Source organism: Macadamia integrifolia, unplaced genomic scaffold (genome assembly GCF_013358625.1).
Source record: "Macadamia integrifolia cultivar HAES 741 unplaced genomic scaffold, SCU_Mint_v3 scaffold693, whole genome shotgun sequence".
Classification (NCBI taxonomy): Eukaryota; Viridiplantae; Streptophyta; class Magnoliopsida; order Proteales; family Proteaceae; genus Macadamia; species Macadamia integrifolia.
In genome coordinates this window covers 166,352-292,752 of record NW_024870516.1, presented here as the reverse complement: position 1 = coordinate 292,752, position 126,401 = coordinate 166,352, and the positions used below count along the sequence as shown (strand labels likewise).

Sequence of the window (126,401 nt, the reverse complement as noted above, 5' to 3'; positions counted from 1 at the left end):
ACCCATACTAACCCCACAACCGCATGGATCAGGTCATACCAGGGTTAAATGAAGAATCATTCAACTTTCACTGAACATAGTGAAGAGTACTAAACACCCCATGTGTGTGGACCCGAGGTAAGAGGAGTCAAACTCAGAACCACCCGCTTCTTGAGGCTAAGGTCCCTTGCCAATTCGGCTACCCCTTGAAGTTAGATCCACTACCCTCTTTAATAAAGCCTATTCACCCAAAAATAAAAATAATAAACTAACTGCAACTAATCATAAAGATGCATGGAAGAGGAGGTTAATATGCATGATTGAGAGCTCTAAAAAATATACAAAAATTAAGCTTAAAATCATCATAGGTGTGATCACTTCCTCGAAAGGATCACACACACCTTCTACATGGTAAAACAAAGGAAAAAGAAAAGAACACTTAGAGTTGAGATAAAATAAAGCAAAGAAAGGAAAGTAGAATCCTCAAAAAATAAAGCAATGATTCTGTACTTTGCCAATAAAATATAATAGATAGCTAAAGATCGATTCCTCAAAAATGAGAGGAAAACAATATTTATACAGTTGGGAGAAAACACAAGTCCCCAATATGTCATGGGGCTCAAGAAGCCCATCTATATCATTCGAATGGATTCAATCGGTTGTTCTTTTCATCAACGAGCAGGAAAGGGGCTAAAACCCTTGGCCATTTAATTTTGAGCCAAATATGTGTTCCTCGTGTCAAAGCGGAGCCTTGGGGCCAAGGAATAAGCCAAGACTCAAATGTCCGAATTGAATGATTCACAAGCCATTTTTTCATATATTTTGAATATTTTACTTGGTATGAAAATCAAGGACTATATTGATAAATAAATAAATAAATAAATAAATTGTCCTAAATGCGAGTTCCACTCAAATGAAACAGAATCTTCTCCTAATTAAGAGGCAGATGGCCTTTTCTCATACCATACTTGAGTGTGATAAGATAATACACTATTCAAAGATACCATAAAATTTCCAAGTCAAACATCAATGTCTCATCATAATTTACCCTCTAGGGGTATTTTGATTATTTTGTATGAATGATTTCAGTAGAGAGGTCTGAAAAATATGGGAAACTCCCCAAATCTATAGATAACATTCCCTAGCCCTCGAGAGATATTCATCATTGTCAAAACATCCTCACGGATGACTACATAAGCTATCTACAATAGACATGTTTTACATCAACGATTAGGCCAATGCCAGTGTTGGAGAAGGCTTTACCAAAAAAAGCCAATGTTGGAGAAGGCCTCAAGGATGTTAGCGTTGGTGGCATAGGTCTTGACCTTGACGATGAGAGTGGATTGGATACCTTCTTTCAGGTACAGAGGCTGTTACTTGGGGTGCCATAGTTTACGTCCACTCCCACAATATTATAGAAGTAAGGAGCCTGGATCCTTTCTACTGCACTTAACCATGCAATCCCATCTCAAACCATCCATGGGGTGTAGGTGGATGGTGTGGGATGGGTTCTTGAGGTGACCACACTCCATGAATGGTGTGAGATAGGTTCTTGGGGTTAAGCGAGATGGAGAGGATTCAAATTCGAAAAAAAAAAAGTTGTTTTCCCTAAATTTGAAAAGTACAAAAGAACCCTATCCTAATACCACAAAAGACATCCAAAGATAAGGTGTATGAAAACGACCATGCTACCTTAACGTTCAGAGCACTAAAAATACTGGCACATATGCTCTCCTTGATCTACACGTTAGTATTTCTTACACTAGCAGATTTTCTTCTCATTTAGAAACAAAAGGACGAGAGGCGAGGAAGGAGAAGAAAATAGAGAAGTCTTTGATTATTAAGTATGACACGTACTTAAAAGAGAAATGTGATTGAAAGAGTAATTAGTCTGTGAGAGAGAGAGAGAGAGAGAGAGAGAGTTTTGAGTGGAGACTGAATAGACATTCCAACAGTTCATTTTATTAAGGAGCCTAGTGAGCCCTTTTGGACACAGCCTTTTGTTGGGTCACCGTCTTATTTTTAATTGAAGGGTAACGGCCAGGTTGGCAATTGAGGCTATGATACACTTCGACTCTTGCCACAAGTTTATAAGGTAAAATAGTGTCACATTGAAAATTGGATTATGTTTTCATTTAGTCATGGTGAATAAGAATTTATTCACTGTATTGGGTTCAGATGTCAGTGAAAAATATCTGGAGGGTATTTTACAATATAGAAAAAAAGGCTAAGTATGCCATTAGTATACCCCCATCTCTCTCTCTCTCTCTCTCTCTCTCTCTCTCTCTCTCTCTCTCTCATGTGTCCTTCCTATGCAAGCCCTTTAATTGGTTAAACAGCTAGAAGTCGATGACATACCTAACCTTCTCCCTCAAAAAACATACCAAAATCCTATCAGGATTTGTGAATCCTAAAATGAAATTGTGAACATTGGAACCCCAGTGGAAGAAATTTTTTTCCTTGAAATTTTGTTTCTATAATAACTAACTCTGAAAATTACTTGAATTTGAAGATTTTCATATGGAAAAGAACACTTTTTTTTTAAGGGGGCGTGGGTGTAGGATGAGGGTGTTTTTACACCATGCATGCATATAAGCACGCATGGCTTGCAATAATAATGGCGGAGACTTTTGGTAGAGAGGAAAAAGAAATTAGTTTGGATGTCAGCTTCAATAGTACATGAGATCCCGTACCACTTGTCTGGTCGACACAAAACAAATGCTACGAAACTGCCTAATTATTATTCCCATAAAGAATAGTACGCGAACCAATAGTACGCGAACCCCGGGTATTATTATCATGGACTGTGTCTCTTTAATATGATAGAGGAGAGAGAAGAGAGAGGTAATGTTTTTTTATAATTAAAAAATGGTATTTCATGATAGTGATCATAGTCCTAGGACAAGCCTGGGTACGATAAGCAGCGCTTCCACAGGACTAACGGGCGATAGTAGGGCATGCCATACTATAACAGAGGAGAGAGAAGAGAGAGGTAGTGTTTTTTTATAATTAAAAAAGGGTGCTCCATGGTAGTGATCATAGCCCTAGGACAAGCCTGGGTACGGCAAGCAGCGCTTCCATAGGACTAACAGGCGATAGTGGGGCATGCCAAGACTTGAATCCACATCCAGCCAACTCGAGCGGTGATGGATTGAGGGTATTTTAACCACTAGGCTACCAACCCCATTGGTTGTAAAATACCCATATCATTCCTCATGAAAAACAAAAATCTCATATCTGATGATGCTTCTGCACGTATTTCCATTGGTCTATGCATTGATGTAATGATCACACTATTTTAGGAAAAATAAAAGATAAAAATAAGATAGAAGACCACTGTCAAACTAAAACTCAAATCCTCTGCGGTTGGTAGTGAGAATCCAACAGATGGGGGGCCCTGGCATACATCTCAGTCATCTGAAAACTCATTGCCACTCACTGCCTCCCCACATAGGATTTTTGTGTGTTAAAGTATGTGACCCTTGCACAAAAGTAGGCCAATGAGAATCCACCCAAAAGTAAGGGTGTTAATCTGTTCAGTTTCGGTGTATACGGTGTGGTTCAATTCGGTTTACATTTATTTAGCTAAAATAAAAACCGCACCATTTACTAAACGACTGCACTTTCTGAAACTGTAACTATTCAGTAAATGGTTTCGGTTCCACAGTTTTTAAACAATGTCAGTTTCATGGTTTTGATCGAGGTTTATTCCATATAGTTTCTAAACGGTTAGTAATCGGTTTGCTAGTTTATTCACATGCTTACTAAAATTTGCTTTTCTTAATAAACGCTTCAATCTTGTATCAAACTAAATGAGGCATTGAATAAGCAAGGATTTAACTATATAACTACATAATAGGAATAAATTATTGAATAGACTATTGGACAACCTCTATGGTCCTTAATTCTTCCCTAAATTAAACCATTATGTTTTGTTAAAACAACCAAATATTTAATCGTTATACAGGTTCATCAGATCAATTTTGATGGTTTAAACGATTCATTTTCATGGTGTCAATTCGGTTTGAAACCAAACGGTTAAACGGTTAAAACCGATCCAACCCATTTAATTAATCGGTTTTAAACTTGAAATCAGAATCGAACCATTTACTAAACAATTTTGTGATTTCGATATACGGCTTGATTTAGTTTTGATAAACAGTTTCAATTTCGAACTCACATCCTTACCCAGGAGTATCAATGGAGTGAGATTTTTTTGTTTCAGTTGTTGGGTAGTTATTTCGTTCAGTTCTATGCTTGGCAAGGATATTTTTACGTAAGAAAAATATTTTGAAAAATTTATACCTTCCTCCCTGTACTTTAGCCCAATTACATTTATCATTAGATTTTCATTTATTATACTTTTTTTTTTCTCTAATGATGTTATGTTTGAGGGAACTAACAATATTATGCTTTTTAGAATAAAATATAATAAATAAAAATTTAGTGGTAAATGTACGACACAATAATACAATTCAGGCTTATCTCAATTAAATGTGATTGATTACATGGATCCGTGTTGATAAAAAAATAAAATAAAAAATAAAAAACTTTGGAATTCGGATCTTAGCCCTCTATTAGAAGTCATATTTAAGTGAAGTAATTGGACCAAAAATACAGTGAGGGCGGTGTAAATATCTCAAATATTTTCTTCAGAGAGAGAGAGAGAGAGAGAGAGAGAGAGAGTGCAATCTTAATCCAGCACCGTCACCACGCACCACCCGGTCTGGGAAGCTTAAGCCACCAGTTTTACATATTCTCCTGGTTTTTACAAAGCTGACACCGACTGCTTCATATTTAATTTTACCTTTTATTTAATTTTATTTATTTTAATGATAAGATAAGGCCTATTTTTTTCCTTTAAAATAAAGGACAGCCCTAACAGAACCACTCCACCCACCACTTTGGCTCCACCATTCACCCACCCATATCCATGTCAATTTCCCAACTGTTAAAGGAACCTTCTCACCTTTTGATTTATATTTCTTTTTAATTAATTTTCCTTTCTTTTACAGTCACTCTCTCTCAACTCCAGCTTTTATTTTTCTATTTTACTTTGTTGTATAAGAAAAGGTTGTGTGGGCGTGCAGGAAAGTACAAGACAAAAGAAGACCAACCAACATATTTGCATGCCATTGTAATTTACAATAAAAATTTCTAGTTGTTTTTATTGAGATGCTTTATATCTAATTATTGATCTTAATTGTTCAATTAATTTATATATCTACTGTCTTTCTGATCCTCTAGATCTCTGTAATAAGGAAAAGGGTTTGCAACAATGAGGGTTGCATTTTTATGCCTTTCAAGGGATCCTTAATCTATGTTTCCTTGTTTCTCTTCTCCTTTAATAAAATATGGGAGACAGTTCCTAAAATGCAGAGTAATCCCTACATCAGCAAGGAACTAATAGGAGCATATGCAAAAGCATCAACAGTGATGGATTTTCATTTTTCATGGTGGTGAGCCGGTCAATTTGCCTGTATTTGGTTGTGGAGGTCACACTACGTTCTAGGCTTCTTTTTCCCATGAAAAAAGTGTAGTATCTGATAATGCTGGATTGAACTGTATATTGTTCTCAACCAAAAGAAAAATTGTTTATTGTTTGTAGTTATTTTGCAAATAATTAACTTGCTCCTTAAGTTTTTTAGCTCTTGAACTCATAATTAGTATAAATGTGTATTTTTAAATGCTTGCCACAATGTTTTCTCATAAAAGAAAAAATATATATTTTCCCATCGAATGTTTAGAAAGTTATGTATACTTTTTGAGTTTCTCATGTAGAGCACATTGAAAAAGTCTCATACATATAATCCGGTTGTAAAGATAAACAACAACAACAATAACCTTATCCCAACTAAATGGGGTTGGTTATATGGATCGAAAGAAGCAAAAATATTAATAGAAGAAAGGCATTAAAAAATAATAAGAGAAAAATGAAGAAGTAAAAGATGTAAAAGGAGAGATAAAATACAAAAGTCAGAGCAACATCTCGGGAATATTCCCCTAAAAGGTGTCGGCTACCTTTTAATACCTCTCCACTTCATCCAACCTACTTTAGTTCTGTGGTTAACATCATCCTTTATATCCCCCCTCATTGTTAAGGGTTGAACTCAGGTATCGAAAACAATTACTTTGTGGCAGTTTTTGCTCCTTAAGTCCCATTGCTTCATCTAATGTCCTGGTTTGGCTAAAGTTACACCTCATATATTATATCTTTGATTTGCTTACTTTAAAATCTCTTGATTCCAAACTTGTTTTTCACAGCTCTAGCTTAGTATTATTCCCTTCCGTTGTCTCATCTAGCAGAATAATAACATGAATGGATAACACACATCAAGGGACGCCCTCTTGAATGTGTCTAGTTAAATCATCCATGATGAGTGCAAACAAAAAATAGCCTAGTGCTGATCCTTGATGTAACCCAATTGTAATTAAGAATTCACTATTTTGGCCCTCACCAATTTTGATGCTCGTCACTACGTCCGCATACATGTCCTTAATAATAACCACATAGGTACTTGAGTCCCTACTCTTCTCTAGAACATGCCATATATATGAGCTTTCTAGGGACTCTGTTATAGGCTTTTTCGAGGTCTATAAAGATCATGTGAATATTCCTTTTATATGCTCTAAATATCTCCTTAAGCCTCTTTAGAAGGTAAATAGAATTTATGCAAATCTCTCTGGCATAAAACCAAATTGGTTCTCCTAGATTCTATTATCTTTTTTTAAGCGGGCTACAATAGCCTTTTTCGCAAAGCTTCATAGTATGCCTTATTAGTTTTATGCTTCTATAGTTATTTCAGTTATGTATATCACCTTAATTTATTCTTGTAAATTAGAACTACAATGCTTCTCCTCTACTAATCTAGCATTTTCTTTGTGCTCATAATTTTGTTAAACAGTTTGGTTAGCCAAGATACCCCCTGAGCTCCTAAGCTCTTCCACACTTCAATCGGAATCTCATATGGTACGGTCCTGGCACTTCACCTACTTTCATCTTTCATAGTGCAACTTTAACTTCAATCTCACAAACCTATTGTAGATGACCATAACCCCTATGTCTGCTTGATGGTTGTCCGTTTCTAATCCTAAAACTGCACTATTAGTCAAGGTATTTCCATTAAGTAGATTGTTGAAATAATCACCCCTTCTCTCCAAAATTTCTTCATTCCGTATTAATACTCTGCCATCCTCACTTTTAATGTATCTGACATACTCTAAATCTCTGCTTTTCTTTTCTCTTATATTTATTATCTGATAAATCGCTTTTTCTCCTTCCTTTATCTTAAGGTTTGCATAGAGGTCATCGTACTTCTTCACTTTTACTACCAACAGTCTTCCAGGATTCTTTTCTGGTTGCATAATATCTCATTTATCCTTTATGTCATTATCTTTTGCCAAGTCTTGAGAGCTCTTTCTTCTTCTTGATGACTATCATAATCCCACTACCAAGTATCTCTGGGATCAAGAAGTAAACTCTTTGACAACCCCACAAAATCTTTAGCGACCTTGTTAATGTAGATCGTCATCTTGATCCACATCTCATTGGTCTCTCCTTCAACATTCCACTTCCCTTGTTGGATCACTTTATCGGCATATATTTCTTGGGAATTCCTTGTAGCTGTCCCCACTTTATCTTAAGGCATGCCGGCTTTGCCTTCATATGTTGCCTTATTCTGAAGAACATATCCAATACCACCAATCTATGTTGAGGGATTAATATCTCTCCATGGATAACCTTACAAACTTTACACAATAGTCTATTAGACCTTATGGTTAGGAAGAAGTCTATTTGGCTTGCATGCTGTTTACTTTTATATGTAATTAAATGTTCTTCTCTCTTACTAAAAAAAAAGTATTCACAATTCATAGATCAGATGTGATCGCAAAGTCTAACATTGAGGTACCTTCATCATTCCTCACCCCAATCCATATCCTCCATGTACTTCTTCGTATCCTCTACGATCTTGTCCCACATGACCATTTAAGTCATTGCCAATGATAATCTTATCTCCTTGAAAAAAAACCTTGCACTAATCCATCCATTTGCTTCCAAAACTGCAATCTATAACTCTCATCTAATGCTACTTGGGGTGCATATGCACTAATTATGTTGACAACCTCATTGTTCAGAAAAATTTTGATGGATAGAATCCTATCTCCGCATCTTTTAACTTCCATAGCTGCATTCAATTATAGGTCTTTGTCCACCAGAATGCCTACTCCCCCTCTACCACTTTCGTCCCATGAATCCATATTTTGAAATCATCTATCGTCTTAGCTCCGTTACCCTTCCATCTAGTTTTGACAGATAAAAAAGGGGAAATAAAGGAAAGAGAAAAGATTTGAGTCCAATGACTCAAATAATCTTCTTATCTAAGAAAAACCCTATCTCAACTAGACCCCCCATTGCTACTTGTCATCAAGGTCCAGGACATTGCAACTGTTAGACCATGTTGCTGGAATCAAGGTCCAGGACATTGCAACTGTTAGACCATGTTGCTGAAAAACTTACTATTGTCCGTCGTGAATGAAATCACATTTAACAACTTACTGTTGTCCATCGTAAATGAAATCATATTTAACATCGAATATCAATTTCATGTGTTAGCTTACTGTTGTCCATCGTAAATGAAATCATATTTAACATCGAATATCAATTTCATGTGTTAGACAATTTATACATATATTTTATGGTCATCCGACTTTCTATCTTCTTCTTCTTCTCTCTCTTTTATTTATTTATTATTATTATTATTATTTTTTTTTTGAAATTAGGTTATACTTAAGCTAATTCTATGTTGAAGCTCAAAGTAACAATCTAAATGATCACCTCAATTCATTTGTGCATTTGCAATTTAAGTGGAGATCATGGTGGTGGGTTACTGTGCTAATCTCCCCGAGGATTAGTCGAGGTGTGCGTAAGCTGGCCCGGACACTTTGGTTAAAAAAAAAAAAACCCTCAATTGTTTTGTTGTTCAAACTTTTAATTTTCCAATAGAAGTATTAAAAGCAAGATTTTTCTAAGGGTTTTTTACAATCAAAATAAACATTAGATTTGGTTAGAGAGTTTCAGCCACAAAACAGTTTGACAACAATATGTCCCCTTATTAAGTCTGTACTGCCTCTTTTGCTATCAATAAAATTTTAAGGGTATGCTTTGTGCCATGTGTCTTAATTAAACTATTTTTTATCCAAAAATTTGAACAAAAAACAGGTAAAAAAAAAAAAAAAATATGCACAATGTTTACATTTTTGCGAACTCAAAGATGCCCTTTGCTAGCTATTCTAAAAAAAAAAAATGTCCTTTGCTGTTAATGAGAGGGGTAGTACTTATCTATGATTTCTTTTCTTGTAGAACAACCAAAACTAAATACCTTAATTGGGGGTCACTCATCCTTGTGATACTTTTGCTATGGTTTTCATGCATGTACTATCTTATAGATCTGCTTCCATAAGTGACCTGTTGCAAATTTTTTTTTTCCTATTTTCATAGGAAAAATATTAAAAAAATGAGAGAGCTTAGTAACCCCATAGAAGTAGCTATAGCTATTCACTCAAGCTTAGTGGTGGCCGTAAACAAAGTCATTAGAAAAGATAAATAAAAATGTCCACATTAATCGAAACTGAAAATGCTTAACACCCCAATTAGAAGGATATATTTTTTTTATATGGTCTACTAGTGGACTATAATTTATGGTCTACATTTTATTAACAAGCTCAAACTCACTACCCAACCCATATTATAAGAGGGCAGTGATTCTGCCACCCTTTAATTTGATTAAACAGAGAAGATATATACTTAACCTTCCAAAGTTCAGTGACTTGGGAGAGTCATTGGATAGTTGGGACAAGTCATTTTTTTATAAGTATATTAATATGTATTAAAACCATTCACTAGATTTTTTTTTTTTGGACAGTTAGGAAGTTAGCAATTGTGTTAATCTCCTTAGAAAAACTTTCATACGTACATTCGCTAAAATAAGTGGTTAAATGTAGAATATCCTTTATAATGGTTGCATCAAAACTAAAATATTAATAGATGGATGTGTTACGAATGCGCAGAACTCCTGACAGCCCGTTTCCACAAGCAAATATTTCACACTATCTAACAGAACTTATAGACTCCCATCTCTTATTGACATCGTCTCCCTGAATAGAATGTTATAAAAAGAGGATGGGACCGAACTCAGTGGTTTTACATGACTCAGACAAAAATACTGAGTCAAGGGAAAATTAGACTGGGCCAAATTCTAAGCTTAGCAGGTTTCCATGCTTTTTGACTAGGTTTTATAATTTTTTTACTCGACTCAAGTGAGTTCTCGTACAAACCTGATTTTTCAACTAAAATGTATAGGAGTTTTATTTTGGATATTTGTGAGATGAGAACCATCCATTTGCAAGGTTAAAGTAGGGTCGCCATGTTTGGTCTTTCCAAATACCAATACAAGGGGGGAGTTCTTTTACTTCAGGGATGCCCAAGTTGCTCACATAATATATCACTATTTGTGTTATTTAATCCTTGACTTATTTCGAGAAAGCACCACCATTGATTCCCTCACCAAATCCTTTCACTTGTCATACACATGATTTTTTGGAATCAAGATCGAATCATTGATTTTGATTGAAATTGATTAATTCTATTTTTTGGTTCCCGCCTTACTTTATTTTGAAGGTTTCAAACTGATTTATACTTTAGTTTTAGGGTTCAGATAAATTCTGATTAATTCCTATTGAATTAGAATCAAAATCCTTCCAATTACTTGAATCATAGTTAGACAATTAAAAGAGAAAAAAAAAAAAAAGGTGAGGAAGAGGAGAACCCTACTAGTCTGGAGCAGGCAACGCACATATACAGTATGCGCGAAATGATCATGTTGCCCCACCCTTATATGCGTTGAAGATGCTCTCATGTCTGCTTTCATTGAGCGTGTGTTTAACATTTCTTACACTAAACAAGTAGGATTCTTTCGCAAAAAAAAAAAAAAAAAAAAAAAATTTAAAAAAAAAAAAAAATTAAATTTCCCTCCATGCGAAGACAAGTATTTTTTGGTAAAAATGAATAACCTATATCATCTATCGAGAAACAATTGGGCAAACAAAAATGAATAAAAACTGACACCAATTTCCGTATTATTTTAAATAAATAAACTAACAATAAGGACTAATCATTACCTCCTGCCATCTATGATTCCACTCAGTCTTGATTGGATGGTAGTTCTCACCTGTTTGTTAAACAAGAAATTTTTTTTTTTTTTTTAAATCGCACCTTCAACGATCCATGTTATTAAAATTTGATTTCTCTCTCTAGGATTTTGATCCCTTTTGTCAAATGGATAAAGGACACGTGTTATTTCCGGTTTAAGAAATGTGGATCAAATCATTTTATGTGTTTCAATGATTGAACGTCGCGTTGGATCAAGGGTTTTGTATGAATTTATTGGGTGTCCTTTGCCGACACAAGAGACTGCTTTGAAAGTCAAAATAAAAAAACCCAACGAGTAGAGAACCTGAATATAGAGGAAGATCTTGCGTTGTACAAGCTGACACCAATTATGTTATTCTTATTAGTTTTAGAGAGAGAGAGAGAGAGAGAGAGAGAGAGAAGATTGGAGGTCGGTGGAGTTGCCTGAGGTGTAGTATAAAGAGGTGGTTGTCAGATCTTGACCAGTTTTAGAACCCATGCAGGCCTTTCTATAACTACTACGTTAGATCAATAAAAAAATACTGAATTTTATATTTCAATCTAAGAAAACCCCATGTGATGGATGATGTTGTAATATATATATATATATATATTTTTTTTTTTTAAATTGTCAAGGAAAATGGAGTTTCTAGTGATGAGGTATAGTAAATATCAGATGATTGAGAGCATCTGGGTATGCATCCCAAGGGGCTCCCAGTCACACGATACCCATTGCACCGACGCAGTGATCGCAGACAATTTTTGCATAGGGAAATGAACCTTTCCTAATCACCTGGCTTATGCATCAAATGCGGAGGACAACAAAATAACGTCCTTATCTTTATAAATTTTACGAAAGCTACACGTATTGATGCCTATGTTCACTACAGTTCACCCACTTATTGGTCCCTACACTTATGACAGAACCACATGATCAAGAAATGTTCTTTTCCTGTAGTAACTTGGAAAAAACTTAAGTTGTTTAGTAATCACTAGGGCTCAATTGGGTGATGCTCTATAGTGCAACCATAAGGTCAATTGTGGATCATCTTTCAACACTGAAAATGATAGGTTACGTAGAGATATATGATGCATGAGTCGGCAGGTCCATAATTAATAAGTCATGGTTGGGGATAAGGAGGTGGATATGGTATGCCTGGTCAGCCATGTAACTCCTTTGAAATTGGACTCAATATTCAAACTGCAAAGAAGATTTTGAAGCTCCATTAATGACGGAAAGATAAAATGCTTCTTGTCAAAAGGACTCTTCATCAACTCGCTTTCAGTCATATGTGAAGTTGTTTCTCGAAAGCTACATTACAATTGAAGAGATCAAAATTTAATTTCTTTCTTCCTTTTGTGATTTTTTTGGAGGTTTCTTTTAATTGCCTTTATAATTCATTCCACTTCAATAAATCTCTTTGAAATGATTATAACATCTATTTATCTAAGTGTTATTGACAATTTTTACCATAGCTATTTACATCAATTGAAGAAACTATAGAATTTCTAAAATGTGCGAACCTTGGTTGTCTATCCCATAACTGTGATGTGAAACAAGAACATGACTTTATAGGGATTATTGAAGAAGCTGACAAGAAATTTGTTGGAAATGTATTTATCAAATCAATTAATAAGAGTTTATTTATATTTATGATTGCATGTTATTAAAGTTTTTTGTTGTTTTAACTTAATATGGTTCATGATTAGAGACAGAATTGGGTATTTTATTTATGTATATGATCATTACCGCATGTATTGTAAGGAATGTTATTCTGAAACATAAGTGTGAATATACATATATGTGCACATTGAATTGTATTGCACGAGAATATTTTGATGAACTATTGTTAATTGTTTGCTGAACAAGCTTCTCATTTGTAGCTTACGATTGGTCTGCCTGACCTAAGACGCCAATATAATTACAATTAAGCATTATGAGTTTCTATGTGCCAATGGTCAATGTCTCCCTGAATATATATCAGTGCACTAGATTCATGATACTTACCTGTGAACGAAAAAGATACTTGATAAGGATCTATTTTCCTAACGAATAATATCAAAGAAAGAGAATACGTACATGATTGGGACCAAATCTGGATTTGGTAGTACAATATCAAAAGCTTTTGATATTGTATTTTGAAAATGTTTTATTAGTCCAACTGGCAGTTCAAATTTTCTATAAATGGAATTATAATAGACTAGGATAGTGACAACAATTATTTCTATACCTAAAATCTACTATGTGACATTGTTAAATGGAGCGACATAAGCGTAATTAACTACTTCTTTGGGAGATGAGATTCATAATGCTAGGGAAACAAAGAAACAACGACACGAAACATTTGGAAAATAGAACAACATGTTCATCAGGCTATCACCTCAACTCTTCATACATATAAGATGTCTTAATGGACTTCTATTTTACATCATGTGATAGAGAAGAACCAACTCTTCCAATTATTGGAATCCCTTCGACTGGACGGTCTTTGATGCTTAATATAAGATTAATGTCGTCCTAACATTGATCCCTTCTTCTTTTCACTAGAATATCATTTATATTAAAATTGAAGAAAGAAAATTAGATACAAACTAATGGAAAAATTCCAAACACATCAACAAAGAAAATGAAGATAAAGGAAAAATAGCTCACCTTCTGCATTGTCATCAACAAGCAAGATCCCTTAGACGCCCCTTTCCCAAAATACTAAAGACCACATAATATCAAGTAAAACAATATCTTGGACAGATTAAGGCATGAGCTTTCAAATCCATGCTGACCAGGATTGGATAGGATTGGAAGTATCGAACCTTTTAGTAGACTTTGCGAAGAATCCATTATGGTGTTTGCCACAAGGATAGCAGAGTGTTATCTTCCACTCCACAGAATTTAGGTATGGACCCAAACTCAACCACCTTTGACAAACATATCATGAATTCGCTCCTTTAAAAATAAGGAACACCATTGCAACTGAATCACATTCAATCTACAAATGTTGCACTCCCATCTCCTTTGCATGTTTTATCCCTGCATCAATCGATAAGAACTCTACTTCAAAGTTTGTCCTCACCCAAGTGACTTTTTGAAGTTTGCAATCACTTCAGTCCTCTCATTCAAAGATCTCACCCGCTCCCAGCTTGCCTGAATTTAATTTTATTCAACCATTTGGTGAAGCACACCAAAAACTTTCAAGTGGATCTCTAGGAAATAGGAGCATCTATTTTGAACTTTGAAAAAATTTCTTGGTTTTGAAGGACTGTTATTTAGTGCTAGAAGAAACATTATTTAAATTTAAAAATTAATTCATGAGAGTTATATTATCAATTTAGATCAAAACTTGTTATTGATACGAGCTCCCTCACGGGATTGTCCAATTATAAGGATCGGGAGAGTACTTAATTAACTTTGTAGATAAAATCAATTCCACACAAAATGACCTTCTTCCAGTAATTTGGGGTTATCTCTCTACTCCAATATCGGATTGGGGTGATTCAAATTTAGAATTAAAGATAAAAAGTGGGGCTACAACTTTTGTTAAATTGGTATTATTGAGATTCAGTGTTAAATAGGATTTAAAATGGCTGACAAGTTACTACACTTACACAGTCCGCATCTGAAAATGAAAAAAAAAAAAAAAAGATAGATATGGGCTGAAATGCAATGCTTCTAGGATGATTGTAGCACCAATGGGGGTCTTGCAACTCTTTTAGGATGCAAGTGAAGTAGAAAATTCCAACTCTTCAATGATGGAATGAAACTTCTTCAAGGTTTCAAAGGAATCTCTCAATTGGAGAACCACAATTTGATTAATCAAATTCAATTAAAAATTCTTCTCATCTATTTTTACATGCTATCTTTGGTGGCCTTTTATAGACAAATAAAATTCTAAAATCTCAACTTCTACCCCTAAGATCCTAAAGTTGAGATTACACAAGAGAATAAAGAAAGATCGCAGAGAAATCCCACTATCCTGGGTTGCTACAAAAGTTTGTATCGTCCAAGGTATTGATGCAAGCTTCAAAGTCTTGATTCTTATTTCAAGATAAATAGTGACTTCCAAGTGGCCTTTCTTTGTAGCTTTTCAATGCTAGCTCAAATGCCAAACTTGAGCTCACAAATTGAGGAGTCAAAGGAGTTGAGGTGGGAATCCACTAAGGATGTGAAGAATTCCAACCCTAAAAGCTCCTACGATATCTCCATTGTCGATTACATTTGAGTTCCTATAGCTGAGATTAAGCTTTAAATTACATAATGAAGAGTAAGAAATATTAATCATGGGCTAAGGTAAATGCTAGGCCTTAGGCTTGACTTCTTTATATGTTGGCCGAGCCGGCATCAGATATTCACAATAATGGTAGATTTATTGCATCAAGAATCTTAGAAAATGATTTATATTTCTTAAACCCTACTTTAAAAACAAATAAAATTTCAAATATTGTTCTAAAAAAGGAAGAATGTTGCTATTAAATGTACTTATGGAACCTTAGAATATGTTGCATCCGAATGTCACCTAAGATTTTGTGTTCCATGTTATAATGCTCAGTATAGATGAAATTCTTGATTGCCAAAAGATAGAAGCTTTTTTTGTTGGCCTTTAGATATGATAGGGTTGGCATCAACTCATTGTGTCACCCAAGAGGGATGTACAACAATGATGAAGAAGGTGTCATAAGACTATGTATTGATATTGTTTGAGTAGCTTTGGAGGTTTGTAAACCCTCAAGTAACATTTACAATCATTTTAAAGAACCTTCTGAAAGACCTTGGAATGGGTCCAAACTTCTTGAGTTGCTGTATATCATAATAAAAAAAAATCTTTTATACATAAAAATGGTTTTTGAAAATTATTTGATTTGCTTGTTATTGTATATGAGATTTCATTATTCTATCTTATGCAATCCACTTTCAAATGGATTTTTCAACCTATTTTTTAACTAAAATTATTTCTAATTTTGAAAAAAATTAATAATTCTTGAAAAGATCTTTCCAACTATATTTATATGAATAAACTTCATATTATGGTTTTTTAAACGATGTATTTTTGCAAGACTTCAAGGAAATATTAAATTTCAAATACACAAATTAATTGGACCAACCCGGACCATATCTTCAACACTCACTTGACGTCAAAGATTCCCCATTCAAAGTTGGAAATGGGCCATCTGTCGTCGAATACTAAGAATACGAGTTGTGATAGGATTCGAAAATCCAACTTTTTGCAAGTCCAAATCACATTCAAATACCTTCAAATTAATTCATGGAAGACTTGGACTTATTATTAAGACCTTAATACATGATCAAACAACAATGCTAACAGGATTGGTAGCCTAGTGGAAGGAAGCTTTTGCCCCATCACTGTTCGGTTCGGCTGGTTGTGGATTAGAGTCAGCATGCCTCACTATCGCTTGTTGGTCCTGTAGAATTGTTGCTTGCTGTATGGGGGATTTAGCTTGGGGCTATGACCACTACCATGGAGCACCATTTTTTCTTCACAAAATAAATAAATAAATGATTAAATTAAATTAATAATTTCCAAAAAAGGAATGAAACTTGTTTAGAATCGTTGTATAGGTTTTACCCTATTTTCTGACCATTAATGCCAAATCACCCTTACTTCATACAGAGTTCAACAGTTTGGATGAAATTTGATCCTATACAAAGCTGGATGGTAGGACACCCTCATGTTTAAAACACCTTTTAGTGATATTAAGGATAGTATGATCTTAAGCTTATAGCGGTGAGAGCTCTTGTTGAGAAGTTTCAGCTTAGAGCTGATCCTCTGAGTTATGCATTCCCCATAACCTTAAGTTTTGATTCACTTGATCCTTAGGTAAGCCTTAGTTTACTTCCTTTTGATTTCAGTTGATTTAGTTAAGTTCTCTTTTGATTTCATGATGCAAATCTAGGTATGCTATATGGCTATCACTATTTTGACTATAATGACAATGGTGACATGCTTCCCATACTTTGATTTTATTTTTGTTTTAGATTTTACCATATTTTGGTTTTTTTTTTTTTTTTTTTGTTAAGCTTTCATTATTTATTTTCGTTTATCATGCATTCATGGTAGATATATATATATATATATTATATATATTATTTTTTTTTTTTTTTTTAGATGCAAGATATCATCCTAGTTTAGGTTTTCCTTATTTTATATCTTTTGCTTTGATTTTAGATTTTAATATATATTTTTCTCAGGAATCAATTCAAATTAGGTTAATATTTGCATATTGGTATCCAAGTAGTTTTAGGGTTTTCTAAATCATTGATCCAATTTTGTATTCTCAGTTTCAACCCTAATTTTGATTTTTCATATGATTTTATTAAAACCATTTGATTATGGTGCAGACATGAAGGTAAGTTCTTTGTTTTGATTAATTTCATAATTTTTCCCTTATGTCGTGAATTAGGTTTTCTTGTTTAGGATAGGAACACTTTATTATTTTATAAAAACATCAGAAAAATTAACAGGAATACCAATTTAACAAGGTGGATTGAGGTGCTTCTTTGTTTCTAACTCTGATCTTTTGGTCAGATTAGTTCTATCGGAATCATTTTTTTATTTGTAGGTCCTAAACCCCAATCTAGTCGATCTCTCTCCATTTTTTCTTTCCAATAGATGGATTAATCTCTTTGAATTTCTTCTAAAAAAATTTACTTTTCTCACACATTGTAGTTAGAAGGAAGAAGGGAACCAGAAGAGGGTTTGTTTTAAGACCCTTGGGATTGAGTTGCACAATGTGCTACAAATGCATGAATGTGTCGACTCCTTTTGATTAGTTGGTTATACTTAAGCAATCCATACACTCAATAAACACAAATTTAACAGTTTCACTCGCGTTCTTGTCAAATTCACTATCATCAAGATCAAAAGATATTGAATCAAATTGAATGTGATAGATGAAGATAGGCAAAACTCAACATCACATTAAATATGAGCAATAATGCACATAAAGAACTAGCTAGTGTTCCGTCTTATACGTATTAAAAAATAAAACCAGTACATTGAGCTTAAACCCAAGTTTTACATTGATTATTAATAAATATCACCTATATTGTTAAAAATAATCTAAATGTTCTCATAGTGACTACCATATTAGATTTCAAAGAAATGTCATTTTTTTTGGTAAACTATTTCAATCAAATGTCAGACAAATTTATTTTTGGGACAAAGTATTCATGATGTCAGTGTACCATTATTGATTATCCTATTTTCTTTCTTATCTTGATGGGGCGGGCTCCAACTGGCTCCATATGGATAATATCATTTTCAGTATCACCATTGGTGTAGTATGGGAGACTCACACATGCTAGTATCTTGGGAACCCTCTCCCTTTTTTTTATTTTGTATTTCCTTTTTGTCATAAGGTTTTAATACTAACTGTATGTATTTTCTTATGCCATTTAAAAAGAAAAATTATCTAGCAAAACCCTATTTGTTTGCCATAAAATATCGGGGTTGATTAAATGGGTGGAATAATTGTAGAGCTTTCTATAATTTTTTTTTAAAACTAGTGTTTGGTTGCTTGAATGGGAAACTAAGCAGACAACCACCCATGAATTAAGTAAACCTGCCTACGTGGCAAGCCATTTATCTCATTACACCCTTTTAAAGTCCCAAGGGAAAAAAAAAAGGGGAAAAAATGACTTTATAACATGTAGAATTCAAAACTTTATTCCACTTGAAATAAGAAAAAAAAATTATGAAATTCCATTCTTTACCAGACTTTGCTTTCCTACTCTTTCCTATTTTACCTCATTATCCATCATTAAAAAAAAAAAAAAACTCATTATATTTGGGACCCTTAATTTCTCTCCCTCCTTTTTTTTTTTTTTTTGGTAAGCTCAAGAAAAATAATTTCTCATTTCTCAATTCACATAGCATTGGAAGCAAACATATCGATGGTCTTGTGAAAGTTTATCCATGGAAAACGTATATTTTACAAAATGATGGAACATGTTGGACATCATAAATCCTATTAGGTTCCTCCTTTATTCGATGAATTCTATGGTTCTTCAAAGAGTTAGGCTGAGAATGCTATTTGGGCCTAATGGCATCAACCTGTTCTAGTCCAAGTCACTGTCATGTTTCACTATTTGCCTACCATACCTGGTCCAGAGTCTAGTTGGCAATCTTATCTATACTCTCCCAAAAGAGATTCCCTACCATTCACCATATCCCCCCCCACCCTAATCTATTTGGGTCTCCCCTTAGTTCCCCTACATGTGGTAACTAGGATCATTAACATAGGTTGCTTACTGGCAGGGAAATCTCCTTGGACCACAATAAGCCTAGTTTCCGGTTCATGTATATGGTAAAATGAATGTTTGGCAACAAAGTTAGGTGTATCCTGTTGTCAAAAGCCCAATCTTTTCCCAAGACCAACTAAAGTTCTACATCCAATCAGCCAAAGTTTGACTTTGTATCCAAGCAACATTCCTAAAAGTAGTCTTTTTGGGTTAATGAGAAAGTTTATTGACGATTGAAATTTGGAAAATTCATAAGTCATATGGGAAAGAATTAATATGGTTCGTGTGAAAATTGTCTACAGTTGCTACAATAGTGTAATGAGTATCGGATGATTGAGAGTCTCTTGAGGTGCATGCTCAAATGCTCTCAGTCGTTCGATGCTCATTGTATTTCACCATTCGCTACAGAAGATATAGACTGAATATGATTCAACAATTATAAGAAGTTTTCCTTCACCACTGAAGACAGTTCATCGAACATTTTAGGGTTCACAAACTCCTATAAAATTTTAGTCTTTTCTCCAATATACATTTCCATTACCCCGTTCCCCATCTCAAGATTTTCATTCATCGTGACCTTAAAAAAACCATATCTTCAACAATTTGGTGGCTCGGATGACTTCATTGAGAGATATTCACTCCCCTTTGATGTTAGATTGGAATCCACTTAACGCCCCCCAGGCATATCATTAGTACCTGAATTTCTTTTGATTAATCTGATGGTTAGAATGTCAACATTTTTGTGGGGTAAACCTTATTGTGGTGGTTTCCTTTCCTTAGATCTAAAGTCGGCGAGATTTATAGTTTCTCCAGAAATAATTGAATTTCACGAGAAAATGGAGGGCTTTGACTGCGATGTGAAACCGACCAAAGCCGAATTAACCGGAGCGAGAGAGAAGGATAGAATAAAAAGCAATCATTGACTCGGGGAAATCACGTTATTCGAGAAGAAAATAATTACTAGTTGTGTTTTTTACGAGGAAAATCAGAATTAAGAGGTCCTATAAAAAAAAAATTACTGACATAATAAAAAATACATTTTTATTTACATTGACTTTTTTACTTCCTTTGCATTGACTCCAAGTCCCTAATCATTTCATCCAAAATAAAAGGTATCTAATCATTGATAAAGATTAAAATCTACTGATCTTTCTGGAGATTACCCAAACTGTTAAAAGGTGAAAAAAAAAAGAAAAAAAGGGTTAGGACTTAGGAATCAAGTAAGGTAGGGAAGTGAGAAGCATAGCCTCATCAGAGTGGACAGGAACCATCACTTGGGAGGATTAAGATCTACATCAAAAAGCAATGATGATTAATCATATAAAAGAAAAAAAAATAGTACTTCTTTGCATGCACGGTGAATGAGAATCTGTTCATGGTAGAGATCAAGACTACTATTTGAGGGAGGGAGAGAGAGGAGGGCTTTCCGACCTTTGGATCGTGTGAAACCTTACTGTGCAATCAAGAAAAACTTTGTCATATAAAATATGATTATTTCTGTGGCATAGAGACTACAACAATAACCATAACTTTATCCCAACTCAATGGAGTCGGCTACATGGATTTGGGGGCTAAGATAATAGTAAGCATAAGAATAGTACTATTAAAAAGAAGTAAAAGGAGGTAAAAGATGAAGTCAAAGCAGTAGTCATCCTTGAAACAATCCCCTCCAAGGGATCAGCTACACGAGTAAGGTCCACCACTTACCTCTATCTGCAGTCATACTAGAATCAAGCCCTACCAGTTGCATATCTTTTCTTACTACTTCGTCAATGACAGAGTTATCAATTCGGCCGAATAATTCGCGAATTATTCGGTCGAACCGAATTTTTCCGAATTTTATCAAAAATTCGGACCGAATCCGAATTAAAAATAAAATTCTTTAAAATTCGTGACTTTTTCAAAACTGAATATAAATCGCGAATAATTCGGACCGAATCCGAATTAAACCGAATTATTCGGTTTATTTAAACATTATTTAAAAAAAAAACAATAAAAAACAATTTAAAAAAAAAAACCCAATAAGCTTTTTTGACCGAATCCTTCAATTAATCATCCGAATTATTCCGAATAATTCTCCGTCCGAATAATTCCCGAATCCGAATTTGTTAACTATGGTCGAAGCTACTATAGGGGAGAGAGACAAACTTGTTGTCACAGTCGAGGGATTACAAAAAAAAAAAAAACACACACACACACACACATACACAGACGGGGGAGAGCCTTTACCTGAGAGAGAAAACACGCAGTTGGAGTGGAAGACACATATGGAGGGGACTGAGAGAGCAGTAGCAGAGTGGCGGCAATGGTGGTGAACGAGTGTCTAGGGAGAGAAAGAGAGATAAGAGGCGGCGAAGAAAATCAAAAGCCCAATAGACAAAGCCCTAAACGTTTCCAAGGAAGAGTGAAGCATTGAATCATCTGATTCGTTCCATTCATCTTAATCTCCATTCATTCTTAATTCATGTATTTCCTGTATTTCCTTTATATCATTAGGCATCCTAAATAAAGAGTTTTTCTTTCACCCATGGTGAATGACACCCCACCCCTACCCCCACCCCAAAAAAGGGTGAACCTACCTTACATTAATTGGTATCAGAGCTATGACTGAAACAAACTCCAACCAATATTCTTTGAATGATGTGATGAGGTCTCTCCAATGGTTGATGAGAGAATGAACACCATCTTTCACCCATGGTGAACGAAACCCTCAACCCCCACCCGAAAAAAGGGTGAACTTACCTTACATTAATTGATTTCAAAGATGACTCTAATGAATGAATTTATTTATCACTCTGAGATATACATAGTTCTTGGAACTGAGTGGAGCATTGTGTTGCAGGCAATTGATTGTTAAATAATTTCTTTCATATTAGAAGTTGAGGTATGGACGAGCAAAGTAGTATTTTTAAGAGGAAAATGATAACTTACGTTTCTCATTCCCATCTCCACGGTGGTGAAAACCCTAAATTTATTTTTCGAGAGATATCTTAAGAATTCTACGTCCAGCTTCGTGCCTACAAACTGCAGTTGCTATCAAATCTGTACAAAGGAAACATCGGGAGAGTACGGTGAGAGAGAAAGAGGAAGAGATATATTGGCATGTAGGACTTATGGTTTAAGAGAAACAGATAACACAATGTGTCAATATTTTTGTTGTTTTTCTTTCGATAATCAAAATTGGCCGATTTAATCTAGGGGCATTTAAGACATAGTTGGAAGTGCTAATCCTATAGAAGCGGGGAGGTTGTCTCATTTCCAAATCAACCCTAACGCAAGGGGATGAGCAAAATAGTGAGTTTGTTGGACACAGTCTGAAGCTAAGCTTATTAGCTTGGTATAATATGTGGAAGGGAACGAAGAAGAGTGGTTTGGAAGCTAATCTTGGGGAGAGAGACAAACCTGTAGTCACCGCCGGGGGATTACAAACAGAAAAAAAAACACACACACACACATACCTGAGAGAAAACACGCAATGAGAGCGTAAGACATGTGTGGAGGGGATTGAGAGAGCAGCGGCAATGGCGGTGAACGAGTGTCCGAGGGAGAGAAAGAGAGCCAAGAGGAGGCAGAGAAAATTAGAAGCCCAACAGACAAAGCCCTAAACGTTTCCAAAGAAGAGTGAAGGAAAAGGTAGTCTTTTTTAAAGAAAGAATGCTACCCGGTGACACATTGGGTGTGAAAAGACAGTACTGCCTCATTGTGAATATATTTCCCCATGCCTCCCAGTGGCTGCATGCTTGTGTGTACTTGCATCAGCATGTAGTTTTATTTATTTTGTTATTTTTTATTTTTTATTTTGCAAGAGAACCCTGTCGATCTAGCGTAGAAAACACCCCCAGCAGACCAATGGGAGGGTGTACGAAAAAATATTTAATGCACGTCAAGAGGGGTAGCATGGTCATTTTACTACTTGCAGGGTATAGACTTTTTTGTGCCAAACTGATAGGGTTCTTTTATTTTATTTTATACCAAAATAACGTAATAAAAAGGAAATTCTTACCCTATGGTAATGGAGGGAAATTGGAAATTCTCCATCACTCCATTTCTTCCACACAAGAATCAGAGCATAATAGTAGCACGAATCAAATGTAAACCAATAAACCTACAAAAAAATAATTGAGTATCCCACCATATCTATAGACAAAGTGGGGCTTTATGATGTTTTAGCTGTTTTGTGCCCATGATTCTTGCACTTTCAAATTTAGGCTTCCAGCTTCTCATGGGATAGCAAACCTCAAGTCTACTCTAGGCAACAGTTTGGAAAAGCATCTCTTATTAGATTCTTCATTTTTTAACATGTATGAGCAAAATATGGTAGTACTTACCATCAGATATCTTGGAGTCTATGTGGATTGGCCACCAGTCAAATTCAAGAAACTTTTTTTTAATCAATACCTACTCTATTCTATGCTACGGGGAGGAAAGGTGAGAACCAAGAAGCTTGAACCCAAGACATGTGTATTGGCATGCAGCCTTCTTTTTTTTTTCTTGCAAACTGTTACTCGGGTTAGTGCTATGCACCATCTCAGTCTTGGATTTATTTTTTTTCCAAAATTTTCCTTGGCCACTTAGAAAATTTGAACTGTTGTGGAACTTCAAATATGAATAGAGGACAAGGGGTGAAACAAAGCCAGGTTGGGTTAGGTTTCTTAAAACTCTAACCCAATCCTAGGTCCTCAAAATTCAGCCTAGTCTCAATCCAACCCTATCAGGTTCATGTTCAGGCCCAATCCTGTCAGGTTCATACCAACCCAACTCGGTCCTAATTGACCCTATCAGGGTCAGGTTGGATTGACCTTGGCTTCTACAATGGTTGGATTAACATTGATTGACTTGTTTTTGCCATTAATATCTTACATATTAAAAAATTATAGAAAAATGAAATACCAATAAGAGATCTAAATTTTAATAAAAAAAATCAGGGTTGAAATTCAGGCAGAGTTGGGTCGAGTTGGGCTAGGTTGAGGCCTCAACCATAGCCTGACCCAACTCTGACCCAGGGTTGGGGTTTTCAACCCTAACCCACCCTCAGGATAAAAAAAAACTTGGCCCAAACCTTGTTCAAGCTCAAGGCGGGTTTAGGTTGTCAAGGCCAAACTTTCACTCCTAAGAGGACTTTGGGGAAGGGGTGTCAATCCATCGGTTTGATACGGTTTCAATATAGTCAAATTGGTTTCAAACATACACTGGGTTAAACTGAATCAATTTCAAACATGTACGGTTCTTAATCTGAATCGTCTAGAGTTCCTTTTTTTTTTTTTGTTAAGTCAATCAGACTGGTATAGCTTCTTCTTCTTATACTTAGTTATGCTATCCTTCACTTCATGACTTTGTCTCTCCATGAACCGTCGCAGTAAAAATATGGTTGTGTGCCGAGAGCCACCCCTATTTAATCATGGGCATTTGAAGTTGAACTAGAGAGAAACCAATTTTCGATTCGAGAGCCATTTCAACAAGAAAATTTGCAGAGCTATCTAGTGCATCAGACAAGCCGTTGAAAGATATCGGACTAACCAGAGTGGCTTGCTCTGACCGTGAAGAAAGTAGGATATTACTCTTTATATGATCTTATATGATTGTATCACTTTTTAATAGATAACCTTGTTTTAATTTCAGACACATTGGACGACAGAAGAGGATAGCAAACTATTGGAGCTTGGATGTTCAATGTCATTCCAATGGCAGTCCATTGCCCATGCTTTCTTGGGCTGAACTCTTACATAGTGTTCTAATCGATTCCTAGAACTGCAAGCATCTAGAAGTGCCAAGGAAGAACAAATTAATCGTCAAGAAACAAAGGATACAAGGAATATGAAAAGTAAAAATCTATCATAAACTGGTATATATTTTCTTAGCCTATTCATCTATCGAAACATGATTTGTGTAGCTGAGCCATTTAGTCGGTATAAGGTTTAGTAGAGTTGAGTTGAGTTGTACAAATTTTACCTAAAACTTTTCTTTTTACGTGGTTCAACTTGGAACAGATGAAGCCCTAAAGATCCAATAAAAAGAATTATGATCAACTTTAAAGAATCCATTTTCCAAAATTGACCAAGGAAATTGAAATAAGCACACAAATGCCTAGAAAGAATAACATATTTGCATCGATGCATGAAACAGTCAGATTCAGACATCCAATTTCAAGCTCTCAGTTAATATCTTCTCTTGGGGAACTGGATGGAACGCAAGTGAGAGGAGGACTTGCTAAATATTGAATTCAATCTAGGCAATTCAAAACCAACGGGTAAAAAGGAAGAAGATAATGATTCTTCAAGGCTTGGCTTGGGGGCTTCTTCTATGTGCAGGCAATTCGATCTCTTATATCCAAAGGAGCAAAATCCATGCCTTATGCGAGTACATACAATTCTTGATTGTGAAACTTAATTTTGCAATATGAATTATCTCTATATTATGATATCTCCCCAATTTTTCCAAGTGTTTCTTTCGGTTAAAGCTCCCTCTTCTTTCAACCTGCTTGCTCATTTTCTTCTTAAACGCGACTTCAGATACACATTCTTTAGAAATCTTTAGAGCTATTTGAATGCAGGATAGCTGATCGAAATTGGTCTTAGCATGTAGTAGGGGTGTCAATACATAAATTGGACCTGGGCCAAACCACATCGGTGTCTTATTGGGCTGGTTTCGATTTCTACCTAAAATTCAATTCGGTTTCGGTTTGGTTTGGGCTAGACCGTTGGGCCACCAGTAAAGCCGAAAACTTGAGTTGAACCTTGAACCCTGAACCCTAAAACCCTGAAACCCTAAAACCCTAAAACCCTAAACCCTAAACCCTAAAACCTAAGCCCTTAAAACCTTAAAACCTAAACCCTTAAACCCCTAAACCCCTAAGCCCTTAAACCTAAACCCTAAACCCTTAAACCCTTAAACCCTTAAACCCCTAAACCCCTAAAACCCTAAAACCATTAAACCCTAAACCCTAAACCCTAAACCCTAAAACCCTTAAACCCTTAAACCCTTAAACCCTAAACCCTAAACCCTTAACCCTTAACCCTTAACCCTTAAACCCCAAACCCCAAACCCCCAACCCCCAACCCCAAACCCCAAACCCCAAATCCCAAATCCCAAATCCCAAACCCTACCTTCTCATTTTCTTCTTATACGCGACTTCAGATACACATTCTTTAGAAATCTTTAGAGCTATTTGAATGCAGGATCGCAGATTGAAATTGGTCTTAGCGGGTAGTAGGGGCGTCAATACATAAATCGGACTTGAACCAAACCGCATCGGTGTCTTATTGGGCTGGTTTCGATTTCTTCTTGAAATTCAATTCGGTTTGGGTTCGGTTCGAGCTAGACCGTTGGCCCACCAGTAAAGCCGATAACTTGAGCCAAACCCCAAACCGCCCCAAACCGACCCGACATAAGCCGATAACCCACTAGCTTACGCTAGTATGTATCTACTCTGTTTTCCTTTTAGCGTTTTTCGAATCCCTAATTTTTCTAAAAGCTGAATGAGTGAAACTACAAACTTGAAAGTGAAAGGCGTGAAGCGCTGGCCGGAAGTGCTTCATTTCCTCGGCGGTCCGGAAGTGCTTCAACCTAGCCTCTCACTCTCTTCCTCGGCAGTCCGGCTAAGCGGCTCACATAATATCTTCTAATCTTTGTCTTGGGTATGTTTCTTTGCTCGGTTTCCTTTTTTTATTTTTCCCTTTATTTTTTATTTGGGTTTGGGTTTTTAAAACAATATGTGAACGGTGAACCTGAAGGAATCATTATAGTTCATTTTTTTTTTTTCCCTCTAATTTAATCGATTTTTTTCTTCCTTGGCTTTGTTTTGATCATGGGTGTTCTCTGGGTTTCTGTTCTTCTATGTTTGTTTTGAAACTATGTTTAGGGTTGAGAATGGTTGAACTGGAGTTGTAGCAGGATAGGCGAATGTCTGGAAGTAATTAGTTTTTTGAATTTTTTGCTCTTTAGTGAGTTTGAGATGGATTGTATTGCATTAATGAGAGTTTCAAGTGCTTTGATATTTGCTTTCTTATGTATGTTTAATGTAGTTGTGTTTGTTCTGCATTTTATGGAGTATGCATGCACTGTAAATATTGCTTTTATACCTACTAGTAGATAGGTAATCCATATCATATATCAGTATCTGCCTTGCTCATAGTTTTTTTTTACCAACATAATGAATAGATGGCAACAAAAGGATTGAATTTTAGGGCTTAGTGTTCGATTATTTTTTTGGGGGGGTGGGAGTTTTGCTGAAACTTGAAAATGAATCATCTCTCTTCTTCTCTGTGTTCTTGTTCTACTTTGAAATTTTTTTAGTTTCAATTCCCTTGGTGATTACGATTGGTTTTTCTTTACAATCGCTGATCCAATTATCTGTTTTGCAGAAATTGTTATTTTGGATCTCTAGCTCTCTTATTGCAGGTATTTGTTCAATCATTTTCTACTGTTTCTCTTTATTTCCATCCTTAGAATCACTCTTCCCTACTAATCTCTTTATTTCTTTGGCCCCGGAGTTCGATGTTCTATATAGCTATTTGGCCATTTATCTTTAGATTCCTGTATGGAACCTTAGGTAATGGATGGGTGGCCATGTTATAATCTTTGTTGCATTCTTTCATGCTCTTATTCTGCAAATAGTGCAAATCTTTACTTATTCTCTAAATCTGAACTTACATGTTCACTTGAATGTTGGAGATCATATATAATTTTGTACTTTTTGAAAAGAAAAAGAAAGGGATGATACTTTGGGGACACGAAAGTTGGAACTTGGAACCAGAAGTAGAAAAATGCCATTTGGAATAGAATTCTGGGTACACAAAGGTCATTGTAAACTTATTGAAGATTTTCAGCTTGTATAATGTCTCCAACTTTTATTTTCACTATGACTTGCTAAACAAACTAGCCGTCTAGTAGTTTTTTAGTATTTTGGTTCAGTGTTGAATTCTAGGGGGTGTCTACTTGTCTCATTTTGGTGTTTTGAGAGGGAGGATGTGATAAACCCTTGACCTTTTAGTCTTATAAGGAAATAAGGAATAAATTTGGACATGTTTAGTGCATCATGCATATGTGAATCTTTAAACTCAAGTGATTCATTTGGTACCTCATTTTGGGTTATACATTTGGCATCATGCAATAGTCTATTATACTATTATATAGGGCTAATTTAAGGGGAATTGATTAAGATTTATGGAGGATCTGTTAATTAGGGCATGTCCTTATTTGCTTCAACTTAAGAGGTCCTTTTTGAATTTGTAATGCTTGATGTTCTTATTTGTTCTTCAACTTCAAACTTGTGTGTTTGTGACTCTTTCTCTCTCTCTCTCTCTCTCTCTCTCTCTCTCTCTCTCTAGCTTATGTTGGGATTTGTTCAAGCCACAATGTGTGTTTTGTTGGCCATGTCTCATACATTTTTAGTTTACATTCCACTAATGGAGACATGGAGTGATCAATAAAATATTAAATTAATTATTTGTTGTATTTTCCTCCAAATTTGTTGTCCTATTTTTAGTATCAATTTTCTATGGTTATTATTTATTAATATGTTATATGTTTTCTTATTAATTATAGAAATGTCCATCAATATAGAAGATGAACTCGATTGTGGGTCAAATGCTGATGTTATGTTTGATGATGGACCATATATTCCTGGAATTCCATCAACAGAACCTTCAAGTACCATAACAATTGAAGCAAAAGAAATTACCAAAAGGAAAAGAAGAAGTGTAGTTTGGGAAGAGTTTACAATCATTGATGGGAAGGCTTTTGCTGATGGGAAGAACCGAGTTGAATGCAAAAGATGTAACCAAGTCTATAATGTTGATAGTAATGTTAATGGAATGGGAAGCCTTGAGAGACATATTCTACATTGCCCAAAAAAGGAAAACAAAGGAAACACAAGCACCCAAATGATTTTGGGTGTAAATGAAGGGAAAGTGAAAGGTTGACAAAGATTTTGTTCATGGAAAAGTTACGAAGATTATTGTGAGGCATGAGTTACCTTTAGTTTTTGTCGAGTATGAGGAGTTTAGGGAGTTAATTACATACCTTTTTCTGAACTACACCCATATTACTCGAAACACACAAATGTCGAATATTTTGAGGCTTTACAATTTATAGTCTATTAGAATCAAGAATTTCTTAATTCATTTGCTGGGAAGATTTCTTTGACAAGTGATTTGTGGACATCCATCACCAAATGATGGATACATTGCTTTGACTGTGCATTACATTGATAAGGATTGGGTGTTGCACAAAAAGTTGTTGAAGTTTTACATCATGCCACCTCCACATACTGACATTCATATCTGTGAAATGGTTTCAAAAATCTTGTCTGACTGGGGTATTGATCGGAAATTGTTTTCAATTACTTTGGATAATGTGACAGCTAATTTCTGTTTTGTTGACTTGTTGAAGAAAAATTTTAATTTGAAGAATGCTCTTTTATGTAGAGGATTATACTTTCATAATAGGTGTTGTGCACATATTCTCAATCTTGTTGTACAAGATGGACTAAAGCACATAGATGACTCTGTGGTGTTGGTGTGATCTAGTATAGCCTATGTGAAAGGATCACAAGCAAGGAAAGTAAAATTCTTGGAAATTTGTAAGCAATTGGGATTACAAAGTAGTAAGGGCTTATGTGGTGATGTCTCCACAAGGTGGAACTCAATCTATCTCATGATTGATTCTACCTTATTTTATCATAAAGCATTTGAGAACCTTGGACTAGTGGACTGTTGACACCCCTAGCATGTAGCGGCAGTATTATTGGACAAGAAAAAAGTAGCAGCAGAACCTGAACTAAGACGACACATAGTATAAAAAATTTGGTAGAATTTTGATGACTTAGGCGTGATGCATAGAGTTTTGCTACCAACTCTATTTGTCTTGCAAAAACCATCAATAAGAATTGAATAAGTAAAAGCATTGGGAACAATGCCATGACCCTTCATCTTCTCAAACAAGGACTCCGCATCAGATGCAGGAGCCTTGCATTGAAAAGTAGCTTTAATTACAATGTTATATGTCACCACATTTGGTGTGCATTGGGAGGAACCCATGTCCTCAAAACAGCTTAATTGCATCGCTCAAACTGACCAGCTTTGCCCAATATGTTAATTAAATTGCTTATGAGCACCACATTTGGCTTACAACCATCTTTTTGCATATCAAGAAAGGCCCCATAAGCCTCATCAACCCTCCTAGCCAAGCCCCTTGATCAATTCAATGTATATTCTTCTATAGAAAAGACATGCAGATCGGATTGCCAAAATCCCTGCTTTTCTCTATAAAAGAAGCTCTCCCCAAGAATGGTCTATTCCCATTTTTAAACCAGCTTCACCCAACCCTACGACCAAAACCTATCACCACCGAACTAAGACTCTCATCACCACCAGCACCATCACAACTCAAACGTATCATCTCCTACTTAACAAGGGCTTCCTACACCCTTAGCACCACCTCCACAAGAAGGAATAGGAGAGAATGGTTCCAAAACCCCTTCCTCACCCTCGGTTGTGTTTAGTGTTGTGTTAATTCATATCTAATTTCTTATTCTTCCCTATGGATATGGAATATTTGAACAATTCTAAGAAATTGGAGGAAACCAACCAATAGGTAAGTACATTTATAAAAGTCTCTAAGTAGTCCTTATTTTTAGATGTATCTTTGGTTCTTGTATATGATGGAACTGGTCGACTCTAGTTTTGACTATGATGGTGAATATAGCCATTGATTATTATTATTATTCTGGATATGGAATGGTTTTACATCATCATGATAATTTAGATTTCCCAGACTCCCAGTACATAGGACTAGGGATGTAAACGGATCGAATTCAGCTTGAATAGGAGTTTAGCCGAATTCGAATCAGTTTAGTACTCCACTATCCAAATGCGATCTGTTTATCCGACCATATACTTAAAACGATTTTAAATTTGAATTTGTTAATTTAAATGGTAATCGGATATTATCCGATCCGGTTCGTTTAACAAACGAATACTGAATATCCGAATCCGAGAATCCAATTATCCAATTATTAAGACTTCTTTGCTTGTTAGTGTGTAATTATAAAGACTTTTTTGTGTCTATTTTAGCCATAAAATTCTGCAAAAGCCTTATGGTCTGTTAGACATGTTAAGAAAGCTTATCTGTATTTGTCCATTAAAAAAGAGTCCATGAAATTTGCACAATATAACGAAGGAAGATTCAAAATTGGATTTTTAATTCCAACTATGGACCATTAAGTTAAATACAGAAAAAAACACAATCATGGATTGGTTATGTTAATTTGGGTGATTACTTTTTCTTCCCTTTAAGTGCTTGTTTAGTGAGATTAGGAGACAGTATTATCTCTGATGAGCTGCAAAAGTTAGTGTGAGCATCAGCTAGTTTATTACATTCTCTGAAGACATTCAATGTAAGCATTTTAACAAACTCAAGAGAAAATCAGATCTGGAGCCCTTCTTGCTGAGAACATCAGCTAGTTTATTACATTCTCTGAAAGACATTCAATGTAATTTAACAAACTCAAAAGCTTCCGAGTTTCACCCAAAAGTTTCTTTAATAACTCCAACCAGTACAAGTTGGGATGAGAAAAAGATTAATAGTAAAGGTAGAATCCACCTGTTCCACAACAATGAAAACCCAAGCACATGTACAGACCATTTAGAATCACAGATGCATAATGAGCTTATAATTTCCCAAACAAGAACCATCTTAATAATCAATATAACATGTATTTTTTTTAAAGTCTCTCCAGTCCTCTTTTTGCTCTGTACACTATAATTAATTTTCTGAGAATAACATACATGCATGGTGATAATATGTAATGTGCCCTAACATTCATGGAGGATGATAATTTTCCCCACAACCCACACCATGCAGTTAGAGAAAACCCATTTGAGATACAGCTATAATTAAAAGGAAGTCTGAATTGAAAGGAAAATTAGAGCAGAGAGAAAGAGAGAGAGAGAGAGAGAGAGAGATTTAAAAAGGGCACCATCCTCCGACTCAGTTCAGAGTGCAATCTCTGTTTTTCCTTTAGATCTTACCTTTCTTGCTTTTCTTTAACTGTTTTTATCAGCTAAGATCTATTGGTGTGACATGAATCTCGGAACCCTTAAATTAGGGAAAAAAAAACCCCCGCTGTTTTGGATAATCTCCAACATTGAGAAACGGGAAGAATGGAAAAAAAAAAAAAACTGTAACACCAACATTCACCGAACTCACTATGCACTTACACGGAAGTGAGACGGCGAGAGGCGAGAGCAGCAGCAGAGGCTGAAGAGTCGGCACCAGAGCCGTGAGACCACGATGTGAGACCCTGAGGTAGCAGAGCCGGAGCGGCTTTGCCACTTTGAGCTGCGAGAAGCACTTGGAGTGAGAGAGTTAGAGTTGGAGATGGTCTGAAGGAGAGAATGACTCAAGACTTGAGAGGTCTCTAGGGTTTTTGGTTAGTTGGAATGTTAGTATTTTATACTTAGGTTAGTTTTTTTTATCTAATGGTCCACAATAAATCCCTAAATCTATCCCCAAAATCTAGCCTTTAGATTGATGTATATCATTCTTTAAAAAAAAATAATAATAATAAAAAAATAAACAATAAAAAATTAACATGTATTAGTATCACATATTTCTACTTACGTAATAAAAATTAATATATACTTAATGTATTTGGAAGAAACGGATTTGGAGAAACAGATATGGATATTCTTTACCATCGAATAGCTAAACGAATCGTATAATGATCGGTCGGAAGCTAAGATTATCATATTCGTATCTGCTTAGTTTTTTGACAGATTCGGATAGTTTTCGGATATGCATTTTCTAAATACAGATACTCCTAAACGAATACGAACACGGATCAAATACGTATTCGTTTGTTAAACGAACCAGATCGGATAATATCCGATTACCATTTAAATTAACGAATTTGAATTTAATATCGTTTTATGTATCTGGTCGGATAAACTGATCGAATTAGGATAGTGGAGTATTAAACGGATTTAAATTCGGATAGACTGCTGTTCGAGCTGAATTCGATCCGTTTACATCCTTACCGAATACCAATACCGATACCATACCGAATTGACACCCTTAGCATGCAGCCAATGGGAGGCATGGGGAATATATTCACAGCGAGGCAGGATCACCTTTTCACACCCAATGTGTCACCGGGTAGCATTCTTTCTTTAAAAAAGACTACCTTTTTCTTCATTCTATTTTGGAAACGTTTAGGGCTTTGTCTGTTGGGCTTCTGATTTTCTCCACCTCCTCTTGTCACTTTTTCTCCCTCAAACACTCGTTCACTGCCATTGCCGCCGCTTTGCTGATACTCTCAGTCCCCTCCCCTTGTGTCTTCCGCTCCCGCTGCGTGTTCTTTCTCAGGTAAAGGCCCGCCCCCCTCTGTGTATGTGTGTGTGTGTGTTTCTGTTTGCAATCCCCCAGCGGTGACAACAGGTTTGTCTCTCTCCCCAAGAGTAGCTTCCACACCACTCTTCTTCGTTCCCTTCTACATATTATACCAAACTAATAAGCTTAGCTTCAGACCGTGTCTAGTAAACTCACTGTTCTGCTCATCCCCTTGCATTAGGATTGATTTGGATATGAGACAACCCCCCGCTTTTACAGGATTAGGACTTCCAACTATGCTTGAAATGCCCCCAAATTAAATCGGCCAATTTTGATTATCGGAAGAAAAACAACAATAATACTGACACATTGTGTTATTTGCTTCTCTTAAACCGTAAGTCCTACATGCCAACATACCTCTTCCTCTTTCTCTCTCCCCGTCCTCTCCTTATGTTTTCTTTGTACAGATTTGACAGGGGCATGAAGCTAGACATGGAATTCCTAAGATATCTCTCGAAAGATGACTTTAGGGTTCTCACAGCCGTGGAGATGGGGATGAGAAACGTAAGTTAGCAATTTCCTTTTAAAAATACTACTTTGCTCGTCCATACCTCAACTTCTAATCTGAAAGAAATTAATTAACAATTAAATGCATCGGTGAAACTATTCACACATTGTACCTAATGAACAACGTAAATTATCTGGGTTCTGAAGTACTTCTATTTTTTGGGGTTTCAACACGAAATTGTACCATCGGAGCTTGTCGATTGCATTGCTCGTCTCAAGTAAATTTTCCACTCATTTTCTCGTCATGGCTGATTAATTGACTTTTCGTTTCATTGAAATTTTGCTGGCTAAAATCTACTCCCTGTACTTTACAGGCATGGAGGCACCTACAAGGTGTTGAAAAATTTGCTCAAGCATAAATTGTTGCACCATGACTCTTCAAAATGTGAGTATTCTTTTAGGGGAAGTGTTTCCTGTGGGGGCATGTGGTTCAATGGGAGCGCACAAAGAAGCATCCACAGAGACGGTCTTTTTCCCTTTCATGGGGGCATGCTGGTCATTTTGCCTCGCCATGTGTATGGGTGCAAGGGCCACACGCCCCCGTAGAAATATATTTCCCATTCTTTTATTATGTGAATTTGTGGAAGTGTAGAATGGATCTCTGACACTTCTGAATGGTATTTTCTCATGTGTAGATGATGGGTTTCGGCTGACTTATCTTGGTTATGATTTAATCGTGGCGTGTTTACGGCTGTTGGTCGTCAAATTGGTGTGGAGAAGGAATCTGGTAAGCTTCTCGGCCCGCTCTCCCCCTCCACCTAAATTTATACATATATAAAGGACATAGAGATAACGCATTTTACTGTTTCCATTTCATACAGTAATAGTGACTGACAACATTTTTTTTTCCCATATCCCGGTTCAAGACATATTTGAGGTCGCCACGGAAAATGGCACAGTTTTGGCAATGAAGCTTCACAGGCTAGGTAGGATCTCTTTCAGAGCTGTCAAATCTAAGCGGGATTATTTGGTGCACCGTTCTAGTTATAATTGGTTGTACTTGTCCCGGCTTGCTGCACTGAAAGAATATGCATTCATGAAGGTTGATTATTGACTTTTTTTTCCTTTCCTTTTTTCACTATGTTTAGTTTTGTACACTGCGTGATCATCCTCTTTCACTTTATGGTTGTATATTTGTATGACACCTGAGTCCCAACTGCTGCAGGCTCTGGAAGAGCATGGGTTCCCTGTTCCAAGTGCTGTGGATTGTAATAGGCACTGTGTCATTATGTCTCTTGTGCAGGGATATCCACTGTAAGAATTCCTCTTGAGTTTTATGAGTACTTTTGCCTTCTATTCCTGACCTCCAGTAATCTGCATTTCTAAGTTTACCTGTCAATTTAGAGACCTCGATGATGAATGCACTCGTCTTTATGTATATGCAAAACTTCCTACCCTTATGTGATAGTTCCCCATCGTGGTGTGTGGGTTGTTTTCTTCTATTATTTATGGAACAGTTTTTTTTTTTTTGGTCGTGTTCAGTGTGCAAGTGAAGCAATTGCAAAATCCAGAGATGGTATTTGAGATAATTCTTGGTCTTATTGTTCGTATGGCGGAACATGGTCTTATCCATTGTGACTTCAATGAATTTAACATAATGGTATGTATATGAGGTACTCTAGTTGGTTCCTTATGTTTCCCTGTATTGATAATTGAATTGGTGTGTTTATTATTTTCTTAGAATTTTTTTCCATGACTTACATGGAGCCTCATGTTGGTCTGAAGTGGTGGTGTGTGAATTCCAATTCCCGTATTCTTGTCTCACATGATTTATTGTAGAATCTTAATCAACTCATGGTGGCTGATTCTCCTTTACTGTAGATTGATGACAGTGAGAAGGTTACCATGATTGACTTTCCTCAAATGGTCTCTGTAACTCATCGTAATGCATAAATGTACGTTGCATTTACTCCTATTCTTTTTTTTTTTTTTTTTTTTTTTTTTTTAACTTCATTCATTTATGTTGGGTTTGGTAACCCCTAATTTTCTTGAGTAATTTTTGAAGGAAGCACTTCATTGATTATACATGTTATCAGAAGATACCCTTTGGGTTGTTGATCCTAAAGGGAAAGAAAAAGAAAAAAGAATGAGAAATTCATTGTTACAATGGGAAAGCCTTTTTTTTTCTTTGGATAAACCCCTTCAAACAACACAATTAAAGAATTATCCCCAAGGATAGAATTTGTGCCAAAGACTCCTAGTCAAAATCACGTCAGAGAACAAATAACCCCTGAGAATCAATTTGGGGAAGCGATGTAAAAAATGCCCTTATTCTTTGATTGTTTGTATTGATATTTGGTTAAGTCCATTGCAATTTGCTGGCTATTTATTTATCCTCTGCTCCAATATAGTGTTGGAATTATGGTCTTCTGGAGTTGCTGGTATTGTTGCAGTGTTCCTGGATCAGGAGGTATCATACTAATGGTGCTTCCTGGCGCAGTGGGTACAACAGACTCAAATAAACTAGAGATTAAAGCTTCAATACATGGTTGCTCATATATTTCTCACAAGACTGAGCACAAACTGATCTAGGAGGGTGACTCATGTTTAGTCATTTGATGGATGCATAGTTGCCAAGACAACGAGACAACCTAAGGCGGTGGAGGGGTGCCTAAGTGCTTAGGCCACCAGTGTTATTTTTTATTTCCCCCTTTTCTATCATTATCTAGTATGCTACATATATCTTATGTTATAAAAAATCAACATTAAGCCACATCACGTCATAAAAATTTAAGCAACATCAATTCATAAAAAATATACATTATTCACAACAAGGTATCAAAAAGCAACATTTAGGGAAATTTTCTTGTTCTCTAAAGTTTGACTTGTCAAATGATTTTATTTTTACATGAGACATTTTGTATAGGTAGAGCACGAAACTAGCTTTGCAACAAATCCAAGATTTCTTAATAGTGACTTTTGGAGGAGGGAACTAACAATGTTACAAACTTTATGGAGCAGGAGGAGCCAAAAGTCGTATCGCGCGAGGCGCTCACTTTTTTGGCTAGAACATAAATGACTTTTTGGTTATTGCATTCCATCTCAAGTTGATCGATCTCCTCCAATTCGATGGAATGTCCCATTTTTTCCGTAAATAGAGTTGGAGAGACGAATTGTCACCTCGCCTATCATACTCACTTAGGAATGAACCACTGGATGGCCCCTGGCTTTCCTATTGATCAAAGGCAACCTAATTTGGTGTGCGTGAATGCTGTTTTTAATTGCCCTGAAAGGAAATAAATTTTTAGACATCAAACAAAATATTATTTTGGTGCTCTTTTTGGTTTTTAGTGATGTTCTATCACAATAAGATTTATGCAATTTTTAGATTGAGAAAAACCTTAGCATTTGAAAGTTGAAAATTGCCCCCAATACCGAAAATTTTGTTTTTGTTCTTAAACTGGGGAGTTGACTTTTTATCCTTTTGGAATTTGAATTTTTAACTATTTTTATTAGATTCATTTGGGGTTGTTTGCTTGTTTATGAATAATATCTTATCATTTACTTAAATGATATTTGGTATAAATAAATTCCAAACCTGGTTTGTTACCATTTCGAGGCGCTTTGCACTAAGGCAATTGTCACCTAGACCCCAAGAAGGAAGGGGTGTGGACAGAATTTTGTATTTTGGACCTCTTTTCGGTGGGTATATAATTGGGGCATTTGGGATGTTTACATTTTGGGGTATTGTATTGCTCATCGCTCCCTGTTTGGGATAGATATTTGCACCTTTTTAGCAATGCCCCTAATAATAGATGTGTATACTTCTTTCGGTGAGTGCTTAATAAATTATCTGTTGACTATCCAAAAAAAAAAAATACTTTGCTTTCCTTGGAGGTTGCATTGACTTTGTAGAAGTGCTCTTCATGTTTCAGGTACTTTGACCGTGATGTTGAATGTGTTTTTAAGTTCTTCAGAAAGAGGTAAGTCATTGAAGTGATCAAATTCCTTGAAGATGGTATTAATACTTTTTGTGGCAAGCCAATATAGTTGTAACTTCTAGATCCAATTTAATAATGTAACTACCATGTGTTCGATTTTCCCCATGCATTATCAACTGTTCAACACTTCAACCTTTTCAAGATGTTACTTTTCCCACTTTTTGCTTTGAAGTTCTATTCTGAAACATTGTAAGTTCTATTTTGGCTGAAATTCATCATGTGATATAAGAACTGAGGTGAGGGGCTGTATGTCCACAAAATACTGATTCCAATGAAACTTCCACATGGTGTATTTTTTACCCACTTAGGGAAGCTTATATTGTAGAGCCATAAGCCAAGCAAACCCTAACCTTAATTATGAAACTGGGGTGAAACAAGCTTGCTAGTTTCTAGTGTTGATACAGAAATCAGAGGTAAAAGTTTGACAATATTTTGGGTTTCAAGCAAGGAACTGATTAGAGAATTTTAAAATTTTACTTATGAAATCAGAAGTTAAAACTGACTGATGTGGAGTTGGTAGGATGAACCCTACAAATTTTAGACCAACCGTATGGTCAAATTCAACATTTTCTGATGGTGGTCAGAATTTAACCAAAGTTCACAAACCAATAGAATAACCCAACTCCAAAATACTGCAATGTTTCTAATGGTCAGATTGAAGGTAATGGTCAAAGAAGTAAATCTGGACAACAAAGGGGCAGATTTGGGAGAAAGTTTACAACTCCAGATCAGCAGACCTGATCTGTACCAAGTCTTGGTCAAAGGTCTTTGTTAGGGAAACCTAGAGTGTCCCAAAAAGGCTCCTTAATCTGATTGATAGATATAAAGTTAGGGATGTATATTCAGACAGCTAAGTGAGATTTCCAGAATTAAAGAACTAGCCATATCAGTATATCTAGGCACCTGATCAGGCTGAGTTTCTGGTCAAAAGAGGAGTCCTAATGGATAATATCCCCAAAATCTTTTTAAGAACCAAAGGCTGGGTTAGTTGTGATTACAAATCTCAGGTTGCAGAAAATAACCAGAAAACAGAGCACCCGCCAGTACACTATTCCAGAAATAAAGTAGGATTAAATCCTTATATGTTAGGGCTTCACTATCAGCCACGAAACCTCTTCAGAGTCACAAATCAGTAGCAGAATAAAACACCAGAACAGGGATGATTTGATCTCACCAATACAGCAAGTTTTGAAGGAAATAACGACATGGAAGGTAGGAAAAAACCTGAGCTTCTCACTCAATGTAACCAGATCAGAATTCCACTGATCTCTTGGACTTTTTGCCCCTTACCGTAGTTGTCACGGCACCAGGACTAACCAAGGTGGGGGAGGGTGGGCTGCCTAAGCGCTTAGACGCCTTAAGGCGAACAAAGCGCCTAAGACGACCAAAGGTTATTTTTTTATTTTCCCTCTTCTCTGACATTATTTTGTATGCTACATATACCATGTGTCATAAAAAATCAACATTAAACCACATCATCAAAAATCAATATTAAGCCACATCAAATCATAAAAAATCAACATTTAGAGAATTGCTCTTGTTCTATAATAAGTTTGAGTGGTCAAATGATTTTACTTTTATATGGGACTTTTTGTGTTAAGTATATTACAAAACCAGCTTTCCAACAAGTCTAAGATTACTTAAATATGAGTTGCAATGACAAAGCTGTGTTCCAATCAAACTTATTTTAAAGTGCGCGAATGCTAAAATCGCCTGAATGAAAATAATTTTATGGACATCAAAACAAAAAATTATTTTACTGGACTGTTGGTTTTTAGCAATGTTTTACCATGATAAAATTTATGAAATTTTAAGAATTGAGAAAAACCCCAGCATTTGAAAGTTGAAAATCGCTCCTACAACCAAAAATCCAGTTTTTGTTCTTGGACTGGCAAATTGACTTTTTATCCTTTTGGAATTTGATTTTTAAACTACTTTTATTGGAGAATAGGGGGTATTTGCTTATTTATGAATAATATCTTAGGCAAATGAAATAACAAATATAAAAAGTTATGCTCCTTGACAACTATGCTCCTTACTGAATCCTATAGCAGTTCTCTACGAAGACGACAACAAAAGTTTTTTATTCAAATCGTTAGCTTGGCAATACCCTACAAACTTGGTATAAAACGAGAAAAAAAATTCCTAGCTAGTAAGAAGTAGGAAACATAACACAAGTAGGAAACCTATGTTGCTAAGGACTAAGTTGTTAATATAAGCAAAATGACTTAAAAACTAAAAGAAAAGGAAATTAAACATAGCCCACAATTTGGGTTAGGAAACTGGCGCACTAATGGGCTTTAAAGTCGCCTGTTGAGCTGGACTTAAAAAATCCCAGTTCCGTTTAAGCTGTCTGACCTAAGGCCTTTTTGGTTTTCATCTTTCTTCGATAGTAAGTTAAAAACTCCCCTGCATCACAGACCCAAACAGAATTTAGTTGGTCTATGTGAAAAAATCGATAAGATGGAAATTAGTTCTAAACTAAGTTTTTTTGGTGATAACCGATATCTCCAAAATATTAGGGGGGAAATTTTTGAATAGGTTAGAGGGTGGCACTATATGATTGAGAAGGAAAAAAGGAAGGTCTTGTAAATATTGAACATTTGAACTGTGTCAATGAAATAGTAAAGGGTACAAAAGAAAGGAGCTATCAGGGGCTTTTCCTTCACAGGGCTTGGGTGATGGAAAGTTTGCCTCTGGCATGGTATAAGTACTCATATTGTAGCACCGTTGTTTGGCTTTGGTGATTTAATCTGCCTACTCAGCCATGATTCCTTTCCGAAATTGATAATTGATTGGTAACGTGAATTGTTTAGGGATATTCCTCCTTTCCTTGTCAAGATTTGAAAGCCATTCTCCATCAATTATGTTTCAACTAATTTTCTGTTTCAAATGGTATTCGTTAGGATTCAGTAACTGTTTAAGTGCTTATTATTGGATAGTTTTCTTAAAATTTTGACTAGTATCAGTGCTTATGCTTGGAAATGTCCAATATATATTTTGTGTTTCATGTTATATTGTAGCTATAACTATTATATATCCCTACTGTACTTGCTTTTGTTGGGTAGGAGTAACACATACATGTTTCTATGCAATTTACTTATTTCGCATAATAATTATTTGTTATGTTTCATTGCTTCAGGTTCAACATCTCTTTTGAAAAAAACACAGATGAATGTGATGAGTCCGATTAGACATTAATGACAATGGCAGGCCGTGCTTTTCTTCCATTGCAAAATCTGCTGGTTCTCTAGACAAGGAACTTGCTGCCAGTGGGTTTACAAGAAAAAACCAGGATGATATCGAGAAGGTACCATCGTGCATAATCTGTAGTGTTATTTGGGTGTACAGTCAATTTTGCTTTATTCTGAAATTTTTGTAGTTAGCAGATATTCCAACAATTTGTTATAAATCATGCAACAAACTTGGTTCCTCAAAATGATATTGGTATAATTGATTATTTGTATGTTAACTTTATCATAAATGCATCTCCTGGATTTTAAAGGGTAAATTGCATCCAAGGTCCCTCACATTTGAGATAACTATGGTCAGGGTCCCTCTTGTTTCAAATACTATTTTTTGGATTCCTTTTTTTTAGTGGACCATCAATCATTGTCAATACATCCCGCTTATGTGGCTTTAAAATATTTTCAAAATGTCAATTTTTTTCTGCTAAGATGGTATTTTTTTCCTCCCAATTTTCATTTAGTCTCTTGGGGGGTGGGGGTGCTTTGAGTCTTGCACCATCTTCCTTGCTCGATTTCAGTTGACTTGACACTTGCACCCAGAGGTGCTGTTGCTTGGTGATTAGAGTTGATAACAAAGCCCCAAGACCTTATACGTTGCACGTTTTAAATAATTTTTGAATACAGATGGAAGAATAGGTTGCTTCCTTCGGAAGAACAGTGAATTATTAGATGTTAAAAAACTTGATGCAGATTCATGGCTGAACCGGCTTGACCCTTCTGGCAATCTAGGCAGAGATGAACCAGATCCAATTGAGTTTTTGGGTTTAGAAGGATATTTTCATTTATTTATTTAGGTTTTTATTATTTGGATTTATCTTGTACTCTTCTATTTTAGTCTTATTGGGCTAATTAGTGATAGAGCTTATTAGAATTTTATTTCAGTTTTATATTACAATTAGGAGGCTTTTATTTTCTTTAAATACAAGGTTCTAACCAAAGAAAAAACAGATTTGAGATTTTTAATAAAAAATGAGTTCCGTTGGTTGTCCTAGAACTGTGAGTGTGTGCTCTCTCCCTTGCCCGTCTTCTCTCTTATGCTATTTCTTCTTCTTCCTTTCAATTCTCTCTTGTATTCCTTTGTTAATATCCTGGTTCTATTTTCTTCCCTGTTGCTATTCCTGGAACTCCATCAATTTGCTGCTACTAACAGTCAAACAGAACCCAACATGGGAGCCATTGATTCGAAAATTTCCCCACTGGCTAGTTTAAGATTCAGGGTGTGAATCTTTTACTCCCAGATTGAATAAAAAAATTCCAAGGTCTGTGTTTTGAAACCTTTCTGTTAAAGACTAAACCCAGAATTTAGGACTCTTTTCATCCCTATCGTAAGTTGCAGATTTAATTCTTACCTGGTTCTTTCGATCTATCAGTTCGGTTGTTGGTAATTTTCATTGAATTAGTAGGAGTGATACTCTCCCTGAATCCCCAACTGGATCCAAGCTGTGTTGGGGTAGATTTCTTCTCCAAATCGAGACTGGTTTTCCGCTACTGTTTCTCGTTCCCTTAATTCTGATTTTCTCTAAGGTGCCCCTTCTCTTCCCATTGATTCTAATTTGTCCCATGCCTTATATTTTCTTCCAAGTTTACCCTTTCTATACAAATTTTCTGTTGCCCACAATTGTTCCAATTCTCTTTGTTAGCTTGATCTCCATTAATTATGGGTTTGTCATCCACTTGATTACTTAAGTGTAGTATCCGGGTGGGCCCATAAGCAATCTGAACATGGTTTTCGAACCTGGACCACATCAGAACCACTACCATTTCAATGGGAGGCTGTGATCTATATACTACCATAGTTCAAATTTTCAGTCGAAATACCAAAATTTTGGCAATTTGTCTCGGTTTCAAATCACTGATCTGACAGGGTTACAAGGTTTTTGTTCGTAATTTTGGCGAAATGACGAAAACGTTTGAAATTTTGCTAGAAATGGTTAAAATTATGTAATGCTTTCCAATTTTAAGGTTCTTCATTCCTATTTCAAAATTTTTTTTTTATGTGTTTTCTATTATAGGAATAAATTATGTGTAGAATAGAATAGAGGCTATATTAGGGAAAAGATAAAGTAGGCTATGACGTATACTAACAACCTAGGGTCTGAAGCCAACTACCACTTTGGTATTCTTTTTGATGCGGATCCGGGTTCCAAGAGATTGAAATCGAATCGCTTATGGGCCCACAATTAACAAATAATTCAATTTAAACAAATCAATGGCAGTAATGTAATTTAAGGCACAACTTAAAAACCCCTTTTTGAGTGAAATAGCTGAATGAGGACAGATCTGGAATTAATCCCAAAGAAAACTCAGTTCTGGAATTAATTTGGTGTTTCTAATAAAGAGTGGCAGAATTGTAATTGTAAGTCACCAAGCTAGTAAATGGCAAACAAGGAATAATATGTGATGAGGGAGGGGTAGAATTGGAACTAAGAAGTAAAATAAGTTAAATGAGAAGATAAGGGGTAAATCTGGAATTTGATTAAGGATGTAAAACCTAATTTATGAGGTTGTCTTCAACCTCACGACACAAGCAATAACACAGCAGCAAGAGGGAAAGTTGGCGATAGTGAGAGGCCCTTCCAGGTCCATTGTTTCAGCCCAAAATTTGTAGTCGAAGCTTGGATATCTTCTGATCTCGTGATTCCAATAGGAGAAGACCCCAAATAGCAAGCAATGAGGTACAGTAACCCCTGCTATTCAGACCTGGCGGTATTAGGGAAAACCAGAACCTGCAATCGGTTGATTTGTTCATACAGAGGATGGTTTGAGGGGAGAAACCCCAGGGTTCTGATCGCCTAAGAGGGTCCTTCAGTCCACCCAAATCTCAGGGTCATTCGATTGGAGACCAAGCTTCAGTGAAGCTTCCTTTCAGACATGGTACTGTCGCCCGAAGGAGGGTAAGGGAGGAAAAACCAGAAATTTAAAAAAAAAAAGGAGAAGAAATAAAGGGGAAGTAAAAGAATGGAAGAAAAGAGATGGGAAAATTTCGGAGAAGGAAGAAGGGGTCGGCAGCTAGGGGTGTCAATTCCTAAACCGAACCGGTAAAACCGGCCGGACCGAACCGATAACAACCCGGACCGAACCGAACCGAAGCCTTATTGGTTCGGTTCGGTTTCAAGTATTGTAACCCCAAAACCAAACCGAACCGCACCGAAAACCGGATGAACCCGAAACCAAATCGAAACCGGCTCAAAACCCGGACCGAAACCGAAACCAAACCGGTAAGAAACCGAAACACTCCAAAATTCATTAAAAAAATTAAAATTTGAATAGTTTTGTATACATTTGTATGGAAAATCGAATTCAAACTAGACCAAAAATCAAAACCAACCCGGTTACAAATCGATTTAAGAAATCGAAGTTCAACAATTCATCATTTGGTTGTTTCCTAATGGCTCCATACCGGTTTAAAAAACCGATCCAAACCGAAATGAACCTAATAAATCCAAACCAGTACCAACCCGAACCCAAACCGTACCGAAACCGACACCGGACCGAAACCGATAAATCCTTATTGGGTCGGTTTCGGTCACTTCCAAACTCACACCGAAACCGGTGGAACCGGACCGAAACCGCACCGACCCGGACCGTTGACACCCCTATCGGCAGCCATGGTTTCAAAACCAAAAAAAAGATTCAACCAAATTTCTATTCATCAAGTCTAACCACTGAGTTCATCCATTACATGACTAATATAAAGAAAAAAAAATCAAACAATTAATGAAAACTACTTGAAAATGGAAACTATTCTAAAATTAGAAGCTAGCTAATTTAAAAAGAAATTAATTCTAAAACAATAGAAAATCAAATCAAAAGATATTTCTTTCCTAAGTCCATCGTGCAACTGCATCACTTTCCCCCCAATCTCATTATTCAAACATGTGTAAACATGCTTAAATAGTTAATACAAGAAGTATCGGCGCAAAATTCCATCATTTGACCTCCGAAATGGCCATTTCGAGTTGACCTGTGAAATGCATCAAGCTGCAATCCCATTTCGTAAATTTCAACAGTATATTTCATTTCAATTGTCAACCAGGGTAAAACCCTGGTTGAATCCGAAAGTTGGAACCATTTATATTGGACAATAAAGGAGAAGTAGAGCCCCCTATTTTGAACTACCCTTGAGACAAAAAAATGCATATGAAGGGAGAGTTAAATGAAGCTGAATTCACATTTAAGCAATATGCTTGATGGGGTTGAATTCCAAGGAAAAAAAAAGATCAATTAAACTAGAAATATCTAGAAGAAGCTGTTGGAAAGAGAGATTAGACCCTGGAATTGGACTAGTGGACTTTGCTACAACTGCCTCGGTGAGATATATATATATATATATATATAGAGAGAGAGAGAGAGAGAGAGAGACCTTTCTTTTCTTCTCTCATTCCCATTTCTGAAATCTTTCATACAGTTGTTTACATCCCGTCCAAACCCCACTTCCAATTTTTTTGGGTGGCCTTCCAATCAATACATGCCACGGATATTTCTAGCACCTAAAGAGCTCGTGTTATCCAAATTCTTCTAAAAGGCTGCTTCTACCATGATTGTCTCTGCCTATATAAAATAAATTCTAAATAGCCTACCGTACCAAAAATCTAATTGGACCGTGTTCATCCCCATCTGGGCTCCCCCAATGGATTGCTTATGTTGATGTTGATCTTGGGTCGCTCGATGCCCCATCGAGGGCACCTTGCTTTGATAAAGTGAGTTGACCTCAGGCTACCCCGATAGCCCTCGGTTCAATCTATGTTGTTAGTTGTCTTGTCACTGTTTGATCAGGGTGGCCTGGAACCAACCAAGATCAATTGGCTTCCCAAAGCACATGGGGATATGGGACGCGTGCCTAGTTCTCATTGGTAAGGAATCGGCTGAATGGTCCTGTGTCTAAGGTAGTGGACTGGTGAACATAAATTCTCCTTGGAAGCCTTACCATTGATTGATTACATAATGGAGTTGTCCTTTCATAGTTTTTTCCCCCCTTGGTTTTTTGTTAAATACATTGATGTTTTTATTTTATTTTATTTTTTTTGGGGGTGGGGGGTGAGATTCTTGTGAGTCTTTGATTGGCACCTCAAAATTCCTTCTGATAGGTTCGCTCATTGCTCTTGAATGTATATTCTGAAAACCTTACCGGCCAAAGTTGTCACCAGGTGTGTTGTTCCTTCATGTAGGGGCAGATCCATTGCAATCATGCTTCAAGTAAGCAGAATCAGCAACGGGATTGGCCTCCACCGATTCCGATTCTGATCCAGTTGGAATCTGCCAGAATTGCCTGAACCCTAGAAAAAGTCAAAGAATCGGCCGTTTCGAATCGGCTAATTCTACTGATCTGCTCCTGATTACTTGAACCATGATAGTAATTGAACCCATGGCAGGACTTGGCTCCAAAAATAATGGAGCACAACTCAGTTTTTTGGATTAATGCTCCCAAGTAGACCTTCCATGATCCATAGATTAGTGCTTTCATGTATGTTAACCACTGTGCTAGATGTTCACATGCACTGGTCTTCTCTCTCCATCATAAATGTAGCGTACTCTTTATTCCTCCCCCCCCCCCCCAACACCTGCTCCTCTTCTCCCTCTGGTCAAATAAAGATGGGACCTACAACCGCAAATCCTCTTTATCTATCATCAAATAGTTAGTGCTTGTGCTACAGCTGTTTCTAATAGATGCAATGATGGTAATTACTCAGGGAGCTACATGATAAATGTTTATCATGAACAGAAGCTGTAATTGTGTTTCCCGTAGACTTCAAAGGCAGTCCATTTTGGGCTAGTTTATTATGTTCCTAGTGAAAGAAGTCTCTCTGTGAGCTTCTGAATGATTATTGGTCTACGATCCACATCGGTGAGATATACATACATTTTCATGGATTGATGTTCTATGCGAGAAATGTGAAGTTGATTACTGTGTCCAGCCTGTGGCATATGTGGTACAGATCATTTTATCTTGGAGGTTGTACTTTCACGTCATTGTGTAGGTAAGTAGGTTTTGCGCTTTGCTCCAATAATGGCCTTTTTCTTGAGCTTTTTTAATTAACTCGAAGGCAGAAATGTGATCATAGGTCAAATTTGGTCAGTATCTTATGAATCAGTAGTGCTTTTGCTAATTCAATCAGTAAATTATGGTCATATGTAATTTCTGGAGCTGTAGATTGTGTATTTCATCAGTGGTTGGTGAGCCTCGAATGATCTTCCTAATCTGATCTTATGCCGTGGGGAAGTGGTCTTACCAGAACATGAGAAGGGCTGTAGAATTTATTCCCTGCTGTAGTGTGTTGGATCATTTGGAGAAAAAAAAAAAACTCCAGGAATTTTTTTGATTATATTCAACTCCAAGGAACATGCTGGTTTTGAAGATCTTCAAAACTTTGGTTTTTGGGCTAGGAACAAAGGAATGCAAAAAATTTGGCGTGGGCTTAGGATGGTACCAACTGATGGTCCATTGCTTTGGGTAGTTGATGAAAACTTTTGAATGTATAGCTTTTTGTATATCCTCAGGATATTCTCCTTATTCTTATAAAAAAAAATAGTTTGAATCTGCTACATTTTCTCTTCCGTTTACTAGAATGTTTCAGATAATTCCATTAATAGTGCTACCCTGTTGTTTTCTAATATCACTAAATTTTGCAGTTCACAGAATGTGCGGGTGTGAAGGATGCTGATTCTGATGACACTGAAAATTCAGATGGGGGAAGTTTCCCAGATGATTGTGGAGCTAACAGTAGCAATTTGGAATCCCTGCAGCTAGCAGATCTGGTTGGAACTTTTCCTCTTCTCTCTCCTTTTCTGGCTCCTCCTCTTTGATAAGTAGATCAGGTTGGTTCCTACAGCTGTTCTTACCTACCCCCCTCCCACCCTCCATTAATTTTAGAGGTATGACCTACACGGTGGCTTTGAATATCAGAAAGAAAACTGAAGGACCTGGATGAAGACTTAGTGAACGTATCTTCTCCTAACCCAATTGATGGCTGTAAAAGGAGCTTGCCATGTTAAGATTAAAAATATGACTTGCTACTCCATTGATCTTGAGCAAAATGAGACAACCCCCTTGTTTCAGAACTTCTGTTCTTTTCATCAAGGAGCACTATAATTTCAAAATTATGCTTCAATTTGAATAAAATCCTGTTCTCTACGTTTGCCAGCCACCAACATGGTTATTCATTGGGTGTCTCCATCTAGGGCCAGGATTTCTTCCCAACTAAAAATAATTAAGTTTTTCCTTACTGCTTCAATCCATGCCCCTTTGGCCTTTCCTGTCCCTTTGAAAGCTGCAGCTTGCACCCTATCGTATATTTTTAGCCGTTCAGTCATCAATCTTGAATGTCATTTAAGGTGGTGTGGCCATGTTCAACAAAGACCTAGGGATGCCCCAGTGAGGAGTGACCAGATCCACATGGAAGGAGCTAAAATAGGTAGGTGCAGGTCTAAAATGACCATAGATGATGTTGTAAGAAAATACATGCAGAGGCTAGGTCTCGATTCTAGTATGACCTCAAACAGAGTTGTTTAGAGGTCAAAGATCCATGTTGCTGACTGATTTTAGGTGGGATGTTCCTGTGGTGTTGCTTTGTTTCTTTGATTTTTGGTTCCTCTTTTTTTCCCCTTTTTTTTTTCTCTATTTTCTTTATTGTACCATCTCATGGATCCATGTAGCTGATCCCATTTACTTGAGAAAAGGCTAAGTTCTTGTAGTCATCGGTCTTGAATGCTTGTTTATTAGCGATCCTCAGCAACCAACATCATGTCCATTGGTGGTATAACATCATATGGTTGTTGATTTGCTATCTAAGAATGAACCTGTTATAGGACCATGCTTCCAAAACTCGTTTGTGTGAACTCCAAGTCTTGTAACTTAAAGGCCTTAGAACCTCAAATGGTGTCTATAGATGGTTATATATCCTCGGACTTCTCTTTGCATCGTAATCCTAAATACTCTCCTCTCTCTCTCTCTCTCTCTATATATATATATATATATATAAATTAAATTTTCATTTCTGGCAGTATTTCTTCAAGTCTTGAAAGCATTTGTCTGATTCTCGATATGCAGCTAATTTTCCCTCTGCTTTCTTTTTTTGATTTGCCATAAGTACTGTATTTACTTCATGTGACACTTTCAGGAAGAGCTGTCCATGATGGGTGGTGACAAAGAGGATGACATAGAGGAGAATCGGCATTCCCCTGAAGCGGTTGAGTGCAACAGACGTGAAACTTCAGAAGCAGATGAGAAGGTGTGCTCCCTGCCAGTATATGAATTGAAATTTGAAGAAAAAAATCAGAAAATAGGACAAAATCTCGAAATTACTGCAATTTGGGGGAAAAGACTAGTTATTGTGGTATTCCTAAACACGATATATGCCCTATAGCTATTGGTAAATATTCCAGAGGTCTCAGGATTAAAGAGAAGAGATGGGGTGGTGGGTGAGGATGGTAAATCAGAATTATAACTTCCAAAAGCAGTATCAAACAAGCATGAGATTTCACCAACAAAATCTCCTGGGTCAGTTGTTGATTTCCAAGCTAGAAAATAATATTTAATAGAGCTGAAAAAGGTGCAATGTGTTGGCTGCAAGAAAAAAAATCAGAAAGAGGGTATGAATTTAGTTCCGTATTTTCAGAATTGAAAAACTAGAAATCAACGTTAGAATTCCAGAGAGATGCAAGCTGAAACTTGATTAGAAAAACAGAGGTTCCAACCAGCTTTAGAAGCAAGGGAGAACTAAGGGAAGAAGAAGAGAATCAGAGAAGGTAAGTAAGGGAAGATCTGACCTGGGATAGACTAGGATTAAAACTGAAACAAACTGGAGTCAGAACTCTCTACCATAACTCTGTATCTTGCAAAAAATACCCCACATATTTACTAAAATTCTCTATCTATCCCCACTGGAACCAGATGCCAAATTTATGCCTGGTTCTCCTTAGCATTGGCTTCCAAGCAGGGTCTTGTTTGTCCAGTCAGACTGCATATGCATCAGGGGGAAAGAATAATTTGGCCATTAATTCACCTAAAAAAATCTGTATGAAATTGCCTCAAGGGTGGTGGTGGGGGAGTCTGGCCAGAGCAGAGTTATCAATTCGGCCGAATAATTCGCGAATTATTCGGCCGAACCGAATTTTAAAGAATTTTATCAAAAATTCGGACCGAATCCGAATTAAAAATAAAATTCTTTAAAATTCGCGACTTTTTCAAAACTGAATATAAATCGCGAATAATTCGGACCGAATCCGAATTAAACCGAATTATTCGGTCCATTTAAACATTATTTAAAAAAAAAACCAAAAAATTAAATAAAATTAAATTTAAAAAAAAAAACAATTTTTTTTTTAAAAAAAAAAAAACCCAATAAGCTTTTTTGACCGCTTTTTTGACCGAATCCTTCAATTAATCATCCGAATTATTCCGAATAATTCTCCGTCCGAATAATTCCCGAATCCGAATTTGTTAACTATGAGCCAGAGTGCAAAGAAATGTTTTGTCGACTTTGTGCTTGGAAAAGCTTGTAATGTCTATTGAACCAATGATGCTTCATCTCCTTGTATGTTTCCAACTATTAATGCACTATTCTTTTGAGTTCTATTGAAGTAAAAGATGTTTCATTTCCTAGTATGTTTTCATGCACTACTCTACTTAATGGTTTCCCTTTATGAACAAAACGTTTTGTTTGTAAGTTTGTGAATCATTTTTCAATTTTTATCGTTCTCAATGTCATTTTCATCTGCACTGTAAGATCACATTCATTACATTAGTGTTCACTGGCTAGTACAGATATCATAACTGACTTTGCAAAACGTAATCAGCAACCCTAACAGATGAGAGAGAGAAAAGAGAAATGCAATTCCTTGGACCTGCATTTGGAGCCCATCAGGTATCACCGCGAACGAGACATGCGTCCCATATCCCCATGTGCTTTGGTAAGCTGGTTGTTCTTGGTTGGTTCCCGGCCACCCGGATCAAACGGTGACAAGATGACTAACAACAGAGATTGAGCCGAGGGCTATCGGGATAGCCGCGGTCAACTCGCTTTATCAAAGTGAGGCGCCCTAGATGGGGCATCGAGCGACCCAAGATCAACAGCAACAGAAGCAATCCGTTGGGGAGCCCAGATGGGGATGAACCGGGTCTTACTAGATTTTTGGTACTGTAGGATATTTAGAATTTATTTAATTTGAGAAAGATATGTAATCTTTTATTTTGGGGGTTAGCTATTAGACACAAGGAATTTTCCAAATTTGAGTTTCTATTTTTGTTGGTCTAAATTTTAGGCAGTAATTAGGAGTCTTTGGTCTTTATGAATACATGTGTAAGTGTGTAACCCAACGATGGGGGTTAGATTTAAAATGTAAAGTTAAGTTGAGTTGTTTGGGTTGAAAGCCTGCGTAGCTGTGTGAACAATTCTCCTCCCCCCTCCCTCCCTCCCTCCCTACCTACCTCCCTACCTCTTCTTCTTCTTGCGTGCAAATACTCTCTTCTCTCCTTTTCTGGCTTTCTTTCCCCATCCCCTGTTTCTTGGCAGTAGTTGCAGCCCTTTAGAAGGGGATCGATCTCCATCAATATAACTCCTTTCCACATAAAATTCTGGGTGCAGTTGTAGTCAAACTAAACCTAGAGTTTTGTTTCCAAAGACCCTTTCAGTTGTGAGTTGCGTACCTGCAACTAAATATGAAACTGAACCTACTGCCAGGTCTTCAATCAGGTTGGTTTCTTTCATTTGTCTTTTTCTGTAATGACCTGCTTCCAATTGTATGCTATAGGGTTTTTGAGTGGCGATTTATAGCCTGAAATTTCAGGTCCACAGAAATTGGAGGAGTTTTCTCCTTCGTGTTTCTGCCTCCCTTTGCAGGTCGAGAGGTTGAAGATAACCCCATACCTCACGATTTCCTTCTGTTTTCTTATGTTAATCTCTTAGTTTCCCTTAATACCCCTGACTTTATCCTTTGTCCTTTGTTTCCTTTTAGTTCCAAGTTTGTCCCCTTACAATAAATCTTATTCTCCACCATATCCTTTTTCTATTAAGTGATCCATTAGCACCTCTAAGAATTCTGTTAATTATGAAGTTGCCACCTCCATTGAAGTCCTTGGTCTGTTTGCAGAATTGCCATCATCATTAATACTTGGCCATTATTAATTTTGGGGAAAATTCTGTTTTTTTTACCACCCTTATAGAAAACATATATGCATTTAAAACACCACTATTATCCGTTTTCCATTTTTTCCCCGTATTGTTTGCAAGCAAACAAAAAAATGACTTTAAAACAGAACCCCCTAAAAAAAAAAAAAAAATTCTGGTGCCACCTCTCATTTCAGTCATGCATGCTCATGATTTGGTCAAGTATGACAAAGAATTTTTCAAGTTAAACACTTTGTATAGCTAGAGCACAAGGGGCCAACACACATTTTAGATAGAGTTCAAGGGAGTGAAGACGTAGATATTGATAGATGGATGGATAGACTGAATGGCTCATTTGTCACATAAGAAAAAGAAATATATATCAAGCAATGGGAAAACCCCTTATGAATAATGTGATTCTTTTTTCCCTTCCACGAGGACAGAAACAATGTTCATTTCCATCTTCAAAGTGTTTTCTTGGCTTCTGAATGTATACCAATTCCCTTCCCCCATTCCCAACGCCCATGGCACCCTGCATGCCTGCTAACTATAGCAACATTGATGCACTAATGTTCCTTTGGTTTCAGGAGGATGATCAGGACCTCAACGAAAATGATGCTGAATTGATGAAGCGCTTAAACAAGCAGAGACGGCGAGCAATAGCTTCAGCTCATGGGGGACGGAGGTCCCCTGCCTCCAGAAATTCCTACAAGGATAAGGGGGGTAAGACTTCTTTCATTGGACAAGTCTCTGTTGAGTGCTAATAGCAGTGGTGGCCATTCTGAGAAGGTTCATCGGTCAAGTCTGTCTTTTGAGTGCTAATAGCAGTGGTGGCCGTTCACCCCCATTCAGCATCTGGTTGGTGCAAGGATTATTCAGACAAAAGTTGGTCTGGACGACCTCAGATGTGATGATCTCTTCAGCTTCTGTTTGATGTACAGATTATGTTGCATATTTTATAGCAATGAGTTTGACAATAAAGTTGGGGTATACATAATACATTTGGCTGATTTTATCATTATTGAATCCTTTGCTTTTTGGAATTTGAAGGCATTTTAAGTATTTTTTGAAAATATGGAAAAGTGAGGGCTCGACAAGAATGTTAGTTGATACGAAAATCCAAATCAGTGATGAGATTTTTCATTGAAAGCTTTTCAGCGAGTAGATATTAAAAGCAGAACTGAAAGCAATGTGAATAATGGTATCTGCCCTAAGTTGGTATCTCTTGAACTCCGTTTGTGTCAGATATTTTCAACGGGTGTGGGTTACAAACCCAAACACTCCGCACCTGCCTTACGTCACTTCTTTTTCTGAGTCACAATCCTGTCTCTAAGCTTTAGCAACGAAAGAAAAAGGAGCAAACTAAAAAACGAGGGTTCCCTAAAGAGCATTGTGGCCCTTGCACTAGTGTGGGTGCTAATAAGTGCTCATACTGAATCATCAAGGGTGAGATTTTTTCCTTTCATGAAAGGTAGGAAAGTCATATTTTCACTCTGTTTCAAGATGTAAGAGCCACACTTCTTTTCAATATTTTTCCCCTTCTCTATTGAGATCCTAGGAAGCTAATTTGATTAAATGTAATAAAATAGATAGTTTGAACATGGAAAAAAGAATGCTGCCCACTCAGGAGCCTAAAAGAAGAGGGCCTCTCCAAAACATCAATCAAGAACAATCAACCGAACAATTTGTACAACTAAAGCCGCTCAAATAGACATACTGACTCGAGAATGGGGGATATGCTCTAGCCACTGAATTCCTACCAAGAATTTTGAGGGAAAAAAAATATCCTCTGCCTAAGAATTCCCCATCTATCAACTATTAGTATGCCAGTGCATCACTATCATATGACAGAATAGACACGTTGATGTAATGGCTTCCAGCCTTTTTTGGGTGTTTCTCGTTTTCTAATGTCAATAAGTAAGTCAGTTACCCAAATTACACTATCATATATTTGGGGTGTTTCCCCTTTTCTAATGTCAATAAGTTAATCAGTTACCATAACTGCACAATCATATATTTGAGGTGTTTTCCTTTTTCCAATGTTAATAAATTGATTAGTTACCCAAATTGCACTTTCAAATGATCAAATTGGTGTATTTTAAGAAAATTGATATGCAAATAAAAATTCACACTAAACATGAAAATTTCTCCTCACCTTCTTTTCAACATCTTATTTTGTATTTGTTTAATTCCAACAGTATCCCAACCTCTCATCTGAAGAGCTTTTTTATTACCTTCGTTATTGTCTACTACTTCATATGTTTCTATAAGAATAAAGTTACCTTCTCTAATGAAAAACCAAACCCTTTGATTGTCTTGAGAAATGTGAGTTATTGGAGTGGTACGAAACTGTAGCAAATCTCTGTATAAGATGACATCATATACTCCCCCCCCCCCCCCCCCCCCCTCTCTCCCAATAAAATACCCCCAACCCCCAAGGGCCCCAACATCGACAGTTACATTTTGGTTTGCTCAACCATCTATGATAAATCAATTAAATTATTTGGCTGAGCCAACTGTCTTTTTCATAACAATTTATAGTCTTTAATTTACAATCTTTTCTCATCAAAAAAAAAAAAAAAAAAAAAAAAAGCCTCTTCTACTTGAACTGAAGCAAGCCACACAGAATAGATGGAAGATTGATTATGTTTAGAGTGATGCAGATGATCTGGAACTATTCTTTTTGAATTCTAGTACCACCTCGTGGCCTTTGAGCATAATCTCCATTTCGCAAATGCATTTTAAACCCCACTCTATTTTGTTTGAGCTCAGACCTAATAACCACTCTATTTTGTTTAAGCTCAGGCAGTGCGGTACTTTTGTCAAACATTTAGTATAGATCTCTATAACAACACACTCCCATCTCATGTACTAACCCAAACAGAAATTAGTATCTTTATTCTGAAGTAATTTTTCTCTCAAAAAAAAAAAAAAGATTTTAAGAATGAAAAAAAAAACACATATCTCAATGTGCTTTGTGGAACTCGGTTATTTGAATTTCCACTTCTGTTGAATATGTTACCTATAAAAACAATGGATTCCCTTTCAAAGGTGGCCACTTCGCTCATACGATAAAAATGGCACATCCCCTCGTTGTACATGTTCAGTATGCATCCAACACTAAATCCCTATAACTTCGGATATGCCAACTTATTGTAACACTTCACAATAATAATAACAATGAAAAGACTAATTCCCCACAATCCTACTCTAAATGCTTGGAAATCTGTCATTTGTCAATCCTAAAGTTGTGGCAGAGATGACCTAGTTCAGGCCTCGCCACAATCCATGCCAGGCATTGGTTTTTCATTCACTGAATCCTTCCGCACAATGCTGCCACCATTTGAACGAGAACTTACAAATCCGGCTGTTGTGCAAACACTGTTCCCAAAAGAAAATGAATTTCGTGGTTTGTACCGTACAAGAAGTGATTTCCACTGATTTTAGTAGATAACCTGGCCCGGTTTGAGGGAAGAAAGTTCACTGTACAGGGTTTTCCAATATGCCATGTCATAGCTCATATGATCATTTCCATGTATATCATCACCATTGTTTCTTTAAAGGGATACTTTGCTCAACTAAAAGAGAAAATAAGCTCATACCCATCAAATACCCCTACCTTTAGTGGCCCTTGCAATAATTATACCCAGCTGGTATGCTGCAGAAATGGCGTTGATGCAGAAGAGGAAATAAATTGAATCACATATTACGGCTATGGAAGAATGCCAGCAAGTGTTCCCAGCAACTACCTATTTCCAATCAATGTACAAATGACCCAATACTTGGTTGCAGATACCCAATTTTAAGGTTCTATACAGGGCTTTGGGAAGAACTGGACACCAAGGGACCATTGTACATTTGGGCCTCGGCTTCAGGATGAAGAAATCAAGCTTCTGGCAAAGTTTGTGACCCTAAAAGCTGATTAAGGGTGACCAGATATCGAAGGTTACCGAGATTGATTCCTGTAACACCAACAGTGCATTCATTAGTAGCGGAAAAAAAATGCTGGAAGAATGTAAGTGTTTTCCAATCAACAATCAAGGTGGTGGTTTTGATTCCCCAAACTATGTAAATGGCTCAATAAAGGCAGCGTGGTGCACCTTTCAACCACAAGAACAGCTATATCTTCAAAAGCATGTCCATTTAAGAATCAAACTTCGGTCAGATAACAAGAATATAATCTTTCATTTGAAAGGGCAGGACCTTATTGCCAATGATAGGCACCCATCCCACTAACTTTTTTTGAGAATCTAACAGATGGCCAGATCATTGTCAAGCCATAATTCAACAACCATTAGGAGCTAATCTTACTATCCTATCTTAAAAAGATACAGGAAACATAAAGTCATAATCTATACACTGAACCATCAGGACCTTTCAGTGCGACATGTGCCTTCCACAGGAGGTATTTAGACCAATTGACACAGCTTTCATTGAATCAGCTTAAATGAAGGATATCAAGGTTTTGATCTCAGCAACTGAAGCCTATATCTGTGTCCAACACCGACACAATAACCATGTGTACTGGGATATACATCCATATGGCGTGTGTGTGTGTGTGAGTGAGAGAGAGAGAGAGAGGTGTTGGGTTGTGCATAAGACAGATGTTTATAATGCATGAATGCATGCTATTTGGTTAGAGAAACTTGCACAAGATAATTACAGTTAGCTGAGGGTTGCATGGCCTGTCCAGGTTCAATTAGACTTAACTCCATATCTTGTGAGGCTGTCCATCCAGGTTCATATGCTTCGAGGAAACCGAGCTTTGCCTTATTGGGTAGATCATGGGGATGAACAAAAGGCACCCCTGGTGGCCACCCAATCTTCATCCGTATACTTCCACAGGGGCTGTCCAGAGATTGTATGTGACCTTCACATTCCTTTAAATTGCAGAACCTCAATTTTATGCCCTTCTTATCAGCAATGTCCTGTACTCGCTCCTTGAGGACTCTCTGTGCCTCAAGCCGCAACCTCTTCGAAGGTGGCAATGGTTTGCACCTTGTGTTGTTCTTCCTCCTTTTTAACAAGGGCTTAAAAGATCCTGTATCAGCATTTCACCAATCCAAGAAACTGTTGTTAAAAGTCTCATTACTAAAAGCTACTCAAAGAAAATAAGAAAAAAAAAAAGGAGGATCCAATGCAAGATGTTCTAACTGATGGAACAGAAAAATAAAATTTAGATTTCAATGTCCGCAAGAAACAGTAGTTCTTTTCAATAGGCATCCAAATGAAATAAATGCGCCCCCCCCCCCCAACCAAAACAAAAAAAACAAAACCCCGGGTGCATGTCTTCACTGTGCCCACCTCCAATAACAATAAGAATAACAAGAAAAATGGCATTACAGGCACAAAATTTGAATTAATAAAATACCCTCATGTCTACAACAGATAAGGGAATTGGATCTTTTAGTTTTAAAATTTTAGCACTTTTTATCCAACAGATGAGGAATGCCTTTTACATTTACTCTCAACTGCACATGCATCTTGATTGCTGCCTCTCAACTTTATTTCTCTTCTGATCAGTCTCTCAACTTCTTTTTTTCTTTTTTATTTGTACTTTCTAATTGATCCCTATTCCCCTTCCCATCCATATCTTTTTCTTTTCTTCTTTTCATTCTGATCTTATTTTACTACTTCTATAAGAAATAGCTTTAAGATAATACTTCTTGAACCATGATACTTCTATATGATTTACTGTTCTTAAGATCTTGTTATGGTTCATTACTTTTAAGAACATAGTTCATTATCACTAAAAAGTAAGCCTTTTTTTAAGAATTACATTTGATTTTATTTTTTCCTCCTTATTTTTCTTCTACAATGTAGTTACTTTTTCTACAATTTTAGAAAATAATAAGAATGCAAAGAAAATATATTTGTTCTTTGTTCAATGCCATAACTTAAAATTAGAAGATAAATACCATTATCTTATAATCTAATTTCTTTTATGTATGTGTATGTGACAATTTAATAGCAACACCCTATAATTAACTATCTTATTTATATATTCTCCCAATTTAATTTTCTTCTTTTTCCCCCTGAAATTTTCCTTTTCATTCCATAACAGTTTGTTCTCTAAGCTTCCTGTGCATCACAGAAGCTTTTAGCTTGTTCCTTGGAAGCAAGTCTCCAATATATCACCTTCAAACTTGGGCAGCAAACTAGCATTCAATTGTCAATGAATTACCAATTATGTTTATTAAAAGCAAAGTTCATAAGAAACAGGGAGCCAAGAGAAACTTCAGCCAAAATCAACTAAAGGTTCAGATCACACCATCATTTTTTTTTATATTTTTTTGGTGGGGGTGGGGGGGGGGGGGTATATGATCACACCATCAATTAAGTCAAAATAATTGGGTATTATTAACCCACAGGACATAGTATGCATCATTTCAAAGTTTGAAACAAAATATAGTTTGTAAATGCATAAAATTACTAGGGTGATGACCTACCATCTTGACTTGCTGGAAAATTATAACTTGGGAAACTTTGCCTGGTAAAGAGTTGATCTGTTGGGTGGGACCTCTGCATGAAGTCATCAACTGGTATAGGAAGCTGAAACTGAGCTTCAACCCCATGGCCGGCTGCTCTCATCTCAGAACAGCTGAGACTTGTCATGGATTTAGGCATGAGCTTGAAAGCCAGGGAACACCGTCCATACATGTTATTTTGTAGATTATTGATCTCTGAACGGTGCAGAGCAGGGCTGACATAACCAGCAGTTGCCTGGTATAAAGCAAGACCAGGGTAGACAACTGCTTCATGAGGTCCAAGATCCTCATCCACAAGTACCCATCGTCCATTAAAGTCCCTGATGTGTAAACCTGCTCTATCTGACTTAACTATAGTTAACAAGCTCTTATCAACTTGATGCTCATGGTCAGGAAACATAACCAACTGGCCATCCTCCTGAGTCGTCAAAGTATGGTGTTGAGCTCCCTGAAATGATGGTCTTGAGTGACAGCAAACAGACAGGACTGAAGATGACATTTCCCGATTTCTCAGGGGGACATTATCAAGTATTTCTGTAAACGGAGAGCTACGCAAGTTTAAGGAGAAGCTGATAGCATCCAAGATACCTCTAGCTGCTTTTCCAAGTAGTGCATATATATCAGGCAAACCAGCAGGAGGGAATTCCATAGTGTTGTTAAGCTCTGTGGGAGTCAGGCCTGGTCTGTAATCATATATTTCTTGCCATAGTTGAGGGTCTGCATAATAGCCAGAGGTCTTGCACCATTCACGAGAGTCATTGGCATGAACTATATCTGCAGCTGAATATGATGTTCTCTGGTGGAAGTAGAGGCGAGCCGATTCCAGCCCAGATCTTAAGAGAGCACCATCGCCCCCAGATAGCTGAATAACGGCAGCAGAATACTGAGCTAGTGACTGTGACAAAGTTGATACAGAGATTTTGTAGGAATCAGAAGGAAGTCCTTCAGAGGCTATCAAATCAGTAAGCTTAACCCGACCTAGAGACGGCAGGCAAGTGCCTGCCATGGCACCCATTCAAGATCCCAGGTGCTTAAAAGTATTGACAGGTGATATGAACTATTCAAGCTGCAAGGATGTAAAGAATTATTAGATTCAAATAAACCACTGGTACTTGGTCTACAAAAGCTAACATAAGAAATTTTGGATAACATATGAAGAATGCAAACAATCCATTGCACGGGTGATTCATAACTGCCTTTCTAGTTCATGTCGAAGGTTAAAGCAGGAATCCATCATTTACCAAGTGACCTATACCGAGATAAGAAGTGTAGTTCCATGAAGTATGTGCCAGGAATACAGCAAGGATGTATTATGTCTAGAAGACATATCCAGCCACCACAGGCTAAATAATCCAAGTACCCAACAATCAGTCATAGAGATCGTCCTATTAGATATAATGATCACCATTAACAATAATTTATTCCATTAAACCACCATAGAAACTTTTTAGACATGATTATTATAGTCTTTGATGACCAAAGACCTAAGTCCCTTCCTGTCAGGTACATACTTCTTTTAAAGCAAATAAATATATAAAAAATCCATATGCTTCTGTCTAATGACTAACTTTTTGTTTGTATTACAAGATAGAAAACCACTATGCCCCTAATGACAAATAAGGACAAATCTACCCTTAAAGCCCATATTACAACAATTCCCCTCAAGTTGGTGCATGGATGTTACACATGCCCAACTTGCACAAAATAGAATGAAAAACTTACTACCAAGGCCCTTTGTAAGAACATCAGCCCAACAAATCTCCACTTCTCACAAAAAGTATGCATATGAGTCCTTGCTCCAGTTTCTCCTTAATAAAATGCCTATCAATCTCAACAAGTTTGGTACGATTATTTTGGACTGGATTGTATGCAATGTTGATGGCTGATTTATTGTGCAGCATTACAGCATCGCTAACTGAATACACACACCCAGGTCTTGAAGAAGACCTTGAAACCAAAGCAACTCACAAATACCATGCGCCATGGCACGAAATTCAGCTTCCGCACTTGATCTGGCCACAACCTCATGCTTCTTGCTACGCCACGCAAGAAGCAGTTTAGTACTCTATTGTCCAAGCTGGGAACGCATGACATTTCGTCTCCAGCTTAAGGGGGAGTGTTAGATATTATTCTCTAAAGGTAGTTTGGGAACTCGTTATGTTATATTATAATTCTTATTTTTTTCCTATTTACCTCCCTAGGGAGGTGTATGTAATTCCTTGTAATCTATTAGTCCAAATATTATTACCTCCCTGTGGTATTGTCTCAGCTTGATGCATCCACACCCTGCATCAAAGAGTCTTTTATGACTAGATTCCGCCTCAATGTCCATCATGCAAGGTGTTTAGACACCATGTTGATTCTTGCTCTACAAATAAAATCGTAACCAATTCCTCGAAGGTCGCTGATGATGTTCCCAATCCTTTGGTGGGTGTTGATCAAAGAAAAGAAAATTCATCTACAACTCAGAATTCAGAAAGCTCCAGCCCATAGAAGCACCATCTACCCCCACCTCACATCTAATGTAATCCCAGGTAGGATCTTTAGTAAATTCAATAAAAATCAGATTCAGGGACAGATAGTATGAACAAACAGAAATAAGAGAATGAAGGGAAGAATGGGGGTAGGGGAATGGTTATCTCAACGTGGGTCTCTCACCCTCAGCTATCTCAGCTGATGATCATCCTTTCTCAAGAAATAATTGTGCAGACAGCAAAAATAAACTTTCATTCAATCAAATTCGTGTTCAATGTTGTAGCCCCTTATAAACTTATATAGAAGACTCAAAACTGACTCAAACACTAAAAAAGAAAGGCCTAACCCAATCCTTAACTAATTGGAAAACCTAAACTGACTAGGAAAGTGAAATAACAAAGAATATAAACTCAAAATAGGACTCTAACTATATTAATGAATTAAATCTCGTTTTACTACTTTCTACCCATATTTTAAGTTCATTAAAGTGGCCCATTACAAAGAAAACCCATGGGATCAAAAGCCCAACACATACATAACCCAGCCCAAGGCTAATTTGCAATAAAATAAGCCCATTAAGTGACTTATCTGCATCAACATCCCTGTAGCTGCTCTGGTATCCCGAAATCCTAGCAGAGTTTGTTGTTGGAGTAGTTCTCGCCGAGCACCGCATGTCAGTATTCAAGCTCCGAAATCCTCTTGAGGTCAATTGCAGTTAAGTAAAGGTTCATCTCTTGGTCCATCGGTCGCAATAGATTTGACGTTTTGAGTTCCCCAGACTCTCGAATGGAGGAATTTTCCATTCTAGGGTCTCCTATTGGATCTATTTTTGGGAGTTGAATTACATCCTTACATTAAGACTTACTAAGCATAGTTCGGTATAGACTTGTCGCCTGCAATAAGACTTTTCAACTTAGTTTGTTGGGAATCTCTGGTAACCACTTTCCTCCACGTTGCTTGTATGCATGTTGTTTGATAATTTACCTACATTATCATTATCTTGCTTTGTTTAATCGATTTGTTTGTTTGATCATCACAATTGCTTATACCTACCTGTTTGAGTAAAACTTACATGTTTTATGTTGATTTAAGTTTTTTAAGTGTATACATATTAGTGGGACTTGTGTGCCACCCTTCCTAGTTTCATGTCGACTACGCAACATGCTATGTGCTCTACTTTAATTGATGAGCCTGTCTACTTAATGCATTAGGTAATGTAAGGGTATTGAGAGATCAATAACCCCCAAGAATAATCCCCAAAACTCCAATCAAACAAACCCCACAAACAAGGGAAACCAGAAATCAGTTCTAGGACAAAACCCAAAATTGGACTGTAGAGGATGACGCCTGCAGCTGGCCATAGGAGTGTCTAATAGGAACATTAAGGACGAACTCTTCCTTGCTGACTGAAATTAATGGAACTTATTCAACATAAACCTCAAATTAGGTTCTGGTTCTTTGATTGGAGGTGTCTTCTCTTATTGCCCTTTTGTTTATGAATCTATAAATTGCCACAAAAAAGGGGTCAAGCAGTCTACTAATTGTTTTAGGCCCTCGTCACCTGCAGATGTCTTCTAGTGGGAATCTTGCTGATAGAAGATCCTTTTTTGCATATATACAAGGAGGTATTGGGTCGCCAACTCGTGCTTCATCTCTTCTCAAGTCCAGGTTAATCTCCTCGGAGTTGCTTTTCATGGACTCCCCACCATTCTAATCAACCGGGAGAAAGCAAATCGAAGCTTTCATGTCTCTGTCAAGTCGTAGTGTCAAAATATTCTTCCAGAGAATCTAGCCAATCAAGGACTTTGCATTGATCCCCTCCGCTAGAAAAATAGTGAACCTTTAGCTCCATCTTCGGTTAGGCACTAATACCACTTTAAGTAATCATCCAAGGCATTAAGCCAATCATGGAAAGCTATTGGGTCCTGCTTTCCGTTGTATTCCTTCAGATTCAGCTTTACCTTGTGTTTATCAACAACCTGATGAGGGTTTACTTCATCTTCTTCATCCCCTTCGTACAGTCCAGTCCCCTTTCGTACAGTCCAGTAGTGAACACACGACTTGCTGGCCGTAGAGCAAGTCTGGGACCTCAAGTACCCAACTGTATTAGCAGCGACTGATGTGCTTGTTGAGTTTGTTGTGCCTGATGTGCTTCTATAACATTCTCAGTAAATTGTTTTATAGCAGCTACGATTGCTTCCATTGAATGATGGGTTGGAGCTTTCAGCCATAGCTCTAATAACACTTTAATGTAGCTGTCTCGACTGAGCAATAACCCCTAAGAATTTTCCCAAAAACCCAATCAAATAAGCCACCAAACAGGAAAGAAATCTAGAAACCAGATTTGGAGCAAAACCCTAAAACAGGTCAGAACTAGGGGGACCTGCAGTTGGCTGGAGGAAACTCTAATGGAGCTCAAACCCTGGTCAACTGTAGGTCCAATAGGAAAGAAAAAAACCCCAAAATATCTTCAGATTCAGCAGACTGGTTTGGGAGATCTGAAACTTCTTGATTCAGGCCTCTAATAAGGAAACTCAGAAAATCTTGCTGTAGCAGATCTAGGTGCCTGAAAACCTGGTCGAGTTCCCCTCTTGTTATCCCCAACAAACCCCCAAAAGGGCTCTGAAAGGTAACTTCAAGGTTGAGAGTTCTTGGGGAATTCGATTAGTGTCAAACGCCAAAATCTGGGAGAGAGAGAGATTGGCTGTTTTGTGCTGATCCAGTCTTCTATCAGTAGTTGATATTCAAGTTGTTGGTAATTCTCACTCAAAACACTCACTCACCAAAGGTAAAGTAGAAAAATAAAGAATGGTAGAGGGTGAGAAGAGATTGTAGAAGAAAGGGGTAAGGGAATGGCTATCTCAGCCTGCGTCTCTCACCCTCAGCTCTCGCAGCTGATGAACACAACCTATCTCAGGCAAATCTCTGCAAACAGCAAGAGAAATTTCCATTCAATCAATTCTGTTCTTTTGTGTTACAGCAATGCCTCTTCATATAGAGGTTAAGGACTCCAACATATGCTAGGACTCAAAATAGGAAACAACTGAAATCAGAAACCTACTAAACATAGGACATCACCTTTGTTCACTAATTAACAAAAGAAAATTCAGCCGGTCTTACAAAGGCAAAAAACTACCCTCTCTCTCTCTCTTCTTCTTCATTATGTCCCCCTCTTCCTCTCTCTTCTTCTTCCTCACCTCCCTTTCTCTGCTTCTTCATCTTTGGTTGAAGCATCGTCGGTTGGAGTTGAGACTTGGCCATCAGCCTGTAGGTCACCATCCCCGCTAGGCCTGTCGAGGCTCGTTTGGTTTCCCACTCAGCAAGCAGCCTCGACGCCTCCAGTTCCGTTCGCCTGCTCTCTCCCCAGTCGCTGTCTTGCACCGCCGCTGCTTGGTCACCAGCCAACCCCGCAAGGCCAGCCACCGCCTGAATTGCTTGGCTCGCTAGGCTAATGCCAATTTGCTGCCAGCTACATGACCAGCAGCCTGTCAAGCGGCCATCTATGCTCGGCCGGCAACCGCTTCACCGGCCCTCCATCGTGGCTTTCACCTCCACTAGGCCAGCTGCCTACTTGGCCATGGCCTTCCACAAGGCCAGTGTCCTACCACCATGGCTTCCCTCTTGATAGTGGTGCTCTCTTGGCAGCTGAGAAGAAGAGATGAGATAGGTTGTTAGGACTTGTGAAACCCTAATTGGATTTTACATGGTTGTCCTTGCTTATAATGAACTTCCTTGTTTAGTCTTTACCCATGTGGGCTTTCAGCTTGTAATGGGCATGTTAGTGACATGCTTTTGAGTCTTTGAGCCCATGTGGGCCTTGGTTGTAGTCCTTAACGAGATTTTATTACCCTTGTTGGGTTTGTAATTTTCCCTTTGGGGTTATATTCTCTCTCCCCCTTCTTTTAATGTATTTAATATTCACAAAAATAAATAAATATCATAATTGGACTCTTACTAGGACTCCTAAAAGACAACTTAAGACTCCAACATAGAGTTGGACTCAAACTAAACAAACAAATCATATCAATGCCAGGACTCTAACTAAACTAATGAAGTAAATCTTGTTTTCCTACTTTCTACCCATAATTTAGGCCCATTAAAGTGGTCTACGTAACCCAACCCAAGGCTTACTTCCAATAAAATAAACCCTTTCAGTGACTTATCTACATCATTAGGGGCCCTTCTTTCTATAATGGTGCCCCACGTAGGCAGCCGACACCTTAATATATTCAATTTAATCACCGCTTGCATGGATCCTATTGTTTTCCGAGTTCTTTTATTTCTTAGTAGAATGTCCTATCGTCCTTATATTGTTGGGGAGTCTCCCGTAAGCAATGTGCCACATCAACACCCGAATGCAATGATAATCAAGCAAGGGCAAGTGAATAAGGAATCTAGCCCAAAAGCATAGGATTAGATTAGCATCCTAGAACCTTGGACCTTTAACGGGTAAGAATCTGGAATTGATAGATGTTATGAGGAGAAAAAGGGTAAACATTGAACGTATTTAAGAGACTAGATGGAAGGGTAAAAAATCTAAGGTAAAAAAGGAAGACTTCAAACTTTGGTATTCGGAGATCAAAGTAATAGATTGGAGTGGGCATAGTTATGGACAAAGATATAAAGAATGATATAAATATATAATGGATGTTAAAAGACTAGGAGATAGGATTATTATACATCAAATTGGAGTTGGAGAAAGAGGTTATCAATATAATTAGCGCTTATGCACCCCAAGTAGGATTGGATGAAAGTAATAAGCTACAGTTTTGGGAACACATGGATGATTTAGTGCAAGCTTTTGGCCAACGTGAAACGATTATTATAGGAGGTGGCCTAAATGAACATGTTGGGAGGGATTGTAGAGGCTATGAAGGTGTCCATGGAGGCTATAGAGTTAGGAAGAGAAATATGACGGGACCTTAATTTTAGACTTTGCAATAGCTTATGATTTATACATTGTGAACACTTTCTTAAAGAAAAAAGATGAGCATTTAGTTACCCACCCACAAAAGTGGGCACCATACTAGCCGAATAGATTTCTTCCTAACTAGAAGGGCCGATAAATTGTTACGCGAGGACTATAAAGTTATACTTGGGGAGAGCCAAACCACCCAACATAGACTTATGGTCCTCAATATGTACCTTAGGATGCAGAAACATCGGCTAAGGGAACCTATTTTCCATAAGATAAATTGGTGGAGATTGAAAGGAGATTCCCTAGATACATTTATTGATAAAGTGCTCAAACAATGAAAGTGGGACTTTAACGGAGGCACCAATATGATGTGGAATGAGATGACAGCATGTATTAAGAGATTGCTAAAGAAGTCCTAGGGTAAATAAAAGGTATTCATTAGGCCCCTAGGTAAACTTGGTGGTGAGATGATGAGGTCCAGACATCAATTAAGACTAAGAAAACTAGTTTTAAGACATGGCAAAGGACAAAAGAGTTAGAATATATACATATATAAAGAAAAGTTGCCAAGAATGAAGCTAAGAAGATAGTAGGGATAGTAAGGGCAAAGAAATATGAAGACCTTAACAATAATTTGAACACTAAGGAAGGGGGGATAAGCTATCTATAAGATAGCTAAAATAAGAGAAATGAGATCATATGAGATGTATTATAATTTATAAGTGAGGATGTAAAGTCCTAGTAATTACCTAGTAAGGGATGAGGACATTATGAAAAGATGGGAAAAGTACTTCTATTGTCTATTGAATGGAGACATTTCAAGGAGTGGCCCAGAAGAATTCATTACTCATCAAGACACCACATAACGTAGATATATACAAAGGTTGGAGTGGTTGAAGATAAGAAGTCTTGAAGAAGATGAAAGTAACATCAAGCCCTAATGAGGTCCCGATAAAGGTGTGGAAGAGCTTAGGATTATCTGAGGTATCTTGGTTAACCATTTTTTTTTTAAAACATTTTAAACATAAGAAAAATGCCAGATGATTGGAGGAGAAGTACAGTAGTCCCGATCTAAAAAAATAAAGGTGATATTCAGAGCTACAATAACTATAGAGGCATAAGACTAATGAGTCATACTATGAACTTGTGGGAAAAAGTTATTGAAGACCCACCTGAGAAGGGAAACTGATGTAGATAAGTCACTTAATGGGCTTACTTTATTGCGAATAAGCCTTAGATTGAGTTATGTGTGTGTTGGTCCTTTGATCCCATGGGTTTTCTTTGTAATGGGCCACTTTAATGGGCCTAAAATATGGGTAGAAAATAGGAAAACGGGATTTAATACATTAGTTTAGTTAGAGTCCTGTTTTGAGTCTATTTCCTTTATTATTTCAGTTTGAGTCAGTTTAGGTCTCCCTATTAGTGAATGACTAGTTAGTTACCTATTCCATATTGGAGTTCTAATCCTACTCTATGTTGGAGTTTTATTCCAATCTTATTATGAGTCCAAGTCCCACTAGGAGTGTCTAGTCTTATTTGGAAACTAGCTCCTAGTTGTGTTACGATTGTTATTCTGCCCTCTTTAAATAGAGGAGCTTATATATCAATTCTCAGATCTGAATGAATGAATTATGGAGTGATTACTCTTTAGTAAAAGCTGTTATTGAGAGGTGAGATGCCTAAACCTTTGAAGGGTGTGATACGCAAAACCTGAGGGGTGATATACCCATTCCTTTATTATCTTTCATCCTTCTCAACCCTTCATCTTGTTTTTTCTTCTTAGTTTCCATCACTATTTTTTTATCTTAATTATTGTTGCTGTGAGATTTCCAAGAGAGAGTTTTTAGATCTGTCAAGCCCTATTAAATCAGAATCGACCAGCAAAGGAATTCCAGTTTTGAAGTCCAATCGATCTCCAATATCTCCTCCATCTGAAGTCTGATTTGCCTAGTCTTGTTAGGGGCTGTTCCATATCATTAATGGATCAATCAATCCATCTTGGAAGAACCATTCAAGGCTAACAGATGTTGTCCCTACAGAATTCTGACAAATTCTCTCTCCTAGATCTGATTTTCAAGAAAGTGAATATCTCAGAAACCGACCGTCGGAAGTCCTTCAAATTTTTAGGTTTTTGCACCCTTCCTAAGGACTACCTACGCCCAAGAGTGCAGCTCAATTGGAGCCCTACAGACCTGGAAGCACTGCTCTCTCTCTCCAGCTCTATAGCAGGTCTTTCTCTCCCCTATCGGGTTGGGTTTTGGGCTGGTTTTTCTCCTGTATTGGTAATATACCCTTGTGGGTTTATTTGATGGTCTTATTCCTTTGTTTCCTAGTCATATTTGTCTCGTTTGGGGTTTACAAATTGTGGGGGTTAATTTCTAGTAATTTACTCCTGCATTAAGTGGTATCAGAGCCTAACCAAAGATGGTTCTAGAAGTTCATTACTTTGTTGGACACAAGGATACATGCTACATCCTTAATTGGCTAGATTCTCTGGAAGAATATTTTAACTACTATAACTTGACAAAGACACGAAAGCTTCAATTTGTTTGCTTCCGATTGATTGGTTTTGCTAGAGACTGGTGAATAGTCCATGAAAAGCGACTCCGAGTTCGAGGACATGAGCCTAGGACTTGGGAAGAGATGAAGTACGAGTTAGCAACCCAATACCTCCCTGCTCTTTCATCAATAAGATTCTCATCAGAATACATCTACATGTCACCAAAAGACACCCACAAGTGACAAGAGTCTGAAACAGATGGTAGAGTTGGAGGCTATTGCTACCCAATCTAATGCTCAGCCACGTTATTTTCGTGGAGAATTCCTTGAATGGGTACATGAATTGGACGTGTACTTTGACAAATACAACTTAACAGAGATACAAAAACTCCAATATGCATGTTCCCAGGTGAGTGATTGTGTTCGAATACAATAGAGAGTTCGTGAAAGGCAACTTCAAGCTCAAGGACGTAAGCCTAGAACGTGGGAAGAGATGCAGTATGAGTTGATAGGCATGTACCTATCTAAGCATGAATGAAGCATGTACTTTCTTCCACCAGATTTCCAAAAGCCACCCACATGTCACAAGATAGCTATTGTCGAGAAAGAGTTGGTCATTGATGTTGTATATGGATGAAATCGAAAGCAACATGGTCACAATGGTGGACAAAGAGAACGCAACCCAAGGATATTAGTGCTACAACAACTATGGTGATTATGGACAGCTATGCGAAAGATCCTAAAGGGTTCAAGATTGAAGTAATGGTTGATGAAACCATTGAGGAGACTGTGAACGACAATGACAAAGGACTTGAAGAGCCTATAATCGAAGAAGAGAAAGTAGAGGATGTGCTAGAAGACAATCTCATGGATACATCTGAAGACCTTGAGGTTGAGCATGTGGAGTTCGTCATCCCATTAAAGTATCTTGAAGATCAAGCTCCTCACATTCTAGTCTACATCCTTGTTATCAAAGAGCTACCTGAATTTTTCTATGGCTTAAAGAGGAACGTGCACCATGCTATAATCAGCCTCACTCTACAAAATTCGAGGATGAATTTTTTCATATAGAGGGTGAGTTGATGTAGATATGTCACTTAATGGGCTTACTTTATTGCAAATAAACCTTGGGTTGGGTTATGTACATGTTGGGCCTTTGATCCAATAGGTTTTCTTTGTAATGGGCCACTTTAATGGACCTAAAATATGGGTAGAAAGTAGAAAAACGGGATTTAATTCATTAGTTTAGTTAGTCCTATTTTGAGTTTATTTCCTCTGTTATTTCAGTTTGAGTCAGTTTAGGTCTCCCTATTAGTGAATGACTAGTTAGTTATCTATTCCATGTTGGAGTTCTAATCCTACTCCATATTGGAGTTCTAGTCTAGTCCTATTATGAATCCAAGTCCCACTAGGAGTGTTTATTCCTATTCGGAAACTAGCTCCTAGTTATGCTAAGATTGTTATTTTTCCCTCTTTAAATGGAGGTGCTTATGTAATCGATTCTAAGATTTGAATGAATAAATTATGGAGTGATTACTCTTTAGCTAAAAGTTGTTATTGAGAGGTGAGATGCCTAAATGATGCAGTTGGGTGATGGAAGGGATCTCTTTGATTTGGGAATTTTCTTATTTACTTTCCTTTTTGGTTTAGAAATTAGTTTGTGGTATTATATTTAGCTTGGATTTTTATTTCAATTTCTATCTAGGCTAGTTTCCATTTTTAATTAGTTACCCTTGAGATGCTTTGAGTTTTCCTTTGAGTAGTCATGTAATACAATATGGAATTTTAGTTTTGAAGAATTTTGAAGAATTAGAACTTGATACTTTTGGGTGTCTCCCATGGTTGCCGTGGAGCTTGCATCTCCCTCTTCCCCTCCCTGAACTTTCTTCTTCTTTCCTCTCTGAAGTTCTCTCCTTATCCTTCCCTACCATTATTCTACTTCTTCTATTTCTTCCTCTTTCCCTTTATTACTTTTATTGATATTTTCTTCCATACCTATTTTGGGTGATACCTCCCGCAACTGAAGAACACGTCACTGAAGTTTGGGCTCCCATCGGTAGACCCTAAGAGTTGGGTCGAAGGTTGCCTGTGACTATGCGACTCACCCTCTTTGAACTCAAGCCATCTCGATTCTTCTATGGTGGGAAATCAGATCTGCAACTGAACTGCTAGAAGCTCCACCGCCAGATCTGGTTATTGCCCAAAGATCTCTTTGCTGCTGGTTATCCTCAATTGAACCTAGTGCCTTTGAAAGAGCAGGTTGTGGCGATGATTTGCTTGAAGCATCAGGCCCAGCCGACAGGTATCAACGAGGCTCTTCTGTTTTTCGTTTCCCTATTCTGCCGCCTCTCTTGTGGTTGTCTTAGAGGTTGAAGACAACCCCAACAAAATCGTGCTTTAATAATGAGAAAATTATTAATTTTTACACTAAAGCCCCTGTGTCCTAAACATGTGCTCTAATATTCCCCTATTCTACTAGTAATTTCAGAATACCCCTTCCCTTCTATTTTCTTTTTCAGTTTGACCCCAGTATCTATTTTCATCTCTTTTAAGTGCTAGAATTGTGCCTAAATTTACAAGAATGCCCCTGTTGCTTTGAAAATTGTTTTAGTTGTTAATTGTGGGCCCCTAAGCGATCTGATTCCGACTTTTGAAACCCGGATCCGCATCAAGTGGTATCAGAACAAATTTCCTACACTTCTCTAACCATGACAGGTCAAATCACCAATGTTGAGTTGCACAAATTGTACCGCAAAATACTTGAGAACCAATAGAAAACTAATGCTAGGGTCAAGAAGAATGAGGCCAAATATGACAAGTTCATGGACGACACTCAAGGTGCCCTCGCTAAGATTCTTACCTTTATGCAAAAGTCTGAAATGCGAGTCGATGAAGGACCATCTACACTACCTCCCCAATTTAATGCCCTACGGATTGAAGATACACCTCACCGAGTGCAACGTGATCCTATTATACCCCAAGATGTTACCCGACAATTTTCTGACAAAGATTATGGCATCAAAGTTGAGGTTCCAGAGTTCAGTGGTGAAAAGGGACCTGAGGAATTTCTTGACTGGCTTATCAAAGTTGAGAGATTTTTGCATATAAATCTCTTTCAGACAAGAAAAAGTGTGAACTCATCCTCACCAAGTTTATTGGATATGCATGTTCATGGTGGGATGATGTACTGCATTCAAGGTTTGTCAGGAGACTTGCACTCATTACCAATTGGGAGGTCATGAAGCAGATTCTGACGGAAAATTTGTTCCTCTTAATTATGAGAAGATAATATTCCATAAACTGCTTAACTTGCAACAAGGTAACGAGGATGTGGATTCCTACACCCTTGAGTTCCACAAACTGTCTTCAAGGTGTCGACTTCAGGAAACAGATCAGCAACGGGTGAGCAATATATCAGTGGGCTAAGTACTGAGATCCGACTCGAGTTGGCTAACACTGATTGCAGGTCCGTTGATGTGGCAGCGACTCATGCCAAGACAGCTGAAGAGAAGTCCATTTATTGGAAGGGTATGCTCAAGACTTCTTCAGTTTATAGACCTCCACCCTTATATGAAGGAAAAGAAGCCTGAAGCTCGCAGAGTTCAAGAAAAAAGGTCAGAGTTCAACAAGGATAGTGTTGGGGTGAAGAACATCAGATGCCATAGTTGTGGCGAGAAGGGTCACTACTCCAACAAGTGTCCCAAGAGGACTCGTTCTGTGAATGCAGTAGAGAAGCAACCAATTGAGAAAAGTGATGATGAATCTGCTTTATATTCTTATCCCCTCGAGGCAGATAATATGTTCGACTATGGTGATGAGGATGTAGAAGCTCATTTAGCTAGTCTTTCATCCTTTTCAAACAGACTAGTTGACAAGGCTCCTCTCTTCAGACAGAAAGGTACTCTTCTACACGGTTCTGAATCTACTGATGTTCATACAGTTGTTGATATTGGGGCAGAAGCAAACTTCAAATCTGCTGAATTTATTCAAGCACAACCTTCCACAGAAGCAACTTTTCAAGAAGATTCACGTGCGAGGTTTTGAACACACAGCCCGAGAAGAGGCCACTGTAGTTGTTCGAGTACACTTACAGTTTGGGCCGTTACAGTACCATGTCACATGTTTGGTCACCCCATTGGCGCACTAAGACATTCTTCTAGAGCGACCTTGGCAGCAACATGTAGGCATTCTCTATGATGGCGCATGGAACACCATCAAGGTGAAGCAAGGAGGTCGTATGTAGTTAATGAGGCCACAAGCATTATCAGACATTCCACGTCGTCGACTGAATCCTACTCCAGTGATACATTAGCCTACTCTCCCTCCTCTTAGTGTTATGTTCTCATCTTCTGCTTTGAGATACGTGCCACCTCATCAACGAGCAACTTACAAGGGTATCTTGAGAGCACGACATAACTAGATGGAGTCGAGTTCTTTTAAGACCGGGAGAGCTGATGCAGTTGGGCAATGGAAGGGATCTCTTTGATTTAGGAATTTTCTTATTTACTTTCCTTTTTGGTTTACAAATTAATTTGTGGTATTTTATTTAGCTTGGATTTTTATTTCAGTTTCTATCTAAGCTAATTTCCATTTTTAATTAGTTACTATTGAGATGCTTTGAGTTTTCCTTTAGTCATGTAATACAATATGGAATTTCAGTTCTGAAGAACTTTGAAGAGTTAGAACTTGATAATTTTGGGTCTCCCATGGTTGCCGTGGAGTTTGCATCTTCCTCTTCCCCTCCCTAAACTTTCTTCTTCTTTCCTCTCTGAAGTTCTCTCCTTATCCTTCCCTACCATTCTTTTACTTCTTCTATTTCTTCCTCTTTCCCTTTATTACTTTCATGGACATTTTCTTCCATACCTATTCTGAGCAATACCTCCCGGAACTGAAGAACACGTCGCTAAAGTTTGGGCTCCCATCGGTAGACCCTAAGAGTTGGATCGAAGGTTGCCTGTGACTATGCGACTCACCCTCTTTGAACTCAAGCCATCTGGATTCTTCTATGGTGGGAAATCAGATCTGCAACTGAACTACTAGAAGCTCCACCGCCAGACCTGGATTTTGTCCAAAGATCTCTTTGCTGCTGGTTATCCCTAGTTGAACCTATTGCCTTTGGAAGAGCAGGTTGTGGCGATTATTTGCTTGGAGTATCAGGCCCAGCCGACAGGTACCAACAAGGCTCTTCTGTTTTTCGTTTCCCTATTCTGCTGCCTCTCTTGTGGTTGTCTAGAGGTTGAAGACAACCCCAACAAAATCGTGCTTTAATTTGGAGATAATTATTAATTTTACACTTAAGCCCCTGTGTCCTAAACCTATGCTCTAATATTCCCCTATTATATTAGTAATTTCAGAATACCCCTTCCCTTCTATTTTCTATTTCAGTTTGTCCCCAATATCTATTTTCATCTCTTTTAAGTGCTAGAGTTGTGCCTGGATTTACAAGAATGCCCCTGCTTCTTTGAAAACTGTTTTAGACTTTTAGTTGTTAATTATGGGCCCCTAAGCAATCCGATTCCGACTTTTGGAACCAGGATCCGCATCACTAAACCTTTGAGGGGTGTGATACCCAAAACCTAAGGGGTGAGATACCCATTCCTTTATCATCTTTCATCCTTCTCAACCCTCCATCTTGTTTTTTCTTCTTAGTTTCCATTACTATTTTCAGTTCTTAATTATTGTTACTGTGAGATTTCCAAAAGAGTTTTCAGATCTATCAAGCCCTATTAAATCAGAATCGACCAGCAAAGGAATTCCTGTTTTAAAGTCCAATCGATCTCCAATATCTCCTCCATTTGAAGTCAGATCTGCTTGGTCTTGCTTGGGGTTGTTCCACATCATTAGTGGATCAATCAATCCATCTTGGAAGAACAATTCAAGGCTAACAGCTGCTGTCCCTGCAGAATTCCGATAAATTCTCTCTCCTAGGTCTGATTTTCAAGAAAGTGAACATCTCAGCAACCGACCATCGGAAGTCCTTCAAATTTTTAGGTTTTTGTACCCTTCTTAGGGACCACCTACACCCAAGAGTGCAGCTCAATTGGAGGCCTACAGACCTAGCCGCACCTCTGATGCAGAATTGATGTTGTTAAACCGGGTTGACCCTTCGGGCAATTTCAACCGAGATGAATCGGGTCCGATTGGATTTTTGGATTCATTAGGATCTTTAGGATTTTATTTTATTTGGGGATTATTTGCAATCTTTTAATTTGGGTAGTTAATAGTCAATTAGGGAGTTACCAATTTAAGTTTTATTCTGTTTCTAATTTCATTAGTTAGAATTGAGGAGGCAAATTAGGAGTTGCTAATTTAATTTTAGATTTTATTAGGCAAGTTTTAATTTCAGTTTATTATATAAAGGCATGTAACACAAGTATTAGACAAATTTTGAATGATGAATTGATTTGAAGGTTTTAGTGCCGATATGGTGCAAGTCGTGTGACCCCTTAACCCCCTCTTCTTCTCTTCTCCCCTACAACTCTGAGTTCACTCAGGGATTTCTTCCCTTTCTCTACAAGCAAGGGGTATCAGAGCCGAAGGGCCCATCTCCTTCGTTTTCTTTTCCTTCCCTATCTTCTTCCCCTTCTCAGTTCTGGTTTCTGTAGAAACCAAGAACAGCAATAAAAAATAATAAATAAATAAATAAATCCTTTCCCCTAACCCTCCTCTGTCTTCCAGCAGCTCTCACCTTTCCTTAAGGTTGCTGAAGCAACCATCTCCCTTTCCTTTCCTCATCATATTTCCGTCCCAACCCTATGGGAAAAAAAAAAAAAAAAAAAGTCTCGATTGCAAAATAGAGGAATCAAACCAGAACCCCAACCCTTCCTTCCAATTCCAGTCACAACCCACCGCTCTCCCATTCAGCAGCCTCCATTGCCATTTTTTTTTCCTAGACACTGCCAACGAAAAAAAAAAAAAAAAAGAACTCGTTGCTCTGTGTTGATATATGAACCCCGCTCCTCTGCTCCCTGTATTCCCTTCAATCAACACACGACCCATCCTAGGGTTCTGCTAGAGCACAGAAAAGAAGAAAAAAAAATCAGAACAGAAGAGAGAGAGAGAGAGGACAGAATCAGAAGAAGACGAGAAGAGAGAAGAGCGAAGAGAGAAGATAGAAACAGAATTTCAGAACACATACCTGGTTCGAAGGCTTCCGTGAGTCGCTACCAGCAGTAGCTCCTCCTCCAGGCGAAGGAGAAAGGTTCAACCGAAGTCTTCGTGCAGTCGCAGTACCGTCTCCACCCTCCTCGGTCGTAGGTTGAACAGAAACTGCCCTTGCTACCATCAACCACCGCCACTGTCTCTGTGTTGATATATGAACCCCGCTGGTTCTATGTTATATCGTGGGTTTCCAAGGTTGAAGAAAGCAAGTTTCAATAATTAGAAGTAAGGACAGATTGTTACAATTACACAACATCCCCTTGTGACTAAACTTTAATTCTATTTACCTCACTCTTTTTAATTTCCAGACTAGCCCATCCTTTAAAAAGTTTTAATTCCGGACCTTTCCGGTTATGTCCGTTACTGTTTGTTCACTTTTAAGAACCTGTTTGCCTTGGATATTATGGATTTTCCACCAGCTCATTAATTTGAGCTATCTACCATTCTTGTGGGCCTATAAGCAGCTTGATTCCAAGATTTGGAACCCGGATCTGAGTACAAATCTGGTCATGGAATCTTTTGTGTTCAAGTTCAGAGTTCGTTTACCCAATGGAAAGCCTGCTAAATTGTTAATTGATGAGCGACTGGATGACAATTTCGTCTCCAGATCTGTGGTGGATATGTTGTCAAAAACTAGTCAAATTTTTTTCGAGTCGGAGGGTAACGTATTTGTTGAATTTTTTGTTCCTCCTTATTATGATGATGCTTTTTGTTAAGTGTTTGACTCTCCTTAGCGCATCATTAAATTAGGTCGAGGCTGGTTGGAACAACGGAACGGCATACTTGATCGTGACAACAAATGTGTGTACCCTCCAAACTTACTACATGCGTAGAAAATTTGATCTTCATGGACCGGTTGAGTTAAAGAAAGTGATACCCCCAGTACAACCACAAGATGAACTAGAGACATCAACAAAAGTTGAAGACCGTCCTATTGTAGAACAGGTGATGACAACAGAAAGTGAGAAAATTGTGGATCAAGCAATGAAGGACATCAATGCAGTACCACTTGTTCTGCATCATGAATTCGTTCTTCCCCATGATTTTCCAGAGTTGAATGCACCTCCAAAGCTTCACATCACGGATTTTGTTCGCGATGTAAATGACAAGCAATTCACCCCCAGTCGTGAGTTTTTATTGTTATCATTCTTTAAAACTTGTGGACCAGTTTTTCTCAACATCGGGGGAGTTGATGCAGAATTAATGCTGTTGAACCGGGTTGACCCTTCGAGCAATTTCAACCGAGATGAACCGGGTCCGATTGGATTTTTGGATTCATTAGGATCTTTAGGATTTTATTTTATTTGGAGATTATTTGCAATCTTTTTATTTGGGTAGTTAATAATCAATTAGGGAGTTACCAATTTAAGTTTTATTCTGTTTCTAATTTCATTAGTTAAAATTTAAGAAGCAAATTAGGAGTTGCTAATTTAATTTTAGATTTTATAAGGCAAGTTTTAATTTCAGTTTATTATATAAAAGCATGCAACACAAGTATTAGACAAATTTTAAATGACGAATTTATTTGAAGGTTTTAGTGCCGGTATAGTGCAAGTCGTGTGACCCCTAAACCCCCTCTTCTTCTCTTCTCCCCTGCAACTCTAAGTTCACTCAGGGATTTCTTCCCTTTCTCCACAGGCCCTCTCTCTCTCTCTCTCTCTCTCTCTCTCTCTCTCTCTCCAGTTCTATAGCAAGTTTTTCTCTCTCCTATCGGGTTGGATTTTGGGCTGGTTTTACTCCTATATTGGTATTGTACCCTTGGGGGTTTATTTGATGGTTTTATTCCCTTGTTTCCTGGTCCTATTTGTCTTGTTTGGGGTCTATAAATTGTGGGGGTTAGTTTCCTGTAATCTACTCCTGCATTAGAAACTAATATCTCAAAGAACCAATTTGGTTTTATACAGGGTAGATTCACAACAGAATCTATTTACTTACTCAGGAGGCTCATGGAAAGATTTAGAACTTGTAAGAAAAATCTACATATGGTCTTTATTGACCTGGAAAAGCTTATGACAGAGTCCCTAGAGAGATAATCTAGCATGTACTAGAGAAGAGTATTGAGTAAATATATAGTTATAATTAAAGATATGTATAAGAAAGCGATAATAACTATAGAAGCATAAAGCTAATGAGCCACGCTACGAAACTTTGGGAGAAGGTTGTTGAAGTTCGTTTGAGAAGAGAGACTCATATCTTGGTGAACCAATTTGGCTTTATATAAAGTAGATCCACGACAGAGTCTACCTAGTTATTGAGGAGGCTTATAGAAATAGAGATAACAAGAAGAATCTTCATATGATCTTTATTGACCTAAACAAAGCATATGACAGAGTCCCCTTTTAATCCCAGCATGTTTTAGGGAAAAGAGGGGCGTTGAGTAAATATGTGGATGTAATTAATGATATGTATGAGGGCATATAGATTAGTGTGAGATCCATGGAAGGTCAAGGCAAGGAATTCCCAATTATAATTAGGTTACATTAGGGATCAGCCTTAAGCCCTTATTTATTTGCGCCTATCATGGATGATCTAACCAAGAGCATTCAAGACAAAAGCAAGGATTAATGTTAAGTTAAAGTTGTGGAGATCAACCCTGGAACAAGATATTTTAAGATTAGTATAACGAAGACGGAGTGTATTATGTGTAATTTTAGTCACACTATGATGTATAATGATATAGTGAAAATTGAGGAAAGAGATACCGCAAAGTGAATATTCTAGAATATTTAGGATAAATCATAAATAAAGAAGGTGACATAGGATGCTTCTCAGAGAATTAATGTGGGATATATGAAGTGGAGAGGTGCGACCAGAGTACTGTGTGACCGATGTATCCCTTTAAAGCTTAAAGGAAAGTTCTACAAAACTGTTGTACGACCTGCTATGATGTATGGTGCAGAATGTTGGGTAGTTAAGAAGTGTCATATTGCTAAGCTTTGTGTAGCAGAGATGAGGATGTTAAGATGGATGTGCAGAAAAGTAAGGAAGTAACATATTAGGGCTGATTTTGGAGTTTCCCTAATCAATGATAAACTTTGAGAAAGTCGTTTGAGGTGGTATGGTCACATTCAATGGAGGCCTAGAGACGCCCCAGTAAGGAGAAGTGATAGAAGTCCAATTAAAAGAGCTAAAGGAGCTAAGGGCATGCCTAAAAAGACTATGGGAGAAGTTGTTAGGAATGACATGCACAGTCTAAGTCATGTACCAAGTATGACCTCGGATAGAACCTATTGGAAAGCAAGGATCTCCATGGAGCCCATTAGTTGAGATTCTCCTGACTTGTTGGGTTGTACCTCTTTCATCTTACCTTCATTTTCCATGTTTCATTTGTCACCTTTCATTTTTATTTCTCATCTCATTTCTTCATTCCCCTTTTCTGTTTAGACCTCAATTTTCTCTGCAATGTTTTATTTGGATCCATTTAGCCAACCCCACTAAGTTGGGATAAAGCTGAGTTTGTTGTTTTCGTTATATGAGGGCACGACGACCAGTGTGAGAATTGTGGGAGGGTAAGGAAGTGAATACCTAATTACAATTGGACTACATCAAAGATCAACTTTAAGCTCTTATTTGTTTGCGCTTATCATGGATGACTTAACTAGGAACATTCAAGATGAGTTTCTGTAGTTTATGCTCTTTGTTGATGATATTGTTTTGGTGGACAAGACAACAAATAGGATTAACGCTAAGTTGGAGCTATAGAGGTCAACCTTGCAATCAAGAGGTTTTAAAATGAGAAGAACGAAGATGGAACACTTATCATAGATGACTTAAATAGGAACATTCAAGATGAGTTTATATGGTTTATGCTCTTTGTTGATGATATTGTTTTGGTGGATAAGGCAAAAACTAGGAGTAACATTAACTTGGAGCTATGGAGGTCAACCTTGGAATCAAGAGCTATTAAAATAAGAAGAACGAAGATGGAGTATATGATGTGTAACCTCAGTCACACTAGGGGTTCATAGTATCGGTTTGTATCGTATTGTATCGGTTGTATCATATCGGTATCAATGGGTATCGATACACGCATTAGTATCTTTAAAAGAGTTACTATATGAAAGGTTTAAAGTATCGATCTGTATCATATCGCATTATCATATCAGTATCGGTGGGTATCAATATGATACCCAATACCAATACTTTAATCCTTGGTCACACTACGATTGATAATTTTTTAAATGGTGAAGATTGAGGACAAAGAGGTATCACAAAGTGATCATTTTAGGAATATGGGGACAACCATAACTAAAGAATGTGATATAGAAGATGTTTCACAAAGGATTAAAGTGGGATGAATGAAGTGGAGATGTGCATCTTGAGTGTTGTGTGACTGTCATATCCGTTTTAAGCTTAAAGGAAAATTCTATAGGACATTCATTCGACCAGTTATGATGTACGGGACAGCTATGTATAACAGAGATGATGATGTGGAGATGGAAGTGTGGCAAAACTAGAAAGTATAAAGTAAGGAATAACCATGTTAAAGTTGATTTGGGAGTTTCCCTGATCCATGACAAGCTCGACAAATGTCGTCTAAGGTGGTATGGCCATGTGCAACAGAGGCCTACGGATGCACCAGTAAGGCGGTGATGTAGATAGAGCTGCTAAGATAAAGAACCAGTTCTGGTTCAGTTTTGTCCCATCAAGCCAGCCTTTTAACAGCCCTATTGTACTAATATGTATTATTTTTTAGTGTCCAATGGGTTGTGTAGGCCATGGGCTTCATATTTTTGGGTTAACTTTTGAAATGGGTCAATTCTATAAGGCTAATATTGTAGATTTAAATCTTGAACCGGATTAGGTAGTTATTTATTATTTATATTTCTTAGTCAATAAGAATATAAAGATCAAATTTTGATAGTTTGTTTGGCCATACAAGATCTCCATTCAGTCCAAATTTCAGCCCCAACAGAACCCTATTGTGTAAGTTATGACTTGTTGAAGTTTTGACCTAAATTAGGGTTTTGTCTAAATTTCAGAATTATTGTGAATCTGAATGTGTTTGTTAATAATTGTTGGAGTCTTTCTATGATCATCTGCTGAAGTTGGTTACACCTATAATCGGCTGACATCAGGAGGAGTGACCTAATTCATATTTAAGGAGCTAAAAGAGCTAGGGGCAGGCATAAAATGACCATAGGAGAAGCAGTGTGGAAAGACATGCGTAGTTTAGGTCTTGTCCCAAGTATGACCTCGAATAGATCTGATTGGAGAACAAGAATAAATTTAGCCAACCTCATTTAAGTAGATTTTACTGATCTGTAGTGTTGTTTTCTTTTTCTGTCTTTGATTAGATCCATGTGTGTTGAAACACACAACAAAAAGGAACTTAATTCACAAATCAATTTAGAACCAAGCAAAACAAACTGCATCCATATTCTCATCAAACAAATCATCTTCCAATCAAGAAAAAAATTTGGCTACTATAAGACTTCAGAGATAGTCATAAAGCATTATAACCCTTGTGAACTAATAAGGCATTGATTTTTTACTCAAAAGGCATATGACTCGGCATTCACCTTCATTCCTGCAGTTATTTCCAGTTTCACTCCCTTCCCTACCCTCTCCTGCACACCTGCACCCACTCACATTCAGGACAGCAGGCAGTGATTAAATTGGTACCATTGAGTTTTTGAACTACATGGGAGGATTTAGCACAGAGAGAGAGAGAGGCCGGGGGCTTCCCCCTTATTCGTAGCCTTCGGTCCTGAATAGGGGAGGGATACAGAGAAGGGAAGGGGAGCCTTAGGCTAGTAGAGAAATTGGCAACAAAAGGGGGAGGGAAGAACAGGGGATGTTAGAAGACTCGCAAAGAATCATCCAAAAAAAGGGGGAAGAAAACCTCCATTGTCTAAGAAATCGTTTCTGCCGGCCTTGGAATCCAATTCCCCTTTAAAATAGACCTAATATTTTTAGTTTATGAGCATCATTTGAAGGAAGAAGCTGCCATTAATGGTTCACAAACATACATAGAGTCCCATACACAAACCAAGAGTAGGTGGCGTGAGAGTTACCTGTATAGAGGAGTGGCTGGCCGTTGGCCAAGTAGTACTAGAGTAATAAGTCATTTGTCAGTGAATTTAATACTTTTACAGGCTCACATAAGTGGTGGATTCGTCAACCAACGTTTTCAGCTTGGAGGAAAAGGAGAACGTGGAGAAGAGGCGTGGAAGACCAGAACTGGGTTTTACGAAAAAAATAGAAAGTTTTCATTATCTTCCAATTTATGTTTACCCTTATTATGTCCATCCTCTCGCATTTCAATTATTATAAATAAACCCACTCAACCGAATACTATTAGAGAGTGATTCTATATTGTAATGTTTCTGTGTTTAAAAACTTGATTCTGGGTTTGACAGTTTTTGCATTTTTGTGTTTTTGGAGTGATTCTACATCTTAAATGTTGAATGGTAACGTTGAAAAAAAAAATCATTTTTTTAACCAGAAAGAAACAGAAATCTGTATGGTTCGCACTTAACAGAATTGTTTCTATTAGAAACCAAAATCTAGGTACCTTTCAAGATAATATGAGTACCAAAAATTCTCCTGATGATATAAAGAAAAAAATTATATTTTTGAACATCATCAAAGCTTTCTAGGGACCATAGTTGTCACGGCGCCAAGGCGAACCAAGGCGGTGGAGGGTTGGCTAAGCGCATAGGCGAGAAAGCGCCCGCCTTAAGGCGAACAATGCGACTAAGTGTTATTTTTTATTTTCCCTATTTCCTAACGTTATTTAATAAGCTTTATATACCTTCTATCATAAAAAATCAAGATTAAGCAACATCAAGTCATTAAAAATCAACATTTAACCATATTAAATCATAACAAATTCACATTAAGTCATATTAAGTTATAAAAAATCAACATTCAGAGAAATGCTCTTGCTCTATAATAAGTTTTGACTGGTCAAATGATTTTATTTTTATATGAGACTTTTTGTATTAATTATAACATAAAACCAGTTTTCCAACAAATCTAAGATTACTTAAATTTGATTTGTAATGACAAAGTTATGCTCCAGTCAAACTTATTTTTAAGTGAGCAAATACTGTTAAAATCGCCTGAATGAAAATAATTTTATGGATATCAAAACAAATATTATTTTACCGGACTTTTGGTTTTTAGCAATGTTTTAACATGATAGAAGTTATAAAATTTTCATAATTGAGAAAAACCCCAGTATTTAAAAGTTGAAAATCACCCCTATAACCAAAATCCAATTTTTGCACTTGGATTGGGGGGTTAACTTTTTATCCTTTTGAAATTTGATTTTTAAACAATTTTTATTGGATTCAAATAAGGGGTATTTGCTTATTTATGAATAATATCTTAAGTAAATGAAATCATTTACTTAAATGATATTTGGCATAAATAAGTGTCAAAACACAAGGCGATTGTAAACTAGGCCCCAGGCAAACAGCCAGGACGCCTAGTCGTCGCCTTGACAACTATGCTAAAGACAACTAGCTTCTTCTTGCTACTCTAACAAGCTAAGGCGCTATCACTTGTTCAAGGTGTTCGGACTTCCCAATGATAAGATCCTGTTAATGTATTTGATGGAAGTGAATCTACATTTTCCCAGGATTTGGTATCCGTTGGTTCTTAGGCATTTCTCCTTATCAAAAAGGGGAGAAAAAAAAAAAAAAAAAAACCCAAGTGATCAAAGGTAGACTGCCTTAAACTCCTAGGCTGTGAATTCAAATTCAATCATTTAATTAATAAACAAAAATCAAGCAGTAAACATCAACCTTTTTTTTTTTTTTTTTTTTTGGGGTGGGGGGTTTGGGGGAGTCAGTCTAAAACCTCAAATGGTCACAAAGGGCTTCTCAACATGCATCACTGCCTATAAGCATATAATTCAAAGTTATCAATAATGAATCAGCAAGGCAACATACCCAATTCTAATGAGAAAGCAGTGCACCCCATTGATATCCAACATTTGGAATTCTCCAAAGTAAACCTTGTTCAAATCATCTTTTGTCAATTGCTGAAGAAATGGTGCAAAAAGAGGACCCTACACCAGATTCATACATAAAAATGCTTGATTGAAACATCTTCAAAAGGCTATAAAACTGACCAAAGAAGTAGAAGTGCGAAGATTGACCAATGTAAAACTACAAGTCACTTTATTGAATTTGCGGCAGTCTCTTTTGCACTATTGATAACTTATAAGCTAAGATATAAGTAGATCTCAATTGTACACAAATAGCTCAACAGCCTAGTATTTTTAACTCTTTACCAAAAAAAAAAATATCTTAATAATTTTAACTTATGTTCGTTTCTCTTTTTATAAGTTTTAGTTGCTGATGATGAAATGGTAATAGAAAAAAGGAAATGCAAAAAAGCAGCAAGCCAAGGCTGCCAAGCATAAAAGGAGATGCACCCAGTAGAAGTAGATAAGATGTTGTAACAGTGTTTAATGAGAATCAGCCTCAGAGATCTGAACAGCTTGATTATAATTGAAGAACCCATACCAGCTGGCAAGGAGATTGTCAAATTGAAAATATAAATAAACATCCTTTTATAAGAACAAATTTAAAGGAAAATTCAAAAGATCAACAAAACTACAAGGGAAAAAAGGGAAACCTCATAATTTTAATCCAAATGCGCAGAAACTCACAGAAATCTGACAAGGGCTCATAATGAAACTATACAACACCATTCAAATTAGAAAAAAATGTTCACAAATACCAATAAATAAAGTCAAAATAGGTTATACACTACCTGGAGAGAGAAATAAAGCAATAATACGACATACCTTCGTGCACAGAGGCTGTAACTACTTTTCTTCAAAATCGAACCTCGACCTCGCTGGATAAAAAACGAATATGCAAGATGAGGAAAAAATAAGTTCACAGAGAGTTGCTACCCACCTCTCACCTCGGCAACGGTAGATTGTGAGACAATGAAGTTTCAAATATAGGCTTGAAGCTTCAATGATAATATTCATAGCATTCTTTATCTTTAGGCATTCCAAGATAAAAGAAGATTAATACCGATAAAAAAAGAAGGTTAATAGGGTTTTTTTTTTGTCAAATACCTATTGTTATGTTTTGAGTTCAAATTTACTCATTTATCCCTCCATTTAAGTGAGTCTTTTGATGCTGCGCCTTGTGCTCAAAATCCATTATGAATATGAAAAAGAAGGTTTTCATAGGCAAAAAAAGTGACTCCAAGTTATGAAAAATGTTCAGTTCATTTAAAAAAAAAAAAAAAAAAATTTGAACCGAATATGCTATATAACTTTTCGTCTATTTCTATTCTAAAAAATTAATAAAAAATAAAAAAACATGAGAATCAGTTTTTCAGAACGCTGTACAGAACCTAAGGCTCTGTATTGTAACGTTATGAAATACTGATTCTTGTGTTTTTTTTTTTTTTTTTGAGGAGAAATAGGCAAAAAGTTGTATAGTACGCCTGGTTCAGTTTCTTTTTTTTTTTAAATGAACCGGACACTTTTCATAACTTAGAGTCCTTTTGGCACATGAAAACATTGCTTTGCATTCTTAGAATCGATTATGAGAAAATGCCCAGAATTAAATACTCACTTAAGTGAGGAGCGATAAATGAGTAATTTGAACTCAAAACATAACAATAAGGTATTTGACCATCAAAAACCCTATTACTCTTCTTTTATCTTGGAACGCCCAGAGAAAGAGAATTTCTGCGTATTGTCACCGAAGCTTCAAGCCTATATTTCAAGGTTCATCGTCTCACAATCTACCATCGTTGAGGCGAGAGGTAGGTAGGCAGCCATCTCTCTCTCTCTATCTCTCAACTGATTTTTTTCTCATCTTATAGATTCGTTTTTTTTTTTTTCCAACAAGGTCGATGTACAATTTTGTAAAGAAGTAGTTGTTGCAACCTCTATCCACGAAGGTAAGTCGTCTTCTTGCTTTATTTCTCTCTCTCTCCCAGCAACGTAGAACCTGTTTTGGGCTTCTCACTTACCTGCATCTCACAACAAATAGCATAAGCCATCCTTTATAAACAAATACTCATTAACTTGTTCAATTGATTACAATGGTCCCTCTTAAATAGGCTAGGCACAACACTACAAATTAGAAACAAACTACAAAAGGAAACAAACATAAAATAGAAACTAATGACGTTAGTATGGACTTGTACTCTAAGTAACTAACATAAGACAATAAAGGACAACTCTAGAAGATTAAATATGACTCTAGATACTTGTTAATACAAAAAAGGGGGAGAAAAAAATGGGGACCAAATTACTGTTCACATGTATTGTTCATGTGAACAATAATTTCTAATTTTTTGTTGGCTTAGGGAGAGTTTGGTTGCGTAAATCTGTTGGTGCATGTATCGATTCTGGACACAGTTCCAATGAGGGACTTTTTGTGGAACAATTATCATGGTAGAATAACTACTTGGTTACCCTGAGTCTCTGACTTGGTTCTTCCTGAAAAGCTGTTTGGTTAACCTGAGTCTATTAGTTAGATTCATCTTCAATCTGCCTGAAAAACTGTTTGGTTCCCATGTTTCTATCAGTTGCACAATCTACATTAAACTCGGCGGGAGATGCCTATTCTAGGATTTTACATAGACAATTGCAACAACTATTTTCAAATGCCCGCCAATGCATGGTGGTTTCTACATGGTCATAATAAATGTAGAAGATTGCCTTCAGGAATGGTAAGGGGTGGGGGTGGGAAACCAAGCAATAAAATAACAGTTGAAGAACTTACTTCTAATAAAATTGTGAGCCACATAATCAACTTTAGAGTGTATAGAGCAGAACCAGAAAAATTCAAAGAGATAGTGAGAGATATTTTGAAGATTGAAATGGCATTAGCTAAGGCAAAGGAGATCGTTTCATCCAACCCAACCATGGTCCTTGGGTACTCTTTACTTCTCTAGGTTCAAGTTTAGAATTCACACAACAGTCTTATAATGAATTAAAACCAAAATGTTAAATGTCCTGAAGTTGAAGAGCTGGAATGGAATATGTGACCTCATGGTCGCATGGCAAACCATCAAGCAATTAAGCTACATTTTGCAAATTGAGCAACTGTGGTTTTTTGTTTTCAAATCATTATAAATTTTTTTTTTAAATAGGTAGGGAGGGGAAGTAGATAACATCCAGGAACTCCTAATGAGCGTGGACTTTTTACGCACCACAGCTCACCAACTGTGCTAGGAAGTTGTTAAAAGTTTCATTATAACTGCTAATTTTCAGTTTGTGTAAGTTTGCTCCAAAATTGACAAATTCAAGGGAGTATCCCTAAATTGTGGAAACATGGGACACATAAATGGTCAATCAGGTAGAATCAAATGAACTGGGAATAGAAAAAAGTTTATCTACTAATAAGACCTCAAATCTTATGAACATTACATCAAGGAGATCAAATTATTATGAACCAAATATATTTGTATATAGTCTTTCTTCAAATTTCAAATAGAATGTTTGTCTTCTATATAATACTCGAGCGAAACCCTATCTTTTCATTACATAAAGAAAAGCATGCTAAAGCCTTGAAAGAGATAAAATCTATTGAAATTTTCTATAGCCACATAATGCAACATTAGATCCATGTGGCTCCACCTGAAACAGGATCAAGTGGAATGCTGCTTGCAATTCTCACAATCGAAATAAATGAAAAATAAACAAATTCCACCAGCCATGCACTTTAACAAACTAGCAGAAAGAGGCAAAACCATTTTATTGTCAAGAACTAAAAAAAGTTCCTCATTTGATTATTAAAGCCACACATGTCACTCCCTCATCATACAGACACACCACAAAGAAATTAGGTTTGCAACTAGATGCAGAAAATAGTTCACTACCAACATGCTAGATCTGACCACACATTACACTTCTCTATTTCTTTCTATGAAAAGTCTCGATGGATTCGAACCATCTCATAGGAATTACCCCATGTGCTCTTCCATTTGAGCTAAAGAGTCACCTACCTAAATAAACCATGTTAGCCAAGGTCTATAATAAAATTACACAATTCACACAAAAAATGGAATGATACAAAGAAAATGATAGAAAAAAGTAAACCATAACCAACAACGCCATAGGTTCTACAAGCAAGAAATAGAAATCTAGCATTGAACTGAAATCCCGTTCTCTATCACAGATTAGATCTTCTAAAATCTCTCGACTACATGCACTTGTTATATGTCAAGACAAGGGATAGGATATTCTACTTTCTTGATTCTCTTTCTTTCTTTCTGTGATACATCACTTGCTGTTCACTAAACGATGCAAATCTCCAAAAGCAAAAAATCCTTTTGCGTGTATTAAAAATCTGCAACCCACTTGGTAGTTGAGAGGGTTGGCTTTAGTGTATATATATATATATATATATATATATGGTTAGAATGTTTGGGAGAAAGCTAAGGATTCCATACAAACAGCTTTAAGAGACAGAATCTCTGATAACTGATTGAATTGGAATAAATGGTTGGATCAATCTCATTGGATCCTTCTCTTAATTTCAAATTAGCCACGAATTGGTAGTAAAGTAATTAAGGGAGCTTAAATAATAACAGAAGTGTTTCAGCTACCAAAGGGAGCTTTTAGTGGTACTTTTGCCCTCAAAAATTAAACTGATTCAATATAGCAAATGACAAGGATATAATTGTTAGCTATCATTCTATTAAAGAATAGAACTTCATTCCAAGTCCACATCAACAATATTGCCATTAATTTAATACACTTCCTTTGTTTTCTATTGACATCTAGTACATCCATGATCTCCAATTACATATAAAAATAAAATTTTTTTATGTATTTTTTGTGAATATAATAATTAAAAAAAAAAAATCTTTCATGCCTTAACTCAGAGTTTCTGGGTTTATATTATACAAGCTACAATTACCTTGAGTAAGGCTTGTGAATTGAACTCAAGAAAAAACAAGCCTTATATGAATGCCAACCATGGATTCTCTCTGAAGCAAAATATAAGAAATGTTAGTCTCTAAAATTAGTAAATGGTATTGCTGATCTGCAGGCTATTCTCTTGTGTTTTATCTTACTTGTCAAAAATAATAAATTAAAAAATTACCAACAATTTTTATGGTACTTGTGATACTATTCAATACATGAAGACTTAAAGCTTCTTTATTTAAAAGGGAAAAAAATAGAATCTACAAATAATAATGCACAAATATTTTACATAGACTAGGACAGTTGATACCATGCCACATTCAACTTTCAAGCTCATAAAACCATCAGCAAACATGACCAAGTCAAGCTGAACCAAGCTGAAGGCTCAAAAATCTCACCCCTGTCCTTTGTTGATTTAAGCCTCCACTGGTTGCAATCAGCAGATTACGGTTGGGTTCTGTGATAACTTCCGCTGTTATACCATTGAAAGTAAGCAGTTCACATAAAAGATATAAAGAGAGCAAAACTCCATAACAGTGAAACACTTTACAACATGAATCACAAGGAAGCCCAATTAACAAGCAAAGGTTAAACAAGCTCAATAAATATTGTTTATTCTATTATTGGAAGAATAAAATTAGTATTCTACACAGATCTCATAAAAATGCAAATCAGACTTCCATTAATTTCCAGTAAGAATGATCCCCGGCTGGTCTATTTCAACGAAGTATATACTCATCCAATCTGCAGCAATTGTTGGATTAGGGCATCAGGTTAGAGCAGAAATCCAAAGATTGAAGGGCCTTACCTGCTTTTCTGCGATTAGGGCATCACAGATGGGGATTAATACCCCAACCTTCCGAAAGGGGGGGAGAGGGGAGAGCCACAAAGACTAGAAAGGGAGAGATAATGGAAAGAGTAGGAGAAGGGGGAAAACTGAAGGTGAATGAACAAAATAAAGTGTATAATGTAAGCATCTAGTGAAGGAGGGAGAGAGAGAGAGGTACCAGATCTGGAAAGAGACGATGCTCTCCTTCTTAGAAGTTGCTAAAGACGGTGAGAACGACGACCAATTGCAGAAGGAGAAGTCGTGCTCTGCGGGGGAACGATGACCAGTTGCAGAGGGAAAGGTCGTGCTCTGTGGTTTTCTGCTTCTTGTGGTTTTTAGAAATTGGGGAAATTACGCTCCAAACATATTACACTTAGATTCCCTATAAAGTTTGCAATTACAACCACACCCTATGTTGTTAACTCTGTTAGAAGTTCATGTTAAATGACTCATTTAACCCCTTCCCCTTTCTTTAAAACACACTCTCTTGAGAGCCGATCGAGGGTTAATTTGTTTGAGCCCATCAACTTGGATTTCTTGGAGCCGTTAGAGGGAGAGAGGTGCCTGACTCCAATCGAGGGTTTCCTGAGTCCGATCACCTGAATCGATTGAGGAGAGAGGTGATGATATTGTGAAGGTAAGATCACCTCTTTCCCTCCCCCCTTTTTCACCACTTTTTTCTAAATTTCTTGGCCTGGGATGCAACACGAAATAGAGAGTTCTTAGTTCGAGGGTTTTAGGGTTGTGTTTCTACATAATCAGTCCCAGTAAGGCCTAGCTGATCCATATTGGCCTTGGCCAAATCCAATCTGATATAGAAATAATTCAGATGCTTGATATATTTATCGGTTATATAATTTGATTCTATTGGTTTTATGATGTGATTATAAAAAAAATGCCGTGAAAATTTTGGTTTCTTCGTGAATTCAAGGCAATGGTATGATTGTTCATACATGTTAGTTTATCATCCAAGGTGTAAATTTTCTATTGTTTTGGTGTTTCAACTTTGGAGAACTAAGATTTTCCCAAAAGGCCTACTGGATGGTGCAATGTATACATTTTAGTCAAGCCAAATCCATCCCTAATAACAGATACTATATATATATATATATATATATTCCTATTGTAGAATTTGTTTCAAGAACTACCATATATGGTGGTAAATAATACATCTGAAAAACACCAAAGAGAAAGATAAGTAGCTGAGCTCCTTACTTGAGACTTCTAATTCTTTTTCAATGAGTAATGTTTGTGTGCCTAGAGGACTTATTTGCTTCCAAAGTTGAAGTAGACAAGATCAGTAATGTCTTTCATTGTCTTCTTTCTTTTTTTTTTTCCAGGATTGCCAAAATTGATCTCCTAACTCTTGCTGCAACAAGGGGGCTCCCTGTTACTCAGAGTAAATGTCTACCTCAAGTAATTGTAGCACACTTGGAGGTTTCAAGTACGGATCTATTAAATGTAGGTGTAATCGGAAAGCTGTGATCAGGATATCATAGACCACTGACAACCCAAACAATTTTTTTTTTTATAGCTGTCCAAATTACAATGGATGCAAATACTTCGCATGGTGTGAACCTATGAATATTACAGCTACCAATCCGTTACCCAATCCCACCATTGATATGCAAGAGTTGGAAGAGGATGTGAGGTGGTTGCGAGAGGAGCTGCGTGGGCTCAAAGATGTGTTACATGGGTTGCAGCAAGAAATGCAGAGTGTGAAGATAAGGGTGGATGACACAGTTAACTTTGCTGGATCAATGAAAATATTTTGTAATTTTGTGTTTGTTTTTTTCGTAGGTGTTTTTGTAGCCATATTTATCGGCCAAAAATTGTAAAAGTTGGATGTTATTAAGCAAAGAACTATGTTATGTACTGAATTAGGTTGTGTAATGGAAATTATGACAGCATGTTGCCATGATTTTGGCATAATTTTGGCATGATTTTCATCTCTTAACCTGTATAATCCATAAATATGACCTGTAAATATCACCCCACACATCTATAAAATATTCCAAACATCCATAAATGTTTCACACATCCATAAACATTTCACCAAAAAATCAAACACAGTTCATATACTCCATAATAACATCAAAACCCAAAGTACTGTCTTAAACATCAAATCCATCAACTAATAAAAAGTTTTATTAATAGTATAAACATGAAAATCAGATCTTCTAATCTAATTAAAGTCTTCATTGCACTCTATCTCTTTGTTGTGTTCAACTCCCACCATCAGCTGCCTTGTTCCTTTGTTCCCTTGCTATCCTTTGGCTTCTTTAGCTTGCAATTGTGCATTAACCTTGGCTTGCATGCTCAACTCAGTAGTCATTATAGAAGCTTGTGATCTGGTCATTTTTTGAGAATTGCTTGTATTAGGTTGACTTCCAAACTGCTCAGTTCTCTACATAAACAAGAGTAACTATTAGTCAACTGTAACAAATGGATAAGATCACTAAAATTTTGGAATATTTAAAACTTGAAAATTGAAAACCTGGGATGATTTTGCTTTCTGTTTCACTGGAGGTCCTGTGCATCTCCTTTTGTTGTGACCTTCATGGTTGCATATGCTACACTTGGAAACTCTTGATCTTTCTTTCCGCTGGCCAGGTGGGACTTCATCAGTTTCCTTCTTCCTAAGAGTATGTGGTCTTTGATTGGTGGAGGTTGTACAATACGAATTCTGTGTTATTCACTTATCTCTTGAAGTTCAGGTAATGGATGGATAATACCCTCATAAGCTGCCAAATATGTTTTTATGCTATAGTACTCATGGCAGTAACTTTCCAATCTTTCTCTTTTACTAACAATGCATGTTGTTGCATGCTTACAGGGTAATCTAGAACCTTCCCATTCTCTACAACATGTTTTTTTTTTTTTTAAATCGACCATGTGCCTTCCCTTCAGTATCAATGACATCAAACTCATATATCCCACCAGTTTGGACCATACATCCTCTTGATTGTGTTTAGATCAAATCCAACAATTTCTTTATTATTGGGGTGACACTCCTATTATATGTGCAACCCTCCTTATATCTCTTATCCATTATCTCCATCAACAACTTCCATATCTCATATGCAATCCACTGACTGAAGCATTCAACCATGTTGTTGGTGACATGGTCGCTCTTGCACCCAAAGTCAAATGCATGCCTATACCACATCTCAGCTTTAACATCGTTCAACCAATCATATGCATCCTTGTTAATTGATTTTATATCTGACATTGCCTTTTCAAACAAGAATGCAGTAGAAGCCCTAACTGCTGAACAAAAATACTTTCTAAGTAGCACACTTGGAAACTTGCTTCTGAAATTTTAGCACATATGTCTAATGCAGCATCATCTATGGTGACAGCCTGGAAATATTTCATTGATGGCTTGGTGCAGTCTCTACACATTAGCAAATTAAAAATACTAAGTACACAAAAAAAGTAGGTGTGTGTCCTATAGTTAAAGGTATATATGCATATAGAGTAGAAGGTAACCCACCTTTTGTCTGTCCAATATAAATGTGATGGCAAATTTCTCCTCCGCAATGTGAAGACAACTATATAACTGTGACAAAAAAAAAACCCAACTTTCCTTGCATTCAACATCCACAATGTCATATGCTATTGGGAACAACCCTTTGTTGCCATCAACAGAGACTGCAGCTAGTAGTACCCCTCCACACATCCCTTCAGGTGGCAATCATCAAGACCTATGAATGGTCTACAGCCTTTCACAAAACCATCAATGCATGCCTTGAAACTAATGAACAATCTTTTGAAGATAGGAGGGTCTAACATTTACACTATCTGATGGAATTGCAGCTTGAATAGACTTCCAGGGTTTCTTTGTAACAACATTACTCCATAATTAGGTAGCTTTGTGAATGACTTATAATGGTTACCTTCATTGAAGTCAAATGCATGCTTCTTGGCCCTGTACATTGTCATATAAGGGATTTTAATTTAAAAAATTTCCTTAAACTATGAACTGATTGCATCTGGATCCATATCTAGGTATGCCTTTAATTCTGAAGCAAGGTGTCAGGAAATCCAAGTAGAAGCAATATCCTTATTTTAATTTCTCCTCGCACAAGAATGTTCATTGCATATAGAATTGATCTGTGATGAGCACATTTATGTGTGAAATATAGGGTAGTAAAACATGCATTTTACATATTTAGAATGGAGCTACCATGGGTTTTACTCTCTTTTTGCAGGTTTTATATTTTCGAGGCCTTAAAGACTATCGGGCACTATATCTTCAATTTTACACATAAAGAGGTCCTATTTTTTTCCATGGTTGCGAAGAGGATGAAATTATGAGTAAGATAGACGTGTTCAATTAAAACTACACATTCGTTTGGTCACCCGTACAAATGATTATTCTTTTCGAGCTAGAAAAAGAATAATGGATTAGAACTAAACCGAGATGCAGAACCAGTCCATTTGCAGTTGTCCCAGATGTACAAGAAATATTCTAAATGCCAACAAGGATCGATGGACCACATCCTTAAGTGATTGAAGATTCGTTTTTGGTAACAACAACTACCTAGTATAGTTGGTGAGCTATGGTGTGCAAAATTTCCTTGCTCACCAAGAGGTCTCAAGTTCGAATCTCATGGGTTTTTTTTTTTAGAGAATTTTGTTGAAGATTTCCTGCTTTTCACTCACTTAAAGCACAAAGGGTATAGAGGGGATTTTCACATCAAATTAGAAGCAAGAAAAATCATGGAAGGGTTCTTGCGCAAGAAGAGAAGAAAAAAAAATGAAAGAAAAAAAAAAAAAGGGAAAAATAAAGATTGTCCAAATCTTCTCTCTCCTCCACATCATCATCAAAAGATTTTCCAAATCACACAAAGCAAGAAGAAAAATCGTCCCCTGGAGGGAGAAAAAGAAGAGAAATAAATTAGAAAAAAAAGGGAAAGAAAATAAGCAAACAAATTATAGGAAATTTTTCAAAGTTTATTTATCTCTTCTCTCTCCTCCACCTTAACACTTTTGGTCTCAAAATATCTCACAACCAATTGTGGGTTTCTCCCTTTTAGGAAAGAGAAATTTGTTACCCTACCTCCCCATTCTCTATAAATACAACTCATGTAAGGGGAGGGGAGACAATTAATTCTTCTTATAGTTTTCTTTAGTTGCTCTCTCTTTCTCTTGCTCTCTCTTTAGTTTTAGTTTTTCTTTATCTTTTCTTTAATCACTTTTGTAATAATTTTTTTTATTTCAATTAATGCAAGTACTCTTTTATTTTTATTCAGCCCTTTTATGTTTATGATTTATGCAATTGAGTTATAATTTTTTTAAGTTATAGTTCTAGGCTTAGATCTAGGTGACAAGACCACAAGCCGTGGAGCAATTTTTTTTTCAAGATTTGTTTTCTCTAGTACTAGAAATTTCAGATTTGGTTTATTTCAGATATGGTTTTTAATACTGGTAGTATCTCAAATCGATCAAGTTTTCAGTTGAGGGTTAAAGTTCAAGTAAGTAGGCTCCTTCAGTAGTCTTCTCTCCCCCCTCTCATTCCCTCTTCTGACTACCCTTTCTTTCTTAATTTAAGATTTTAATTTCAGTTGTTACATTATTGCTATCCCTTTCCCCCAAGGTTCATGGCTAATGTATGTGTTGGCCTTGCCCCTCCTAGCCATAGAACCATCATTTTATTATTTTTATTTTAATTGCCTCACTTTCCCTAAAGCCAAGTAGAGTAACCCTTGCAAGAGTGACTCTCTGGTCAAGTAGGGAAGCTCATATTATGATGCATCCCTCAGGCTAAGTAGAGAAACCTACTTGTGAGTCTCTCTCTAGCTTTATCCCCTTTATTTTACTTTATTTTTATTTCAGCATTTTTTTTCTTTATTATTTTTTTTTTAATTGCGTGGGTTGTTTATTTTCAGTTATTTATTTATTTAATTTTAATTGTGTGGCTTGCGTATTTAAATTCTTAGATGACCAATGGTTAGGATATTATTTTAGATACATATGTTTAGGACGGTAATTAGAATTAGATCACAACCATTAATTGGTTCACTTTCACATTATTAAAAGAAATAAAAAAATAAAGTGGCTGCTCTCCCTGTGTTCGACCCGTAGCTACATTGATCCGTACGCTTGCGGTTATATTTTAAATCTCAAACAAGTTTTTGGCGTCGTTGCTGGGGAGACAGTTCCATATTATTTTTCACTTTCTTTTGGTAAATCGGAGTGTTTTGTTTGCTTCGTTTTGTTTTTCCTTTTCTTTTATTGATTTTCTGAGAAGAACAACTTGCAATAATAGTTGTATCGGTGGAGGTCGCCATGCCTCACAGTATGATAAAGACAGGTTTCGCCCTGTAGCAGTACCTCAGGAATTGACCTGAGCAACCCCGGATCCCTGCCGGTAAGCTCCCAAAAATCCAAAAAATAATAATAATAAAAATCAAAAAATCATTAAAATAATTTTTTTTGCTATCCTTTCTTTTGTGCTTGTTTTACTTTAGTTATGGGTAGTTTTCTATTGCATGAGTGTTAAGTGGGTACATAATACTAAGAATAGGTTAGAAAGAAGAGATTCAACAAGTAGTGACCCTATACGTTTGCTCTCTTTAAAACCCTTCAATATGGGAGACCAACAACAAAACCTTTCACCTAAATCTTTGAAAGATAGGTTCTACCCTGCTAGAACAACCCAACCTTCATACATAGTTCTACTACAAGCCCAGGACAATAATTTTGAACTCAAATCTCAATACATCACTATGTTGCCCCACTTCCATGGTTGACCTTTGAGGATGCATACCTATTTCTAAGGGAATTTGAAGAGGTATGTGTTCTAATTAAGATCCAACAGCTTTCTGATGATGCTGTTAAGCTTAGGTTTATCACTTTTGCATTGAAAGACCAAGCTAAGAAGTGGTTGTATGGGTTACCCATAAATTCCATAACCTCATGGGAACAGTTCATAGTTGTCTTCCTTAAGAATTTTTTTCCAACTCACAAGATCAATAAGCTTAGAAGTGATATCCTTCAGTTTAGGCAAAAAACTAGTGAGTCGGAGAGATTCAAGGATCTACTCCAAGAATGCCCTCACCATGGCCTAGACCTATGGCATTTATGTCAAATAATTTATGAGGGTATTGATTAACCAACTAAACAAATGATAGAGTCATGTGCCCTAAGGGATTTACATCCTTTACAGATGAAGGAAAGGCATAGGAATTCTTACTTGACTTAGCTGACAAAACCCGTGAGTGGGAATCAACCCAAGAGAGTGAAAGAACCATAAGAAGGAAAAGGATATTTTGTAGATGGGATAATAGCCAGTCCCCTGGACATCTCCTAGAAGAATGCCCCAACACCTCTGGGGGCACTTCTAATGATAGTATTAATGCCTTATAGCAAAATAATCCATATAGTAATACCTACAATCTAGGATGGAGAAATCACCCAAATTTCTCTTGGAATCAGGGCAACCAAGCATGGCCTTCCAATTTCCATAATCAAGGTCAACCTGGACTCCAAAGGCCTCCCTTTGCACAACAATCTTTTTCTCAAAATACTTTTCCTAGGTCAAATTTAGGACCTCAGGCTAGTTTTCCTAGGGCCCCTCTCCTATCATCTTATCAGCAACCCCCTGGGTTTACCAACACTGGAGAGGCAAGTAGAATAAGTGACTTGGAAAAAAATATGGCCCTCCTCATGACAAGCCATCAAAATCTTACGAGAGAACTCACTCAAGTTGTCTCAATTATGCGTGAGAGGGAGAAAGGAACTTTACCCAGTCAACTAGAGCCTAACCTTAGGCATCATCAGCCTGTTAGTTCACAAACATCAACTAATGCACCACTGAATATAGTATAAGGTCAGACCCAACAAGGGCCCTCTAACCAGTGTAATGTTGTTTATGCCCTTAGGAGTGGTAGAGTACTAACAGAACGTTCCTAAATCTTCCTCATCTATTACTCATGTTAACTCTCCTTCAGTTGAGGACACAAGTGTGCCTCTTGTTTCAGGTTCGTCTGATGAACCTAAAGATTTTTCTAAAACTAAAGATGATTTGGTTGAGGAAACCAAAAATGATTCTTTTAAAAAAGGGAAAATCCCTAACAGTCCTTATGTTCATCCTATCCCATTTCCTAATCGCTTAGTACACAAAAAGAAGACTGCTTCCATGGATAAAATTTTAGAAGTCTTTAAAAAGGTGGAAGTGAACATCCCTATTTTGGATGCCATATCTTAGATCCTCGCCTATGTAAAGGTACTGAAAGATTTGTGTACTCATAAACTTATCACTAGTGTGCCCAAAAAGGCATTCTTGGTAGGTAACATTAGTTCCATAATGACTCAGCATATAGCAGCCAAGTATAAGGATCCAGGGAGCCCTACCATATCTTGTGTCATAGGCAACACCTACATTGAGCATGGCTTACTTGACCTTGGCGCAAGTGTAAATATTTTACCTTACCATGTGTACAAGCAACTTGGATTGAGAGAATTGAAAACCACTAGAACTACTCTTCAGTTGGCAGATAGGTCTGTTAAGATTCCTAAAGGAATGGTTGAGGATGTCTTACTAAAGGTGGGGGAATTTATTTTCCCTGTTAATTTCATTGTGTTAGATACCAAGCCCTTCTCAACTAAGGATGAGATCCCAATAATTTTAGGAAGACCATTATTGACTACCAGTAATGCATTAATCAACTGCCAGAATGGTTTCCTAAGATTATCTTTTGGTAACCAAACTGTTGAGTTTAACATGTTTAGGATAGGCAAGCAATCACATATGGAAGAAGAGATTAATAAGATTGAGGATTTTTTAAATTTTTTTGATGATTTAATTACCAACTTTGATATTAATTTTGATTCAGAATTCCAAGAGTGTATGGATGAGTTGGATGATGATAGTGAAAATTTCTTTTCTAAAGTCTTGAGTCTTCACACATTTGTGGAGCCCTTAGGACCCCTTTCCAATTCCATTCCCAAACCTTCCATAGTTGAGCCCCCTAAGCTAGATCTTAAGGAGTTGCCATCTAATTTGAGGTATGCTTTCCTAGGGCCTGACCAGACTCTTCCTGTAATAATTTCTTCAAATTTGACTTCTAGCCAGGAAGAGGACTTACTTAAAGTGTTAAAAGATAATAAGGAAGCCCTAGGTTAGACCATGGCTGATATCAAGGTTATAAGCCTTTCTATTATGCAACATCATATACATCTTATGGAGGATTCCAAACCATCCACGGAACCCCAAAGAAGAGCTAACCCAGTGATGATGGAAGCTATTAAGAAAGAGATCCTAAAGTGCTTGGATCATAGAATAATTTATCCTATTTCTGACAGCCAAAGGGTAAGCCCAGTTCACGTAATGCCTAAGAAGTTTAGTGTGACTGTAGTTCCCAATGGCAATAATGAACTAATTCCAATCCATGTCCAATCTGGGTGGAGAGTGTGCATAGACTACAGGAAACTTAATGTGGTAACCTGAAAGGACCACTTCCCATTACCATTCATTGACCAGATGTTAGAGAGGTTAGCTGGACATGAATACTATTGTTTTTTTTTATGGATATTCCGGCTTAACCAGATCCCAATTGCTTTAGAGGACCAACATAAGACCACTTTTATATGCCCATATAGAACATTTGCTTATAGGCGTATGCCCTTTGGGCTTTGCAATGCCCCTGCTACGTTCCAACAATGCATAATGAACATATTTTCTGACATGGTCAAAAAATTCTTAGAAGTATTTATGGATGACTTTTCAATTCATGGAAATTCCTATTCTGAATGTCTTCATCATCTTTCTCTAGTTTTGAAACGGTGCATATCTAAGAATTTGATTTTGAATTGGGAGAAATGCCATTTCATGGTTAAATCTGATATTGTTTTAGGTAATGTAATATCCAAGAAGGGACTTAAGGTAGATAGAGCCAAAGTGGATTTAATTGATAATTTACCACCTTCTCAATTTGTTAAGGACATCTGGTCTTTTCTAGGGCATGCAGGCTTCTACAGAAGGTTTATTAAGAACTTTAGTCAGTTAGCCCGACCTCGCACTTCACTACTTGCCAAAGATCAAACTTTTGAGTTTTCTAAAGAGTGCCTAGAATCCTTCAGACAATTTAAGAAGGAGTTGACCAATGCACCCATTATTCAATCACCTGTTTGGACTGAACCTTTTGAACTGATGTGTGATGCTTCGGATTTTGCCATAGGAGCAGTTTTGGGTCAAAGGATTAATAAGTTGTCCACTGTCATTTATTATGCTAGTAGGACCTTAAATGATGCACAACTCAATTATACAACCACTGAAAAAGAATTTTTAATGGTTGTGTTTGCATTAGAAAAGTTTCGGTCTTACTTAGTTGGTTCACATGTGGTGGTGTATACTGATCATTCTGCTCTCAGATACTTAGTTCAGAAGAAGGATGCCAAAGCCTGTCTCATTAGGTGGGTTTTACTTTTGTAAGAGTTTGATTTAAAAATTAGGGATAAAAAAGGAGTTGAAAACCTAGTTGCAGCCCATTAATCCCGGCTTCCCAATTTCTTAATTGTTGATTCTCCAGTCAACGAGAACTTTCCAGATGAACAGTTATTTACAGTGTCCAGTGAACCATGGTTTGCTGACATTGTCAATTTCTTAGTTTCAAGTGTGACTCCGGATCACTGGTCCACCCAAGATAAGTATAGGTTTCATTCTCAAGTTAAGCACTTTTTCTGGGATGATCCTTATTTGTTTAAGATATGTCTGGATCAGATTATCCGACGATGTGTTCCTGATCATGAGCAACATTCTATTCTCTCTTTTTGTCATGATCATGCATGTGGTGGATACTTTGGACCTAAGAAGACTGCCGCAAAAGTTATCTAATGTGGATTTTTTTGGCCCACTCTTTTTAGAGATGCTTTTGATTTTTGCAAGGCTTGTCCTGCGTGCCAGTCTTTTGGTCCTATCAATAAGAGGAACATGATACCCCTCAACTCTATTTTGGTAGTTGAGATCTTTGATGTATGGGGCATCGATTTTATGGGACCATTCCCTAATTCCTTTGGGAATTTGTACATACTTTTGGCTATTAATTATATTTCTAAATGGATAGAGGTCATACCTTGTAAAACTAATGATCACAATGTAGTGATCTAGTTTCTAAAAGAGAACATTTTTTCTCACTTTGGTGCACCACGTGCAATAATTAGTGATAAGGGTACTCATTTTTGTAATTGGCCTTTTGAGGCCCTAATGAAAAAGTATGGGATCACCCATAAGTTATCTACCCCTTGTCACCCCCAAACTAATGGCCAAGTAGAAGTGTCTAATAGGCAGATCAAACAAATCTTGGAGAAAACTATTAATCCCAACCGTAAGGATTGGTCCTTTAGGCTCATTGATGCCTTGTGGGCCCATCAGACTGCATTCAAGACCGATCTTGGTCAGTCTCCCTACCGTTTGGTGTATGGGAAAGCTTGTCACTTATCAGTTGAGTTGGAGCATAAGGCCTTTTGGGCCATCAAGAAGCTCAACTTTGATTTGTCTAATGCGGGAATTTATCGTAGGCTCCAACTATCTGAGTTGGAGGAACTTAGGAATGAAGCCTATGAAAGTTCTAGGATTTACAAGGAAAAGACTAAAGCTTTCCATGATAAGCACATTCTACGTAAATCTTTTGCAATTGGTGATAAGGTCTTATTGTATAACTCTCGATTGTAACTTTTCCCTGGTAAGCTTAGATCTTGATGGGATGACTCATTTATTGTCCATAATGTATATCCCCATGGGGCTGTGGAGATTTTGAATCTAGGAACAGGGGTAATTTCAAAGGTTAATGGTCAGCGTTTGAAACCATTCCTCGAGTTTCCTAATACTGGTAGTGAAGAGGTAATGGATCTCCATGAACCTCTTTACACTGATGATTAACTTTTAATCAGGTATGACCCCCTTGCATTGTCTTCATTTTTAATTCTTTCCATGCATTGAGAACACTGCATGACTTAAGTGTGGAGGAGGGAAACCAGTTTCTACTTTTTCCACTTTGTTTTATTTGTTTTTCTTTTTGTTTTTTTTGAGCTTGATAAAGGATGAAGTCCTACTTTGGTTTTTGGCTACTGATCATACCATTCGGTTGCTTCATTAATGTGCAAAATAAAAGTTTTGACTAAGGTACCCATTTTGAACCTATAAAAAACCTGTTGAGAAGAAAGAAACAAGCCTGCGTCTTGAGATGGGACTTTCTTTTAAAAAATAAGAGACCCCTGTTTTATGGTGTTGGACCATACGTAAGTCTGTGGGTTCCTTGTACTTTTGATTTGGAGTTGAGACATTCTTTTTAATTTGGCATGAGTTGATAAATGCACAATTTTAAATGAAATGTGAAATGTGGTATAAAGAAGAATAAGAGTTGATTTCCTTGGAACTAGACAGGGCGTTACGCCTCAGGAAACGTGGTGTCTTGATCGAAATTTCTTGGGAGGAAACTTCTGAAGGAACTCTAGTATCACTGTCTTTGTGGGCATATACAAAAAGCGAAGCTAAATAGTAACTTGGGTGTCTGGTGTTTGCTCCACCATGTCATTCAAGCCAAAAGTAGTGGAGTAGAATAGAGTTTATTAAGCGAAAAAAAAGAAGAAAAAGAAAGTGCAAATGTCATTAATGCTTGGCAATATGTTTTGGTAAAAAACACTCCAGCACCTTAGTCATTGGTTCTCTATTTCTTCACAAGTGATTTTGCCTTAAGATAAGGATGTTTTGGAAGAGACGAGGTGAGTTCCAAATTACGAAATATGCTAGTGCCTGGAATTGATCAAAGGGTAATAAAAGTTCAAGTGTGGGGGTCCCTTATAAGAAAAATTATCTTTGCTCTGGATCGGTATGAGCCTTACCTTTAGTCAAGATTGGGATTTATTTATTCTAAATTTTGGGTGTATATTCACTGCAAACACCCACGAAATAGAACTCGTCCACTAGGGTAACTTAGGGGTTTAAAGGCTTGTTGCACGTGCTAAATGCAACCGTGATTCCTACGAAAGTAAGTTAAGATTTTTCTTTCATTTCTTTATTTATTTATCTTGCTCGAGAACGAGCAAAAGTCAAGTACGGGGGAATTTGATGAGCATAATAATGTATGAAATCTTAGGGATATAAGTGTACATTTTGCCCCACTTTAGATAGTACTACTTTTTTTTTTTCTTGTTTTTTTAGTTTCCAAGTCTATAAGAGAAAGTGCTTAAAGTGAATCAAGAACCAGTCCAAAGGTGAGACCCACTCATTGGTACCACATCCTCTCTCCTATAAAATCTTAAAGATTATTTTCTCTCCTTACCACCTCACAAGATCTTGAAGATGCTATGCAGAGATTCCTTTCTGATTTAATCAAGATTGCAAGATATTGGTGAATATTGTAAGGAAGGAATAGAATTTATTAATTTTGGAAACATATTCTCTCTTTCCTCACACAATATCTCAGAGAATGAGGATTTTTACCAAGATTTAATTTAATTTAATTTCTTTTCTTAAAGAAGACTTGTAGAAGGAAGGCGGCTAGAAAAAAACCCTATAAAAGCCCCTTCCTCCCCCCTCATATTTTATTATTCCTCTTAGTTTATTTTCTAGTTTATGCTTAGTTTTCTTCTCTCTCTCCCTCTCTCACTCTTTAGCTTTAGTTCTTCTCTAATTTTGCTCTAATCACTTTTGTAATAGTTTTTTATGTCAATTAATGCAAGCACTCTTTTATTCTTATTTAACCTTTTATGTTTATGATTTATGAAATTGAGTTGTTATTTTTAAAGTTATAGTTCTAGGCTTAGATCTAGGTGATAAGATCATGAGCCGTGGAGCATCTTTTTTTTTTTCAAGATTTGTTTTCTCTAGTACTAGAAATTTCAGATTTGGTTTATTCCAGATCTAATTTTTAGTACTGGTAGTATCTCAAATCACCCAAACTTTCAAGTTCAAGCATTGATTCAAGTAAGTAGACTCCTTCAGTAGTCTTCTCTCCCCCCTCTCATCCCCTCTTCTAACTACCCTTTCTTTCTTAATTTAGAAATTTAATTTCAATCATTACATTATTGCTATCCCTTTCCCCCAAGGTTCATGGCTAGTGTATATGTTGGCTTTGCCCCTCCTAGCCATAAAACCATCAATTTATTGCTTTTATTTTAATTGTCTCCCTTTCTTTAAAGCCAAATAGAGTAACCCTTGTAAGAGTGACTCTCTGGTCAAGTAGGGAAACTCATATTATGATGCATCCCTTGGGCTAAGTAGAGAAACCTACTTGTGAGTCTCTCTCTAGCTTTCTTCCCTTTCTTTTACTTTATTTTTATTTCAGCATTTTTTTACCTTTATTATTTTTTTTTAAATTGCGTGGGTTGGTTATTTTAAGTTATTTATTTATTTAATTTTAATTGCGTGGCTTGCGTCTTTAAATTCTTAGATGACGAATGGTTAGGACGTTATTTTAGATACATATGTTTAGGATGGTAATTAGAATTAGATTACAATCATTAATTGTTTCACTTTCGCATTATTAAAAGAAATAAAAAAATAAAGTAGTTGCTCTCCCTGTGTTCGACCCGTAGCTACATTGATCTGTACGCTTGCGGTTACATTTTAAATCCCAACATGTTTCGACATGGTTCCTTTGTGGGTCACCAACTTGGGGTAATCATATACCCACTAGGATTGGGAACCCTAGCTAGCTAATTCTCTATAAATAAATGGGTTTTGGCCACAAAGCCAATTAGGGTTTTGACCTAGTCTCTAAAGCTCTCTCTCTCTGTCCTATTCTCTTCTGTCTCTCTCAATTGAGAGTGTGTGTCTCCAAGGATCTCTATTACAATCATTGGATTTGGAGGGTGGAATATTTCCTAGCTATTACCTAGTGAGATCGCCACAACCTTTCGTTCGTCGTTGTTCATGCGGATCCAAGCGTGGTGCAAGTCGATCCATTCCGCTGCGATGAAGGCTATACTGAGGTAATCCCTGACACCTATTTACTTTCTGTTTTAACAAAACCTTTTTTTTTTTTTTTTTTTATGAAAAGTAGGGGTAAAATTGATCGATCCAAACTGATATCTGGGAACAATATCATAACAGAGCTTGTTCGGGAGCATGTGTCACACCCCACTCCTTAGGATACCAGAGATATAACTAGGATGCTTATTGTCATCTTATTCGATCTGCCAGGATCTCAAATGCAGTATCTTACACTCACAATGTACAATCATAAATCACTAAAATTAGGGCAATGGAAAATAATAAAGATATATAAATAATGATTCTTGTTGGTGAAACTAGATGTGATAATATATTACATAACCAAGTTTAGTTCTTCTATTCAGTAAACAAGACATATAATGTAATATCATAAAACGTAATCATCTTAAAATATAAATAGGATAATGGATAGCGCATACTCAATCACGGTACACTGTAGGTATAATCATCACAAGCACAACCCACATCATGCTCCTTCGTGTTTGGATTCCACCAGTCTCCACCATACTTGGCCATGGAAGAGGAAGTATCATTGTTAGTCGGTACAACCGTACTTGCATCACCATATAAAAAGAAACACGAGTGTGGCGTGAGCTTCACTAAGCTCAGTGAGGGGATTGGGAAAATGAAAGTAGTCATAAATAGTCCATGATGTTGTGTGTGAGTTCATTTGTTATTAAACATAAAACTGAGTCATGGGGTAATAGTGCTACTGCAACATAATAGGCAATATCCTTAGTCCCGAAATAGACCATCGATCATCTGGTGATAAAACCCTAGTTGTAAAAGGGAGTCTGCTTGTTCTAGAATGCTCCGTCAATCACTTGGAAAATCCCGATAGCCTCATCCTAGTGCCACAACCCCGAGATCATCTAATGGTCAGCCCGGCTCAGTCCACCTTCAGCTAAACTCACATCGTATCGTGGAAGTGTATTTTAGAAAATCTCATCTAACCTACCACTATGGGTTATCCAAACACATAACCCCATGTTTGCAAGGATCAGTTGTCCTAACATCATGATATATACATGTCCTCACATAATTATTGATATACATATAGTTCAATATGGTGAATACGGCACTTGAATCATCCATCGGCCACACCACAACCTATTTCTAATGCATATACAATCCAACTAAATGCATTAGTATGGCAATACATAAACAATTCAATTATAACATTTAAAACGTGTGAACACATGCATTATACAGCAATTCATATGATTGAAACACTCTATAAAAGAAATAAGACCAACCCACTCACGTCATCAGATGACTTAGTGAATTCAACTCGAAATCAACACCCAGGTACACCCCGATAGGCCTCACTGAGTAATTTGTCTATAATCTATAATCATGTGCATCAGTGTATTAACAAAGGTACTAAAGACCCCCAAAATATTCACCAAAAGTTTCTTCAAACTGTTCTAGGCAAAACTCAGTTTGGACCCACCGGTAGATGCTACTGTTAGTTCAATGATCAACCAGTTGGGATCTACCAGTTGTTTATTCAGCACTTGAAACCCAGGTTCACTTTTACAATCCACCGGTAGATTAGGTTTGACAAGTAGATGCTACTAGTAGATTAGGTTTGACCCGTAGATCCAATCAATGGATTAGACAACGGACAAAATCACTCAGTAGACTGTCCACTAGTAGATCCTACCGGTAGGTTAGTGATCTACCGGTTGTGATTGACCGGTGGTAGTCCAAGAACCGTGTTTTACTTCAGACTTTGACCACCACAACATTAGGTCCATTTCGGACAAGTAAGGATTATAAAGGGTTACTTCACCTTCCATTTGATCTAAGTAGACCTAATTTCTGCTAGTAAAATGGGAGATATTATCGAATCTCCAATTGAAACCCTAAAACCTAGGTTTTCACAAGTACCATACCACCACCTTTGGAAACCAAGTTTCATTGGTTGAACACTACTCTCAAGGGAGCACACCAACAATTACCATTATGCCCAACACTGGTTTTCAACCGAAGTCCAGCCAAGACCCTAACCCTAGGTCACTTTAGACCATAGAAATAAGGAGGGAGAAGATGAATATAGACAATCTACCATGGGTTGTGTGTGTGTGGACAACAAACTTGTGAAAGTCCCAAGCTTTTCTCCCTTCTTTCTTCTTCATCTCCCTTCTTTCCTCTTCATCATCTTCTTACTCTCCTTTCTTTCCTCTCTTGACAAGAGAAATAATGAGCCTTAAGGGCTTATTTCTATTTATAGGCAATGTGTGAGGATCGTCCAGTGTTTGCTAGGCCTCCTCCCCCTCCTTTCCTTTGCTTTGCAAAAGGAGAGGTGTTTTGGTCCAATAGTCTCTATTGAACAAGAGTAGCCATCTAGATTAGGGTTTAGTACCCATTACTAATTGGAAGTGAAAATAGAAATGACTCCATCCAAGCTGTCTAACCATGGGTTAGGGTTTGTTTCAAGTTGCGGTTTGAGGAAGGGATTAGGCATCTCGATCCACTCGGTAAAAACCAGACTTCAACCCTAGGTCTATACATATTATTGTATGGAATACAATGTCTAAGTTTTCAACACACACAAGTATTACCATCACATATGTATTGAAAGGATTAACATGGCTAAAAATGTAAAAGGGAGGTGCAAATCCATATACATGTATCCAGTTGCTTTGCGCGGTTAGTATACTGAATGTAAAGCAAACATGTTGACGCAATGGAAAATAATGATGAAGCATAGTATAAACAGAATTGATAATGGGTTCGGGAGTCATGGAATCATCACATATGCATGGACAAGGTCAGAAGATTATTGAATGTAAAAAAAAAAAAAGTGAATGTAACAACGCAAATATGCGTTAAAGTGGTAAACAGGGAACTAAATACAAGAAAACCATTGTAGAAATTGAATATTTAACAAAAAATCCGATAAAATCAGGTTAGATAGAAGACATAAAATTGAACAATTTTGAAAGAGAATTTTTATGAAAAAGCATGGGAAAATGCATTTAAAAGGCCTATAATGTGAGATTCCATTGAAGGGAAACCTCACAGTTTGCACTGGCCAACAAGGAAGTAAATCCCAACTTACTAACGTTAGTTGATGGCAACATGCATTTGAATTTCTTGTTGATATGGGAAAAATAAAAGGGGTAAAGAACGCTATGTGGTCGCATGCCCCTACACCCAAACTTGGGGTGGTAAAAAGATCATTGATTAAGCAATATTTTATACATCTATTGCCGTTTTAATTGAGTATTTTGATTCTGGATTGTCGATAAAAGTAACTACATAGTGTGAATTTCTCACATTTGCAGGCCCCCAGGGTCATGTGCATAAAAGATGCTAAACGGGAGGATTAGATGCAATCTAGACACCAATTTACCCATGGATCGACTCACAAATGATCTAGAGTAATATGGGAAGAAGTTCCACTAAAGCAGTCAAGTGTAAAGAAGGAATTTCACCTCAAATTAGAAGTTTGACCAAGAGGTTGAGCAACAAAGAAGAATTGGACAAAGGAGGACTTGTTCAACCTTGAGAAGAGAAGTGTAGGTCATGACACTTCTCAGATCATGCCCTACACTTTGAGGTAGGTCATGCCCTACATTTTGAAAGTTGAGGAGTTCTCTATAACATATTAGATACTTGGCTCGTTGCATTCGTAATTTAAAATGATGCACATTTAATTCTCAAGTCAGATCAGTCCAAGGTTAGGATGGAGAGATATAGTTGAAAAGTTGTTTCTAGCTAAGTTGGTTAAGTTGAAATTTAGGATTTAAATAAATAAATTCTCTCTCCTAACTCCTCCCTCTTTCTTCTCTTGCTTCTCTCTCTCTCTCTCTCTCTCTCTCTCTTGATTTGTTTATAACTCTTCATCTTTTTTCTCTTTCACGTTGTTCGAATTTTAAAAGTTACTACAAGAGTATGAATCAATGTAGCTAACGGGTCAAAACAAGGAGAGCAGCCACTTTATTTTAGGATTCTTTTAATAATGCGAGAGTGTATCGATAAATTACGGTGATCTACTTCTGACTACCGTCCTAAAACATATGCATCTAAAAGCGTCCTAACTAACACATCTAGGAATTTAAATACTTCAAACCACTCAAATAAAAAGTAAATAACTGAAAGTAAATGTAATACCCCGCTTCTTAAACCCGGTCTGATTTCGCGGTTGAACCGGTTTAACCATGCAGGAACCGAGCCAGAGGAAATTAGAGCGGGTTCCTTATGGGCTATGATGGCTCGGGTGACCTTAAACACCGGCTGGCTCGACAAGTCCGATCCAGTGCCAGAAGAGACGGGAGTGCCCAAGCCGTGTACATGCACCTACCATAAGGCTATGTACGGATAAAGCAGGTATTGTAGCCGTATTTTAAGGTATATACGTATGCTACATCGTATGCCGGGGGTGGGGTTCGCGACGAGCCCCGAACCCGGTCAAAATCCCAAGTTTGGCCCTCAGGTGGGTAGGACAGGTGGGTACACCCACCCACTTGAGTGACCCATCCATGTGTACTATTCACTTACTTAGGAATTATATATATAGCTTTATGTTTTCTTTTCTTTCCATTTATGTCAGCCATACGTTGGTGAGAATAGTAAAGAGGAGAGAGAAAAGAAAGGGAAGAAGAAGGGAAGAGAAGAAGAGGAAGAAAAGAGGGATTTCAGCGGCGCCGAAGCTCGATCTTCCCATTCCGACGCCGGGAGAGTGATCTTCAACTCTAGATCTACAGTTAGAGGTAAGCAGAGTTGGGTTTTGTGAACATTCACCATACCCAAGCTTTAAACCCTTGATTCGAGTATGGTTTCTTGAGATCTTGTAGATCCCCTTTGAAATGATGAATCTAAGGTTTAATAGATGATTTATGTGTTGATCTTGAAGGATTTGAAGAGACATTGACAAGGTGGAAGAAGCATTGTGAGTTTGAAGTGATTTGGAGGGTTTGAGGTTATTCTTGAGCAAAGAAGGTAAGACGGTTTCCATCACTTGAATCTAACCCAGAACTAGGTTAGAACCATCCTATAGGACCTTGAAGGTGTGAAGAATGGGTGGGGAAAAGCCCCATTTGAATCCCCAAAGAATGGAGAAAGTTGGGAAGAAACAGGGTGTTTCCCGCCAAGACCGGTGGGTACAACCGGTGGGCCCCTACCCGCCTGTGGGTACCCACCTGAGAAGGCAGGGGGACCTTCGGGCCCAACCGACGGGCCCAACCGGTGGGCCCCTACCCGTCGGTCCTAGCAGGGGCCCCTGGCCCATACCGACGGGTACAACCGACGGGCCATACCGGTGGGCCCCTACCCGCCGGTCCCAATCGGTGGGTAGGACCGGTGGGCCAGACTACCCACCTGTCTGACCCACCCGTGTGGCCCCGAAGGTGATCCTTATGTCCGATCGAACCCAAATCGGACGTGTGACCTTCTTTTAACGTTCTAAACATGATTTTATCATCGGATCGCATTAATTTTGATCCTAAAATGGTGAAGTACTAACCTCGCTCAATTATGTTAGGTTCACCAAATCCTACCCGATTCGCACCAGATCTCGCCCGTACCGAACAGGAATCTTTGTACGCTACAAGTAAGTGGGGAGAGGACGTTTGGCCTTATTTCAAGGTATTGTTTGGCATTCATTTAAATATATCTAGTCTAGTCATGCCATCATGAATATGCTATGTAGTCTAGTCATCCCACACATTGATGTGCATATGTGCTATGTTTACTTTCCAAATGCCAATTGAATGAGATGTTATATGTTGAATGTGAACATCATGGTGCATGATGCATTGATAGACTAGATGCCGTAGTCAGCTTGGAAACGAGTGAATTGGTGGCCCGTGGAATGGGACACGGAGGCACTATGCAATCATACTATTGTCATATAGGAGCATGCCGTATTAGGATTTTCACCATTCCGTGCTACGACCCTTCCCAATAGGGGTTAAGGTGTTGAGTTATCATTTGGGGGGAAACAGTGGTCGCGGTCATCGGGTCACTGTGGCGGTTAGACATAACGCCCGACGAGTCATGTAGGATAGTCGGTAACCTCGGTGGTACATTCAAGAGGGCGAATCGTACTGCTTTTAAATTCCTGGAGTCAGCACCTTTATTTTAAGTCATTTACATTTCTGTTAAGAGCCGGTGGACGGCATTGTCTTTACTTTTCTGAGTACTCACGGTGGGCCTTCTCCGACAGCCCTATGGGCGTATCGTGGGAGGGAGTTCGCGGCTCGTACCTAGAGTATACACGCACTATGGTTGTAGTAGCACTAAAACCAAGGACTTAGTAATGTTGCTTAGGTGGATGTGATTTAAAATGTATAGCATGGCATGTAGTGCATATGATGTGTTGTGATGTGTGGACTGTTGTGTGTAGTCCATCTTTCTACTTACTGAGCTAGTGAGCTCATCCCACGTGTACACCCTTTTTTAGATGATTTTGCAGGTCATACATCTGAGGAGTATGGGTTGGGTCCCATAGTCGAGTTTCTTAAAGAGGACTGGTGGACCCCTGAGGAGTTAGAGCACGGCACCGACTGCTCGTGCGAGAGCTGTGCTGCGGGACGAAAGTTCTGAGGCCGAGCTGAGCTCCACCTTTGGGGCCGTGCTGAGCTCCACTTCTGAGGCTGAGCTGAGCTCTACTACGTGATGCCGAGCTAGGCTCAACCCTTGTTGCCGAGCTGAGCTCTAGCCTTGATACCGAGCCGAGCTGTGTACTCTGATTGTTTTGATGATTTCCTGTATATACTTGATATATGAATTGTACTTTCATTGTGTAATTATCATGCCTCCGGGCCCACATGTATATAATTATTGTATCACGATTCGGGTATCAAGTATATGGGATTTATTCACAGGTAAAACTTAGTCTTCCGCTGATCTGATGAACTTATATTAGTTGTGCGTATGCTGTGGTGGAATACAGTATCTGATGATCCTGACAGGTTTGGGTTAACCGGTGTTAACTCGGTCACTAGCCCGGTTCAGTGTGAACGGGGTGTGACAAACGGTGGTATCAGAGCGTGATGCTCTGCTCCACTCACAGCATACCATTAGAATCTCGTAGACTCTATAATAGGGAAATGGGGTTGGGTTAATATAAAAGCTTTAAAGATTGAAAGCCAAAGAAAGAAAGTATAAAAAGGGGTTGCATTATATGTTGCATTCATGGCATGCGTGAGTATAAATAAAGGGGATTAGGCTGGTGATATAACCTATAGAGTGCTATTTCGATGAAATTTCGACAGCATAACGGCGTAAAATGGGATTTCTAAAAATTTTACACAAATACCTGACAAACAACAGATAATATAATATAACAAAGATCACAGATAGAAAAATACATCACCACCAAACCACACAAGTACTCCACATATGAATTCACCACAAAATTCACTATCCAAAAATATATCATTCCATAAATGAAACCAGTTACAGCGTAAATACAAGGAATGATAAGAAATGAAATATACAACAAGGCCTATAAAAAAAAAGGGAAAACAGGTAAACAGCTGGTGTGGGCGAGCCAAGCCCTCACTGGTCGTCGTCGTCATCATCGATGATCACCACGTTCACCGGAGGCCTAGAGTTGACATTGAGGCGGTGATCGTAATAATCGAACCTCGCGTTCACCAGCCGTACCTCCCTCCGAAGCGGGCCAAAATCTGCTGAGATAGCGTTGGCCGTGGTATCTAAGTCCTGACCCAGCCTAAGGAAGGAATCCTCCAAGGTGGTCTACCTCTCCAGAATGCGTTCCTCCCTGGAGAAAATCTCGTCCAGCCACCTCAGTAGCTGAACCTGACCATCCTGCAAAGCCCGCATAGAGGACGTCATGCCCTCGAAGTCGTAGGCACCACTCCCAGGTGGTGGGGCTCCATGTGGTGAGGCTGCAGCTCTAGAAGAACTAGGACCAGGACCTCTCGACTCCTGAGGTGCCTCCTCAGGGATGCCACCACCCATCAGATCCTCCTCCTCGTCCTGAGGAACGTAGTCCTCATCCTCCTCACTGGACTCCTCCTCCATGTGGACATCCTCCATAGGGGCAGCCCTCCTACCCCTACCTCTCTGAGCTCCTTCCCTCGGAGGTGAATCCATGAGGGTCTGGAGACCCATCCTCAGGAGGTTACTCCGGTCAAACCTATCAGCCGGAGTCTTCCCCTCCTCGCCCCTCAAGTCCACCCCGAAGAACTCAAAGATCCTAGTGAGGATCCTACCATAGGGGAATCCTCCATCCTCAGGGTGGGAAGTATGGTGCTCCATCGTCTTGAGGATAATGTAGGGGAGGCACAAGTGCTCGCCGCCTCCCTCTGCGGCCGTGAAGATGCAGAAAGCGATGAAAGCCGCCATGAAACCCACCTAGTTCCGATGACCTCCTCTGGGGAGCAGGTTGAACTGGACCAACCGGGCAAATAAGCGAACCTCAGGGTAGAAAGACGTCTCGGACTCCGGACGGGTGCTACTACCGTAGATAGTCTCGTAGATGAAGTCCGGCATCGCCAGGCTCATGAACGGTCCCAGAGGCTTACTCCTGGGAGGACTATAGTATCGGTGTCCAGCCGCTGATATACCCAGGATGCTAGCCAAGGTGCCCACCATCAACTAGATATCCACCCCCTTCACCAAGCTGCTAATGGTGAACTCCCTGTACGGATACGACACCTCCAGGTTACAATAGAATCGACGGACGAGCTGCTCATAGCACGATCGGTCTACATGAAGAATAGAGTCCCAGCCCAATACTGAGAACCTCTCCTGAAGCCAAGCCTTGTGGAAGTCCTCGACTACCACGGTCTTATCCATCATCACTGACCCCTTCAGGAAGTTGGGCCAGTTGGCTGCTGCCTCTGCACTAAGGAAGTGCTCCTCATCATAGTTTGAAGGGTCAGACTAGGCAGGTGCGGGTCTCCCTATGCGAGGAGCTGAAGAGCTGGTCTCCGCACTCTTCCGCTTAGAAGCGATAGTCTTACGTCTAATGCCAGAGGAAGATGGTCCCTTGCCGGTGCGAGATGACATCTGGCAATAAGAAAAGGAAGTAGGGTTAATAAGTAATGGAAAATGACAGGATTAGAAAGGGGAAACCCAAAACCCGAATACTCGTAAAGTGGAAACGGCGACAAGCTAGAAATGATAGGGAACCTATGGACATGATGCACGGTAAGCTACAAAGGAGAAACATGCCAAAACAGTAAAATGACGACAAAGAGCATATTAACATGAGAGGATTCGATTTCAATGCACCAACTCATTCAAAATGAAGCAAAAGCTTGAAACCCTAGGTCTAGAACGAAATGCCATAGTAGCGGGATCATGAAAGTGTAAGAACATACTCAAATAGACTATGGAGTTCTATGAATACAAGTATGGGATGAAAATCAAGGAAACCAATACAAAAAAAAAGGGGATTTGCATGGAAATACATGGGGATTCCAAGCATAAAGGATGATTCATGAAATCTAAAGCATATCTAGCACAAATCAAATGGAATGCATCACAAAGGAGTTATCAATTGGAGAAAAGGATAAAAAATGTAAGAGACCCCCAAATTTGGAAACCTAGGGCACGAATTGGGGTTTTCTCCAAATGAAGAGATAAAATTCCTATCAACTACAAATGACCACAGTAGAAGTATCAAAATCACATGGAAATACTATTCTATGGTGAAAAATATGAAAAGGAAACCTAGAAAGTAAACCTTATGCATGCATTCTACCCCAAATGGAAATTCTGAGAAAAGAAGAAGGAGGAACTTACTTGAATGAGGGTGAGTTGACTCTTCTCTAAAGCACCGAGTGGATGAGTAGACTCGTGAGTAGAAGCGCCGAGGAGACCTCCAAGATCGCCCAAGGAAGAAAGGAAGAAAGGGAAAGGAGATGGGGAAAGAGACAAACAGAACAGGGCCTGTAGGGCCCTGTTCGTGTTTTTACACGGGCGAGACTGGCTGGTATGACCGGCGGGCCCCTACCCACCGGTGCCACCCTCCGGTGTGAGGCACTAGGACCGACGGGCTCGACCGACAGGCCCCTACCCGCCTGTGCTGCCCACCAGTTGTGAAAATTGGGAAATTTAAAATTTTTTTTTTCTTTCTCTTTTCTTTTCCCTTCTCTCCTCCTAGCATGATTTCATTGATTTTCACTATTGATATTATTCCTATGATTAATGCGATATGGTCAAGTGGGACCATTGACATACCTGTTGGGGCCTTTGCCCTGTATCTTGGAATTAAGCTGCGATTATTTACAGGCTATCATACACTACAACACCTCATGTAATGGCATATGATTGTGTGCCGAAATCAATTCTATGGTGTTTAACCAATATGGTGTGTGATGTGTTCCAAGTACAGGGATATGATGGTACGTACTAGATCCGGTAGTAATGCCCGAGGTACCTCGCGGGGTCCTCGTCCGGTCGGTCGACCACAAAATCCCAGGAGGTCCCGCTCTGTGGGGCATACCTCACCTCCACTACCTCCAAAGACCCTTGGTCAGGGTGGGGCACATGGGGACCCACCTATGACTGCACTCCCGGACCCTCCACCGGTCATTACACCGGGAGATGTTGCTACTATAATTCAGCAGTCCCAACAAGCTTTTCAGCAAAAAATGCTTCAGCAACAGCAAGCATTTATGACTGCTATCCAGCAACAGTTGGACTTTTCTCAACCGGGTCAACCTCCCCGGGTACTCACTCCACAGGACCCGCCTGTAGGGTCGGGAATGGGACCCCAAGTGGGAGTTACACCCCCACCATTCGGTGTTCCTCAATATGGGATGCCTCCTCCATACTCCTACTATCCTGCTTATGCTCCTAACTTCCCGACGNACCATAATTCAGCAGTCCCAACAAGTTTTTCAACAACAAATGCTTCAGCAACAGCAAGCATTTATGACTGCTATCCAGTAACAGTTGGACTTTTCTCAACCGGGTCAACCTCCCCGGGTACTCACTCCACAGGACCCGCCTGTAGGGTCGGGAACGAGACCACAAGTGGGGGGTACACCCCCAATCCCACCATTTGGTGTTCCTCAGTATGGGATGCCTCCTCCATACTCCTACTATCCTGCCTATGCTCCTAACTTCCCGGAGGCGAGTAATACGTCAAGGGTAGTGGAGTCATTTAAGAGGAACTTACCACCTGTATTCTCTAAGGTGGGGAGTGATCCTCTGGAACCGGATCAGTGGATCCAAGAATTAGAGAAGATATTTGAGGTGCTTGAGTGCACGGATGCACAGAAACTCATTTGTGCCGGTTTGCAACTCAAGAAAGAGGCAAATTCTTGGTGGCAAGCCTCCAAGCCTATATTGTTGGCTGCTCATCCAGAACCCACTTGGGAGCAGTTCAAGGAGTTGTTCTTAGACAACCATTATCCGCGCAGTTTCAGAGACCGAAAGGAGACTGAGTTCATGGCCTTAACTCAAGGAGGTAAGACTGTCCTTAAGTACCAACAACAATTTGAGAGTTTGTTCCATTTTGCCCCAAGGCATATGAGGACAGCTGAAGAGAAGGCAACAAGGTTCCTAAAAGGCCTAAAGGCATCTATTGGGTCCGTACTTGAGGTACTGGATTTGACCGAATATGGCCAGATTGTGCAGAAGGCTAAGACCATGGAAGATAAGCAAAATGGTGAACAGTCCCTCACCCCTGGACTGTGGAAGAGAACAAACCCATTTCAGGATATGGGGAGTTCCTCCAAGGCATACCGCGGATCATACAGTTCTGGGCCTATGTATAGGCAGCCCTATAGGCCATCTGGCTACCCTCCTAGGCCAGTTGGTGGTTCGGGTTCCACCTCTTTTCGCCCGAACACTAGTGTGGCATCTACAGCTCCAAGGCCACCTCGACCTCCATCTGCAACGGGTCAAGTGCAGAGGGGCCCCGCTCCAGTTCTGACATCTCAGATTCGTTGCTTCAACTGCCATTCATATGGGCATTATGCAAAAGACTGTCGGGCCAAACCAGCCTTGCCCTCCAGTCAGCCCTCTGCGTACCGACCTCCCTTACCTCGGGGAAATCAACCGCAGGGAATGATGTATGCTCTATCAGCCGAGGAAGCTGAGGCTAGTACAGAAGTAGTAGCAGGTACATTTTAAATTAAGAAATTCATTATGATTAATATTGATGACCTGCTGAAATTATATGCATTGTTATACTAGGTATCCTACCCATATCAGGCATACCGGCCTATGTTTTATTCGATTCAGGAGCTACACATTCCTTCGCATCTAAGAGATTTGTAGAGAAACTTGGGATGTCACCCAGGATCCTAGACCATGGAATGATTGTTAGTATGCCTACTGGTAAGGTTACACAGTTGAGGGAAGTATATGGGCCGTGCCCGGCGGAGATTAGTGGGAAGAACTTTGATGCACAACTCATTAAGTTCAATATGCAGAATTTTGATGTTATATTGGGTATGGATTGGTTGTCGGCTCATCGAGCTAATGTGATCTGTGCAGAAAGGCTGATTAAGGTGACAGATGACGAAGGAAAAGAGTGGGTATACCGAGCAGATACAATGAAAAGGGTGAGGAAGGTCCTTGTCTCCGCTCCTTCAAGCGGTAAAGTTACTAGAAAGTGGATGTCAGGGTTACATAGCATCGGTACTCGATGTTGATGCAAGACTTACACCTCTAGAAGAGTTAAAGGCAGTTAAAGAGTTTCCTGACATTTTTTCAGATGATCTGATGCATTTACCACCTGATAGAGAGTTGGAGTTTGCCATAGACTTGACTCCTGGAGCAGCTCCGGTATCTAAGGCTCCATACAGGATGGCGCCAGTTGAATTGAAGGAGTTGCAGATGCAGTTGCAGGAATTATTAGAAAAGGGGTTTATTCGCCCAAGTGTTTCACCTTGGGGTGCCCCGGTGTTGTTTGTCAAGAAGAAGGATGGTAGTTTGCGTATGTGCATAGATTACTGGGAGTTGAATAAGCTAACCATTAAGAACCTGTATCCATTGCCACGCATTAATGATTTATTTGATCAGTTGCAGGGAGCCAGGGTATTTTCAAAGATAGACCTTCGGTCCGGCTATTATCAGCTCAAGATAAAGAGTAGTGATATACCCAAAACAACATTTAGGACTCGATACGGTCACTATGAGTTCCTAGTGTTGTCCTTCGGGTTAACCAATGCACCGGCAACATTCATGGATCTAATGAATCGGGTATTTCAGGACGTGCTCGACAAATGGGTAATTGTTTTTATTGATGACATCTTGATCTACTCCAAGACCGAAGAGGAGCACACTCAACACTTGAGAATGGTGTTACAGAGGTTGAGGGATCAACAGTTGTTTGCCAAGTACAGTAAGTGTGAATTCTGGCTTGAACAAGTTGGATTCCTGGGGCATGTAGTGTCTAAAGTCGGAATCGATGTAGATCCTGCTAAGGTGAAAGCAGTAGTGGAATGGGGAAGCCCCAAGAATGTTACTGAAATTAGAAGCTTCTTGGGTTTGGCTGGATATTACCGGCGCTTCATCGAGAATTTTGCTTGAATCTCAGCACCAATGACCAAGTTGACTAAAAAGGTGTGAAATTCGACTGGGCAGAGGAATGTGAGAAGAGCTTTCAGGAATTGAAAGAAAGGTTGGTGACTGCCCCTGTGCTGACTATTCCTGAAGGCACAGGTGGAATGACAGTCTATACCGATGCTTCCAAAGTTGGTTTGGGTTGTGTTCTCATGCAACGCGGTAAGGTAATAGCGTATGTATCCCGACAACTAAAGGAGTATGAGAAGAATTACCCTACTCATGACTTGGAACTAGCTGCGGTCATTTTTTTCCTTAAGATCTGGCGACATTATTTGTATGGGGAGAAGTGTGAGATATACAGTGATCACAAAAGCCTGAAATACTTCTTCACCCAGAAGGATCTGAACATGAGACAGAGAAGATGGCTTGAACTCATGAAGGATTATGACTGCGATATTCAGTATCATCCCGGCAAGGCTAATGTAGTGGCAGATGCATTGAGTCGAAAGACACAGACTGTGTCGCTCTCATACTTAGCAGTCAGCTCACCATTCGTGCAAAAGGCGATGCTAATGGATGAAACCCTCTTGTATGAAGGGGCAACCTTAGAGCTTGAACCTCAACCAGAAAACCTTAAATGGTTGACTGTATCCTTGACGGCTCTACAGGTACATCCGGCAATTAGGCAAGAGGTGATAATGAAGCAACCTTTGGATCCTGAAGTGCAGCGGATTAGAGTTAAGGTTCAAGACCAAACAATGAACGATCCAGATTTTACTTTAGCGAGTGATGGGGCATTGATGTTTCGAGACAGATTGTGTGTACCCGATGATTTGGATATACAAGATAAGATAGTGAGAGAAGCACACAGCTCCGAGTACTCACTCCACCCAGGAAGTACCAAGATGTACAAAGACCTCAAACAAAGTTACTGGTGGCCAAACATGAAAGTCACCATAGCCTTGTATGTGGCGACTTGTCTTACCTGCCAGAAAGTAAAAGCTGAGAGGCATCGACCTTATGGTACTCTTCAGCCACTCCCAGTACCAGAATGGAAGTGGGAAAGGATTACGATGGACTTCGTCACCGGACTACCAAGTACACCTAAGGGAATGGACGCGATATGGGTGATCGTTGATCGGCTTACCAAGACTGCTCATTATATTCCTATCAAGACCAAGTTCTCCATGACCAAACTAGCACAACTTTACATGGACAACATAGTGCGCTTACATGGAGTGCCAGTAAGCATTGTTTCAGATAGGGACCCAAGGTTCACTTCCAGGTTTTGGAAAAGCTTACAGCGTGCCTTGGGATCACAGCTGAATTTGAGTACAGCTTTTCACCCACAGACAGATGGTCAGTCGGAGCGAACCATACAGATATTAAAAGACATGCTCAGGGCATGTGCAATGGAGATGAGTGGCAGTTGGGAAGAATATATACCTCTTATGGAGTTTGCATATAATAACAGTTACCAAGCTACAATTGGGATGGCTCCGTATGAGGCATTATATGGCAGAAAATGCAGGACTCCTTTGTATTGGGATGAGGTAGGTGAACGTCGAATGTTAGGACCTGAGGTGATCCAAATGACTTGTGACAAAGTCGACGTTATTAGAGAACGGATTAAAGCAGCTCAGTCCCGTCAAAAGAGCTATGCGGACACCCGCAGAAAAGACATTGAATTTCAGCCAGGAGAAAAGGTATTTCTCAAAATCTCTCCTACTAAAGGGTTACAAAGGTTTCACAGAAAGGGGAAGTTGAGCCCAAGATACATTGGACCATTTGAGATCTTATCCCGGGTTGGCTCAGTAGCCTATATGCTTGTTCTGCCACCTTCACTTGGGGATGTTCACAACGTATTCCATGTATCCATGTTGAAGAGATACGTGCATGATCCATCTCATGTACTACCCATGGAACCAGAGTACCTAGAAGCTGATATGACCTACACAGAACAGCCAGCTGAAATTTTGGACCGGAAGGTGAAAACCCTTCGCAACCGCTCCATTTCCTATGTAAAGGTGCGATGGGCCGGTCACTCACTTGAAGAAGCATCTTGGGAGGTAGAGGAAGAAATGCGAGCCAAGTACCCTCATCTTTTTTATCAACCAGGTACGTAATTTCGAGGACGAAATTTTTCATAAGGGGGGGTAATGTAATACCCCGCTTCTTAAACCCGGTCTAATTTCGCGGTTGAACCGGTATGACCATGCAGGAACCGAGCCGGAGGAAATTAGAGCGGGTTCCTTATGGGCTATGATGGCACGGGTGATCTTAAACACCGGTTGGCCCGACAAGTCCGAGCCAGTGCCAGAAGAGACGGGAGTGCCCAAGCCGTGTACATGCACCTACCATAAGGCTATGTACGGATAAAGCAGGTATTGTAGCCGTGTTTTAAGGTATATACATATGCTACATCGTATGGCGGGGGTGGGGTTCGCGCCGAGGCTGAACCCGGTCAAAATCCCAAGTTTTGGCCCTCAGGTGGGTATAACAGGTGGGTGCACCCACCCACCTGAGTGACCCATCCATGTGCACTATTCACTTAATTAGGAATTATATATATAGCTTTATGTTTTCTTTTCTTTCCATTTATGTCACCCGTACGTTGGTGAGAATAGTAAAGAGGAGAGAGAAAAGAAAGGGAAGAAGAAGGGAAGAGAAGGAAGAGGAAGAAAAGAGGGATTTCAGCGGCGCCGAAGCTTGATCTTTCCATTCCGGCACCGGGAGAGTGATCTTCAACTCTAGATCTACAGTTAGAGGTAAGCAAAGTTGGGTTTTGTGAACATTCACCATACCCAAGCTCTAAACCCTTGATTCGAGTATGGTTTCTTGAGATCTTGTAAATCCCCTTTGAAATGATGAGTCTAAGGTTTAATAGATAATTTATGTGTTGATCTTGAAGGATTTGAAGAGATATTGACAAGGTGGAAGAAGCATGGTGGGTTTGAAGTGATTTGGAGGGTTTGAAGTCGTTCTTGAGCAAAGAAGGTAAGATGGTTTCCCATCACTTGAATCTAACCTATATCTAGGTTAGAACCATCCTATAGGACCTTGAAGGTGTGAAGAATGGGTTGGAAAAAGCCCCATTTGAATCCCCAAAGAATGGAGGAAGTTGGGAAGAAACAATGTCTTTTCCGCCAAGACCGGCGGGTGGCACTGGTGGGTGGCACCGATGGGCCCCTACCCGCCTGTGGCACCCACCTGAGAGGGCAGGGGCCTTCTGGCCCAACCGACAGGTAGGATCGGTGGGCCCAACCGGCGGGCCCCTACCCGGACCGGCGGGTAGGACCGGTGGGCCAGACAGCCCACCCGTCTGACCCACCCGTGTGGCCCCGAAGGTGATTCTTACGTCCGATTGGACCCAAATCGGACGTGTGACCTTCTTTTAACGTTTTAAACATGATTTTATCATCGGATCACATTAATTTTAATCCTAAAATGGTGAAGTACTAACCTCGCTCAATTATGTTAGGTTCACCAAATCCTACCCGATTCGCACCGGATCTCACCCGTACCGAACGGGAATCTTTGTACGCTACAGGTAAGTGGGGAGAGGACGTTTGGCCTTGTTTTAAGGCATTGTTTGGCATTCATTTAAATATATCTAGTCTAGTCATGCCATCATGAATATGCTATGTAGACTATTCATTCCACACATTGATGTGCATATGTGCTATGTTTACTTTCCAATTGCCAATTGAATGAGATGCTTATATGTTGAATGTGGACATCATTGTGCATGTTGCATTGATAGACTAGATGCCGTAGTCGGCTTGGAGACGAGTGCATTGGTGGCCCGTGGAATGGGACACGGAGGCACTATGCAATCGTACTATTGTCATATAAGAGCATGCGGTATTAGGATTCTCACCATCCTGTGCTACGACCCTTCCCAACAGGGGTTAAGGTGTTGGGTTATCATTTGGGGGGAAGCAGTGGTCACGGTCGTCGGGTCACTGTGGCGGTTGGACATAACGCCCGACGAGTCATGTAGGACAATCGGTAACCCCAGTGGCACATTCAAGAGGGCCAATCGTACTGCTTTTAAATTGCTGGAGTCAGCACATTTATTTTCAGTCATTTACATTTCTGTTGAGAGCCGGTGGACGACATTATCTTTACTTTTCCGAGTACTCACGGTGGGTCTTCTCCGACAGCCCTATGGGCGTATCGCGGGAGGGAGTTTGCAGCTCGTACCCGGAGTATACGCACACTGTGGTTGTAGTAGCACTAAAACCAAGGACTTAGTAATGTTGTTTAGGTGGATGTGATTTAAAATGTATAGCATGGCATGTAGAGCATATGATGTGTTGTGATGTGTGGACTGTTGTGTGGTCCATCTTTCTACTTACTGAGCTAGTGAGCTCATCCCACATGTACACCCCTTTTTAGATGATTTTGCAGGTCATACATCTGAGGAGCACGGGGTGGGTCCCACAGTCGAGTTTCCTGAAGAGGACTGGTGGACCCCTGAGGAGTTAGAGCACGGCACCGACTGCTCGTGTGAGAGCTGTGCTGCGGGACAGCAGTTCTGAGGCCGAGCTGAGCTCCACCTTTGAGGCCGTGCTGAGCTCCACTTCTGAGGCCGAGCTGAGCTCCACTACGTGATGCCGAGCTGGGCTCAACCCTTGATGCCGAGCTGAGCTCCAGCCTTGATACCGAGCCGAGCTGTGTGCTCTGATTGTTTTGGTGGATTTCCTTATGTACTTGATATTTGAATTTTATTCTTTTTGTGTAAATATCATGCCTTCGGGCCCAAATGTATATAATTATTGTATCACTATCCGGGTATCAAGTATTATGGGATTATTCACAGGTAAAACTTAGTCTTCCGCTGATCTGATGAGTTTATATTAGTTGTGTGTATGCTGTGGTGGAATACAGTATCTGATGATCTTGGCAGGTTTGGGTTAACCGGTGTTAACTCAGTCACTGGCCCGATTCAGTGTGAACGGGGTGTGACAGTAGTAATCTCAGATGTTGAAATAGGAGCACATAGATGTGTTGTTTTATGGTTGTCCTTGTTGGCAACCCGGCCATGTGGCAGTGATGACATGGCCAGTTTGGGTGATGTGGATGAAAATGATGACATGACAGTGTTCAGTGTCACTGATGAGATAACAAAGCCACTTGGTATGCATGGAGTGGTTTAATACATCCTTAGTAGGTGGTGCAGGTTTCTGTATCAAAACTGGCAAAATTGGCTTATTAATGCTCAGGGGTATTTTCGGTAATGAAAATGATATTTTTGGTAGATTGTAATTTACCTAGTCCAGTGCATTTGATTTCGTCATATTCCGATACCGTATAAAGAAGTTACGACTTTTGTTGTAGTCGAGGGCAGTTTCAGCATTGAAGATTAATTTTTTAAAGTAAGTGTTCTCCATATAACAATATAAAAAAATACAATCTTTCCAACGGCTCTGATTTCATCATGTTCCTATTCCGTATGAGAAAGATGCATCATTGAAAAATTTTAGGGGCATTTTGGTCTTTCTATATGGTTGAATCAGATGATGGGGTCTTCTGAAAAGTCGTAGAACGTCCAGTTATGGTTCCAACGCACATTGTTTCATCTCGATTGGATATCGTATGAAAAAATTATAAGTGTTTCCATAAAGCCGGTTCGAAAATCCAAACCGAAAATTCATCAGTATGCTCTCGATGTTGGATGGATTTTTCGGAATTTATTTTTGAAATTTGAAGGGATTTTATGTAATGTTTAGATTTTGAAGGTCTTAGTTGATAAGGGGTGTTTAGCACTGGAAATATGAAGGTAAAGGCTTATGTGTATATAAGAGAATCAGAGGGATCTTTAATACACGGCTCCGATTGAGCCATGTCAGTAAGATTCAGATCTGACGGTTCGTGCAAGAGCTTGCATTGAAGATGCTTATCCAAGAATTCTCATTGGTAAAGTGTATTAGATATGATGGTGTGGCGCCTCACCATATTAGTCTTGATTGTGTGTAGCGCATGTGCATAGAATCTATGAAGAGATTCTCCATATCTTGATATAAGCCAATCATATCAGATCGGTTCCTATCTAACGGTCAATATTGATGGAGCTTATTAAAGTTAGCCGATAGCTTACCGTGAAACTCGCTACACCAACCAATCAGTGATCGACAATGCATCTGACAATGTCAGCGCGTACGTCATGATGACGTCATCGAGATTTAAAACCTATGGTTTAGATCTATTGTCCGTTGGTTTAATCGAATGGCTTATATTAAGAGATACCTTTTGATGAGATCTACGGCCAGATCTACGCCTCTGTTGTGCGTGCCTCCGATGTAACCTAAGCCACCCCTACGAATATTTAATTTCAAGTTATCTCATTGCTCCAACTTCAAATGGTCATATCTCCCTCATTTTAACTTGGATTTGGGTGACCAAGTTGCAATGTTTTCGTTTTTTCAAGCCCTACACTATGGAAGAAAGAAAAATGAGTTTTGAATGAAGAAAGACTACGATTTTGGTATGAGAAGTTTTTCTCTTGATGAGTGATCATTAAATGAGGTTTATTGCTTGATGGAAGGTGTCTTTACTCCATTAAAGTGGGCTTGAGAAGGTAGTTGAGTGTTCTTAATGTTTCATTGATCAAAAGCCAAGAGAAAAGAGAAAAGAAGAGAGGATTTTTCTATTTGTGCTTTAAAGTGCAAGAAGACAAGGGAGAAAACTTATGAGATGCCATGACCATGTTGAGCTTACTTGAAGATTCAAGTCTCCTACTCTAGAGGGGAGTTGAGGATTCCAGTGTATAGGGGCTATGCTCTGAGACAACTCTGCTAACAACAGACAAGGGCTGTGAAATTTTCTAACCCTATAATTTACATTATATGCATATATATGATAATATGTATGTATGTTGGGGTTAATTGTGGATGAATGTTTACATGCTAGGTTAGTTGTGGATGAACTATAAGCATGCTAGTTAGTTGTGGATGTATTTGCTGGGCAAGGCTTAACTATAGGGCATTGATATAAGCCAAAATTTACTGTATTATTTATTGAGTGCTTAGTGGGTGCTAAGCACCGGGAGTGGGTGCTCCCGTATAGTGGGTGCTACACATTGTACCGGCACTAAGAGTGCCATCTCAGCTTCGGCTTAAGAAAATTGGGTGTGGGTGCTCCCGACTGTAGGTGCAGTCAAAAGTAGTGTATTGAGTAGGTACGAAGCCTTTATAGGCACTACTCTGGGGATGTAAGCAAATTATCGAACCTCGTAAAAATCCTGTGTTGTGGATGTTTATTGTTTACATTTTATATTGAAGTGCATGGAATGTGGAATGAGTGTGTACACTTGGAAGTGCTAATGAGAGGCTGAATGTGCATATGATTGTGTGCAAACAGGGACAAGTATATCAAGTTTTTCTTAGTCAGACATCGGATAGGTTTTTAGGGATCGAAATTGGACTCACTGATTCACCCCCCTCTCAGTGACTACCGGGTTACAATAAGATGTTCATTTGTCACAGTATCAATTGCAATAGGGATTTTCGAAAGAAAGGATATAACATTTGGGGGGTGGGAAGATGCAAAGAGAGAGGAAAAGTAGGACCTGACATGGTAATATCCATGACCCATCATCGCCTTTCAGTTTTGAAATTCTGTTTGTATGTTGCCAAGTTGCCGTACATGTGTGAAAAAAACTGGTATTGCGGTCCCCTGCCTGGAGCCACTGAACTCTAGATTGTTGCGCCCAATATTTTTCTTCTTGGTTAAGGAGGCATTCAAGCTCTCTCTGAAGATTGCATTCCTCTGATTGATGCTGTGCTCAGATGGGAGCAGCTTGTAGGTCCTCGGGATCAGCATTAACCCTTGAAGTCTCTGCTTGAGAATTGCCAAATGTACGCTTGCCCCAGATTTTAAGTTTGGAACCACAGTGCCTGAGATTATGATGAAGTTTAAACACAGGGGAACCTACTTGACATGAATTCCATCCATCTTCCACTTGTTTTCTCAACTCATTGTGGCCTTCTCATTTGGCTTCAAACCTGAATCCCTGGGATCTGAATTTAGTGGTGGACCAGGAGATGGACATTGGCGTGTGGTCGAAACCCACCATGGCATGCCTATGGACAGCGGTGTCGCTAAAGGTGCGGATAAATTCTCCAGTGCACATGCATTTAT

General features: G+C 38.2%; 1 protein-coding gene, 1 long non-coding RNA gene and 2 pseudogenes across 15 annotated transcripts; 2 read left to right on the top strand and 2 right to left on the bottom strand.

The window, feature by feature from the left end:
- Positions 1 to 26,851: 26,851 nt before the first annotated feature.
- On the top strand, positions 26,852 to 53,653 carry LOC122069750 (annotated as a pseudogene).
- A 1,928-nt stretch (positions 53,654 to 55,581) lies between these two features.
- LOC122069748 lies at positions 55,582 to 90,201 on the bottom strand. Of its 14 annotated transcripts, XM_042633821.1 has the most exons (9): positions 90,024 to 90,201; positions 89,415 to 89,488; positions 89,009 to 89,078; positions 86,023 to 86,108; positions 84,916 to 84,968; positions 84,053 to 84,171; positions 59,060 to 60,164; positions 57,274 to 57,651; positions 55,582 to 56,572 (listed from the first exon to the last, which is right to left on the bottom strand). In XM_042633821.1, coding segments are annotated over exons 7-9 (1,434 nt in total). In that variant the 5' UTR covers positions 60,114 to 60,164; positions 84,053 to 84,171; positions 84,916 to 84,968; positions 86,023 to 86,108; positions 89,009 to 89,078; positions 89,415 to 89,488; positions 90,024 to 90,201; the 3' UTR covers positions 55,582 to 56,570. The 14 variants fall into 14 exon arrangements, with proteins under 14 accessions (XP_042489755.1, XP_042489760.1, XP_042489758.1 ...); XM_042633826.1 differs by lacking the exons at positions 84,916 to 84,968; positions 86,023 to 86,108 and adding an exon at positions 81,674 to 81,729; XM_042633824.1 differs by lacking the exon at positions 89,009 to 89,078.
- A 152-nt stretch (positions 90,202 to 90,353) lies between these two features.
- Positions 90,354 to 91,785, top strand: LOC122069741. The gene is made up of 2 exons (XR_006137527.1): positions 90,354 to 90,482; positions 91,186 to 91,785. It is a non-coding gene; the product is annotated as an uncharacterized LOC122069741 (long non-coding RNA).
- A 5,042-nt stretch (positions 91,786 to 96,827) lies between these two features.
- LOC122069757 lies at positions 96,828 to 96,919 on the bottom strand (annotated as a pseudogene).
- Positions 96,920 to 126,401: the final 29,482 nt, after the last annotated feature.

Bases quoted from the DNA above. Each gene is read 5' to 3' on its own strand.
- LOC122069748 (XM_042633822.1), bottom strand. From the start codon at position 60,113: ATGGGTGCCATGGCAGGCACTTGCCTGCCGTCTCTAGGTCGGGTTAAG. The intron at 57,652-59,059 runs GTAGGTCATCAC...ATGCTGATACAG, and splicing joins TTTTCCAGCAAGTCAAGATG to GATCTTTTAAGCCCTTGTTA.